We start from the raw sequence: 115,360 nt of genomic DNA on the forward strand, positions 1-115,360 counted from the left end.
CTCAACAGCCCCTGCCACACGGCTCCAATCGTCTCCGTGAAACACTATCGGCACGGCTGTCCACGCAGCCCGCTGATGGCTACTCGAGCCCAGATGACTGTACAACCCTCGCCTAAACGGTCTAGGCACATCAACGTTTCACCCGTAGACTCTTATCGCTGTTCCACCTACCCCTGACTCTACATCCCCGGGCAGAGCAGCTCCAAGCCAAGCACACCGTGTGCAGAACGTCACCACGCGGAACACTACCAACGAGGTGATTCAAAGAGAGAGAAAACTCTCGGCAAGAAGAATGACCCCCGGACGGGAGGCGCCGTCGAGCAAGATGACCTACGGGGCCGCAACCGCGAGGCCAGGAGGCTCCACGGCAGACCCAGAGGAGTCAAACGGAATGGCCCGTTACAAGACAGCACTGTCAAAACCCAGACGACAGATGCGCCAGAAGCCTGGCGTCAAGACCTAAGGATGTCAGGATGCGGGGAAGAAGTCCCAGTCCGAGAAAACGGACGGCTAGAGAGCAGAGCTGCCGATGCAGCCCGAAAGAATGCTGCCATAGAGCACCGACCGGAACCTGCCAAGACCGATCCATGCTTTAGAGCTCCGAGTACAAGAAAAGAAGCACCCGACTGGCACCGGGCCGATGAGCAAGAGCATTCGAAACCCTAGGGACAGCACCCGACGCGCATGCCTCGCTCCTCCGGCGCAAAGCGCGACAAGGACATCGAGACCCGAGGAAGGTCTAAGCGCACAAGACAGACTACACAAACTACACGCCACCGCGGACACGGGCTGGAACTGCCCTGCCCGGCACACACTGGTCTCGTGCTGAAAAGCAACCCGCCCCCTTCGCCTGCGCAAAGGCGACTGCTTTGGGACAGCCCTCTCTCCTGCGCTAACTTTAAAACTCCTCCCTGCAATTCCCAGCTTTGTCCCTTCCTCCCAGCCTGGTCCCTCAACTTAGCTTTCAGAGGGCCGAGGGTCCAAATCCATCCTCCACAAAACCACACGGGCTAACTGGGATGTTCCTCAAGGGGACACATTGCTCTTCAACATCTGCAATGAAAAACACAAACACAAACAAATCAGAAAAGGGAGTAGGCATCCCGCTGGCCAACACCAACAACTTCCCCAACTCTCCCCTCCTCACGAGTGCCACTGTGTTCGCTTCCCCGCTCGTTCCAGACTCAGACCCTGCAGCCGTCGTCACTCGTGGTACCTAAGGTACCAAGAGAAACCACGTTAGCGTGGCACTCATGAGAAGCCATCGGCCCCACGCTCCTCCTCGCTAATCCACAGCTCACCTCAAACGCTCATCCAATTCAAAGACAGCCCACACAGCACCTTCACAACAGAAGGTAAAGGCTGAACCGAGCAGCCCCATAATACTTTGCCATTCAACACCGACCCGGCCGACGACCGCCTCACCTTCTCGGACCGCTCACCGGCACGCAGCTTTTCGGGAGACCTTATAGCAGACTTCACGGTACTTAAAGGGTGCCTATAAGAAACCTGCAGAGGGACTTTTTACAAGGGTGTACAGCCATAGGACAAGGCGGTAACGGCTTTAGTCCTAAAGAGGGTACATTTAGTTTAGGCGTTAGGAAGACGTTTCTCACTAGGGGTGGCGAGGCACTGGAACGCGTTGCCCAGAAAACCTGCGGATGCTCCCTGCCTGGAAGCATTCAAGGCCAAGTCAGATGGGGCTTTCAGCAACCTGGTCTCGCAGAAGGTGTCCCTGGGGGGCTTGGAACTAGAGGATCTTTATGGTGCTTTCCAACCCAAACCATTCTACGATTCTATGACATCCAAATCCAACTGCAAAACTCCTCTGAGAAGGGCTGGTGAACCCTCCTCCCTTTCTCCAGCAGTCCCAAAACTTAAGAAACCCCTTTTCTTCTCCTCAACTGTCAGGAAAGGAACCCCACTGCTTCCTGACACCTCCTGCCCTCAGTTTGCAACCCTGAACCCCCTTCAGTGGCTACTCCTCAGGAGCCGCTCTTCTAAGCCACATCCCAAATTCTGGGGGAACCTCCTAACCTACAGCTCCCCGGAGACTCCGAGCTCTGCTCCATGCCCACAAAATAAAGTCAAGTCCCAAGGCTTGTAATCTATGAGGGGCCTGCCACCAGCTGCAAAGTTTCTAAGGATAACGTGGCATTGTGTGGGCAATGAGGAAAGGCAACAAGGCATCCCAAACCCTGAAAGGTTGTACCTCACAGCCTTTCTACTTTCTTCAGAAATACTAAATCTCTATATACAAATACATACAAGACATTCACTGTAATCCCTGCTAAACAACGTCACCGTCAGTCCCGTTAAGAGAAATATCAGCAATGTAGACAGCATACAGCAGAACTGGTGAAGAAAACAAGGTTCCTTTTTCAATGAAGTTGGGAATTCCAGGGAAACACAACACATGAAGAATTAAGAAAAAAAACAAACAATGCATACTATTAAACCATCTTTCTACCCCTGAACACTCAAAACAAAATTACTGACCTGAAAAAAGGAAAAAAAAAAAAAAGCAGCTGTATACAAGTGTTACTTTCTACCACACATGCTGCTGAACCTTGACTGGTCCTGAAGCTCTTACCTCAGGCAGACACCTCTTCCCAAAGGACTGAGCCAGCTCAAAAGCTGCAAAGCACTCAAGGAAGAGCTGAGCACCAACACCAGAGAAACCCAGGAGCACAATGAGCTCCCTCAGCAGAGGCTGTGGCTCAAATAGCCCCGAGCCTCCGCCCACCACCCTTAGCACAATCCCCTGGGAAAGGGGAAGGGCAAACCACCAGCAGTTAGAGTCATCTGGAGGAGCAGCAGCACTGTCCTCACCTGCCTTAAATTTACAGCAAATGAGACCCTGAACAAAGAAGGTAACTCCCCAGGAAATGACACTACTTGCTCCAATGCTACAGCTACACCTATTGCATCAGCAATGGGACCAGGTAGGGAATTCAACTTAATTTGTCTGGGGTGTAGACAGAAAATGATAGATGCCCTTCCAAACTAGGTAAGAAACTAGCTCATTAAATGCAATGACATTGTTGTTATAAAAAATGATGTGCTTTAGTTTCCTACAAAAAAACCAAAACACTCTGGGGTTATGCTTCATTTCTAGCAAGACTGTGCATACCACCTTACTTCTACCAGAACTACCTTCTGGATAGGAATGAATCAAAGAGCAGAATTCGATCCCTTAAGAATTCCATCTCCAAAATATCTCTGGTTGCAAAACAAGTTATTTACTGTGAATAGCCAATGATGCAGAGTCCCCCTGAGCATGTCTCCAGCTGACTCCCTTAACAGAGGTACAATAGCCTCAAAGCACAAAAGACACCAAAAAAACCCCATGGAAATACATGGGGGGGACCAGGCAGCAGCCATGCCCCACAAGGACAGGGCAGGGCAGGGCAGGGGGGCAATGACAGCCCCTGCAGTCATGCAGGAAAGGTTCAGCAGAAGCCACACCCCCACGGTTCGGGGGGGAGGGGGCTGCAGCCACAAATGACACCAAGACAACATGGAACTTCGGGGATACACGGCTGGTGGGGGGAAGGGGGTGATGCCCTCACCAATCGGCATGGGAAAAAACTCACAGGGATGGTGGGTTAGATGGATAATTTGCGGTGGCAAGATATGTGCGCAAGAACATGCACAGGCTGGGGGGGGTCATGCATGAGGTTTACCTTCACCAGGGGCTCCACCCACGTAATCCACAGTAGGTAACCGCATCTGGGATAATCTGCAACAGCAGTTCCACTCTGGGTTCTTGACCCAACACCAGATAATCCACACTGCCTGCCCCATGGAGGGGGTGCTTCCCACAGGATGGGGCATCTGCTGAGCATCACCACACCCTTACGACAACACATCTAAAAAATTAAAATCACAAACTGTATTTCAGCATATTAAGAAAATAACACCAAATGAATAGAGGAATTCCAGCAAAGGGAGAGGCTAGCAGGTGCCCTAATTAGGACTCGAGCTAAACAGGCCAGCTCACAATACAACACATCCTTTAGAATGTAGACTGAGGAAAACTGGTTTGCTGTTAGATAACTGTTTAAGTGAGATTTGATAAATGATCATATATTAACATTATGGTTGAAACAGTAGACAAAGGGTATCCGGGGACATAATTACAAAAGTGTAGTCAAGTGATGAACTAGTAATTATTCATAAGTTTTGCAGTTCTTTGCTCTTATGACTAGATGTTCCTGTACACTAAATGAGAACAATGCTGAAATTGACCACATGTGATTGAAACTGCGTTAAGCTTCAAGATCAAAGAACAAGGACAAGAATAAAGACTTCGAGGACAGCCAGCAAGAACTTCAAATGGGTCGGTGGTCGCAAAAGCACCCCTTCATCTCAAATGGATCCTTCATTGCGTGTGATCGGATGTAGGCAGTACTATGATAATCGGTTGTCGTCGTTTTTATGTATATGTATACTAATCTGATTAATAAGCAATTAGTTATTCTATATAACCTGTTTGTGCTAAAGCTGTGGCATGCACACCAGGTGGAACTATCCGCCGTGCATCCAGCGCTGCAATGAAGAATGCCCGCTTTCTAAAACTCCAAAACGAGTCTTAGGGAGGGGGAAACAACTCGCGTGGGTTAAAAACTCGTGTGGGTGAAGGGGGGGGGCTGGAGCAGGAGATGGGGGTGTGCATGGGGGAGACACAGACATAGTGGGGAGGGTAGATGAGGGTACAAAGGTGCATGGGGGGTACTAAAACCAGATGTGCTGCTTCACAGAAATACGGTCCCACCTGAATTCAGTAGGGTTTCTTCTGCTTTTAAACGCTAATCAGGCACTTAAAAGCTTCAGTAGACTTGCAAACTGAAACCTCTGACAATTTACATAGTCTTATAATTTCTGATATCCAGGATATGTGAAAATAAATCTTTCAGTTTAATAGTTGTCACTGAGAAAGATACATGTTAATCTAAACCACACAAGTGGAATAATATCATGTTCGCCATGTAGACTTTACTAAGAGCTTGAAATTAACTTCTCAGGATCTTTTAAGCTTCTAAGCGTAAAATAATTAGTGTAGCTTACAGATGTGGAAGAGAAATCTTTTGGTATCAAAACCAAAGTAGTCTTCTCCTCTGTGAACTGCAACACAATCTGTAATATTGCATCAACACTTCAAAACCCACTCTGTTTCTCCTCTATTCTCATCCAATGTTTTGTTTATTTCAAAAAATTCTTTCATTATCTATCCCATAATATGAGCAATAGATTATTATGGAAGAGCTCCTAAGATAAAAAGTTAATGCATTAGACTAGCTGTGATATAAAAATTATTTGAGATATATTTATGTGTGATGTTCTGATGAATTATCTCGTTGTTTACAATTGCTAGGACTTCTCTCAGTAGTACATCACCGGCAACGTACATGAACACAAGAAACTATTCATGAGGCACATTCATCCTTTATGCAGTTAAATGAAGTTTTTAAATCACAAAAAGATTTCGCTGTTACACAGTCTGTGTAAATAACATGATAGTAACCCAAACCACAAGACCATGTCTCTCCTACTTTCCTCTGTTTCAGAAGAATCTCAGCTTGCAAAGCACATCAGTTTTCCGTAACACAGATAACCAGGGTTCACACAGTCAGACTTTTCATTTAGAAGGACACAGAAAGAATCATAAAGAGACCAAGTATCTTTTCCTTAAACATCCTGTTTACAGACAGCCATGTTACCTCAAAGTGCTATGAAAGTTACTTTCTCTAAAACTATCTTCCATTTAGTTTTCCTTTTTTTTTTTTCTCCCCCTGAAAACAATCTTATAGCTTAATCCTTATAGGATTTTTTCAAGTTTTGTTTTTTTCTAATGAGTATCAACCCATGAAAACTCTAAATAGTTTCAGGAAGGTCAGTATTTGCTACAGTTGCACTTGATCCAACATCCCACTTCTTTTTCCAACAAACAAACGAGTTCAACCAAGTTCCTTTCAAGAGCCATACAGGAGAAAGTACAGGTTCTGCTCTGTCTGCTAACAAGCAGGCGAAGGAGCTGCTACCAATTTGAAAACTATAGAGGCTCTGCCGTGCCCATTTTGAACTGGGGAAGAAAAATAGCCCTTCCTGTTTCAATATTTAGGTCCACTTTTTCTCATTTGCAAAGTAGATCCACTGCCTCAGGAGACTGACCAGAATTACCTGGAACAAACATTATTTCTGCCTAGGATCTGTTTGTTAGTTGAGAAAACAGTCACTATGTCTCTGCGATAATATTACACGATTTCATCACTACATTTCTGTCTCAAGGGGCCCAGTTGTATTTTATTTTCTAGTAACACGGTATCTATCCAATTCCTGTCTCTGACTTAAGAGATGAGCAACATGCAATTTCTTCAATGTCTACTTATCACATGAGGAAGTCAACAAACCTCTTTTCAGTTACAAGCACTTTTCAAAGACATGACAGTTCGCTCCAGTCATCAACTGACCCTGAACAAGTTGGAAAATGTAAAAGGATCAATAAATGTGAGAAAGACCTTCGGTATGAGGGAACCCAGACAAACCGGTGCAGCAGCTTTCTTCCCTATTGATTGGAAAAGAATGCTGTTTGGCTGCTGCTTATACGGATAATCCACAAATTATTTGCTCTTCTTCTTAGCCAAAGGGCTAAGGCAGTGCCATCAGCAACTTCATAACATACCCTGAAACAAGAAGCAGATATTACAGCTCCAAGTCTGAGGAAACAGCATCAATGATTAAGACAGCTCTAACATGGAAGGCCTGGTAAGTGGCAGTGGTATAAGGCACTAGCAATTTATCAGGGCTCTCTTTCAAATGCTGGCATTTTCTGTGACTTGGATTTTGCCTATTATTATGAGATCATTACATCACCTATCACACAAGTGTAGCTTTGTTAACTTTGAAAGAAAAGCTGCTAGACAATATACAACACAAAGTTAGACAAGCGAGGGCAGTACACAGTGATTTCACAGGCAATCTGGAATTGGGCACCCGACTTGAATTCCTGGCTTTGAAAAAACCTCTCTCCAAATGAATTACCATCTTTCACTAAGATCCAGCAGCAGTTCTCTCCTGTGCCTCATGCTCTTCTTTAGTCAGCCAAAGCCCACGGAGCTGCACTGTAAGCTTGAAGACCAGGATGCCAGCTTCGTGTCCTATTTCTGTCACCTAGTTCTTATGTACCGTTTCTTGCCAACCAAAAGGCCCAGTGACTCCTCGTCGCACATCACACTGGAGTTAGTACATCCAAGCATTACTTCTGCAGCGCTACATTTGCACGGATTAGCTGCTGAACCCTCCAGATGATGTACTGCTTTTCAAGAAGGGTGTAGTATAACTGATGAGGGTCTACAGTAAGTCCAAGAGGGTGCTCAACGATGTACAGAAGTCTGACTTCAAAGCATAAATTGAAAAACAGCTGCTTAACCTGGAAAGGGCAATACTGAAGAGAAATAACAATGTTTAAACTCTAAAAGGTAGCTATAAGCAAGAACTTTTGTGTACATCCACTGCACACAGGACACGGAATCATGGGGCTTAAATTACAACCTGAAAAACTTAGGGTACTTTGCAACAGTAGTAATAATTACAGGAAATGTTTAAGAATAAATTAGGCAAGCATTTGTCAAGAATGGTACAGAAAGTTGATCATTCACCTCTAGAATGAGAGCAACGCTAGACTATCTTTAAAGGTTCTTCTTTCCCCACTACTGTCCCTCTCCGTATTTGTACCCTCAAACACAAGCATCATCCCCAGCTGTGCACTTACAATTATATCTGCATATGCACATGTCTAGATATGCACACATTTATTTCTTCGTTACACACAGCTGAAGGAGAGTACTCATAGGTAAGCCAATTTACATAAACAGCTTTTGAAAGTTAAACACCTCAGCTTCTTGCAAAACGTTAGCCCAACAGAACACCGGGAGCAGTATGTAAATCCTTATGCCAAAACTGCGTTCTCATCTTATGAAAACCATCTCTAATATAAAGCCTGACTTGTCTATTTTCTGACACTCCCGTTCTCTGTCATCAGGTACTTATTAGACAGTAAAACAACTGACAGGGCAAACACCATAACTAGCACAATAGCTGACTTCCGTAGCAGTTGCATATCATGTCTGAATAAATGTGAGTTTAGTAGGTAGATACACATTCAGAAATGCACAAGAACTGAAAGGAGTAATCTGTAACTGGCAGACTAAGAACACTGCAATAGCATGCAATGTAAATCAACATGCACCTACCTATAGGGAAGGGAAGTACAGAAACATTCTTCTGGATTAAAAAAAAATATACGCAGCAATGGTAGGAAAAGGTACTTGGAACGTGCCACTTTCAATCCACTGAAACAATGTCTGCAACAGCAGTAAGAACACTGGCAAACCACCTTCTCTGTTCCACAGGGCCTTGAAACCCATACGCATTGTCTGTTGCCAGTTGTCATTAGGAAACAAAGGCACTGCGATCAGTAGAAGTGCGTAGAACACCAAAAATGAAACTTTTGAATATGTCACATGCAAGATCCTCATTCTCCGTGCAGTCTACAAGGTTACACAATTGTAAAATACTTTGTAAGAATGAGAATCCTGAAGTCTGCCTTGGATTAAAAAAGTTTTAAAATTCCACTTTGTTTTGAGGTTTTTTTCCAAGGGTTTTAGAAATAAAAGCATCTTGGTAAAGTTGTAATGAACGAGTTAACTTTGTTCATGAAATCGGGAAGGGAGAAGAGACATATTGAGAATTAGCAGATGCCTTGTGTAAATAACAAAACTTGCTTAATTGTTGCGTAAAGGTCACGGGAAGAGGGCAACGGCTATAACTTACTAGCTAAGGAGGGAAAAGAATAACAACTATAATTTACCAGATAACGGGATGGACTCCACCAAGACTGCACTTTTCTACATCAAAGGACATTCTATATCAAAAGACACTCGTCCTTGAGAAGATAGACCGAATCTGCCTAGTGACAGACCTGCACGAATGAAGAAAGAAGAAGCAGGACAAGGCGGAGACTTGCAAGAAAGAGATACATGGAATGTATATAAGGAATGTAACTATAACCTAAAGTTGCGAGCTTGTGGCAGAGCACTGCCTCCCCGACCGCCCAGCACTGTTTTGCTCTTTTATCGCTTGCCAATAAATTCGACCTTTTTTATTCACTACAAATTGGCTCCTCCAATTTGTCACGAGCGTCTATAACAAATTTGGTGCCGTGACCCGGATCCAGGTTCTTTGGTGCGGGCCTTCGCAAGCGGGGAGGCGCCCTATCCCCGGATAGCCCCGTCTTGAGGATGTGCTGCCACCACACCCTGGACCCGCGAACCCCTTTAAATTACGATAACTGAGCAAAAGAACCTGCAGGACCCCTTAAATTTTGTGCACGAAGACCAAGCGAAGACCCTAGGAGTGGGTGAGTATATAAGCCGTGAACCGTTTGGTTGGGGTGGTTATCCCGAGGTGCGACTGTGTGAGAGGTCTCTCTGAGATCACGCGAGTGCGGACCCTCCAGTAGTGCAGTTCTCGTAGCCCGCGAGGGAGCGAGTCACGACCGAGGGGAAGTGAGTGTGTGTGTGGATAAGGGCACCTCGGAAGATGGGACAGAGGAAAAGCAAGCCCTCTGGATCCATGGGGATGGGGAGGAAAGATAAGTTACCAGGCATACCCCCTGATAGTCCCTTAGGCCTGATGATAAGATATTGGGACAGTTCACCAAAGAGAAAAGATAAGTCTAAAGGAAAAAATTATTAATTATTGTATTGAGATTTGGGGTGGGAAACCTCTCAGCAATCCTCATATACTCTGGCCCGTGTTCAGGTCTTCTGAGGATTGGATATGTCAAGCTCTGAATGTATATGTGAACCAAAAAGAACCTTTTAGTTTAGAAGAAAGTGAATATGCCAGCCTCTGGATAATATCCTCGGCTAGAAATTATATTTTTGCCTTAACCGAAAAGAAAAAGACGAAGGGACCCCCACGCGAACAGTGGGCCCCAACTAACCAACCCTCCCCACACCCATATGTCCCGGCTCCAAATCCCCCGCCATCCCCGAATCCATCACCCTCTCCATTCCCACCCCGAATATATCCTCAATTACCCACTCACCCAACCCCTTCTGCCCCGGTAAAAACAGAGGGGATGAAAAATCAAAGTAGGACTCGGAGAGACCAGAAAGCGACACATTTTTTGCCCCTAAGAGAAGCTGCCATGGGGGGAAATCAAGGTGGAGTAGGATTTGTATCAGTACCCATAAATCTGGGGATGTCCGAGAATTTAAGAAGGAAATGAGAAGTTTACTCGAGGACCCTCTAAGGGTCTCCGAAAGACTAGTTCAATTTTTAGACCCTAGTATTTACACCTGGGATGAAATTCAGGCTATCTTAAGAATACTCTTCACATCTGAAGAAAGGGATATGATTAGGAGATCAGGGATGAGACACTGGGACCAAAGACATCAAAATAGGCCCCGGGGAGATGTGAAATAGCTCCTACAGAAACCAAGTTGGAACCGTCAGGTTGCAGGAGATAGACAGAGTGTGAGTGATTTGAGAGACATGGTGATTTGGGGAGTGCGGGAAACGGTTCCCGGAGGTCAGGATGTAAATGGAGCCTTCGGTGAGTGTCAGAGGGGATATGAAGCTCTGACTGACTAGTTGGAAAGATTGGAGAGAGGTTTGCATTTGTGTTCTGGAGTTGGCCCTGGTGCAGCCGTGGGTCAAGCCCTGCTGAGGACACGGTTTGTGGCTGGATCGTAAGTGGACATAAGAGAGAAATTAGAGAAGTTAAAAGACTGGCAGGACAAAGGGTTAGATGAGTTGTTGAGGGAGACTCAGAGGGTGTATGTACGTGGAGATGAGGAAAGCCGATTGGACCAGAAAGTAGAGAAGCAGGAGTTGAATGCTATTGTTGTGAGAAGAGAGGGCACTTGAAGCAGAGTTGTGGAAGGGAACAGTAGGATGAACAGATGTTTGGAGGTGAATGGGGGGGTCAGGGGCTCTGCTTATTGGGGACTGAAACATCTACAGAGCCCCGAGTGGAATTGAAGTTGAGTCCCCAGAGGGAGGGAGTGGAGTTTTTGGTAGATGCAGAGGCCGAAGGATCCACCGTTCAGGGGCTGCCCTCCAACTACATCCTTGCTGGGAACACCGTGAATATTGTAGGTGCAAAAGGGAAACCTCTTGAGGTCCTTGGTGATTTACTCTGGCTCCCTGGGGCGGAATACGGTTTGTTAAGAAGGGATTTGATTTTGAAATTGAACTTGAGCGTTCAGGGTCAGGGAGAGGAGTCCAGCTCCGTGCGGTCGCGGTGGAGCCGGCGCTGCAGTGGCAGCGGACAACGTCCTTTGTTGCAGCAGCAGCGGCGGCAGCGGCAGCCCCCCCCACCCCCGGCGGCGGCCGCCGCCTCTCCTCGCACCACGGGGCTGTAATGAAAGTCAACTCTGTAAACAGCCAAAGAGAGTGGGGCTTTCTGTGCGACTGCTGTATCGCTATCGATGACAACAATTCAGATGGACTGTGCTACCACAAGGGTTCACAGAGTCACCAAATCTATTCGGACAAACTTTAGAGAAAATGTTACAAGATTTCATTTCTACCCAGAGAAGTCAAGTTATTACATTATGTGGATGATCTATTAATAACAGGAGAAACTAAAGAAGGAACCCAAGAAATGACTATGTGTAGGCAGTTAGGGCCAGGCGGCTGGAAGATATCGCGCTGTACAGAAAGACAGGGCCTCTCTCCTGATAGCCAATGGCACTTAGTTTATGATGTAAGCGGACAGAAGTGACATTGTAAACCCAAGCTATATAATGCCGTGTCACTCACCAATAAACACCATTTGCCGTCTACCACATTGGTGTCTGCGAGCTGATGGACCGAGCGACCTTGGGGTGGTCGCCGTGCCGTTCCTGAACCAGGTTGCCACGCCTTACTGAGGCGACACTATGAAATTGTAAAACCCCCACAAACTAAAAAGGAAATTCGACAAATATTGGGATTACTAAGATATTGTAAACCATGGCTTAAAAACTACAGTGAAAAGGTGAAATTAACTAATAACCAACTTAAATGGTCTACAAAAGATGATCAAAAATTAAAGAAAATAAAAAGGGCATTAATACAGACACCTGTATTAAGCCTCCCAGATAAAAAAAAAAAAAAAAAAAAAAAAAAGAACTTTTTTGTGTGTGTAAATAGTCCTTGCTCAAAACTGGACAGGAATTAAGAAACCCGTGAGGTATTGTTCTAAGTTACTTGATCCAGTAAGTAGAGAATGGCCTACTTGTCTCCAAGCTTTAGTCACTACGGCGTTATTAACAGAAAAAGTTAGAAAGATTACCTTTAGTACCCCTTTAAAGGTGTATACTCCACATAATGTCAGAAGTGTTTACAACAGAAAGGGGGAGAAAAAAAAAAAAGGCTAACAGATAGCTGGATCCTAAAATATGAAACAATATTAATTAACTCCCCCAATTTAAAACTGAGAGTAACCTCGGCTCAGAGTCCAACACATTTTGTTTGGAAAACCATCAAAGAAATTACAACGTAACTGCTTAGAGGTAATTGAGACCCAGACTAAAGTGAGGCAATAATTAATAATGACCTAAAACCTGTAAAATCAGGACCTCTAAACCCATCATAGTCAGCTCAGGCTTGTGAGCTGTATGCCCTATAAAGGGCCCTAGAATTATTTTAAAAAAAAAAAAAAAAAAACCAAAAAAAGGGATATTTACAGATTACAAAAATACATATGGAGTAGTTCACACTTTTGGAAAAATTTGAAAAGAAAAAGGTTTAATTAATACTCAAGGGAGAAATCTTATACATCAGAAATTAATAAGAAAAATTTTAAGAACATTAAGAAAACCAAAAGAGCTAACAATAATACACGAGAGAACATCAAGAGAAATTAGATTACCGAATCAGAGAAAATAATTTGTCAAATCGAGAGACCCAGGAAACAGCGCTGAGGACTCGGATCACCAGAAGTAACATAGTAATTTTCTTTATATAATAGTTCTAAGAGTAAAATATGTTACTCTGCTGTAAAACTTCTGTGACAAGGAATTGTGTTTTGCCTCTGAATATTTAAGGTTGCCAATAAACTATTCCTGTTGGCAGGTTAATAAGAATATAAACACTATACAGTCCTGTGTTAATACCTAATTGTGTTTATAGGCAAAATTCAAAGACTTTACTAAACCATCTGAAAAGTAATACTCATTTCAAGTTGTTAAAAATGTATAACTGTTTTAAACTAGTTACTTGCTTCTTACTTGATTTGGAAAAGGACTATAAGCGATTAAGGTAAAAACCAATTCATATGGCTGTTATAGGTTGTCTCACAGGTATTTATAACAGCATCTTTTTTCAAATACTTTGATAGTTGTTGTAGTACATATTTTAAAAATATTTCATTAAATTTATTAACTTAAGAAAGACAAATGAAAATTTATATATACACAAAACTACTTAACTTGTCAATAATGAATGTGAGACAGTGACTACTAAAGAGTTACTTATGGAATATGACATATAAAATACTAATATGCAGAGATATACTGAACCCTAGTAAACATTCATAACATTTTAAAAATCAATCAACAAGCAGCCACAGGAAAGAGAAAAACGGCTTATAGACCTTTTGAGAGAATACAAATTGATTTCACTGAATTACCGAAGTATCCTGGTTTCAACTGGGATAGAGTTAACTGTCTTCCTAGTAGCTGATACAGTGCTGTGTTTTGAGTTCAATATACAAAGAATGTTAATGGCACTGATGTTTTCAGTTGTTGCTCGGTGGTGTTTAGACTGTAGTCGGGGATTTTTCAACTTCTCATACCTGGCCAGCAAGAGGGCTGGAGGAACGCGGGGGGGTTGACACAGGACCCGGCCGGGGCGGGTGGCCCGTACTGGCCGATGAGGTGTTCTGTGCCATGCAACGTCCCATCTAGTTTAGGAACTGGGAAGTGGGGGGGCAGGGAATCGCCGCTCGAGGACTGGCTAAGTGTTGGTCGGCGGATACTGAGCAATTACCCTGTGCATCATTTGTGCATTCCAATCCTTTTATTACTACTGTTATCATTTTATTGGTGTTATCATTATCATTATTAGTTACTTCTTTTCTCTTCTATTAAACCGTTCTTATCTCAACCCATGAGTTTTACTTCTTTTTCCCCGATTTTCTCCCCCATCCCACTGGATGGAGGGGGAGTGAGTGAGCAGCTGCGTAATACTTAATTACTGGCTGGGGTTAAACCACAACAGTCCATTTTGACACACAACGTGAGGCGCGAAGGGTTGAGATAACAACAAACCTGACCAGAACTTGTTGAAACAAATTTGTTACCAATCCAACACCCCAAGGTTAAAGATGCATCTATCCATGCCTATATAACTACCTTAACAAAAGTCATGAGAAACAACTGCCAGAAAGGAATAATAGAGCAAACACTCCCCTTAGGATTTCCTGTTCATAAAATTAAGCTTGGGAACCACATGCTGATTAAAAAAAAAAGAACCGATAAGTAAACCTGTGATCATCAACTGTATAAATCTAGATTGTAACTGCTATCCATTTGTATAACATAAGTGTATAGTGTGTCAGGGAAAGTGGTGGAGCCATTGCCATTACGGGTATTCCCCCAAAGGAGTTTCTTAGGAGTAACACGATCGGGAAAGACAATTGACTGACAAAGCCTTACGCCTAAGGGTTTTAATAGGAAAAATTAAAAAGGATTCCACTAAGTGGTAGGAAATATTTATAAAAGAAATACATCCCAAACGATATTGTTATCATTCAACGAACCTTACCCTAATGTAACAATAATAACTGACATAAAGTGTAGAAAACAGTCGTGAGAGTGAGTTGCTACTTGTGAGAAGTAAAAAAAAAAAAAATTGAAGCGCTTACAAAATAAAACAAGCCAAACAACCTAACAAGTGCTCCCCTGAAGAATACATTTGCTGCTGAGAAGATAGTACACCCCGTTGCTCAAAGCAACCGAGTAGACGGAGAAGGCAGAAATGTACTACTGTGGGGACTGTTGATGACGAGCTGCCTTAAAATATAAAGCTACAGACCCATATAGTAAGTGCTACCAAGTTGAAAACACCCTAATGTTTCCCACTGACCCAACCTCACTCCACAATGACCTAAAAGATTTAAAAATTAAAGACATAAAAAGGCAAAGATCTTGGGGTATAAAAGAGACACCTTACGATAATTAAGTTGGGAAAATAATACCCATGACGGTCCATGGATACCACCACTGTTCCCTAGACATTGGGATCAAGCTCTAATGTCTTTACTTTATGTAATTTTAGGCCTTAGAAATGTAAAATTATTAGTTTTGGTATGAATGGACTCGGTACAGGGGAAAAATCTCCATCAGCCATACGAATGGACTCTGTCAAGATGGGAAGATTCCACAATTACCCCTAATAGTCTCACTGCTAACCTTAACTTTTAAACCATGCATTTTTAATGAATTAATCACTATTGTTAAAAGACGCTTAGAAACTGCACATTTAATGCTGCTATAAAGCAATATAAACAAATCAAGGACGAAAGAATTACTCCTGTCCTCGGGCAGGCAAAAGAAGTATTAGATCGATTTAATGAACGAAATCAGGATAAAATAGAAAAGGGGGGATTGTAATGAACGAGTTAACTTTGTTCATGAAATCGGGAAGGGAGAAGAGACATATTGAGAGTTAACAGATGCCTTGTGTAAATAACAAAACTTGCTTAATTGTTGCGTAAAGGTCACGGGAAGAGGGCAACGGCTATAACTTACTAGCTAAGGAGGGAAAAGAATAACAACTATAATTTACCAGATAACGGGATGGACTCCACCAAGACTGCACTTTTCTACATCAAAGGACATTCTATATCAAAAGACACTCGTCCTTGAGAAGATAGACCGAATCTGCCTAGTGACAGACCTGCACGAATGAAGAAAGAAGCAGGACAAGGCGGAGACTTGCAAGAAAGAGATACATGGAATGTATATAAGGAACGTAACTATAACCTAAAGTTGCGAGCTTGTGGCAGAGCACTGCCTCCCCGGCCGCCCAGCGCTGTTTTGCTCTTTTATAGCTCGCTAATAAATTCGACCTTTTTTATTCACTACAAATTGGCTCCTCCAATTTGTCACGAGCGTCTATAACAGAGGCTACTAATGGTGACCACAGAGAACAGACCAGCTCGGAGGGGGCGAGGAGGGCTGATGCACAATTTCTACGTTTGAATTTGTTGGGAACTCGGTGGGAGTCACAGGCTTGCAAGCCACAACCCCAGCTATCCAGGACATGGGCTTCCCAAGATCACAAACCTCCGGGGACGGCGCCTGCGCCGGCGAGCGAACGCCGGGCTGCCCCACGCGAAGCACGGCGCATGCGCCCGGGAAGCGCGTCCGCACGGCTGGTCGGGGAGCGGGCGCAGCGGGAAGCCCGCGGAAAACCACGCGAAACCGGCAACGCTCCCGAGTCTGACCTGGTCGGACTCCGGGGGCCGCGAGGACTATGCCGCGCCCGAGAGCCACGCTGCTGCCCGGCCGCCTACTCCGCGAAAACTACAGCTCCCGGCATGCCCCGGGAGGCAGCCTGCCCTGCTGCCTGACCCCGAGGGGACGCCGCTTCCGTTCCCCCCCACCTCCCCACGCCGGCGCAGCAGCAGTCCCCGCTGAGCCCCCAGCGCCACTCCGGGTAGCTCCGGCGCGCTCCCGCCGCCGCCCCTCCGGCACGGCGCGGCCCCGCTGCCGCTCCGTGCGTCCGACAGGGACCCCGCCGTCCTCCTCGGGGCTTTCCCCGGGACCCGCCGGCCGACTGCGCAGCCCCGCCATGGTGAGCCCCCCCACGCGCACGTTCTCTCAGCCGCCCTGTCAGCGCCCCCCCCCACCGCGCGCACGTTCTCTCAGCCGCCCTGTGAGCCCCCAGGGCGCCCCCCGCGGCCTCGGCACCCCCACCTCCCCCGGGCCACCCCCGCCTCCGACGTTCGCGCTCCGAGGGGCGCCCGGCCCCGCTCACCTTCTCCCTCGGGGCAGCCGCAGCCCGGTCACCGCTCAGCTCTGCTCTGCTCCGCTCCTGCCTGGGCTCCCGGCGGCCCCTCCCCCGGCGGCCCCCCCCTTGCCAGGGAGGGGGCGTCGCCATCAGCCTCTCACTGCCCGCACCTGCGGCTCCTCCAGCCCCGGCCCGCAGCTGTGGTACCGAAACCCGGAACCAAACCCCTCACCACCAAGGTGAAGTGAAGCAGCAGGCACTGCCTTGACTGAGTGACAGATGTCAAGAGTCATCTGATGTGGAAGAGGTGTTAACTGGGGGTCAAAATACAGATTTTAATACCCATCTTATTTTAGTTCTAAGACTTGGCGATTGCCAGGTATCATCTTTTCAATTTCCCCAGGTCCACCCGCGAGCGAGGCCACAAGGGAGATTTCTTCCAGAGAGAGGATAGAGTTATTAAGTCTGAAGACCACGATTTGCTTTTCTCCTTCATGAAGAGGTGAGTGGGTCATATAGCATCACTAGTCACCCAAGCAGTTAACCCTGAACTTTTCACCTGTCCTTTAATGCTGTCAACTCCAAGCTAAATTTTTCCCGTTATTAAGAGGGGACCAAAGATCATGTGAAGTATTATTATCCTTTCTACAAATACACCCCCATCTTGGAGCTTTAGCTACTAGAGAAGGTCTTGGGAGTTTGGGGTCAGAGGAGCTAGCTGCAAGTACAAACTTTCATACAGCTCTGTTTAGGATGTGTGATGTCTAAACCAGTCTAAATTTCCACAGATGGTCCCAACTCTGGGTGGCTCTAACAAGGATCCTGGAACTCCAGTAAGTTCTAAACATCGTTTTATATTTTAAACATGATCCCAAGTTCCTTTTTGCACTTGTCTCTACGGTTTTGGCAGCTGACAGCCCCGAGGGGTGCTTGTACAAGTTTCTCCCGAAGGGCGAGTAAATTAATTCTTTTGTCCGTGAGGTGGATGGTTTGGTAACGTTATAATTCACAACGCTATAATTCCTTCTTTCAAATTTAAAAAAATAATTGCCTTTTAAATCCATCCAATTTAATCTGCTAAAATGATTCTCATTGTTCTACCTCTTTTCTCAAGTTTTGGTTAAATTCAATGTCAGTATTCTCCACGGAACTAGATTTTCATCTGACTTTGGAATCGGAAAGGCAGGCTGTTACCGAGGTTAAATTCTGTGTCTTTACAAAACTTTGAATCAGTTACAAAACTAGATTTTTTTTTTAATTCAAATTACAAAACCGGTTAATATCAAGATGAATAGTTCAAACAATAATTGTTTCATTTTGTTTATCTCATGTTTAGAACCCCTCAAAAAAAAACACATACACCCTCTAAACACACAAAAAGATTATTGCCCTCGACAATATTCCTAATAGCAACCCCAACATTATAAACTTTACACAACTGTTTTCCCAAATAGATAACGTGAAACTTACTTATAGATTTTCCGTTTTAAAGGGCCAGTTTCTTTAGACTTCCAGTTTCTTGTTGGGTGCTTTCTTTATTCTCGAATAATGAAGCCAAGGTTCTTCTCCCAGACCTTTACTGCTACAAGTGTTGTTAAAATGACTCGATACGGTCCTTTCCACTTCTCGGTGATTTTATATATATATTCAATCTCCTGGTCGGAAGGGATGCGCTGCTACGTCCAATTCTAAGGGTCCAGCTGTGGAGACATACTGACAAAGTTCTTGAAAAGAATTGCTTAAAGAAATCATAACACCTTTTAAAAACATATCTCCAAAGGCACTCAAGATACTCAGAACACAGGACTCTTGATATGGTCTTTCATACAACATTTCCTAAAGACTTGACTTTTCTTTCTCTTCTGGCTATACTCCGATTCTTAATAGAGCCACGGGTAACGCTTTAACCCATGTGAGGAGTGAGGTTTCCTGACAAATTTTACTCGACTGTTGCTTAAGGATATAGTTCATTCTCTCTCTCTCTCTCCCCCCACACACTTGCCTGTGGTCTATGTGGGGTGTGATAGTCTCAATCCATAGATAATACTTTGCTCAACTTGTCTCATAATCTTTGCTATAAAATGAGGGCCATTGTCAGATGACATTCTTACAGGCACCCCATATTTTGGTATTATCTCTTTGAGCAAGACTTAGACTACTTCCCTTGCTTTGTTGGTGCGACAAGGGAAAGCCTTGGGCCACCCAGTAAAGATATCAACTAAAACTGGGATATATCCTTATTTTCAAGGCAATTCTATAAAATCAATTTGCTAATATTCTTCTAAAAAATTTCCTTATTTAATAATCCCAAAGATGATCTTATTACTGGTTCGGGGATAATTTTACATATACATTTCACGTCCACTTATAATTGTTTAAACAATCTTTGTCATATTTCGCTTTCTGTTTCCCAGTATACTCTGTGATGTGCAATGGGGCATTTTCTCTTATTATTGTGGGTGGGACTATTATTCGACCTGTCGGTGTTACAGCCTATCCTGTTTCATTTTGTTAGCCTGCAATCTAATAATGAATTCTTCATCTTTTTCATTATAATTTGGAGTTTCTTTAGGCAATTTTATACCTTTCTCTGGAACTAGTGCTAGGATGCCTTTTTCTGCAGCCTCTTTAGCAGCTTTATCAGCCAGTCGGTTACCTGCGTTAGGACCGGTCTTACCTAACGGATGTGCTTTACAGTGCATCGTCGTGACTGCTGTTGGTTTTTGAATGCTTTCTAACAATTTCAGTATTTGTTCTGCGTGCTGCACGGCGGTTCCTTGTGCAGATAACAGTCCTCTTTCTCCCCATATCGCTCCATGCGCACGTCCTACTCCAAAAGCATACTTTGAGTCTGTCCAAGTGTTGACTCGCTTTCCTTGACTTAGTTCCAGAGCTCGAGTAAGAGCTATCAATTCAGCCTTTTGGGCAGAGATCATCGAAGGCAAAGTTGGCAACGCAAGTACCTCCTCAGTAGTTATTGTCTATCTCGATAAACGTTTTCCTTCACAGATGGAACCGCTTCCGTCGGCATATAGTTCCCAATCTGTTTCTTCTAGTGGCACATCTCAGAGATCCAGTCAGCTGGAGTAAACTCTTTCGATTGCCTGCAAGCAGTCACGTTCCAGTTCTCCTTTAACTCGGTCAGTTGTTGAAAACGCAACGGGGTTAACGGCGGTAGTAGTTTTTAGGTAAACATCATCTTGTTCCAGCAACAACACCACTTGGTATTTCAGCATCCTGCTAGGGGATAACCAGTGCCCCCCTTTCCGTTTTAGCACAACAGTTATCATATGGGAAACGTACAGTAATCCTTTCTCCTCAGGCGAACTTACGAGCTTCCTGGATCAGTAGCACAGTTGCAGCGACGGCTCTCGGACGACCAGAGCATCCCAGACTCACGTTATCCAATCGCTTCGAGAAGTAGGCCACAGCTCGCCCACTTGGCCCTAAATATTGGGCCAGGATACCCAGAGCTCTACCTCTTCTTTCACGAGCAAAAAGTTCAAGTGTCTCTTGTGAGATCTGGCAGACGCTAGGGCTGGCACCCCTGTTACAGCCTGTTTCAATTCTTGGAAGGTAGCTTTCTCGGCATCGGTCCAATCCATTGTTTGAGGTTTTGAGCTGCTCCTACAAAGGTCAGGCCAGCAAGCCACAATTTATAATCTACAGGTGACACCACTCGACCATTCCCGGAAATGCTTGTCATTAATTTTTTTAGTCTTAGGTTCGGGGAGACGACACATTGCCTCTTTTCTCTCAGTTCCCAACTGTCTCTGTCCTTTTAGGATTTTAAAACTCAAATTCAAGTTTCTTCTTTCTGGGTTATTTGGGTTTTTTTCTTTTGACACTCAATATCTACTGATTCCCAAAAAGTTCAAAAAGTTAAGAGTTAACTTTGTGCATTGTTCTTCCGTCTCAGCTACCATTAACAGATCGTCCATATATTTCAGCAAGATTTCTTGATTATTTTCTTTCTTCCAAATCTGTAATTCTCGTGCCAATTGATTTCCAAAAATGGTAAGACTATTCTTAAAGCCTTGAGGCAAGACTGTCCACGTATATCGTGTTTTTCTCCCAGTCTCAGGATTTTCCCATTCCAAAGCAAAAACCTCGTGACTATTGGGATCCAAGGGAATACAGAAAAAGGCATCTTTTCGGTCCAACACTGTGAACCATTCTCATTTCTCCGTTAGGGTTGTTAACAAAGTATAAGGATTTGCTACTACCGGATGAATACCTTGTACTATTTGATGTATTGCTCTGAGGAGGTCTTGAACTAATCTATCATCTTTTTCATCAGCCTTTTAGAAGGCAAGAGCGGGGTGTTATATCTGGATTCACATTCTGTTAACAATTTGTATCTTAAAAATTTTTGTATTACCATTACTAACTCTTTCCGACTTTCCGGTTTTAGGGGGTATTGTTTCATTCTTACCGGATTCGATCCTGGCTTTAAATCAACTCTCACAGGTTCTGCTTTTTGGATTTACCAGGAACTTCCCAGTCCAGACGATTGGAATGACAGCATTACACTTGGACCGGTATAATCTTCTGCTTTCGGTAAACATCCTGTTAACAACAAAGCCGCTGCTTCGATACGTTTAGTTTCTGGAATTAAAATTTTAAGCTCTCCATTTTTTAATTTAATTTCTGCCTCTAAGTTCTCAAATAGACCTCTCCTTAACAGGAGTTTAGGAGAATTTGGCACATACAAAAACTGCCAAGTGACCCATTGCTTTCCTAATTTCATTGTTAAAGATTTAAAGAAGGGTCTAGTTTCTCGTTCGCTTGTTGCACCAACACCACCAATTTCTTCAAAACTTAACTCTCCCTCTGAGGTATTTAAAACTGAAAAGGTGACTCTAGCGTCAACTCAAATTCAATTTTCTGTTCTCCCAGTTTAGCTGTAACCAGAGGTTCTGCTGGGAGACTCCCCTCCGGTCCCCGTCCGATACGTTCACTTAAAAAGAACAAATCTACACATGGCACTTTATTCCATTTACTCTCTCTCCTACAAAACAACAGTAATTGCAATATAGTATTGTAACTCAAAGTTCTGTTTGTTTACCATTTTTCCTGCAGTTCACCCCAATGTGCCAATAAACATCCCAGCGGTGATGTTTCTGGTAACTTTTCATCAGCAGTTCTATTTCCTGCACTCTTATTCTTAAACAATTTTGCTAATGCCATTATACTTATATACATTCAAATACCAAATACCAAACAAATGCAAACGACAGCTGTCCCAAATAATACACAAAGTCCAACCCAGCAATAGCTTTCGCTTATGACTTACGGGCAGACGCCTAGGCTTCCACTGCAGACGGCTACCCTCCAAGCCCCAACCCTGCGAAGCTTTCGCCGCGCCTCACGGGCAGGCTTTCCAAACAAATTCCAAAGAAGCAGCGCCTTACCTTTTTTCCAGGGAACGCTGCGAGGAGCTTTGCGTGTCGAGGGTGACGGTTCTCCCCGAGAATACCTCGGTGCCGGCCGGAGTGCGATCGACACTCGATCTCGTCCAGTCTCACTCGCAAGGTCCCATCTGGGTCGCCAAAAGCGTTACCGAAATCCAGAATAAAACTCCTTAACACCAGCGTGAAGTTAAGAAGCAGGCACTTTGTTTATCGCAGCGCTGGGGACACGGGGGATCGCTCCTCCAAAGGCGTGTCCCACTTAGTGTCAAAATCCATCAGTTTTTTCAGGCTTTTCCCGCCAGGTCATTGTTACCTAAGCTCCTTCCGTAAAAACGCATACTATGCTCGTTCTTAAATTTAACCGTTGTAACGATCGGTCCTGTGATTATATAACCTTATCAATATTCTTATTTAAAAACAATCATTGGTCAGTGACACTTGGCTCTGCTGACTGGCATCTTCGATACTCAAATCGAGATGGGAAGGGTAAGGGGGTTTCCAGGCAGCAAACTGGTGTCTGCGACGGTTTCCTTAGTTTCCTGAAACAGCATGCAGAAAAAACAGTAACTTCCTGGTGAGGTCTCTAGGGTTAGCTGTTTCAAACTTTAACAATATTACGGTTCCTAGCGTCACGCATAACAGCTCCTAAAGTTTCTACGGCTACGTTTCAAACTTAACAATCCTATACGTTATGCTTCACAATTTTACTTCTTCATCAAACCTAACTCTTCTATGTGATTAAATGTTGATTTCTTTACCAGAATATTTGCAACAGCCGGAGCCCAGCAGGAACAGGGGGGGCACGGCCCGCCCCCCCCAGCGCCTCACCTCCTCCTCCTCCCCTGGGCTCCCTCACAGCCCCTCGCCCCGTGCAGAGGGAGCGCAAAAGCAGCCCGGAGGGCAAAGGGGCCGGCCGGCCAGCGTCTATTCAGTCAGTCGCGCGCCTATCGAGTCCTGCCAGCGAGTCTGCTCCGGGGCTCGGGGCGCCCCCCGGCGCTCCCCCTGCCCCTCGGACACCTCTGATAGCACATTTCCATACGTTCTGTATGGCACGTCTAAATATTTGGATGATTTTAATACTTTGTACCAGCTGTGGTTTGCTGCTAGGTGACTGTAAAAGTGAGATTTGGTAAATAATGGTTAGAAATCTCATACTAACGCTACAACTGAAACAACAGACAAAAGTATAGCTGAGCAATTAACTAGCAGAGGTAGGTACTCCTAAGTTTTGCAGTTCTTTGCTCTTAGGACTAGATGTTCCCCTGTAAGCTAAATGGGAACAATGCTGAAACTGACCACATGTGACTGAAACTGCATTAAGCTTCAGATCAAAGAACAAGGACAAGAATAAAGACTTCGAGGACAGCCAGCAAGAACTTCAAATGGGTCGGTGGTCGGAAAAGCAGGCCTTCGTCTCAAATGGATCCTTCATTGTGCGTGATCGGATGTAGGCAGTGCTATGATAATCGGTTGCCGTCGGTTTTATATATATGTATACTCATCTGATTAATAAGCAATTAGTTATTCTATATAACCTGTTTGTGCTAAAGCTGTGGCATGCACGCCAGGTGGAACTATACCCCGTGCATCCAGCGCTGCAATGAAGAACGCCTCCTTTCTAAAACTCCAAAACGAGTCTTAGGGAGTTTCGTCGACCGGCTTTTCAGTATCAGAGGTACAAGGGAGGAAAGGAAAAAAAAAAAAAGCAGGGGTGTGGGAAAGAGAGGGGACCAGGGGACGGAGGGGGCAGGGAGGGACCACAACACCGAAGAGGGGAGACGGGGCCCCGAGGGCCCGGGGCTCACCGCAGCTCTTGTTCTTGGCGCTGCCAAGAGACTTTGCCAGTTCAGCCGCTTCTTTCTCCTTCTCTCCTCCCTTCCTCTTCTGTAACTCCAGTCGCTTGGCTGTCCTCCGCATAGCGGAACACGCGAGCCCCTCGCAGCTCTTGCGAGATGAGGCCTCCTAGACACGTAGCCTCGCTCGCTCGTTCACTACGTGGCCGTACCGTGCTGCTGGTCACGCATACAGACCCTGGCGGTCTGACCTGCTGTGGACTACGAGGAGGGATCCTCCCACACCCACAGAGGCAGGGTCTCTCTGGCCTGCAGCGGGAGGCAGCTGCCAGCCAGATGGCCTTCCGTTTCTTCTTCTTTACCTTTCTGTGGCCTCTCCAGCTTCAGCAGCTCCCGTCCACAGCCAGTAAGCGCTCCGCCTGTCCCTCTGTGCTCCCGTGCCGCGAGGAGAGGGAGGCCGGGCAGAGACAGCCCACGCCAGCCTGAGGCTGCTGCAGTCAACAGCATCCCCGGGGACGAACGGACAACCACGCTCACGGCGTGGCCTCTGGCAGAGGGAAAGAGGCGGCAGCGACCGTTATTACCGTAGCTCCGCCCTGGCCGGAGCCCCTCCGTCCGCAGGGGCTTCCGCGGACGGACGCCGCTCCTTCCCCGCGCCGCTGCTAACGGCACCCGCGTTAAGGGAGACTCGAGAACACCGGAGGGCCAGCTTGCCGCCCCCACGACAGGGCTCGGGGGCTGCCTGCGGCTGCAGCACAGGCTTCAGGGGAGGGGCTGCAGCTGGGGACAGCCGCAGGGGCCGAGCGGGGCCGGGGAAAGGCGCCGGGGGAGCTCCGGCGACTCGGGGAGGCGCCCGCTGGCCGCGCCTGGGGGGTGCCCGCTTCTGTCCCCTCTTCCCTCCTGTCGGCTCTCGGGGACCTGCCCGGCGCTGCCCTGGCCCGGCTCGCCTCCGGCGGACCGGGAGCCTGCCGCGGCGGCCGCTTCGCAGCTTCCCGTCCCGCCGGCCCCGGGCGGCCAGCGGGCAGGAGGCACCCGCCGCCGCGGCCGCCCCCGCCGGAGGGGATCGCTCGCCTCACCCGCAGTCCCGGCGCTCGCCCGCTGCCGCCGACACCCGCGCCCTGCGCGCCGCCACGCTGCTCCCGGGGACCGCGCATGCGCGCCGGCCGTACGACGGCGCGCCGGAGGGCTCCGAGCCGGCGCGCGAACGCCGGGCTGCAGTACCGCACTTTGCCCAGAAGGCGGCACCAGCGGCGGCGGCGGCGGCGCTGCTGCGCACCTGTGCGGTGCCGGCGCTGCATGTTCGGCGCTTTGCGCGCGGAGCGCCCGCCGACACCGCGCCCGCGGGGCGGCAGCGGCGTTTCCTTACCGGGAGGAAGGAAGCAACGAGCGCGGCGGCACTTTCCCCCGGGGCCGTACTGCCGGTACCGTCGGACGGCACGTGCAGGACCGGGGCAGCCCCGCGCACTCGCAGCCTCCGAGCTGCAGTACCGAACATTGGCCGCGGGGTGGCAGCGGCGAGGGCTTGGCAGAACGCGCCAGCGCGCATGCGCGGCACACCACCTGCAGTAGCGGACTTTGGTCGTTAGGTGGCGAATGAGAGCGCTGGCGCAAGGGGCCGCCACCGCGCATGCGCAGCTGCCGAGCTGCTGTCCCGTGGTTTGGTAGCCAGGCAACAGGCGGAGAGCCGTAAACCGTGCCTCCGCGTTTGCCGAGGCGTCGTGTCGCGCTTTGGTTGCCTGGCAACAGCGGCGAGCGCCGTAAACGGCGCAGCGCGCATGCGCGGATGCCAGGTGGCCGTAACGCGTTCTGGTTGCTAGGCAACAGCAAGAGCGCCGTACAATGCGCAGCGCGCATGCGTTCTGGTTGCTAGGGGACAGCAAGAGCGCCGTAAACCGCGACCCCGCGCATGCGCAGTTACCGAGGCGCCGTGTCGCGCTTTGGTTGCCAGGCAACAGCGGCAAGGGCCGTACAAGGCCCAGAGCGCATGCGCGGATGCCGAGCTGCCGTAATGTGCTTTAGTTGCCAGGCAACAGCGGCTAGAACGTCAATGTGCCACTGCGCATGCCCACCAGCAGGAGCCCACCGACTCACGCCTCCGCGCATGCGCGCCTCCCCAACGCCAGTTCCCACCTTCGCTCACCGGGCAGCAGAATCCGCACCCCCGCAACGATCCTCTTCTGAGCGTCAGCTGCATGAGGGGCGACTGACAGCTCAGCCCAGTAGAGACCAGCCGCAGGCGGCAACTCCTTACTGGGGGCACAGGGCTGACGTCGCCCTGCCCTCTCCCCACTCGCAGCCCGGGCACTCCTCTTCATCGCCTCCCTTCCAAAAAGCACCCGAGAGGCTGCAGCGTTTACAGCAGTCAAGTGCAAGGAACAGACAATTCGGGCGGCCGCTTCTGTCCCTGCCCCCCCACCCCATTATCTAGAGAGGACAAGCAGCACAGGGAACCTGCAAATGGGGGGGAGGGGTGGGGGTGGGGAGAAGGGGGGTGTCCCCTGGTGCAAGCCCCAGGGACTGCTCTATCCCTCTGCATGGGGCATCAGGGTTGCGGGAGCGACAGCAGCCAGTCAGCAGACGCTGGCGAGAGATTTACAACAAAAAATAACGCCTGGTTCAGGTGACAGCCTGAAGGCAGGCCACAAGAGACCCAAAGCTGCTTCGTGCCAGAGGGGCAGCTCTGTTCGGCAGGAAAGGCCGCGGCCCAGCGCACCAGATGCGAGCGGCCCACCTGCAAGCAAGCGATACCCCGGCGACCCTGGGGCTCGGTCGGGGTGGGCACCTCTGTGCTATCAGAACGCTGCTCTCCTAATCCTGCAAGCACGCACGCAAGGCTCCTTGCGGGGGGCTTATCTCTTATCGAAGAGACGCTGCACAGTGTTACGTACCGCCCTGCCCTCCGGCGTTCAAAGTAATCAGACGTTCAGGCAGGGAAAGCAGAGAGGCCTGTCGGGATATTAGATGTCCTCAGCAGAGGACCACAGAGCCCTCGAGGTTCCATCTTTGCTCCCTACAGGAGCGTGGCTCCGCACTCCTTGCCGCTCCTGCCAGCAAGCGTCACAGTTGCCCTTTGCCGCCTGCAACACGGCCCCAGTACTGCCGCTTACAGAGCGAGAGGCGCTCGCTATAAAGCGGCGATGAAGAACAAGGACGGCCCGGCGAGATGGCAGGAGGAACACAGAGAGCCTCCAGCATTAGCCAGGCAGGGCTTGCAACTCACCTCGTGTCCTGGTTTAACGCCAGCTGGCAACGAAGGCCCACGCGACCGCTCACTCGCTCCCCCGCCCCCAGCGGGACGGGGAGACAATCGGAAGGGCAAAAGTGAGAAAACTCGTGGCTTGAAACGAAAACAGTTTAATCATCATTAAAAAGAAACAACAACAACAACTTGTAAGGAAAAGAAGAAAAAATGACAGAGAACAGGGTGCAGGCAGCACACCAGGGGTCTGGAGCCTGATGGATGATGGGGGCGCAGAAGGGGTGGTGTGGAATATGGAGGAGCGAAAGGAAGCAGGGGGGAGCACGAGATAGGAGAGCAGGGGATGCAGGGGGAAACAACTCGCGTGGGTTAGAAACTCGCAGGGGTGAAGGGGGCGGCTGGAGCAGTGGGGGGCATATGGGGGAGAAACACACGCCGGGGAGAGGGTAGGTGAGGGTACAAAGGTGCATGGTGGGACACAGGTGGGGATGACCTACCCCAGGGAGTCCACCCAGGATGATCCACAGCAGGTAACTCACCTGGGATAACCCGCAACAGAGCATCCACACCAGATCATCCACGCTGGGAGGACCCCCAGCAATGCCCCTCAAACTGCCTGTGCTTCACCCCCAGTCTTCCCCAAACTGGGGAGTATTTTGCTCTTTCAAAATACTCAGTTTGGGGTGTGTTTCAGTGCTTTTCCACAACATAAAAAGGGGTGATCTTTTGGTTGTGGTTTGTGCATGCAAATGGGGCGGGGTTTTCACTTTCCAGCTGCGCAAATCCAGGCGGATTTGGCTTTCCCTGGAGTCCCAAATTCGTTTGGTATTTTTCCTTTGCAGACCCAGAATCAGGGGGCTTAGGGTTGTCCTGGTTTCGGCTGGAATAAAATTAATTTTCTTCTGAGTAGCTGGTACAGGGCCATTTTGGATTTAGGATGAGAATAATGTTGACAACACACTGATTCTGTAGTTGTTGCTAAGCAGTGTTTATACTAAGTCAAGGATCTTCCAGCTTCTCATACCACCCTGCCAGCAGAGGCTGGGGGTGCACAAGAAGAGTCGCTGAGCTAAAGGAGGATTCCAGGTAAAAAAGGTCAGCTCGAAATACACCACCTCCTCTAAAAGTTAAGAGCGATTTGAACAGTTAAAATCAGCATTTAGGCTAATCGATACCATTTTGAACACCTTCTTAGCATACAAGTAAACACTCTTGCTGTTGGAAAACTGTCTCCTCCCTTCCTTACAGCACTGCTGCAGGGAGATAACCCTGGGAGGCTGCAGGACGAGGTCGTACGCAATCAGAATCTACACTTACGGATCCACCACAACAGCTACAGCCCTTGCGCTGCTGCTGCTGCTTTGCATCTTGCTTGTTTGGTGAATAAAGCTGAAAGTGAAGTGGAAAACTTCAAAGAGCAAAATGAAAACTAAAGAATAAATCTCAGTAATTCACTTTACACTAAAAAGGTGTGCCCATGTTTATATACATCCAATGAAAATACTTATACTGTAAAAAGTATTTGATTTCCCTTTCCCATTACCTTAACTTGCACAGCTCTGAATTCGTACCGTTAAATTATCCCTCTCCAAAGTACACAGTTATAATGGGACTAGGGGGTTTTGTGCATGTTGCGTAACGTGGAGGGACACCTGGCCAGCTGAGCTGCCCAAGAGAGGCGCTACTGAACTGCCAGGGAAATGCACCATTGAAAGCCAGACAGAAAGAAAGTACTTCAGAGCACTCCATCAAAACAACAGGAAAAAAACCCCATAACATTCAGTTGCCTCTCTTTAAACGTTTAGAAAAATACCTAACTGCTTACATACACCTAACACATCATATACTACAGCTATTTGGCAGTTACAGTTTAAACAGTGCAAGTCAGTTTGTAAAATCCCCAGTGCTGCAATACCTCAGACTACCAAAAAGCACTGGTGGATTTCCTAATGCTTTTGGCAGTACTGAAGCAGGCAGAGCAACACGTTTTCATGTTATCTCGACTGTTACAACTGAGAAACCAAAGACCAGTGATGCCATCAACTTTAGGAAGACGGGCTGTGCTGGGGTCTTCGGACTTTTTTTTTTTTTTTCTTTTTTTTTTAAAGAGAGTGAAAAGTCTTTTTACTGATGACTTCTACTGTCAAGTCAATCACCTCTGAAGATCCACTCTGATGGGAAGTTCCTAAAACAAAATTTCTTTGAGTGAGAAAGACTTCCATTTTGGAAAATCTCTTTCCAACTGAAGTCAAAATTACACACTGTAGGTTAAAGGAAAAAATACATTCCTGAAGCAGTAACTCATCAAAAACACCTCAGGGCTCACTGTCACTAGTTACAAGGCTGCTAATGCTTCCTGGGAAAGCCTGGGAAACACACAGACGCGACGCCCATTTGTCCTGTTTTGTCCACGTCTCTTCTTTGACCTTGATTGCTTTTAGTACAGATGCTAATTATCTCCATAACATTTTTGAGTACTACTATAAGATATTTTAAAAAACTCACTGACTGTAAAAGCATAAAGCTTTTATCATGAAAACAAAGTCTGTTTCTTCTGAACACCTGAACTCTTACGAACAGTTTCTTCCCTCTTTTAGTACAAAATTATTTTCACAGTATCATTTACTAGCAAGCACACAGAAACAGAAGATTATGCTTTCAGGAAGAGAAAATAAACTGAGGGAAGTAAGCTTTGTATAGGTGTAACATGCTCCAGAACAGAACTTATTTTTAGTATTTCTGTTAAAATATTTCACGTAAAAAAGAGTAGAAGGAGAGTTGGCACACTCTCAATGTTAAAGTCCATACCGCAAGTACCTTTGCAAAAATGCAGACACACATCATAGGCGTACCTTGTACTTGCAGGCCACTACGGAATCTTTCCCTCTGTCTCGTACCATCACGGCAGAAGAAAGGGCAACCACGGCGAAACAGTGCCAGCTGACATCCAGCTGAGAGAAGAAAAAAAAACAAAAACACATTAGCACAAAGCTGGGTAGGAAGCCAAAGCTGCCTTTTTTTTGTGAAGGTTTGTGAAGACAGTACGACTGAGCGGAGGAAAAAGTATTTTTGCGTCATCTTCGGTACAGTTGTTGACACAGGCCACTAGAGCTTTTGCATCTTTCAGAAAACCGTGCCTTTTTTTTTTTTTGCCTCCTTTCTTTTTTGACTCATTGGCAACTTTACTTTCACTAGAACTCACTTTCCTAGATACACACAGGTGACACACCCAGAGACCTACATACATTTTCTCAAGCTTTAGTACAGCCAAGGCTCCATCAAACCTATACGTCCCAAGTTGAGTATATTTGCTAAAGAGCACAGCAACACATCTGTCCTTGTGAACTGCCTCGTTGCAAAAAAGGAATCATTTTTTCCAGTCCGTTGCTCCAAACGGGCAAGATCTTTTAAAACCGCAGTTGTGCCACCAAACCCACTCAGGGTCCCTCCTAGCTTTTGACCGCCCTGAGATTTAACAGGCACACGCTCCATTCCACCTTCCAACAGCAAAAATACGTTAACGCTCTCGGACCCAGAGAGCAACCCTACGGATGTCCACGCACACAGCCCACCGTTTTGATGAGGAGCCACCGAGCATCCCTGCGAGCACAGCTGCACGCGCCAGATCGGTTTCACCTGCGCCGCGAGTTACCGGTTTCAGTGAACGTAGTTTCTGACGCTTTACACCGAAAACTGTAGCTCGACGCTTCGCCACAGCAGAAACAACCCATCGCTAGGACGCTACAAAAACGCAGTAACACCAATTGCAAACCCACAGTAGCAACAGCTCCAGAAATATTTAGACCAGGAACAAGGGAGAAAAATAAAACAGCTTCATCTCACGCACAGGGGAGCGGCAGGCAGAGAAAAGGGTTGGCATTCTGAGCCCTTACAGAAAACGGGCATTCTCCTTCCATTCCTCAGCCCGTCCGTTAAGGTCTAAATGCTGCAACACTACTAAGGCAACGTCGAGAGTAGGGAACGGCAGCCCTGCCACTGGACTTGCCATCGACCCACGCTATTTACGTAGCAGGACGCGGACGCAGAGGGACACGTTTTGCCACACACAACCCTGAACTTCCTGAAAATTTACGTTTACCAAAAAAAGCCATTTGGAACGTATTGCCAAACAACATTCGGCAATAAAGCTTTGATGCGTTTGACACACGCAAGTTTTTGGTCACTTGCTATTTGCTTCCTGTTGCTGCTGCTGTTCTTCCTTCAGAAATTCTACCTGTAGCCAAGTTATTCGCTACTGGTTCAAGCATTTGCCTTCCTGGTATTACCAGCACATTCACAGAGGCAAGTAACTTAACTGCTCTTCTACAATTATCCAAACGACAATTACAGTCATGAAAGAGGAGGAGAGGTCAGGCAGCAGAAGAGCTCTGCAGGTTGGCACCAGTCAATATTGCACTCTCTAAAAACAAACAACACAACAAAACCGTGACCCTGTATCCTCCTTTTTTTTTTTTTTTCCTTTCAGAGCTCATCCCTGCCTCAGCATTTTGTCTTGTCAGAGCATAAAGCGCAGGTGATCCGTACCCTGACGACTTTTGCATGTGATGAACGCCTGTTCAGAAATAGTCCAGATCTGCAAGACTGGCATCATTTTTATGGTTTTAATCATCATAACTCAAATTTTATTTCCTCACGCATTTGTGAGGAAACTAATTAACTTTTAGACACTGCCTCTCCTTTTTGGGGGGTTGGGGGTGGAAATGTGTTAGAGACTGAAAAATGTTATGATTCAGAGCTTCCAACCACGAGGGAGTGGTGGAGAAATCAATGAAAGCAAAGACCAACAGCAGCAACTTCAACTGAAAGTTGGCTTTAATTCCGATCATGTACTTAAGCGATTCTCCAAGTCTATGCCTCGGTCCTAGGAATGACTAGGCCCCTTTTTGGAAGGACAAACTTTTTCACTTAGAAGTCCTAGACTGAAGACTCCGCTGAACAGAATGGGGATTGTGCCACAGGACAACATGCCATCAACACTCTTAATGGGGAAGGGGAGAAAAAAAAACAAACCAACAAATAAAAATCAAGTTTAAGTACCAGTTCCCATCATGTTTCACTCATTACATTTCTACTGGCATCTAGGTGCTCAAAAATGAACTAGGGACACCACACATTCCTAAAAATTCAGTTATACATAAAAAAGTAAAAGGCTATTTCCAACTTGCCCATAAAATCAATATGAACAGAGAGAAGAGAAACACTCGACCCTGAAGAAGCTAACAGGCAGCTCTGAATTTACCAGACAGGAAATTTCATTCTTTCACCTGATATAAAAACACATCAAGGGACCAGTTCAGGAACAGGGCACAATCTGTTAACAGCAATTTTTCCATCAGCTTTTCTGCACTATCAGCAAATTTGCCTTCTCTGTGGGTTTAACGTGGAGAATCTGTAGTGCCCTCGAACTTGCAAGCGTTTCTCTCCGCTCCCCCAGCCTGATACGTGCAATTACCTGAGCAGCAAGCGGCATTGACCACGCAGGATTTTCTTCGCGTGACGCAGAAGGTGACACTGGGAGAAGAGGAGACAAAGAAACGAACCTGCTTGTCACACCCAGCCAACAGTGAAAAGACAGGGGAGATTCTGCCGGAAGGGCTCTGCACCCCAGGAGCTCCTGCTGGCCGGTTTCTCTCCCCTTTGCCCGGTACTGAGGGGACGACGACAACTCGCCCGCGCCCCCTCGCAGGGGGGCTGCCTCTGGAGAGCCGGGGGACCCCCACCTCGCTTCTGCCTGCAGGAACGGACCGGGCGAGACTCTCCATGCAGAGAGAGGAGCGTGGCGTGGATTGCATCCCTGAGGGAAGAGGCCGGGCTCCCCGCCGGCAGAAGGACAACTCACCTCCCCGCTGCTCGGAGCTGCTTGCTGCGGACAGCCCTGCCTGCGCCCGGCCGCTCTTTGGCTGTGCTGGGAGCGCAGTCCGGCTGACGGATGCTCCAGCGAAAAGATGCTCCAGCTAATCGCGCCTCCTGCTTGTTACAGCCGCAGGTACTTTTGCCTCTGGCTAATGCACGCTCCAGACAGTGGACACCCCGCCTCGTTCCAGCTCCTGCTTGCTGTAGTTCTGGCTCGCTGAAGCCCCAGCTCCGCACTGAAGCTCTGGTTGATTTCAGCTTCTTCTCCTTCCATGCTCCAGCTACGTGCAACAGCCTGGGCTTCCGATAAGGTTGTAAATCAATTGCTGTCAAAACTTGAGCATTAGGATTAAAGATCATAGTTATACGCTGTATAAATATTTATTAGTTTGTGCGATTAATTACTTATTCTAAGCAGCGTAGAAAGAAAAGCTGGCCTCAAAGAGGGCATGTGGGGTCTGAAAAGCGCCTTTCCCCCCACAGACCATTGCAGAATGTTGAGTTCGGCCCGCTGCATGCTGGCCTCCCAAACTTTGGGGTCCGACACCACCAGACCCCCATCTCCGGGGAGGGTCCATGCCCCCTGCCCACCCCCTGATTTCCCCCGCAGCCCCCAACACCCTCCCACCCGCCTGCAAAACCAGCCAAGCCGGCTCCCGCTTTTGGCCGCCACACCAGCTGACTCGGGGCCCATTTGGGAGCCAAAAAACCCGGCTGCTGAGCCTGTTCTCAAGGCCCAAACACGCAGGGCCGGACCTCTGTTTCTGGGCCCAAAGCCGGGCAGCTCGGTCTGTTTCCGAGCCCCCACATCAGCCACACGGGCCTGTTGTCAAGCCCCAGGAACAGGAAGCTTGTTCTCCATTTCTGACCCTGCAGCGCCCACGGGCGACGCCGAGCGTCGCCACCCCACAGCCCTGCACCCCCGGGGCCCCACACGCAGTTTCGGGAGCGCTCGGGACCTGCGGAGGGCCCGGCCCCACGCCCCTGCGGGGCAGCCCCAGCACAGGCAGGGCGCCGCCTCATTACTGCCGTTTCAGGCTCGCTTTTCCCTGGCAGCACCGCCAGCGCCGGGCGCGCACCCCAAAAGCCCCAGCCAGCCGAAGCACTCCCGCGGGGAGCCACCCCCAGCCCGGCCCCGCTCCAGGACCCCCCGCCGGCGTAAGCCGGGGCCCTTCCCCGCACCTGCGGGCACCGGGACCCGCCCGCCGCCGCAGGAGCTTCCCCCCGGGCCGCCGCTGCCCGACCCGTGCCGGGAGCGGCAGAGGCCGCCCGGCCCCAGCGAGGAGCAGCCGGGGAAGGGACGGGGCTGCAGCTGCGGCTGCGGCTGCGGCCGCTCCCGCTCCCCCCCGGCCGGACACGGGCTCGGCCCCGAACCTCCCCCGCAACGGCCCCGGGAGAGCAGAGCCCGGCCCCGCCCGCGGCGGCTCCGGCCGGGGGATCCCGCCTCCCCCGCCCGAGGTGGCTCCCGCCGCCCCCGCCCGAGGTGGCTCCCGCCGCCCCCGCCCGAGGTGGCTCCCGCCGCCCCCGCCCGAGGTGGCTCCCGCCGCCCCCGCCCGAGGTGGCTCCCGCTCCCGCAGCGCCGCGGAACCCGGCAGCCGGGGCAGACGCTGCCGCCCTGCTGGCCCCGCCCCAGCGCCCCGCCCCCGCCCCCCTCCGACCGCCCCCGGCCCCGCCCGTGTTCGATACCGCGATGGGGAGCAGGACGGAGGGCTGGGGAGCGAAAAACAGAACAAGGGAACAGAGAGGGAAAGAGAGAACAAACAGGGACAGGGAGAGAGAGGCACAGAGAGGGACGGGGACCAGGACAGCGGGGAATATATGCACAGAGAGGGACAAGGAGCGGGACACGAGATTGCAGAGAGAGGTACAGGGAAGTGGAAAGAATGACAGAGAGAGATCGAGGCGGGTGGGGAGCAGGTCAGAGAGCTGGAGAAAGACAAAATACTGCAGGGGAGCAGCACAGGAGGAGAGAGCCAAAAGAGATGAACAGGAAGCAGGGCAGTAGGATGCAGACAGCAAAAATAACGATCCGCAACAAGACAGAGGGATTGTCAGAGAAGTAAGGGAGAGGGAACAGGACAGAGGAATGGAAGGAAAAAAACACTGATGAGCAACAGGACAAAGGGATGTAGAGAAAAGGGAGGAGGGGAAAGGGAGGAGGGAGAGAGAAAAAAAGATGGGAATAGAGCGTGGGACATGGAAAGACAAAAAGCTGGATAAGGAACAGGACAGAGGGACTGAGGGTGGTGGGGAGAGGGGAACCAGATGTACATTAAGACAAGAGATGGAGAAGGGGGAAAAAAAAACAGTGATGGGCTGCTGGACAGAGACAGACGAAGAAAAAGTAGGGCCAGAGTATGGAAGAGAGAAAGGAAAAAAGGGACAGCTGGCTGGATAGGGGGTTATAACTAGAAACAATGAGACAGGCAGCAGGACGGAGGCATAAAGGCAGAATAACCAGGGAGAGGAAGCAGGACAGATGGGGGGGGGGGGGGGAAGGGCCAGGGAGCAGGACCGAGAGATGGAGAAAGCAGCATTACGGGCAAAGAGATAGAGAGAAGAAAGCACAGGCTGGAAGAAGGACGAGGCAGGGGGGAACAGTGGATACAGATTAAGACAGAGTGACAGAACCCAGACAGACAGCAAGAGAAAGAAAAAAACAGTGACAAGCAGCAGGCCAGAGAGGGGGGCAGGGGGAAGGAGAGAGGGATACAGAAGACAAGTGAGGGACAGGGACCAAGAAAATGGGATATAGAGAAAAAAAGGAGGGATGGGGAGCAGGACACTGGGATGGAGAACAAGTGAGAGCAACAGGGAGAATGACAGGGAGATGGAGACAGAGGAAGAGCAGGGACTGAGAGCAGGACAGAGAAATGGAAAAGGAAAATTAGGGATGGGGAGCAGGACAGATGGGTCCTGGGGAGACAACGAGGGACCCAAGTATAATGACAGAGAAAGAGGGAGGAAGGGAGGGAAGGACAGATGGCGAGTAGCACAGCAGGATGCAAAAAGAGAGGAATGGGCAGCAGAGCAGAGAAATGGAGAAAGAAAATAGTGGAGGAGAGCTGGAGAGAGAACTAGAAAGAAAAATAAGACCAGGGAGAAGACTGAGGAGCAGAGAGAGAAAGGAAGGTAGAAGGATAAGGTCAGAAAGGTAGAAAAATCAAGAAAAATAATAAGGATGAGAAGCCCTGCAAAGAGATGGCACAAGAAAACATAGGGCCAGTGAGGAGGACAGAGGGATAGAGAGATGGGGGAGGAAAGGAGGGGACGGAGAAAGGAGGATGGAGGACAGGGACAGGGTGCAGAACACACAGAGAGAGAAAAAGGACAGGGAACAGCACAAAGGGATTGAGAAAGAAAGAAAGGGTCAGATCGGTACAAAAAGACCAAGAATGAAAAATTTTTAAAAACAGCAATGGGCTAGAGGACAGAGGCAGATAAAGGGCCAGGTAGCAAGAAAGAGGAGGAGAGAAAGGGAAAAAGTCAGGACAGGTTGGTATAGCAACTGGTTGGACAGGAAGGTATAGCAACAAATGACCAGACAGGCAGTGGGACAGGGAAATAAAGACAGAAAAACCAGGGACAGGAAGCAGAACAGAGGGACAATGAGAGGAAACAAGGGGCAGGGAGCAGGACAGAGGTGGTGTAAGAAGCATTGGGGCAGAAGGATAGAAAGAGAAAAGAGACAGGAAGAGGGATGGGAGATGGGGGTGGGTGGGAACAAGGAGCAGGACACAGATTGTCAGAGGAAGACAGGGAGCAAGACAAGGTGATACAGAGAGAGAAAAAAGGGACAGGGAGGCAGGACAGAGTGGAAGACAGGCAAAAAGAAGAGACAGGGAGCAGGACAGAGATGGAAGAGAAAAAGCCTAGGATGGGCAGCAGGACAGATAGCTGGAGAAGGGAAAAAAGCACTGAGCTGCAGGACAGAGATGGATTGAGAAAACACAGTGACAGGGAGCAGGACAGAGTGACAGAAAACAAAAAAAAAAACAAAGAGGGAACAAGACAGAGAATGGGGGGAAAGGCAAGTAGGAGGACAGAGAAACAGAAAGAGAGTGAGAGGGATAGTGAGCAGGACAGAGAGATGGAGCAAGAAAGGAGAAAAGGATGGGAGGCAGAACCAAGGGAAAGAGAGACAAGGACGGGGAGCAGGACAGAGGGATGGAAGAGGAGAAAAAAAATAGCGATGAGCTTGCCGAGCACAAAGTGCAACAGTGGGACCTGTGGAAGATATGGCGTAGGATACAGAGTACAGACTACACAAACTACATCACGACACACACACAGAGGCTGGAACTGCCCTGCCCAGCATACACTCACATTGTACACAACTGACCCCACACCCTCTGTCTGCACCTAAACACAACTGATCCTGAGCAGCCCTCTCCACGGGGCAGACTTCAAACCCCCTGTTTGCCCTGCTCTGCAATCCTTCTCCACCTCACCCCTCTCTACCCATAGCATGTGCCCCTCAACTTAGCTTTCAGACTGCTGGGGAGGGTCAGAATCCATCCTCAACAATGTTTTGGGTTTGTGTGGTGGGGTTTTGGTAGCAGGGCAGGGGCTGCAGGGCCAGCTCCTGTGAGAAGCTGCTCGAAGCTCCCCTGGCTCCAAGCTGGACCCGCCTCTGGCCCAGGCCAAGCCCATTAGTGACGATGGTAGTGCCTCCAGGAGAACAGATTTAAGAAGGGGAACCTGCAGTGGGGGAGTGGAGTGGAATGGAATATGAGAGAAGCCCCTCTGCAGACACTGAGGTCAGTGAAGGAGGAGAGGGAAGAGGTGTGCTGGAGGAGGGGATGCCCCTGCAGCCCGTGGAGGCGCCCATGCCGGAGCAGGGGGATGCCCCCCAAGATGGCTGTGGCCCCATAGGAAAGACCACACTGGAGCAGTTTGTTCCTGAAGGACTGCAGCCTGTGGAAAGGACCCACGCTGGAGCAGTTCGGGGATGTCCTGGTTTTGGCTGGGATAGAGTTAATTTTCTTTCTAGTACCTGGTATAGTGTTACCTTTTGGATTCGTATGAGAAGAATGTCGATAACACACTGATGTTTTCAGTTGTCGCCAAGTAACGTTTAGGTTAAGTCAAGGATTTTTCAGCTTCTCATGCCCAGCCAGCAAGAAGGCTGGAGGGGCACAAGAAGTTGGGAGGGGACACAGCCAGGGCAGCTGACCCAAACTGGCCAAAGGGGTATTCCATACCATGTGATGTCATGCCTAGTATATATACTGGGGGCAGTTGGCCTGGGGGGGGAATCTTTGCTCAGGAACTAACTGGGCATCGGTCGGCGAGTGGTGAGCAATTGCGTTGTGCATCGCTTGGTTTGTATATTCCAATTCTTTTATTATTATTATTATTGTCATTTTATTGCTGTTATTATTATCATTATTTTCTTCCTTTCTGTCCTATTAAACTGTTTTTAGCTCAACCCACAAGTTTTATCCCCCCCCCGATTCTCTCCCCTAACCCACGGCGGCGGGGGGGGAAGTGAGTGGCTGCGTGGTGCTTAGTTGCTGACTGGGGTTAAACCACGACAGTGGAGAACTGCCTCCTGTGGGAGGGACCCCATGAAGGAGCAGGGGAAGAGTGAGGAGTCCTCCCCACCAAGGAGGAGACAATGTGTGAGGAACTGACCCCAACCCCCATTCCCCATCCCCTGCCACCGCTGGTGGGGAGGAGGTAGAGAAAATCAGGAGTGGAGTTGAGCCCAGGAAGGAGGGAGGGGTGGAGGGAAGGCATTTTAAGATTTGATTTTACTTCTCATTATCCTGTTTTGATTTGGTTGGTAGTAAATTCAATTTTTTCCCCAGGTTGAGTCTGGTTTTTGCCCATGACCATAATTAGCAAGTGTTCCCTCCCTGTCCTTGAGTTGACCCAGGAGCTTTTCTTTATATTTTCTCCTCCCCATCCCACTGAGGGGGAGGAGTGAGCAAGCGGCCTTGTGGTGCTTTATTGCCAGCTGGGTTTAAACCATGACAAACGAGGAACATGCCATCTACCCAGGATGCTTCTGCCAGTGCCAGGTTCCTCTGCATCATCTGCAAAACAGAGTGGTGGCAGCCACTGGCAAGCCAGACAACACCAGCCTCTTCCACAACACCACCTTCCTCAGAAGCACAGTGTCACTCCACTCACCTGCTCTGCTCTCAAAATCAGATGTTGAGACCACCAGCTCTCACAGCACCTGGGAAACGATAAAGATAAAATGACCATTGAGCTTGGAAGCAACCACCCATTCTGCAGGGGCCACCAGCTGCTCCTCTCATGTCCACCAACTCATCTCAAATCCTCAGCCATTTCTGAAGAGAGCCCTCCAAGGCACCTGCAACACCAAAGGGAAACACTTCACCGAGTTACCTCATACTACTTTGCAATTCAACTCTAAAGTGGCCAACAACCATCTCGCCTTCCTGGGCCACTCATCAGTGTGCAGTTTCACCCCTTGAGACTGGCATCTGGAAAAACAAACAAACAAACAAAAACCACAGAGGAAATACACACTCTGAGATAGCTCCCAAAACCACAGGCTGCCTACAGCAATACCTTTCGCCCTCCTTCACCTTGGCCACTCGCCCACTGAGTCTGTTTATTCAGTCATCTACATTGAGGACTGTACCCACCTGTAAAACACAAACAGCAGGGAATGATTACAACTATGTCAGCAGAATGACACCTCAGAACTAACTGCTACCTCAGCCCTCTCTTCATCACTCAGCTCTGGTGCTGAAATCCCACTTCACACTTTGCTTCACACCTTCAAAACAAAATCAGGAAAGGCTATAATATAGTCGGAGCTGCCAACAGTAGCACCTGCTCTCTGACACAACACTCTATCCCACCTTCTTACATCCTTCCACTCAGCTCCCCCCCGCCCCCCCCCATTGCTCCGTGGCCCAAGGCTCTTTTCTCTGCATCTGAAAAAACATAAAGCCGTTCATCCAGAAGCTGACTGATAGCTTGAAAAGACAAAAGGGTCTTGCCTCCTTTTGCCTGTGCCTTCAAAAAGAAAAAACCAAAACCAAACCACCACAAACTAACTATAGCCTGCAAAAAAAAAAGCCAAACCCAGTAAGTTGCAGACATACAAGCTTAGGTACATTCAGGATTCAACCTGCTCAAGTACCACACCAGCTGCCACTCCTTACTGCCTCAAGTCACCCCCCTGGTACCTGCGAAACACGAAGGGGAACAACTCTCTGTGCAAGCTGCTGAAAGCTACTCACCCAGAGATGGACCACACGGTCTTCGGCAAAACAATCCGGGCACTTCAACATATTACCACACCGAATGTACTACTACACTAGTCCCAACTCTACTATTGCTACACTCCCAGCCAGGACAGCTCTGGCCCAAGCACGCACACAGGCCAACACCATGCAAACAACATGACCATAAGATGCAAGAACACACGCAAAACAAACAAGTCTCAGAGGAGGGAAGATGCCAGTGGCCAAGAAGCCCTACGGTGCCACAACAGCATGGCACCGATGCTCTACGGCAGGCCCAGAAAAAATGAGTCACACACCACAGCCCGTGACAGAAAGCTACTGCCAAAACCAGGACAATGGATGCACAAGTAGCCAGCCTCTAAGGCCCAGAACTGTCAGGGCACAGGAAGACACCCCAGAAGAGGACCCCGTGGAAGCTGAACGCTCAAGACAAGAGAAGAGCTGCTGACACAGCCTGGATTGCCACCGCAAAGATGACTGTCCAGAAACATCTATGACACAAAATGCATGAGACAGATCCACACTTCAGGCTTCAACTGCTAAACAAGAAGCGCACAACTGGCACCATGCTGACGAGGTGACACATTCAAGGCCCTCGTGATGGCTACTGAGGTACTCACCAAGTGCAAAAAGCAATGCAGACATCAAGACCTAAGAAAAGTATGGTATAGTACACAGACTACACAAATGACACTACAAGACACCGCACAGGCTGGAACTGCCCTGCCCAGCACATGCTCACATCCTGTGGGACAGACCCCACGCTCTCTAGCTGCACCCAAACGTGACTTATCCTGGACAACCCTCATCACAGCATTGACTTTAAAACCCCTGCCTGCCCCACCCTGCAATGCCACCCTTGCCCAACCACCCCGCACATATATAACATACGCCCCTCAACTTAGCTTTCAGAGAGCTGGGGGTCAGAATCCACCCTTGACAAAAAAATGCATCTGCTAAGTAGGGTGTTTCTGCAGGTACCAGGTTTCTCTTCATCTGCAAGAAGAGACTCCTTTCAGTCACTGTCACGCCAGCCAACACTGACCTCTTCCACAGCAACACCCTCCTCAGAAGCACCACAGCTTTTCACTCACCTGCTCCGCTCCAATTCCAAAGTTGGATGGTGCAGGCAGCATCACCTGGAAGAACAAAGTGACAAAAAGACCATTGTGCTCAGAAGCAATCGCCAGCCATGCCTCTCTTCTCTCCTGCCCAGCCTCACCTTACATCCTCAGCCATTTCTGAAGAGGGCCTGCAAAAGCAAAGGGAAATGCACAAGTGAGATGCCTCATACTACTTTAAAATTCAACTCCATTCCAGCTGACAACCACGTCACCTCAGACTTCTTGCTGGCACGTGGCTTCACCCCTCTGGGACTGCGTGTGGCACATGCAAAAGCCAGATGAAAAAGTACATACTGAGTTATCATCCAAAACCACAGCCTGCCTCCAGCAATTTCTCTCTCCTACTCCTTTACCTTGGTTGCTCGACCACCGTGACTCCAAACCTCCAGGCTGCCACATTGATGCCTGTGCACCACCTGTAAAACCCAAACAACAGGGGATGATTCTAACTACAACAATATGACACCTCAAAAACACCTCTCCACTTCAGCTCACTGGTCATAGCTCACCTTGCCTGAGTCTGCTCTGGTGCAGACATCCTGCTTCCCATGTTGCTTCACACCTTCAAAACAAAGAGCAAAGAAATGGCCATATAGTCACCAACAACAGCTCCTCCTCCCCCCCCCCCCCCACTCATGCTAGCCCACCTTCTTACAGCCCTCTGCTCATCTCCTCCATCGCCCTTTGACACATGGCTCATCCCTCTGCATCTGCAAAAAATATAAAGCAACTCACCTGGACACACTGACCAATAGCTTCACAGCTCTCCATTTACAAATACCAAGTAAGTTCTAACTACAGCCTGCAATAACAAAATAAAGAACATCAAGCCCCACACATAGAAGCATTCAAGATTCAAACCTGCTCAACTACCATGCAAACAGCCACTCCCTAAGGGCTTGACACCCGAGAAAAAAACAAACACAATGGAACCAACTCTGTGCAACAGCTGCCAATAGCTACTTGCCACAAGATGGACCCTACAGTCCCTGCCAAAACTAAGCAGGCAGATCAACATGTTACCTCACCACTGTATTGCTACACTACCTCCGACTCTACCATTGCTACACCCCCCCATGCAGGATAGCTCCAACCCAAACACAAACACACAGGCAGACTGACAGCGCACACAGACACTATGAACAACATGACCAAAAGATATGAGAAGATCACATGTGAAAATGATGACTCCTGAAGGGAAGACACTGCTGGTCAAGAAATCCTATGGTGCTGCAATGGCATGGATGCTCCACCGCAGCCCCAGAGAAGAGTCTAATGCTACAGCCCATGACAGAAAGCTACTGTCAAAACTGGGGCAACAAATGTAAAGAGAGACAGGCTCTAAGAGCTGAGACTGTAAGGACGCAGGGAAGAAACTCCTGTGAAAACAGAACTCTCAAGAGAAGAGCTGCTGACACAGCCTGGATTGCTGCCAAAGATGACCATCCAGAAACATCTACGATGCAAAAGACACAAGACAGATCCACGCTTTAAACTCCAAATGCAAGACAAGAAGAGGTTGATGGCCACTATGGCCATGAGGCATTTGAGACCCTTGGGATGGCTACAGAGGTGCATGCTGTGCTCCTTGAGCACAAAGAGCTACAAGGCTTCAAGACCTGAGCAAGGTATAGGACACAGAACACAGACTACACTACGACACAGACACAGGCTGAAACTGCCCTGCCTGACACACGCTCACATCATGCAGGCAAGACCTTGGGCCCTCTATCTGCCTAAATCTGACTGATCTCAAACAGCCCTCCTTGCTGATCTCATTTTCAGCCCCCGTGTCTGCCTGCCCTCCCCCTCCACCCCCCAGGCACCACCTCCCCCAATAGCCTTTATCACCTCAACTTATCTTCCACAGTGCTGGGCATCAGATTCCATCCACAACAGAAGTCACATCCTCTACAGCAGTTCCTTAAATTGCCACATCCCCCCTCATCATCTGCAAAACAAGAATGACAGGAGTCAACAGCGTGCGTGAAATTGCTCTGCACCGCTGCACTGCCACTGACAACACACCTCCCTCACAACCATCTTGCCCCACGACTTCTACACCTCTTGAGTCACACCCCCCATCTCAAGCTTCCAGAGCAGCTGTTTCTCATTCACATGTTCTTTCATATCCTGCCCCTCAATCCCCCTCCTATTTGTCGTATACCAGATAGCCAAGACATCCTAGCCTAGTTTTCAGTGGCACACCCATTTTGACATGCTCAGGCAGAGCAGAAGGCAGCGAGAAGGGTGTATCTCAACACAGTACATCAGGGCACAGAGCACCATAGAAGCAGCAAGAAAAGACCCTGTGCTTGTGAAGAAAATAAAAGTGGCTCCAGTAGGTGCTTGGAGGTGACTTGGGACATTCTGTACCTGCACCTGGTCCTCCTGCAGCCTCTCTGCGTGCAGGAAAAGGTGCCTGAACATGGTGGTGTTGGGAGGTGGTTACATGGTGTCTCGGGCTGCTGTAGGGATTGAAGGGCTGTTCCAGCGTCTCTTGTGCCATTGTAGGGTCCTTGGTTGTGGGTTGTTCATGTTTCCCTGGGGACTTTCCCTTCTGCTCCCGTAACAGGAAAGCTCAGCACGGCCCTCCTTGTAGCACCACTTCTCACAGCAGCTGCTTTCCCAGCCCCAACCTGGGCAAAGCTACTGCTACCAGGAGTCCTCATAGCTTTTCATACCCTCCCTGCCTGCCTTACCCCACCCCTGCTGTCAACCTGGCATGGCCCCAGCCCCTGGGGACAGCCATGCCTGGTCCTGCCAGAGACAGGGAAAAAAAACCCTATCAAAGCAGACTTTGAAACATAAATTTAATTTGAGCATTTACTGTTCGGGAAGAGGCACTGAGGTTAAACCATGCCTCACCTTTAGGCTTGCATGCTTTCGTACCTTTGGACAAATGAACCATAAAAGCTCTAGATAAAGGAAAACTAATCACCGTTGGACCGAAAACACGTCAATCTCGGCTAGTTGGTAACTGAGGATATTGCTCAAGATTAGTCTTGTAAGTGTACGCATGCTTCTGGTTACTGTATTGTCTTTGCGCGCACTGCTCCCTGTCAGCTGCAGTGACCGGCAACTTCCACAAAACCCTGTCCTGAGCTGGGAAAAACTGAGGGAACTCCGCCGTTCCCGGCAATCGCCGGGGACTCTGATGTGAGCGACGCACGGACACCCCAAGTCACTCCCGCGGGTGGAGGAGGCAGGCACACCCGAACTACAGCTCCCGGCGTGCCACAGAGCGCACCGCGGCCGGCCCGACCCCTCCCCCGGCAGAAAACTCCCCCTCCCGGCGCCTCACGGGCACAACACGCCCGCCTCGAAGCCGTCCGTCCGAACACCGCGCCTCCCGGCGTGCTCGGCGGAGCCCGGTTCCCACAGATTTGCCCCCGCAGGTGTTCCGTCCCTCGCCGCCTCCCGCCCGGCTGGAAGCGCCCGCGGAGGCCGCAGCGCGACCGTCGGTCCCGCCGGAGGGGCCCAGGGCTGCCCCGCCACCGGCTCCGGTTCCACGCCGGCACGGCGCGGCCCCTGCCGCGCAGCTCCGAAGCGTCCCTTAGCCCGCTCCCCCCCGACCGCCCGGGGGGGGCCTCCCACCCCGCGCAGCGCTCGGACCCGACCCGGGGCTCCCGCCGCACTACTCCCACCCAACGGCGAGCAGCTCCCCTCGATGCCGCTGCCCCGCCGCCCCCGCGCGCCTCTTCCCTCCACCACGGCTACCGTGTGCCGGCCGCCCCCGCGGACCCGGCTCCTCACTGCACCGGGGCACCGCCCGCCCCCAGCGCCGCCTGCCTCCCCAGCGCCCCCCGCTCTTTGCGTCGCCTCGTCCGGGACGTTCGCTGTTGCGGGGACCCGCCGCCCGCGCCCACAGCCTCGGCGGTTGCAGCCGCAGTGCCAGCGCCCGTCCCAGCTGGCGGCCGATGCTCAGCGGCGGCTCCGCCGTCCCACGCCAGCTCGGGCGCGGCCTCCCCGGCCAGAGCAGCCCCCCACCCCCGCTCCCCTGACAGAGCGCGGCCGCCCCCGCCTCGCAGCGGCAGCCCGTGGGACACGGAGGCCGTCGCCATCAGCCGCACCGGCCAGGCACCTTTCCTGCCCGCCCCCCGGCCTACAGCCGCGGCCCATGGCGAACGGGGGGCCGTGGCCACCAGCCCCCAAAGAGACAACCAGGTCTGCTGGGGCAGCAGAGGCGCACCCCAGATCCTGACAGCGGCTTGCTGAAAGCTAAAGAGAGCTCAGGGGTGCGCAAAGAGGGGAGTATTAAGGGGACAGGAGAACAGATGCAGAGCTCTTGGGGTGCAATAAAAGGAAAACCAAGACAAGATCAGGGGATGACAAGGGCAGACAGAAGGCTCTGGGCGCACGAGGCAAAGGGAGAGCCCTGCTATGCATGGAAAGAGAAACAGCTGACCTTGAAGCACACCAAAAAGCACCGGGAAAACTCTGGCAGGGGAGACAGCTGAACAGAAAACTTGGTGGCACACCGCCAAGACAAGCACAGGGCTCAGGGGCACACAGGAAGGCATATGGAGGACTCTGGAACAACTCAAAATGTGAACTGATGGATTCAGCAGGCGAACGGAGGGCTCTGGGGCACATCAAGCTACAAATGAAGGGCAAGGCAAATCCCCTGCAGCCCTGTGAAGAGCACTGGGGTTCTCCAGGCAGCCCCAGGGATCCAAAGACATCTGAAAGACCTTGGGACCAGCCCCCACCACCTCAGACACCATGGGTACCCCCTTCCCCTGGCACTGTCCTCAGGCACGTTTTACTAAGGAAATACATATTATAACTACACATAAAAATATATTTGTTGTATAAACAAATAGATATTGCACTGTTGTAGATATTGCACTGTTGTGTATTACCCATTTTATAGATATATGCATAATAAATTTTATATATATACACACACATATATATAAAATAGAAATATATAAGAACTCTTGGCCAAAGTTGGTTAGAAGGAAGTGAGGAAACATAAATTCCTTCAAGCGGGAATACATGGCTGCAGTCACTCAATGAAGTTGTACTAAAAAGAAAAAAATCAATGAAGAAGGATATTCAACTTTTTATTGATTTCCTGTTAGTCACTTTCTAAACATAGAATGATCAACAGTATGAATACCACAGTAATTTGCTATTACTGTGTTACAAAAAAGCTCTGGCTGCCCAGTTCTGGAAAGGAAGCAGTCCTGGACTGCCTACATTATGTTGCATTAAGCATAATGACTGAGAGCTAGCACCCTTCTTGAGTAGGGAACAACAGGATTTATGGATGCACGTTCAACAGTGCAAATAGAGCCTGCCTATGCAAGACAAGTGGACCATCTGTTTTAAAGACTGCTTTTTGTTAGGCAAGATCTTTAGTATCAGATGCAAGAGCTATAATACCAGATATATCTTATAGAAAATACTAAATTTTATAGAACTTTTTTGTCTCTAAAATAATGAAAGGGATATAGTTCATTATCAAAAAGAATTGTGTTCCTCATAGACAGTAAATGCTTTTATTTCAGGTATGTTTTGGGGGAAAAAACAACTGTGAAAGATACGGTCTTTCAGTAGTGAGTATGATTTAGACTAAGAATTAAGAATTTAAAAACATGTGAAAAGCAGTGTTTTCTAATACTATGGAAAAAAACCAGAATCATCTTGCAGTCATAAAAATTAGAGTAACAGCCTATGTTACACATTACTGTTGCTCGTTATTTTGTCTGGGTACAGGACAACTGGCTTCGTACTTTTTCTTCAAGCCTTTCAAATATATACGCAAACTGTCTGGATCCAGTCGAGAATTTCTGGCAGTCTGAACCAATCTCATTGCTAAATGGTATACAGCTCTCTGTTTCATCATCTCAGGAGTGCTTTGCTGCCTATGCTGTTCTCAAAAACATACACATGTATTAAAAGACAAAACTGATTATGTTCTATTATTAAAATACTAATATCAGCTATTTTCCAGCCTGTTTCTGATCTCCTGATTCTTGGTTTGTACACCAACATTACATGCAATACTCCTTAACCCTAAGGACTGCTTTGTGTTGTCACCTAACAGGGACCTTCAGCATAATCTTTTATAACTGGTTCCAGAAATACAAATTTTAATGAAATCTGTTTTCATAAAACCATAGGCAGTGATCATCCTATATCCTTTCAGAAACTGAAAATATATTTCCATTTTATAAAAACTGTGAATTACAGTATTATAGTTTTCTACTACATACCAAAATTCGTTTTGCAATATGATTTGTGATTTCCTTTGCATCCAAAATTACCGATAATGGTAGGGAAGAAACTTCTGCAGCTTTTAATCCTAAACATATAAAAGATAAATCAGGGGGTTTGATAGAATTTTTTTTCCTACCTTCCACACTATGTCTGCCAGAATTAACTTAGCCTGTTTTTTTTAAAGGGTGAAGTTTTCATTTTTATTAAAATAATTTTGATACACATTTTCTCTGTGTCTTTTACTTTTTTTTTTAAATAAACAATATGGTTTTGAGAGTTACAAAATAAAATGTCTACTTTGTTGTAATGCTACCTCTAAGATACACTTCCATGTGAAGTTACTGCTGGTAATACTGTAACTTGGCAGGATGAGACACATTAGGGGTTAAAGGAAAAAAATCGCACAGTGGTGTTAACAACTTCTGTTTAGTTTTTTAATTTGGCAGGCCAGAAAATACTGAGGTTGTGCTAAATGCACTCTCCATTAAATCCAGACATCCAGTGGGTATGGATGTCAAGTTCCAACTGCTACTCTGTTGCCAGTAGCCAAACTGCCAGATACTCAGGGTAAGAAAAGAGATGGAAAATATTTTCTTCTGCCCTAACATGATTTTTTCCTTTGCCTGTGGCCCTGGCTGTTCTGAGAAAATTCTGTGCTTCATTGGGTGCTTTAATACTGTAGGGTTAAAAACAAAAAAAGGGTCAAGAAGAGCCCTTGCACTCTTTCTTAGAATGTAACTTTGCTCAAGTAAGGTAAAGCCAAGACACCAACACTGAGTTACTAAAGGTTTCCTGTTCTCTGAGAATACTCTCTAAACATATGATTTTTCTGCGTTAGTGGTGGCGTAGCATCCGAAATTGAGCTTGTGCTGCCAAAGGTAAAGAAACTTATTCCAAAATTCTGATAAAGAAATGTTTTAAGTCCAATTAATTGAAGATTGACTGGAATAATTTGTAGTCTTCAGTTACCACTAGCTTGCACAAGTCAACTGTAGCTAACTTCCTACTGATTAAATGTCAACTAAATCAAGGATCCAACTTCAGAATCTAGTATTTGGAAACATGTGGATTTCTGTAACTCTTTAAAACAGGTAGCTATGCCTTACTGTCACTCACTGATTTATTGACTCATAATCCATCCAACAGTACAGTCTTCAGTATGATTTATTCTAAAATTAACCCACTTTCCTGAGAACACTGATGCTTTAGCGGAACCTCTCAAAATAGCCTTAGGCTGAGACACAGTAAAATTCCTGTCCTTTTTCAAAGAAACTTGATTCCTTTTTGCTAATCAAAAAGGGCCAAGCTGCTATTTAACTGATATATTGTTACTTATGGCAGTCACATAAGAGAGCTTTGCATAACACAAACCTCAGCATTCACAGCTTTTAAGTCTCTCCAGAACTTTCACTCACTTCCATCAGCAGAGATTAAATCAGCTCAAGTGCTTCGTGCTCAGAATGGCTCATCTTGTTCAAACAGGTGAATCAAGTAGGTACCGACATTACTAAAATGTTTTTTTTTCACTATGAAATTTCATGTAAGTTCTTCATACTACCCCAAACTACTATCTCACTACATGGTTACTTAAAACACAAGTATTTGGAATATATTACAGATCTGCAGTTTTTACTCCATGAGAGACAAAAACTCAGCAGATACCTGTCAGCAGAAAAATAGTTAGATGCCCAATAACTGAAATAGTATCCTATATAATCTGTACTAAGTTAAAGTCATTTTGGAATCCATTACCGTAGTTCTTTTCCTCTGTATATCCTTTAGACAGTATGTAAGTGTAAGCAATTTTCTCCTTATTTCCAGCACTGCTTCTCATATGTTGCACTTCAAAATGGTAATTTTCCACATTGGGATACAAAGCATCTATATGACACAGTTCCAGGAAATGTGTAGCAAACAATGTAAATGCCTAAATAAGGAAACAAGAAAGAAAATCTATTTTGGAAATGATCCTGGAATAAATGACAATAAATAAGAAAAAAATAAATGATGTCACAGATGTCCAGGTTTTCCTCCAAAACACTGAAAAGCTGTCTTTAAATTACTAAAGCAAATTAAAATCTTTAAGCATCGAGTTCTACCACTGGCAAGGTTATCTTTCCCAACTGGGGGTTCTCCCACTCCTTTCTCAACAGAAGGAAAATAATATCAGGAGTAACAGGCAATCCATGATGCCTGCAAAATTTGACTAGGGCTAATTTGAATGATTGTCAAATAGTTGCCTTACTCGGAAGGAATGTTTTACCAAAAGTACAAGCTATAGAAAATATCTGAGCTTTTGAAATCAAACCACCAAAGTACTCAGAGTAAATTCTGACGAGAAACTGAACACCTACACGCTTATTTCAAAAAGCCGACAACAACCTGAAGTTTGTGATGTAACTGGTAATAGACGTGAAACTTCCAACCCCTCTAAAACCATCTTCCACTTTTCTAAACAATCTCTAACTTCTGTGACCAATTCATAAACTGTGTAGAACTACCACCGTATTTTGGAAGGGTAACAGCCAGGTAAACAGGTTCATCTTTAACATTCAAGCATACAAAGCTGTACAGAAATAGGTGATCAGCACACTGGTTTTGGCTGGGCTAGAGTTAATTTGCTCACAGTAGCCTGTATGGTGCTACATTTTGGATTTGTGACCAAAACAGTGTTGGTAACATGCCCATGTTTTAGCTATTGCTAAGCAGTGTTTGCACAGTGTCAAGGCCTTTCCTGCTTCTCACCCAGCCCCACCAGCAAGTAGGCTGGGGGTGCACAAGAAGTCGGGAAGGGACACAGCCAAGACAGCTGACTCCAACTGACCATATTCCAGACCATATGATGCAGCAATAAAAGCTGCAGAGAGGAAGGAGAAAGAAGGGACGTTCAGAGTTGCAGTGTTTGTCTTCCAAGTAACCATCAAGTGTGATGAAGCCCTGCTTACCTGGAGATGGCTGAACACCTGCCTGCCAACGGCAAGTGGTGAATGAATTCCTTGTTTTGCTTTGCTTGCGTGCACGGCTTTGCTTTACTGTCTTTATCTAAGCCCGCAAGTTTTTGCAGTTTTACCCTTCCAATTCTCTTCCCCCATCTCACTGTGGGGGAGTGAGTGAGCAGCTGGGTGGTGTTCTGCTGCCTACTGGGGTTAAATCCAACAACCAGTGAACAGAAGCGCAGTTTACATCAGCTTTTTTTCTCTATCACTAATTCTTACTATTCAGCAGTTATGAAAAATATCATATTTAGGCAAGAAATCTCTATAAAAATGAAGTTAAATTATGAGAAAATACTGTATTGACTTTCAGTAGGACAAAATAATTATAAGGTTTAATTTTTTTTTCAAAACAGAATTACCTTTAAATTCAACAGATATTCACAGGCAGCATAACAAATGCCAATACCTTCTTCAGCACTGGTACCTCTGCCGAGTTCATCAATTATGATGAGTGATTTTTCATTAGCATTTTGTATGATGTATGTTATCTAGGAAAATATTTAATGTGTTATCTTTCCCATAAATGCATTTTTTTAAAACCCTAATAGGAATACTGCTGCTAATAGGACTCCTTTGTGCTATTCAGATGAAACTTAATGCAGAAATTTTAAAAAGTCTTGTCAAATCCACAAATTTTACGCTTTCACGGCTTTCAAACAGCTGTCAATTCTAATCAAAGACTCATATTGCAGCACTCTTTCTCTTTTCCATTGAACATATCACATTCCCTCAAAATCCTATCAGTTTGGGAGAGGAAATTGAGAGGGCTCAGGCTCCTACAAATAATCACTTCAGGTCTAAGAAATAACAAAACGTTGAAACTACTATCCAATAGAGCACTGATTTTTACTCATACTGGGATATATTTTTATTTAAGATATGCCTGGTTTTCTGTAGTTTATCATCAAGTTAACAGATGAAAGCTGAATTTTTGACTACTTTTCAAAGTACACTCTTTCTGTGAAAATACACTAGTACAATTTCTATTAGCTTAACAGTAAAAATGGGCCTTGAACCCTGAATTAGCTATGTTTAATACCTCTTTCATTTCCTTCATGAATGTTGATGCATTTGTTTCTATATCATCATCCATACCTACTCTGGTAAAAATCTGCTTTGCAATTCGAAAAGAACAATACTCTGCTGGGACGTAGGAACCTACAAAACAAGTAAAATACAAGTTTTCTCATATCAGTGTGACAAATGCCCATTTTCCTGAATATGTCCGTGGGCAAACAAAAATAACAGTTTTACACTTGGTCTTTATGCACTGCAGAGAATGCATCTTATTCTATAAAGTTTCCTAAGATTGTGTTCTACCATTACTTTATAAGAAAAAATTATTATATAGCTACCGTAATTAAAGAAGCTTATCAGTAAAACCTTAAGAAATCATATGCCTGAAGCTGTGTGTCATCTAAAGGGATGCAAAAGTGAGAATAAACACTAGGATCAATTTACATTTCTGTAGCCATTGAGTTACTAATCCTAAAGAATCTTAGTTTCTTAGAAAACAATAAATGTGCTGCGGAAGGTTCCTAAGACAGTACATTCTTACTCACCAATCTGTGCCATAATTTGACAGAGAGCAATCTGTTTTAGGTATGTTGATTTTCCACTCATATTTGGTCCTGTAATAATGACAAAATTTTTACCCTCTGTCAGGTATGTGTTGTTAGATACAGGTTTTTCCATAGCTATCTTTTCAAGAATGGGATGCCAACCCTGCTTGATCGCTAACGTATCCGTAAATTCTGGACGAACTAAATGAGAAAAAATATATGAAACACTGCAGAGTTAGTGTGGAAACCTTTATGTTATTAAACTACTGCATTTTGAAATAAAGTAATTCTTACAGAGCAGAAGTTAAACTTTGTGGTCCTGATTCCCTAATTTCTACTTTCCTGTAGTGAACAAGCCTAACATGCAGCAGTTGGGAAAAATTACCAGCCACCTTCAGGTATAGATTCTGATTGTCATGCAAGTCTTCATGATTTATTACTACAAAAAGAATCCCATAACTAACACTTCATTTCTAAATTAGCATTCTGTGTTTGTGTTCTTTAGTAAGTAGGGTTGGACTCCAGTAATAAAGAAAAATGCAAAGAGCAAAACTTAAGAAGTAATTAAAACAGAAAATCTGAAAGCCAGTTTCACAGCTAATATATTTTTAATAATTTATTTTTGTACTGCTATGAGCATATAAAGTACAGGGGTCATGAACTCGGTTACTACTACATATGTGCCTTATTATGTAAGCACAGGAAACAAGGAAGTAGCATTCCTTCTATTTTTTTTTATATTTTATCATATTGATTATTTGGGTGTATACTATGCCTACATAGATCCATTTGATACTGGTACTATCTGTATGTATTTCTGTCAGAATACAGTTCTTTTCTGAACCTATTCCTTATGCCTCCTCTTTGTCTACCTCAATAGCAGTACCCCAGGCTAACAAAGAAGCACTGTTAAATTTGGTGGTCTGTTTAAATGGAGCAGCCTTCAAGAAAGAAGTGCCAACACAGTTTTTCAGTTTTAAACATTGGGGAACTCTAACTGCCTGGTGTAGGTTTTAGTCATTTGATGATTTAGATGACAGAATCAAATGGCAAAGGGGACCAAAAGCTACAAATGACAGTCCATTTCTTTTGGTGGATACCCATTCATTCCTGTCTGTGCAAAACTGCAGGTATAGATTTATGGGAGAAGCTAAGTGGCTTTGGTCTTATTATTACTGCTAAAGAAAACTTGTGCTCTGATTCATTTGGTAGGAAAAGGTTGTGATGCCTCAAGCATATCACTTACTGTTCAGTTACATATCAATTAACGTGCTATGACTGGAATCATCAGCACATGAAGATTCACAGTCCATATTGCAAAGTAAACTGATGCTGCTCATGACCTGGAAATTACATAGCAGCATCAGTAATGATGAGCTAATACATCTTCTGAGATGGTTTCCAGACCTGATTTAGTATCTACACTGTATTGTACTGTAGATAAGTATCTCAGGTCAACATTAATTGAAGACAACGTGCTCATCTATACAATGCAGAACGGGGCTAGGGAAGCAGGATGAACCATATGCAGGTAAGCATGTGATCCTGGATTCCTCAGAAGACTCTACTTCCGAAAATGTCTGAAAGTGCTACAGAAATTGAAGCAGATAAACAAAGGTAGCCACATATTTTGTTTCATGGTATATACTTAATGTTGATCTGCTTATATTATCTTGTGCCCTTTCAGAACGTAAGTGTAGATTCAGAATGTTCACAGTCTTCGTGCTTTTGAATAGAACATGCTTAAACTGGCTATCTTAAAAAGACTGGCTGTGAAGGCTTATAGCAGCTAAATGGCAGAATGTAATTTCAATGAATGGAAACAGAAAGAACATCAGCACAGAACTGGCAAGGACAGACCAGAGACACTCACCTAAAGCCTACTGAGACCCAGAAAAATAAATAATGTGGGCTTAGCAATTGGAGAACCAGACAAACAGCCTGGATATTCTCCAACAGGAGGGTCATTATATGGCCCATAATGGAATCAAAGAAAAAACTTACCATAATCAGAAAGAGTGCAGGCATGGGCAAATGAAAGCAGCATATCCAGCATTGAGACAATGTCAGACAGCTTGTATAGGCAATGAATGTGTTCATAGATCTCATTCAGTAGTTTACACACTATTCTGAAATAAGACACTGATTTAGTTGCTGCACAGTACATACTGTCACTTTATAGAACTTACAGAAATAAAGCAAGTTAATGAAGTTCATACTGCATACATTAGGATAGGAAGTTAACTCATAAAATGCAATCATCTCTGCCAGAAGCAAGCAAATGTATAAATTTCTTGGAAGCAATTTAAGATCTTATACCATCATCTCAGATCAAATTCTGCTATCAGACACAAGACACAGCTCAAATACCAACAGCTCCTAAGAAAGCTTCACAAAGAAAACTAACTAAAAATATAGCTATGCAATCAAGTATGTTTTATTAACACATCAAATGTGACTCGAACTCCCTTAGGCCTTCAAGTTAATAAAAACCCCACGTGGTTTCTAGAAAGAATTTGCATTAAATGGACATGCAACATTACAGTTAGTAAGTCTTCTGAAATAGACAGCAGAGCAACATGACATGCAGCAACAACAAAATACAGAAATATAGAGTTCTACTGTAAATGCAAGGAACTTATTAGAAGTAATGATTCTGTATTACAAAACTAATGCATTCACTGTGTCATTTTGTGTAGATAATTCACCCATAAAAATTTAGTAAATATGACGGCCACACTTATTAATAAATGCCTATATATTTTTAATGACGTTTAATACAATACACACTTTGTGGTTTTTTTTTTGTCGCAGGAAGTACAGTTAATTGGTTTCACTTCGGATTATATCTGTAAGTAGCCATAACTTAACAGAAAGATAGCTTTTAGAAAACATATAACTAGCTGTTAATTGGACAAAACAAATGTAGTTAGCAAATATTAAATAGTTTTAAATGGTCTTACAAGTAGGTCATGTGATATATTTCTCTCAAGGACTCCTGACATCTTTCATTCATTTTTATTAAATCTGCTGAAGTGAAGCTGTATGTGTTTTTCATTTTAGTGATCTACAGGGAATTCAAACCAACAAGAAGAACTTGCCATATTATCAGAAACGAAAATAGTTTCTAAAAAGAAAACTGGGAACAATACGGGGGGAAAAAAGCAGAAAAACAGTTCCTGTTTTCATTTTTCCCATATAGATTTCTATGAAAAATCCATATAAAAGAATGGAGTTATCAGCAAGATATATGACTTTATATTTACACACAATGTAATTGTATGTAATTGCACGTTGCTGACTACATTAACTAGAAATAGGGCAGTTATAAAAACATACCAATTATACCTTCATTTACTTCTAGATATCTTTACTGAAATTATTTTAATTGTTGCTTAAATTACTGTATAATGTGTACTTTATTCATGTACTAAACATTTCATATACATTAAGTATACAAACATATTATGAAAAAACATATCTAGTACAGATACCTTTGTAAATTCTGAAGGAAGTTGGCCATTGGGTAATGTTGAACAATCAACATTCATCTGGATAAAAAATCCACGAGTAGAGCTAAAACTTGTTTTCAATGGTAGGTTGTACTTTTCTGCAAGTTGTGTTATCATACCTACATACCACAAATAAAGATTTGACCCAAATTACATACTTGCACGTGCATGCCACACATACACGTTTGTGTTGGTACAAAGATGCATACTGTTAATGTGATTTATAGGTGTTGAATGTCTCAGGTAAGTAATATGACAAGAGGCCTTAGAAGTGGGTCTCCAGGGAGTTATTTAAGTAACCTATTAATATAACAAATCTGGCTGTATAAAGCTATTGGAGAAAAAAAAAATCAGATAAATTCATGTGTTCTTTCAAGACAGTTCATGCATTTGACCAACTCCCAGGTGGGCCTAATTATGGAAAGGAAAGTTTGCTCAAGCACTTAGTGTCAGCATCTAATCAGTAGACAGAACATGAACTGTAGACTAGGGACTTTCAGTTTTTAACCAGTCCATGATTCTAAGCAATCTTCTTTTCTCAGATGCAGGGTAATGCTTTACGTTTGTAATCGCCCCCCCTTAAATCCACCTTGTTCCTAGCTGAGAAGATACCACATGGAGGAAACTGTTAGATGATAGAAGAATATATACGGTTAAATCATGCAAATTCTGAATACTGCAAAGAGGGTAATAGTGTAGTACTCCTGTGAGTAGAAAGGATGGAGCTACTTAGCAGCATTTCCCTGCTGCTCATTGCTCTAAGCTTGTCCACTCTCATGTTCTAACCATTCACAACATAGACTAGCAACTTAGGATGTTCTGGATATTGAATCACAGAACGGTTTGGGTTGGAAGGGATCTTTGAAGATCATCTAGTCCAACCCCCCCTTTCATGGGCAGGGACATCTTTCACCAGATCTGGTTGCTCTAAGCCACATCCAGCCTGCCCGTGAACACTTCCAATGATGGGGCATCCTCAGCTTCTCTGGGCAACCCGTTGCAGCGCCTCACCACCCTCATCACAGAAAATTTCTTCCTTAGGTTGAATCCTAAATCTACTCTCTTTCAGTTTAAAAGCATTACCCCTTGTCCTGTCAATATAGGCTTTGGTAAAAAAGGTCTTTCTTTCTCCATCTTCTAAACCCCTCTATATATTGAAAGGCCATAATAAGGTCTCCCTGAAGCCTTCTCTTCTCCAGGCTTAACAACCCCAACTCTCACAGCCTTTCTTCATAGGAGAGGTGTTCCAGCCCTCTGACCAGTTTTGTGGCCCTCCTCTGGACCCACTCTACAGGTCCATGTCCTTGTGCTGGAGACCCCAGAGCTGGATGCAGTACTCCAGGCAGGGTCTCACCAGAGCAAAATAGAGGGGGAGAATCACTTCCCTCGACCTGCTGGCCATGCTTCTTTTTAGGTAGGCCAGGATACAATTGGCTTTCTGGGCTGCAAGCACACATTGCCAGCTCCTGTCCAATTTTTTGTCCACCAGTATCCCCGAGATCTTCTTTGCAATCTATTCATCCCCCAGCCTACATTGATACTGGGGATTGTGCTGACCCTAGGTGCAGGACCTTGCAACTTGGCCTTGCTGGACTTGCAAGAGGTTCACACAGGCAAACTCATCAAGCCTATCATGGTCTCTCTGGATGGCATCCCCTTCCTCTAGCAAATCAGCTGCACCACTCAGCTTGGTCTTGTCTGAAAATTTGCTGAGGGTGCACTCAATGCCACTGTCTATGTCATTGATGAAGACATTAAATAGTATTGGTCCTAGTACAGACCCTTGAGGGACACCACTTGTTACCGGTTTCCACTTGGACATGGAGCCATTGACTGTAACTCTTTGGATGCAGCCATCCAGCCAATTCCTTATCCATCTCATATCCATCTCTCATTCCTTTGTCAAACCCATCTCCCTCTAATTTAGCAACAAGGATGTCGTGGAGGACCATATCAAAGAGCTTACAGAAGTCCAGGTAGATTACATCAGTATTTCAGTCTTGGAGTCATTTAGAGTTTAATCCAGTAGCGAGGCAAAGAGAGAAGAATCCCTTCTGCAAGTATGTGGGCTACAGTGAAAATGGGCAAGGGGAACACATCTGTGCACACATTCTGGAATCCTAGCAGCTACCAAATTTTGGAAGGTTTAGGAAATAAAAAACAATAGCATCTGTTCTTTTCACTGTGTACTGCGTGGAATGTAAAACTAGAAGGAAACAGGAAGCTCACAATATATGACAGATGCTGAAGTTTCTGATGTTCTTTTAAGTTTCCAATTATATTGTAAAATAAGAAGGTCCTTTAGCTAGAAATCAACATTTTATACTAAGAAAAAGGAAATCCATTCCAGAAGATAATCTTTTTTCTTCTTTTTTGACTTCACAATAAACAAGAAGGTTACTAAAAAACAGTAACAGACATTATGTTAAATTCCTTTTGTTCATATTTTCCAACTCTTAGTAGCTTGGCTAAAAAGTAGTCCACGGATAGATCAAGACTGCTTAAAATATAAAGAACAAAGAAGTCAGAGAAGCTAAAACAAAGATTTACATGTTTTACACAGAATGTTTTAGTTGGATTAATTCTGTTACGTTACTTTAACTGTTTTGTACTTCTAGAGCATAAGGAGCAACAGAGTTTTAAATATAGGAATCACAACATAATTGTTCAACTTCATTAAAATAAAACTGAGTTTTTATCTACAAAAGGAGAATCTCAATATCTATCTCAAAAGTTACTTCAGTTACTTATCAATGACAATCAGTTTATACTAATACTAAATACTTTTTACAAACAAGAAGGTTACAATACATATGATTACATGGCTTCTATATGCCAGGTGGAACATACTCTGAACTCCAAATAAATAAAAATCTTGGTTTAGAAATACCTGCTATGTCATCAACAATTTCTGTGTATGTTCTACGAGCTATGTCAAGGAATTCATTGATGTTAGGCTTAACAGCATAACATTTCTGGGTCCTCATACTCAGACATCCTTTTGTGTACCTTGTATCATCATTAATTACAGTTGTAATCTTTTCAAGTATAATTTGGAATCTGCAATATTAGTTGTATCGCTAATTAGCTACATAATACTTTATGATTTTTATTTGCAATATAATCCCAAAATTACAAATAAGAGTATTACACATAATTGAAACAGTTCTCTACTGTTAAAACCAAACAGTAAATTTCATGTCTATTTTCACCTCAGAATAAAGTATGACCAAAGATATCATTCAAATCTTTGGGAGATAGAAATTATATCTCAAATACACAGGCAACAGTTGGTTTTCGCACTATTACAGGGACTGTAGGAAACCACTACTTCAGCCTTTTCAGCATTATTTCTAATGGAGTGCAGTTCACCAGCAATTGCAGTATCATAGCTAACTTTCTGGTTTTCTTTTTTCCCTGTTGTCCTGGTTTCAGCTGGGATAGAGTTAATTTTCTTTCTAGTACCTGGTATAGTGTTACCTTTTGGATTCAGTATGCGAAGAATGTTGATAACACACTGATGTTTTCAGTTGTTGCTAAGTGATGTTTAGGCTAAGTCAAGGATTTTTCAGCTTCTCATGCCCGGCCAGCAAGAAGGCTGGAGGGGCACAAGAAGTTGGGAGGGGACACAGCCAGGGCAGCTGACCCAAACTGGCCAAAGGGGTATTCCATACCATGTGATATCATGCCCAGTATATAAACTGAGGGGAGTGGGCCTGGGGGGATTGCTGCTTAGGAACTAACTGGGCATCAGTCAGTGCATTACTTGTTCTGTATATTCCAATTCCTTTTATTATTATTGTCATTTTATTATTGTTATTATTATCATTGTTAGTTTCTTCCTTTCTGTTCTTCCTAAACTGTTCTCATCTCAACCCACGAGCTTTACTTGCTTTTTCTGATTCTCTCCTCCATCCCACTGTGAGGGAGTGAGTGAGCAGCTGTGTGGTGCTTAGTTACTGGCTGGTGTTAAACCACAACACCTGCATTTGTTTGTTAGTTGAAAATCAGAATTTTTGACAATTAAAATCAGCTTTTAGGCAAAAGAATTGAGCTATGCCTGCAACTACAAATCAGCAAAGATGCAACATATTTAATCATACATTCTTAAGAAAGATGAGAGTTTCTAACACACTAGCTAAAATATTATGATACACACCTAGTATCTTCAAGGGAATTGCAATAAGCCTTTAGCAGTGGTGTGTTACAGCTTCTTAAAGCAGCCTGTTGAAGAATAAAATATGGACATGAACAGTTACTTCTGTTTTGTAGCCCTTTTAAAGGACTGAAAATTCTTAAGAGTCACTGAGGCTTATTAGCAGTTGCATAAGCAGCTTACAGAATCTGAGCAGGAGTTTCAGTTAAATGTTTGTTATAAAATCAATTACTCGGGTAATGGTAGGAATCCAGTTCTTAAAGAGTATTAGACTCAAATGCGTATTTTCAATTGGTTTAAGAATTAACAGATTAAGTTGGCGGTATTGCGTTCTGCAAGATATAAAGTAAAATATATTTTTTTTACTCAATGATCCTTATTGGTCCCTTCCAACTTGAGATATTCTATGAAATTTAACAAACTGCACTGTATAAAAATAAGGACAAAACAGTCTGTACTTTACAAAAAAAGTGACAGCAACAGCTTACTTTTAGAGGCTCCACAAGTTCTAGAGTATGCTTCAGGTAGATTATATTAGTTATTTTTGATTCAGCAGTTTTAACCTGTTGAAAAGTTTTACAAATATTGGAGGTATTTGTATGTCTGCCTGTTTAAAGAAGTACCTGAGAACTAGCAGAACTCGTACTGTTAACTGTAACAGGTTTATACTTTTAATGCAAACTGCTAAAATACTTTAAGCTCACTCTGACAACTTGATGCATAACTGCATAAAAAAATGTCTACCTACATTTTACATTGCCTACTGTGATAGTTTGCCCCTCAGTAGCTAGTATTTTCATGTCTGCACTGATAACGATTGACTCTGAGAACACTCTAACCCAAGCCATGAAAACTTCTTTGAATCTTCTACGTATACATAGCTCTATACAAGCTATACATAGCTTGTAGACTCTTTCAAAGTGAATACATTATACATCATAATTAAAAAGCACAGCCCTTTTCATAAATGCTGTTAAACATAACATAACCCAATTTTGTTGACTTATCTTTGGTTAATGTATTTATATCCTTAAACATCTGCCCATGTAATTAAAAAAAAATCCAGTACGTTTAAAAATTTTGCTTGCAATAATGACTGCTCTTCAAAATGTTTTGTCCACATACACATTCTACCTTGTTTTGTATGCCCCATTGATCTTTATCATAAAGAATTTTGCTGCTGCTATTAGGGCACAGCATATGTACCACATAGCATATGCAGTACATATGCACTGTGAGAGAGGATTTTAAGAAACCAACATAGATAAGCACATTGTTTCGTTCCTTAGAAAACCTAGTATCAGTTTTCTACATGAACATAGGTGTATGACCCTGTGTGAAATCTCTTCTCATTCGTATATGATAACTCTTCACTCTTGTGGTAGAGAGGGCATCTCTTGCCTTACCTTCTATATAAAGTTTTTTTCTGTAAAAGATAGGACTAAACAATGCAAAATGTATGAATGGAAGAATCAGAATCTGCAAATAAACGTGGGGTCCAAGACCCACGACGGAATCGGACATCAAAAGGACAGATAGGGTCATATGTGAAGAACTGGTATCTTGTAATGGAATGTACCTTTGCTAAAATAGTTCTTATAGGAACTTTAACTGAACTGGTGTTAAAACTGGATCTTTGTACCTGCTGCACTTTAGGGTCAAAGGGAGAAAATGAATGAATACAACCATAGTTGATAACTCTTCTACATAATGTTACTTCTTTATGATATATTAATAACTAAAATGCAAGCCTATCCTTTACAGCATCTGAAATTAATTTGTCCACAGTTGCTCTGGTATGTAAAGCATGACAATTCAGAGAAGTGGTTGACTTTGGTTTTGTGCTAGAGACTTAAGTCCTACAGATTTAAGTGCTGTGTCAGTGGATCAGCCCTAGTTTAACTTTTTTATTTCCTGGAAATTCATTTAAACCAAAAATATTGGTACCTTCTCCCTGTGAGAAAAGGAATCCATCTATCACATACCTGGAACTTCAACAGGCATAGAATCTATTGAATTTGTTCTTCAGATGGGTGACCAAGTAATCCAGAGCAGGTGGTCCTCATTTCCACCAAAAGTTGGATGTTGACCCAACTTCTAAGGATCCTTCATGATTGAGGCAAGAGGGTCTTCTAAGGAAACCTGGGGTTTTTTTTGTCCAGATACCTTTAATTTGCTTATATATGCAGATTTCGTAAGAGGAAATACTTGATTTCACCAATGACATCATTTTTCAAGTAACACAGCTCAGCAAGATTGTCAGTTGATGGTTCTCCTTACAATGAGAGAATGCTCATGTTGAAAGTACCACTCACACTTCTAGTGACTGAAACAAGGCTTTTCAGATAAGCACCTCATCTATTGACTAGTGGAATATTTTGCAATGAAAATTTTTATGGGGAGTGGCAGTGAAACATACTGAATGGGTTAATCTAGCCTTTGATTAAAGCAACTGAGTTAACACTTGAATGAACTGTTGCACGAATAGAAAGCTCTGCTATATTGGAGGCAGTCAAGATTCAAAACACTGCAGTTAAAGTTTGGTGTACATGGTCCTATGTATACATAAAGGCATCCAGTATGACAGTTTTAGTCACACAGCTGATCTTTCATTCATGGTACAGATCTCTACAAGGAAGCCTGAGAGCAATAAACATTCAGCTTTTTGGGTATGTCATTAAAGAAATTTGTCTGCACTTATTACAGTTCTGCTGGAGTCTGTACCTGGTTTCTTTAAGTGGCATTAGACAAGTAATTTATCTAAGCAGGTAAGTCAGCATGTGAGAAGACACTGAGAGGTGAAAAAGTTGTAAATATCTATGGTGCTGGCATACCAGCATAAACACAGGCAAGTGTAAGCTTCAAAAGCATTGGCAGAAATATCCTACTCAAGTACAGTAGGCAAATATAACTTGGAATGGTTAAAATATGCTTAGTAGAAAAAAGCTGAGGTTCAGTAATGTCAAGCTCACTATGGTTAACTGTGTGTCTGGTCTCAATCGAGATCCAGTAGTAAGCTACAGGTATTTAACCTGTTTTGATACCTTTATTGCATGTGTTAATGTACAGATTGATATACAAGTCAGAGACTGAAGAAAAAAAAATATTTCTTTGAAACATGTTAATAGTCACCAGTGGGGAGAGAGCTTTTATACCGCCTTCAGCAATTTTTGTTTACAAAATAGCTAAGAACAGGAGTTGACCTCCCATCTAACGATGACATGTTAGCACACTGAAGGAAGAGAAACCTTAATTAATCACAACTATCTCCTGGTTAAAAATGTTACAGCATGAGTTTCAAGGCAAAAGATTAAATCTGTCTTGAGCTCCTAGAAGACTTCAAAGGGGAAATTCGCTACAAATACTGAGGAGGAAAGCAGGGTTCTAAGGAACTTGAATCTGAAGGTATACTCAGTAATTCTCCCAAAGGTGATCTGTCACAGAAGCCTTCTCTGTTGGTCAAGTTCCTGAATGCACTCTAATGGATGCAACATGAGGCCTAAGGTGCTCACGCAGACTGAAACCATGGCTGCCACTGTCAAGTGGATAAGGGATAAAATACCTTAATGCTGAAGCCTTCACATAAGAAGATAAAGTACTGCTTGTCTTTCAACTGAACTATGTTGTTGTAAGCATTTATAGCTTTATTGTCTAGTTATGCTTCTATGAATAAATGCTTTTATCTGCATTTCATTTTGGTCCGCCTTGTGAAATGTGTGATTTAAGGTAACAGATAAGAGCAGGGCACTCTTTTAATCCACAACACAGGACCCTGAGAAAACTTAAGAGTAATCAGTTCTCCAGGACATTACTTATTCCTTGCATTCAAAGGTTAACAGAGAAGCATGGGTCAAGTTGAGAACTGGATGCAGAAGGGACTTCCAGACGGTATTCATAACCTAGATCTCTCTCTCTCTGTGCTTGAGACTTAAGGTTCTCTGCTTATGAGAACAGTCAGTGTAACGGAAACTTCCATCTCATTTGGTACTGCTTATGCTGTGGAAGCGAGTATATTGTTTTCTGTCAGGTGGTTGTTGTTCAGAGGAAGCACTTAACTCCTGCATGAAAAAGTTGTGCTTAGCTTATACATCTGTATCTTGGAAATGAACAGGTAAGTCCCCTTCTGGCTTTGTATGTTTACACAATTGACTTAGTAATTGAATACAGATTTAAGTTTGTCTGTATTATAAACACAGCTGAGCAAAGTCAGAGTGCTTCTTAAGAGCCTTTTTCAAAATAATTTTACAGGCAATAAACACTGACTTCTATTAATTTGTCTTACATGAAAACTAAGAAATTATTTAATTTCTAGTAAGAAAGATGCTTAATTTTCTTTAGGCTATCAAAAATTGTATTAACCTCCAAAACCAAGAGAGTAAATTTCTGTTATACACTTTTTCCTTTTATGCTGATGTGAAGAAAATTCCTCTCTCATTCTAGTACTGTTGAATAGGATGTACACTGATGAAGAATAAAGGTGGGGAGTGATGAAAAAGTAAACATTTTTTGAAGTCAATTTGCATAAATTAAGATAAATGCAATATTGAAGCAAACCCAAATTTTTCTAACATTCTCCTATGAGAATCTTCTACTGCTGTACCATGTCTTTTTAAGGTGCAGACTTTTTCTTATCATATCATGCTTATTTCTAGATATCACATTTACATATTGCATGTTATAGCCAGATAACTGATCATCTAAGGTATATTTCAAAACATACTGTATCCTGCTTTGGAATTTGTACCAAAACTGAAAGTAGTTGTTCTGTATCCAGGAATTTTGAGATAACTGTAAAACAAAAGTAAACAGATCAGAAACTGAACTGAAATTGTATAAAATCTTTTTTTTTTTTAATGCACATAATTACTTAGTGATACTTATGCTAATCATTTTCTTTCATTCTATCTTCAAAAATTATTTACTAGGGAAAGAAAAGCAGGTTAAAAATAGCTGCTATCTACATTATTTTGTCATAGCTATACTTACTACACCGAAGCATGCAGTGATAATTGTACAGGTGGACATATCAATTCAGCAATATTCTTTGTTAGGTTGAATCATATTTCTCTTGTGATAATGATTAAGACTACACAATCCAACTTCAGGTGGACTAACTCATACTCTGGTATTGTTGGGGTTTTTTTTTTTTTACATTTGTCTGGACCACTATGTTTTATGGGCAACAGAAAAAGATATGCATACACAACAAATATTACATCAGTGATGCCTTTATTTGGTTCTAATATATACATTATGCATATTTGTATACTTCCAACATAGTGTGTATCTAGCCATAGAAGAGGACAAACTCAAATTCTTTGAAAAAGCTATTGGCTCACTGACTTCTATCCACTTTATCAGAGAAATTAACTTCTCTTAGCAAAATACTTGAGAAAAATATCACTATCATAATGAAGATTACTTCAAAAAATTAAGTGTCCACTATATAAGTGTCACCAGACAAATCATAAAAAAAATACTTTTCAAACATATTGAGTCACACTGTATACTTTCATAGATTAGAAAAAATGTTTACAAAGAAATATAATACTATGTATTAAAAAATAAACTACTACCTGCTTGAAGACCAAAAAAGAGCTCCTCATCCTGGAGTAATTCCTGAACACAGTCCAGTCTCATGTTAATTGTTTCAGCATCAACTAGTGGCTCCAGGATATTGGATCTAAGTCTTCTACTTCCACCTGGAGTTTTAGTGTAATTTAGGATGCCAAAAAGCGTGTGACCGTTCCTTTGAAAACAAAACAGATGTGAAGAATACACTCACAAAAATAAAGATGGTAAATGTCAAGTGATATTTCCAGGTAAGAGTATCCTACAAATTTGAGGCATGCTTTTGGGATGCTTAGTACCTCTCTATTTGCCATGTATATTATATGAACTACAGCAGTTTAGAAAGTCAGGTAATTTAATATTAGTCCTCATTATATCATTTTCCAAAATATAGAGATACATTTGTACTCCATATTTTTCTCATTTTTTGTAGTAGTATTCCATTCCTACTGCAGTAGTTCAAGTTCATATTTTTCCTCTCAATTGAACTAATTAAAAAACAAACAAATGCTACAAAAGGAGACAAATTATAATCTGAGATCAAATACTAATCAGAACATTTTCACTAAAATACCTTTCTGAAAATGTTTTAAAATACTTAGAAGTCCAAGAGAGAAATAAGCTTTGATTTTATTTTTTTAAAGGACTGAGAGTCAATACAGGAGCCAAATAACATGCTTATGATTTCTAAATATTGTTTTCACATTCATGGCTTTTACATGTTACACATCCCAGGGCCTCACACTTAAGGGTTGATTGTATCTTTAAAATAAACAGTCTACAATATTTACAACTAGTACACACCTTAACAGTTTTATTAACTGGAAACCTTCAGTGCTATTGGCTTGAAAGAAGGCCAGTGAAAACACTGGGGCCATATAAACATATTGATTGAAAACAGAACTTGAATAGGAAGAAATCTGATACAAGTATATAAAACAAACAGCATAAAGATAGAGAGATAGTACAGAAACTCCTGAAATACCATGGTATAAAAGAACAAAGCAATAGTCAAGAGAATTAAAAAAGGGCAAAATTCAAACCCAGTTTTATTAAGAACATATTTACCATAAGATGCAACTCATGACAACACTTAAGGGGAACTCTACATCTGGGATAATATCCACACTGCCTACCTTTAAGCAGTTGAGGGTTCATTTCTGTATACAGTAAATGAAGAGAAACAAGCCCCTCCAGAATTAGTACTGGCATAAGAACTCAATTTAGGTGTTTCCGGTGTGTGCCTGTACTATTAACTTTTACCTGTTAATATCTGATACAAAGATATATAACCAGGCTTTAGCGGTAAGATCTATGTAATGAAAATAGCTGTGTGTGGTCTGATTCAAACTTGTTACTGGGTCAGCAAAAATTCTGCAGCAATAATGCTAAAAAAAAAATATATCTTAAAGCAGTTTACTGTTGCTCAGTTCCTCCTGTGACCTCCTCCTCCTCAAAACCATCTGTGGAATTAGGAGCAGCTTTTGGCAAAATATTGCTCTGAGGGTACCAATCTTAGAGTGGATGGCTCCTGCAGTTACATATGAAGCAATGGAGCAAACAAGGAGGAACTGGGGGCAGTGCACGACAGATGAGCAGAAACTATAGTTACCTCCCACTTCCGAAGAACACATCTGTGTACTCTACGATCCTGACAAAAATTTCAAAAAAAAAAAAAAAAAAAAAAAAAAGCGCAGTGGCAGAAGGGTAAGGACGATTGATCTAGTCAAGGATGTTCTCGCCAACAGCAGGGAGGTTGGAACTAGATGATCTTTAAAGGTCCCTTCCAATCCAAGCCATTCTATGATGCTATGACATCTCTCCAAGTGGAAAGCTCTTATAAGTAATACTTGGAGAGTGAAGAATCTCCAGGCTACCCTTTCTGTATCAGGGTGATGAGTGGACTTCTAAAAAGAGGTGGATCTCAGAACTTGGCAGGCAGCATAGTGCAAGTTCCAAGTCTTTTGCTTTATAACCAGAAGCATAACAGTCTTGAGAAGGTAAGACTTGCAGCTTCTTCTGCCTAGAAGACAAGTAACTCCTGGTGAAGGAAGTGCTCCAAGCATTGTTTTCATTGTGGAGAACTACCATGCAATCAAGTACCACATTGCACATGACCATCATTATAGAAATTACTTTGCTTGCCACTGTTCCTTAGAGCTAAAGGAAAACAAAACAGCTTTTCAAGCCTGGAGTGTTTAGCTTGTGTAAAATGAATAAAACCTAGGCATTTTAATCCAACGTAAGTAACTTCTTGCAGAAATGTTGCCTCTTTCATTCCACAATCTGTGAAAACCTGCATCAACATCATAAGTTTGAATAAAATATAGACATCAATGTAAAGATGGCTATGTATCATCTCTTCCCGCAACTCACTTGTAGGATTTCCTATCCTAGAAATTTAGTGCTGAATTGTAATGCATTTCTCTGTCCAAATGTTTTTTTAAAAGCTCTGAATGGTATATAAGTTCTGTCATACAGAAATAAATAGCTCAGCTCTGACACAAACGTCAAGGAAACTTGGTGAAATATAACTCTATAAAAATGTAATTTGTAAACTTAAATATTCTTACCGAGAATCTCTGTTATTAATTACTAGTTCAAGATTTTGCGCTGATGATGAATCTATCATAGCTGTTTTCTCACTCCCCTGGAAACGCACCTTGAGTGATTTAGGAGCATAAACTGAATTTTGAATAAATTCAACGTATTTTAGCAAAGCTGCAGCAGCTGCAAGACAGTAATACCTTGGAAAGAAACAATCTTTAATTAATGTTGAATAGTGCTATTTGAATTTCACAAAAACAAGCTCTGCACTACAGAAATCACATTCATACTTCTGCTTGACATCTACTGGGATTGATAGCACTGAAAAAGCAGTATGTTTTAAGTACACACCAACCCATGTATAATGCACATATATGCATGAAAATCAAATATTCATGAATGTTTGAGTCTCTGTACACTTGACACCCCACACTATATAGCTGGTATCATGAATATATATATATTTCAGTAGTTACATGTGGCTTGAAACAAAGACCCAGGTCACCAAGTAACACTACTTAAAATTGTTGATACAGAGAAAACATTTGCCGAGGCCAGAAAGAAAGTCAATCATAGCTGTTAGGTTGGATCTTTAAGGACAGAATGAAAAAGTGGAAAGTTGTGAAAACAAAAAAAAACACCACAAAACAAAACAAAACAAAACGTAGTGTAATGGGCTTTCTATTTAAGTTTCTAGATGTATCAGAAACACTGGAGGGGAAAAATAAAACAACAGCTCTATGATTTTCTAACTTTCGCAACAAGCCACAGACTTGTGTACCGAGTATGTAAAAAGCTGTTAAAACCTTATCTGGACACAGTATGCTTTTTCCTCATTTAAACATACTTTGATTGAACCTCCATGAAAATGGTGCTGAATTCAGACGCACACAATTGTTCTATGTATTCCAAACCCTTTGTTTCATTGAAGTATTTTCTTTGGACAGTTGTAAAAGTCACATTCTATGAAGATGGGGGGGGAAAAGCACATAGTTGAAAAAGTTACAGATTTTTTCATTAGACAGACTTCTCTATTTTTCTAGTGGTATGTGTTTCCAAGAAAATCTATCAACAGATTCATCTATCAACTGATTCAGCAATCTGTCTTTGTAGAAGTATTCGTTCTAGCTTATTAGCACAAGCCACGCTATTGTCACTCATCTTTCCTTCTCTCTGGTAATGAATACATATAAAAAGGCTCATACTACCATTTTTAGGAAATTATCATAGGCTTTTTCTTGGATATTGCTTTTCCTCTCAAGAATTAGCTACTCCAAATTTTGAATTTAACCTGGGGATTAATCTATCATAGCTGTTTTCTCACTCCCCTTGAAATTTGGTTAAAATTAATGACTTTTCAGGGAGAGTTATTTTCATGCTAGCATCGATGCTCACATTCAAATTAAGGTTTTCCCTTGCCAAGGTTTAAGCCCAAGGGATCATTATCAAGCCTTCAATGGTAAACAGGGAATAAAGACATGCAGGTCTATGTAACTGAATGTGTGCGATGTGCAAGTGCTTTATGTATGAAAAAGAGGAGAGAGGTCAGGAAGTAGAAGAGGACTCATGAAGAAGCTATCAGTAGTGCAGCCATAGAAGCAATTCAGTAATACAGTTTTTTAAAAGTTCTGAGGCTTTAATACTCATAAATCACGTAAATTAGTTCATCCCACCCTCTTTTACCCTGCTAGTGCCCTTTTCCCTATTCTGTGATACACTAGCCCCATCTATTTATCAGGTTGAGAAAACAAAGGAGCAAAGAAAAATTCTTGATTTTTTCATCTCTGATTCTTTCCTAGGTTCAGTAATTCTCAAATTACTTCAATGCCACAAATACAAAACTTTTGTCTTTAATCAGTAATATACTTATCTCTATAACTGTCAGGATTAAAACTAGCAGCATTGGAGCTGCATTTAGATTATTCTTTACCATGGTATAATTAGGCCTGAAAATCATAGAAAACACAAAATCTGACTGCATTTAAGGTTTTAGAAGTTGTGGAAAACTCTCAGATCAGCAAAGTGATCAACAAGAACTCTAAAATATGGAATGAAATTTAAGAGTTTACCTTGAAATGTTCTCTTATTAGACTGAACAATTTTGTTGTGTTCCCTGCATCACAAGCAGTGTTTGACATTATTATTTCTAGTGGTGTTAAAATCTTGAGTTTTGTAACAACCTGAACAAAAACAAATAATCAAAATAATTAAATAAAAAACCCCATATAATCTAAAATATTTTTACATGGTAATGAACCAGCAACAAATAATTACAGAATCCTTGTATTTTAAAATCACAGTTCCAGTCTTGTAAATAAAGACCAAATTTTCTGCTAACTTCTACACTAATGAGTCAAATTTATCTGTGTCTATAGATACAGGTATATAAATATACATGGAACTAAATTAAAAAAAAAAAAAAAGGTATCTATCCCATGTTATTTAAACACAGAAAAATGCTTGTCATCAAAGAAAGAGATAAATATCCAAAACTATATTCCATGGCTATGATGGGAGAAGGACTCAATTTTCAAGAGATGGCAGTTTCTAGGCTTGCAGCTATAAAGTTAATGGTGGTCTGGAAGATAAAGAAATGCAACAGGGCTGAATATTAATAATCTTTTGATTGAGACTTGTTTTAGACTTTGTTCTAACCTCCTCTTATAACATTTATCTCAGTCTTACCTTTTTCAATATGGCTTAAAATGTGCATATTTAAACCAGTTTTGCTTTGATTATGTTACACACACCTGCTGTAGGGATTTAAACTACACTATATGCTTTTCCATTTGTTTACTATATAAGAAAAGACATCATTATGCACTTACACTCATTTGTATCATCATCCACAAATTGTCAAGGGAGAAACATGAAGAAAACCAGACTATATTTTACGTGCTTAGAAGTTAAGATGTGAAAGAAGGGACAGATAACAACAGAAAGGTGAACAAGCATAAAAAAAATACACAGAATAAATCATCTAAGGGTATTGAGGCATGGGAGGGAGAGCTATCACTACCCATTATATCTGATAATCATTACGAAGTTTTTTCAGAGGCTTTCAGTTAAAGCAAACTTTGAGGAACTTAAATAATACAAGAAAACTTTACTGATTTAATTTACAGAATATTCAAAAATAAAAGGGTGCACAAGAAAAAGAAAATACAATAAGCTTGATATCAATCACTAGCAAAACATGGATAGTGACACTGTAAGAAAACAGCTGATCAGCAGATAGACAGCATTGTTAAAGGCATTAGAAACTAAGATAAGAAACTAGGCCATGTAGTGCTTTTGGGAAAAGCAGTTGAATACTAGCAGCTCTTCCGTTTTTTGGGTTTTGGGGTTTTTGTTGTTGTTGGGTTTTTTGTTGTTTTTTTTTTTTTTTTGTACTGGATGGTCAATACAGTATCAGGTATGCCTACAGAATGGAAAACTCCGTAACCTAAATGGAAAATTAGGAAGATACATGTACAAATAAAAATGCCATCTTTTAGAGTGGTAAGGGAGGAAAATACCGAACAATCTGGCCATGGCCTGACAGGCGGTCATAGAAGATGTAAACGTATCTAGATATAAGTCTGAGTAACAGAGAAGAGAGTCATGTTATCGGAATTTAAAGACAAAGTATGAGACTTAAGAGAAGTAATTCTATTTTATCATTAAATTCAAGTCAAAACTGAAAGTAAAGGGTTGGGGGAGGAGTTTGGGCAGCTAAAATACTTCTCAGTTCGAGAAAGATAAATTTCATGGGACAATAATACAGTTCTTAACCCTGACACAGTAGAACAGGGGAGACTCTAAACACATCTACTGCTTGCTAAAAAGAAAGTCTTTTACTCTTAGAACTGTAGTCTTAATGAAACCATTAAAATTAGTAAACAATTTCCATAAAAATAATCTGAAGTTTCCTTGCAGAATTCTCATCTTACCATTCTTTTGATTACATGGGGCTTTTTCTTCTAGGTACAAGGAAATCAATTTTTCACTTTCAAACCTTTAAGTGAATTTGTTATTTAAGTTGCCACATTGTCACTTGAATGTCTACATTTTCTCATGCACCCACATTTTCAAGGTGCACATCTGATTTTGATTTTTAGTACTGTGTATTACAGAAGTATTTCTGCAGCTGTCAGGTTCAGTATGTACTTACGTGTGGTAAGACCAGGATAAGCTTTAAAAGCACTAATGATCAAAGAAAATGACATTATACAACATATATTTTAGTAAATAGATTTGATAGCTCTTTATATTCTGAGTCATGTCTACTTATTCTCCTAATTAAACTTAGTTTTTATTTCTTTGAATATTCTAAAGATGCTACAAGCCACATTATTTTCTAGCATGCATACCTAGAACAAAACCATTAAATAAGATGTTTCATTAATGGTGGTGTTGCATAAAGCAGAGAGATTACTCTCCAAATTAACGCAGAGTATGCAGTGCTGGTAGGCAGAACACTTGGCTGTAAATTGAATGAATTTCATTTCAAACTGAGAAGGAATATTTATGCCACCATACAAAGCTAGCCCTAGAGTTACCGTCCCTCCCTCCCCTCCATTTATGCAGTTCTGCTCTCAAGAGTTGTTTGATGAAAAATATTTGCAAGTTCTACTACCACATATTGCCCAATGCTCTTCAAAACAAGGCATCTCACTTCCACATAGTTCAAACACACTATTTTTTGCAGAAAGGCTATTTTTCTTTTGCAAAACATTCTTTCCTCTTTAGCTAAAATCTCCGGCACAGTAACAAAAATAGCAGTCCTCTCAACATTGCACATTTTCTAGAAGTCATTACTTTCACTTTTGAGAAATTTCTTCTACGGACTAAAAATTTAATTTCCCATTAGTCATAAGCTTTTTTAAGAAAGAAAGTCACAATAATTAGCCTATAAGGGATACAGCAATTAAGTATGCACCAATACCTTGGCATAAGTTGTACTGTCTGCAAACTGTGATAATATCACCTCAGGATTTTTTAAGTCAATACTGGCCATTCCTACTTCACCTCTGGCAAGGCCTCTTCCTTCTACTACAGCTACAATAACCGACGCAACAGTATGAGCAGAGACTGCAGATGAGGATGTAACTGTAAAAGAGTTGCATATATTCAATTATGAGCCACTACTATACATTCACAGAATCATACTTTGACATTCCAGGTGATATATATGTTTATATTCCCATATCCATGGAAAGCCCTTTTAATTTATGAAACTTAAAAATCAGAAACCCTGGTTGTTGAACTCTACTTGCCATACCATACAGACAAGGCACACTTTCCAAAGTATGAACATCGTACTTTTTTAATGTAAGATTGATTGAATCCATTCATTTAAGATTATCAGACCTAACCACATAGCAAGTGAAAATACAGTTTCTGAGTCACTATCTCTGTACTAAACAAAACAGATGTTTAGTACATGCCAAAAGGCAGGCTATTATTAACACTTCCCATTTTAAATTCAAAACGATTCATAGCTATTACCGCTAGTTAAAATCAGGTGTATTAATTGGAGAGAGATACTGTAAGTTAATATTCCACAAAAAGCACAACTCTGATCGAGGTGGCTTAGATCTCATCAAGTTAGGGGAAACAAATGTTTTTTTTTTTTTTAATATATATATATATATAATATGATTTTACACTAAACTTACTGAACTATTCTAAAATATATAAATTTATATATATCTACAGTATGCTTGAGACCAAATAATTTGATTTTCATTTTGGTGTTTTCTTTTTAAAAAACACTTTTAGTATCTTAAAATTGGTTTGGCTTAAATTTTTCCAAATATCATCACAAACTCAGCTGATCTCATCTCCTTCTTCAAATATCCAGGTATCTCTCCGAGACACCCCTTAAAAAGATTAAGCTTGAAAATTAAGATTACAGCTCCTTAACACGTCTTCCTTTCTGAAGACCCTAAACTTCATTTTCTTATCAGGTCTCTTTCTTTTCCCATGTAGATAAAACCACTGACCCAGCTGCTCTAGCAATTTGTCCAACATAATATAGCAGATCTACTTTGGGATTGTACTACAGACTTACAATAATCCTGACGTTTATACCTAAACTGAACTCTATAGACCTCTGATTCCTAATCTCGTATCATTCAGATCCAAATAGCTAATTTCAAAAATAGGGCTATTTTGTGTTCAACCATGGTTTACTGCAGTATAGTTGACGGGACATTCCTTCATCTCACTCCTCCCACACCGCTTCATACAGTACTGGACTTCATATAGTATCGAGTTAAAAACCAACTGTCTTCTAGCACTACTGTTTTCCCTAAATATGACATTTAACTAATGGGGTGATGCCATTTTAGTTCCATGTACTGAACTTCTTTCAATCTATGAAAGACCAAAAATATGTATGCAGTGCTTCTTCTGGTGTCTCAGCTAATTTTTGCTTCATGTTTGCAAAATGGTGTTACATTCTTCCAAATTCTGTTGGAGAAGCTACTAATGTGTTATGTTTGGAAATCTGTGACCAAAGACTGTGAGACCGTGCTATTCAAATGAGAAAATGTGTAACTTGCTGAGCAATACTGAAGTAATTTAATTACCACTCTGTGAAAAGCAGCTGCTATATACACTTTGGTATAACTTCTCAAACTGGAGAAACCCTTCATGATCTCAATCTTCTCAGCTTTCAGCTGAAAGCCAAACTAAACCTTACAATAGCTGAATTGAACAGATTCTTCACTTAATCCTTCTTGAATTCACTTAATGTTCAGAAGAGATGCCATTATTAAATAACCATTAAGACTGTCGTGGTTTAACCCCAGCCAGCAACTAAGCACCACGCAGCCTCTCACTCACTCCCCCCCATCCAGTGGGACAAGTCTAAAGTATTCAAAGTAAGAAAAATATGTGCACATACAAAGCATGCCCCATTTACACTTTCAAAAACATCTAAACAGTATTGGATTTTGATAGCACAGACATATTTACTGATCTGAAACACCAATAAACTCTACCTGCTTCATAGTGATTATTTACATTCTCTTTCACCATTACCTTCCCTTGTTCTTCACAGAATTTGCTCTCAAAAAGCAATGGAATAAGAGTATTCTCAAAACAGAACAATCCAGCTGAGAAGGCATAATACACCAAACCTGCCCTTTTCCTCTGAGTAAACTCAATTTGTACCCCGAGAATCAAAACAAATCCTACTAGGGATCGGGAAAGGTAAGATCAGAATCAGAGTTTATCTAAGAACTTAATATTAAAAGGCTGTTTGAATTGCAACTGGCTACCACTTGAGCAAAATCTCTGCTGCTGCACACAACCGAGTCTGAACCTTCGTTTATTCTACCTATGCTCTGTAGGCCACAAGATGTCAGCAACAGCATTCACATAAAGTTTCATCTGAGACCTGCTGAAAATGTAATTGTTATTCTGAATCTTCTACTCAGAATAACCCCATGCCCATCAGCAGCAGCTGATTACAGTATTAACTCTTCTTTAAAAGCAACTAAAAGGTGAAGTTAATAAGTATTTTAGTTTAGGTATGGTAATTACAAAAATTTTATTTGGAAAATGGTTAGGTTTTCAGTTTGTCACACTAAAAAAAATACAGTGACCAAACAATGCTCTTCAGAATGTGATACTCTGGATACGCTGTCTTCAGTACAGATCAGTGCAAGATTGATCAAGGAATGTCACATACAATACAGCAAGCATAAACAAATATATAGATGTGCACACACACAAACATAGAACCATAGAATCACAGAATCACTGAGGCTGGAAAAGGCCTTTAAGATCATCAAGTCCAACCATTAACCCAGCACTGCCAAGCCCACCACTAACCCATGTCCCTAAGCACCACATCTACGGGTCTTTTAAATACCTCCAGGGATGGCGGCTCAGCCCCTTCCCTGGGCAGCCTGTTCCAATGCCTGCCAACCCTTTCAGTAAAGAAATTTTTCCTAATATCCAATCTAAGCCTCCCGTGGCACAACTTGAGACCGTTTCCTTTCGCCCCATTGCCTGTTACTTGGGAGAAGAGACGGACCCCCACCTCGCTACCACCTCCTTTAGGTAGTTGTAGAGAGCGGTAAGTTCTCCCCTCAGCCTCCTTTTCTCCAGGCTAAACAACACAATGAAAAAAAAATAATCAAAAGGAAACTGAAGATGTGGGCTTGTTTCATTGTTAAGTTGCACAAAGTCTAGAGAAATCTGCTCTGTGGATTTCAACTTCATAGTTACTCTGATTCCTCAATTCCTTGAGTAGTCACAAAGAAAACTGTGGATCACAACAGCTGTAGGAAATTACAAACTTCATGTTACTTACCTTTTGCAAAACAGTAATTCAATTCAGTAGCAAGTGGAGAGCCAATTTGTATTCTTACCAGGAATAGATAAAATTTTTTTTAAATAAATTTTTAAATAATTTCATTACTTCAGAGAATTACCAGTAAATAACTTCAAGAACACTGAAGACTGAACTGATAATGATTAGTCAGACTGTGAAAGAACTTTGAATCCCATTACTTCTGCACTACCAGAGCACAGATACACGTAATATGGCACAAGGCATCATTACCCTGTAACACAACTTTGTTCGTAAGAAGCACTGCAAAACGTACACCCAATGAGCTACTATGCAAGTGTTCTCCTGAAGAACTAGTGTTCTACACCTTTGAAGATAGCAACATAAAATGCATAAAACTTGCACCAAGAAACCTGAGAATGACATCATGATGTGTGATGTACAATGCATTACAAACCTAAAAAGAAACGCTGATTAGAAATATGCATAAATTTGGGCTCTTCAGTTCAGTCGCCACACAAACCAACATGTCCACGAAAATAATTCAGTTTTGGACAATCTGAAAAAAGTCTGAATTCTAACTTCACTGATAATTTACACATGAATGCCAAGTAAGTGACCAGAGGTTGCAATACCAAAACATCAATTCAATATCTAAAGTAGTATTTTCCACTATGGGTGCATCTTTCATTGGCAGACATCCCTGTAGTACAAAACAGATTATGTTTTGTGTTTTTAATATATTTCAGTATCTTACTGTATCACATTAAAAAATAAAGTATGTTTAATAAATTAATGTTAGAAATGTAAGTGGGGCTACTTCCTTTAAGAGCTATTAATCTTACCTGAATATCCCATAAGAGGGGTATGGCTTCTGCAAACAGATCTACCAGAAGAGAGGGGCGTTCGTCCTATATATGTGCTATTCAGGCCTCGCACAGAAGAAGAACTCGTGAGATTCAATGCACTAGCATTTTCTACATAAGAACTTTTGTCCCCAAAATATGATTCTGAGGGGAGGGGGAAAAAAAATTAACTTTTGAAAACAGACACGTTAAACTGTGTTACCATTTAAATGAAAAAGAAAAAAAAAAAGATTTGAATCATTTCTTAGTCAGAAAGCAATATATAAATATATAGCTTAGAAAACTTTGTTTTTGTTACTGGAAATAGAAATAGCAATTAAAGCAGTAACCTTTAAGATCATTCTATAAAAGCTCTCCAAAGTATAAAATGAAATAAATATCAGTCTGTTTTGAAAACAAGCTTGTATCAATATGGTTATTTTCCACAATGACGCTACTTGCAGTGCCAGTAAAAATCTTTGTTTACATTGTTGGACTGAAATAATGCAACAGAAGTCACTTTACAATGCATAATTTAATATTCTAATGAATTGTAGGTTTATGAAAGAATGCTATAAGTCAGCTCTATCTCGCATTTGCTCATCAGTTTTAAAATCCGTATCTAAAACTGCACACATTTATGACAATTTTTATTTATTTTTTTTAAAGCTGAGCATTCTTTTTTAAAAAAGTACAGTAAGAGAAAACAAAGAACCATGCTCAAAAATGCCTCCATTTGAGAATGATCCCACTTTGAATTACGGAGTTCAACTCTCAAAAGTCATGCAATAAGCTGGGACGTCTTTGTTATCTGCGGTTTCTTTTACACGTGTATCTTAAGATTCATATACCTTTTTTAAGTCCTGCAAAATCTCTTTTTCTCAGATCATTCTTTAGTTTTGATAACTTAAAAGTATTTTACTTATTTCCAGTTCTCTTGAGATGACTAAAACCAACATCACATCCTTAATCTAGCTTGGATAATTGCTTCTTAAGATAAAAAAATGAATTAAAATATAAAGAGTTTTTCCACTTAAAACTTACAAAATTCCAGGTATTAAGAGACATGTGAAACCAAATGTTTCTGTTCCTTCTATTACACTAAAAACTGATCTACAAGACAAAATACTTCAGTATTGCTCTCAGATGACCCATTAACTGCATGACATTTTCTCATGGTTGGTACAAAAAATATTTACAGTACTGGGGTTTTTTCCGTTTGGTTTGGGTTTTTTTGTTTGTCTGTTTGAATCTTACAAAACTGTGACACCTAAAAAAAATTATTAGTTCAGACTGTAATTTTTTTTAAAAGAGTGGACAAATCTGCATTGCAATGTATGTAAATTATTTTTAAAAATAGCATTTGCTTAGATTTTGGCATAAGTTCACTCAGAAGTTTGGCAGACAAGACTTTGCTATTTATTATCTTAGAGTGTACTGAATCTGGCATAACATGGAGAAAAGCATAATCTGAAAGACCAGATGAACCAAATCATCTACAGGTATTTTTTAAAACCAACATTTAAGTTATGCCCTACTCAAATTAGCATTCTAAGTTTTGTTTGGTTGTTGTGGTTTTCTTAATGATTCATGACTGATCATACACATTACCCAAAACCATGTTACTTTCTTGCCAATTTATGCATAATAGAGATGTATGTACTTCAGCATGCATTTCAGCAAGTGTTAAAAGAATTTCCAATTCTTTTTATAGTTTTTCCACTGAAAAAATACAATTTGAACCATTTTTTTCTGCCTGCAAAGATACAGACTTTGATAGCAGGACCAAGTCTTATGAACTGGTTGATACACACATGTTCAGTAGGCAGGAGCTGCTGAGGGGTCTCGTCCTCAGGGGAGAGCCAGGAGACTGGCGTTAACAGCAGTTTTATGTAAAGGATGGCAAACAGCAGTGTTGCGTTATAGGCCCACAACATTCTTACAGCACATCAAGCATAACAGCACTTAAAACTATTTCAAAGGCCAGGGCAAAAAACCCAAACCAAACCGAAACAAAAAAAACTCAAAACCAACCAACCAAAAGACCAAACACAAAACCAAAATCCATAACCAACTGAACGTGGTTCAGGTCACTAGTAAAGCAAATGCTGTGTTGCAATTCAAACCAGTTTATTGGCCCCAGCAGGGAACTCAGATAGTGGCATTTATGAAGATTACATAAAGAAAATAATAAAAAAATATTTAAGGAATTGCGAGAAACGACTACTATTGCTCCGATGGGCTGACCGGAAAAAAAAAAAAAAAAAGAAAAAAAAGAGAAAAAAAAAGAGGTCGCTAGGACGAAGAGATACCGCTGCCCCCTTCTCAGTACAAGTACCGCTTGTAACAGCTCTTTCGAAGCCCGTCCCAAGCAACGAGGGCAGCAGGATAGAAGAAAGGGATAAACCGGGCGGAGATGGCGACGTCGCACCCCACCTCCTCTTCCAGGAACCGGCGGCTTCACCCTGCTACCCTTGGCAGCGCGGCTGGGAGCGAGGCCTTCCCCGCTGGAGCTACCCGGCCTCACCTCGCTGCTAGAAAAGTCGCCGGTGCTGTCCGCCGTGCTGCGCGGCGTCTGCAGCAGCCCAAAGGTATAGCGGGGTGCCTGCTCCGCTCGCCCGCCCAACCCCGACGTGGAAGAGCCGCGGCCCGTATAGGACTCCGAGGCGGCGGCCCGCCCGCACACGTCCACCATGCTGCCCTGCTTCAGCATCGCCACCTCCCCCACCGCGGGCACCGCCTGAGGCGCACCCACAGCAGCCAGCACCGCTTCCTCTCAAAATGGCGGCAAACGCGACCCTCCCGCGCATGCGCACGAGTCTCCCACCCACACCGCGACCGAGCGCCCGCCTCCCGAGGCGGAGGGAGAAGCGGCTGCCGCTCCGCTCGCTGCCGGGCCGGTGGCAGAGGGCCGCCGTCTCCGCTTCCCCCGCGCCGAGAGGGGGTTCTGCGGTCAAGGAAAACAAATTGGAAAGCGGCAGTTACTGGGACAGCTGTACGTGATACAACAGTAAAGAGAGTTGCTGGGCACGCAAGACGCTCCACTGTAAATGTGCAATGACGGACAAGAGAAGGGTGATGCAGGAGCGCAAAGAAAGGGTCTGCTATGCTCTTCAAACCAGGACTAAAGCCTTCAAACGTATTTTGTCCCACATTCATTCTTCAACAGGATGTTCCTGTTTCAGCAGGAGCTTCAGAGAGGTTCTTGCCCCTGCTCAAGAGTTTAGATACCAAAAGATCCCAATAAAAACCATAAAGCTTGTTTACATCTAGAACTGTCTTCAATATATGTCCTTCTATGCACGTTTTAGAACACTGTAATGCTGCTTTGTACGCTAGCATGTAATATACATCACTAAAACTGTTTCAATTAACATTTTGACTAGACAACATTTTAACTCTGGAATTTAATACCTCTGCATTAAAAAAACCACTCCAAACCAAAGCCAGCAACTCTTTGAGGACAGTTGTAGTTTTAATGGCTATTCAGCTTCACAAGAGAAATTCTAACAGTTGCAGCTTGTCAGCTGACACCCGAAAGGCACTGCCCCCAGCCTCCTAGCTCAGAACAGGCGCGTGCTCTCTCAGACAGCTTTAAAAATTCGAGCATCAGAAACTTCAGGCTCACTGCAGAGCAAAAGATGGAAGACAGCAGGTACCGATTCCAGTTACTGCCATTGTCCTGAATTTCAAGTCCTACACTGAGCTTTCCATATGCATTCAGACTCCTGAAGCTGACGTTAGGCCTTCTCTCCTGTTCTGACACAAATTTAAGTGTATGCCAAGAAAAGGAGAAACAAAAGGAACAGCCACCTTCCTTTCTTATGGTCACAGTTCGAAAGGCTGCATTCGCCTACCAGGCTTGTCTCAACAAAACTGAAAGGCAGCATCTTTGGAATAAAGCCCATACCTCTGGACTTGACCGTGTTCTTAGAAGGTGATAGAATGGCTGTTGATTTCTCACACACACACACACACACACAGATTTTCTTTTAATAAACATACCTACAGGCACACAGCTTTGTGTACCTGAATTATTCATTATTCTTTCGCAAATTCTCATACAGCTTCTTGCAAAATTTATTGCTGGGAACATTGGATACACAACAGTACTTAAGATCAAGTACTAAGATAATGTCAGGATTTTACCATATAAAGATTTCCATGGGAAAAAAAATTATGAAAGTACAAATTTCTGAAAGCCTTTAATAAGGACCTGTAACTGACAACTGAGAACAGCAGATTACTTAAAACAGAGGTAGATGGTAACAATGCATTCTGCACCAAAATGACTAAGTCTTAACATAGACACACTGAGCAACTAGGGTTTTTTTCACAGTACATTTAACAAAAATGGCGATTTGTTTGTGTAAGAAAAATTGTGATGACTCTCTTTCTACAAATACAGTATTTTAAAAAGCTGATGCAAAGAATGGAAGAATATTCTTAAGTTTTTAGTTTGTGCACATACTCACCCCTTTTTTAACCTATATTCTTATAAGACCTTTACAAATCACAGCTGACTTAGGAAATGAAGTTGACCAGACCTTCTTCAGAGAAAAACTCCAATAATATTAATAGGATTTCAACCTACAGTGAAATGTTCTACACTGTCATGCAGTATCACTCACATATTAATTCCCAGGGTGTCTCAGTCTATACTAGACTAGAAATTCTGAAGGGGATTCTATTTTGTCTACACAACATGGAAAACCCAGCAAATTCCTATGTACTGAACAGTGTTTCCTTAGATGAAAAGAAGTGGCACTTGCAAAGGTAACCTGGAATGAGAAAAACTTATGTTTAAATTTCTGTTAAATTTTACAGTTAGATAAAACCTGATCAGTGCTCTCATTCCCTCGCACTCAACACAAAGCCTACTGTAACTTTTTTCCAAACCTTGAAAAAAATTAATTCCAGGCTTTGACCAAAGAATGCATAAGGCAAGTGGACAGCTAAAGAGAGTAAGGGTTTTCCCTCATCTGAAAGCCTGTAGGGAAGGCTTAAAAATTCATTAGAAATACTTGAGCATTCAAAAGACACATTCTCTCTTTGAAATTCTCTACAAGTAAAGGTCTACCAAAAAGTTACTTTGTCCAGTTCCAGCTTACGCCCTACTAACACAAACAGGCTGGGTAAAACTAACCAGCTAGCTTTTAAAACTGTTTGAAACAACTTTAGACCTTCCTTAAGCATAAGTACAATCAAAGATTTCCTCCACTTCCCGATTACCTTTTACTGTGTATTTCAACTGAAATACCATTCAGTCTTAGCCAGGGTGTGTGGAATGTAAATGAAGAGGCAATTTTAGGGCTTCTGTGAAGACAAAGAGGACTTCATCCTTCAGAGAACAAGTATTTTCCATGGCTAGTTTTATTCTCAATTACACCATAATCAAGTGTTGGCAATTATTGTCTTAAAAGCTACGAAAGCAGGATTTCAACCCAGCAACAAATTTAGGATCAACTTCATATTCAGTTACAAGTTACTGTCCTATAGAGACCTTCTCTAGAATGCTTAATGTTAGCAAGTGTCACTATACATACTCAAGATATGCTCTATTTCAAATATCAGCAAAATTTTGCCTAAGGGACTCATCAATAAATGAAGACATTTATATACTTAATGGGACCATAATTTTTGTTTTCACTGGTATCAATTACTATCAGAAGAAAAAGCTCATTCCTCAATATATAAAAGTGATGGCAAACAGAAACAGGAAGAATTAAATACACAAGTGTGTGGCATTAAGTGCATGGCTTAAGTAGAGTTTTTGTTTGGGTGGGTTTTTTTCATATTCTTTTAAAGTGCTTTGTGTGATCCACCATCAAAACACGCTTGTGTCAAGACAGATGCTAGCATGATTGATATCACAGGAATACAAAATCAAGCATTCACACTATTGCTTTGACTTGAATATTTTAAAAAAAAATGCAAAGGCCCATATATTTAGATACAGATTAGAAATGTTTCTATATCTCTTATATACAACCAAAGAACATGTTACACTCAGATTATTAGAGCAAGCCTGTTCTGATAGTTTACAAAGTAACAAAGCCCATGGTAAAGCTATTGCTTTACTTTTGTAATGTAAACACATCTCAAAGAATATGCTAAGAGTTTCAGAGATGAGATTACTTAAATCAGTAAAACCAAAGCAACTGGGCATATCAACCTTTTGTCTCTACGAGTCTTAGCTCACAAGCTCAGGCTGTACGTTTATTCTTCGAAGGACATCTTCTGGCATACAGAAGACAGGATTGACGGCCTTAATTTGTTCTTCTCCTAATAAAGATAATCCAGCAATTCCAAATAAGGTGTGAAACGGATCCACCTGGGAGAAGAAAGAAAGTTTGTGTCCATTTCCAGAAGTCAATCAGCTTTTCATTTGTATGGAATGAGGCTTTTGTTTGCTAGCAAGAGAACTGCAAATCTCCATGGCTGGAGAAGACAATGCAACTGAACAAACTTTCATTTGTGTTGACATGAGTTGACAGGCAAGACGATTTCCACACCATGCGTTTACAATACTATGATTTACTCAGAGATCATTGTCAATTGTCTGCTGCTAAGGCGATTTTCAACTCTGAATTTGGCAGGAAGCACTCACGTGTCTCCATTAGCATGCAACGTCATAGGGTAGCAGAAGCAAAGATAATAAAAATTTTGAAAGTACAGTTGATCATCTACAAGTACCACCTTCATAAATTCCCCATTTGCTCTTCAGCAACATTATAATGCTCTTTAATTGTCTCTGAATACAGTGCTGTAAAATCTTGAGAGAGGAGTAGCAACCTACTGTGCTAAGAAAACTGAAAGGAAAAAATAAAAGGAAGAAAAAACCCAGAAGAGACAGGAGCAGTTATTTGGTATCCAAGTATTCCTTCACTACACAAACCTTTCCTAAAACCACGTATCACCACATAACTGCAACAGACTATGAAGTCTCATAACATAAGCATCCTGTCAGTGGAGTTAATTAGCCATTCTACAAAATCCTATCCAAAAGTACCTGTGCTGTCTGGTGCAACGTACATCCTGTTTGCATTAGTGGAACTTCTGGATCTTATCACAAGGGTTCTATACTGCAGTAAACTAAGCTGAATTACCATGTTACAACCATATACAGGATCTCCAACCATTGACCACAGCCTAGAAGGTTCAAACTACACTAGCATAGCAAGTCTTGCTCCTCAATGGTTTGGCAGCCACATTACAGGTGTGGTCAAAGCTCAGACGTATGTTTACTTGCTCCTTCCCAGAATGAGTGTGTGGTCATTAGAAGAGAGGCAAAATAAACAAGTACAGAGCAAAATAATAATAATAAACAGTACACTTCAGGAATGGCAAGACAGAATTTCCTTGTACAAATAGACAGGCCCAAAAGGGGAGATGGTCCCCAATGGGAAGTGTGCAAATGAAATTACAGATTCAACCTTTTGATGAACAGTACGTATGTTGAGGGAAATCCAGATTTCTAGAAGATGTATCTCCTGCTATGTTGTCTGCTCCCTTCTGCAATTTTCTTTAAAGCAAATAAAAAAGGAAAAACCTGCTGAATTACAACTAAGAGCCAATAAGCACAGCTACTAAGTTCTTGAGAACTAGCTGCTTGGAAATTAAAAAAAAAAACCATGACAGAGCTGTCTTATTGTCAAGTGTTCAAAACCTGAAATACAATCACAACGTCAAATCCAAAGACTAGAACCCAGATATTTTTTAAAAAAAAAAAGAGAGAAAAACACACACTGACGCCAAAAGCAAAAAACCAAACAAAAACGCCAAACCAAAAAACCCCTCCCAAACCCACAAAAAAACCCCAAAAGCAAAAAAAACCAAATCAAACAAACAAAACACCACAATCCCCCTTACCCTCCCCAAAAAAGAAAAGCAAACCCAAAACAAGAGGGTCTGTTAGGAATGAGTTTCTGCAAGAACAAAGCAAAAACCTGTGGAGGTCAACGTTTCTATGGCAGTGCCCACTTCAGCAATGGATGGCAGGTAAAAATAATATGAAATAACTGCTAACATAATAGGCAAAAACTCTTCCAAGGGTGCCTGCATTAGATATAGAGAAAAGGCTCTGCAAAGTTGCTCTCCTAGCAAGACAAAAATAGTTCAATAGCTCAAGTTTAATCTCAAAGCCAGAAAAGCATTAAGACTTTAAGTGTTAGGTTTTTCTTGGAGAATTCTGGAAAAGGGAAAAAGTCTTTCTGTGACCTCCTTAGAAATACAAAAACCTTCTCATTTTAACACCACCACAACAGTTTCCAAATGACAGACCAGAATAAAGAGATTTCCCCCCTTCCCTCAAGTGGGAATAATGTATCAGCTTGCAAAGAAATGGAAAGCTACTTCAGTTTTTAATGCATGTGTGGAGAAAGAAGACACAGTCAGCTGCAGTAAAAACAGCTAAGACTTCCCCCTGACTGTTGACAAATAAGCAGCCAAGTGTTCTATAGGAATTGCACTGAGGTCTCATAATACTTTTATCTGTCCAGCACCCTTGAAAGATACAAACTTCATATGCCATTTTGCCTGGATAATCTCAATTATTTCTGCTTGAAACCAGAAAACAGACCAGCCAAATCATAACTACTCTCTCAACCAAGCAGAAAATCCATACCACCAGCCTCTTCATAAAGTTATCATAAAAGCTTCTTCCTCCCTCATCTAGACAAATGCCAGTGAGAGGATTTATTCAGTGGCTGGGCTGGCACAGAACAAAAGTTAGCATATAAGGATTCTTGTTAAAAACTTACAACTCATTTAGATCAGGCAAAACCACCAAGACAGCTGAAGACTACTTAACCTGCAGTGGACTCTAGCTTGCATATCATTCTACAAAACAAAACAAGCCCCCCAAAACCCGACACATCCCCCAAAAAACATCACCAAACACAGGATTTTTACAGAGATCTTCCAAGTGGTCGTGTGAGAAACAATTTGTGTGGTATGTGTAATGGGAACCAAACCACAACTTGTAAAAAATGGCAACTGACTTCAGTGGGGGATACTCTAGTACAAGTGCAATATAAAACATGTGCTCCCCAAGTAAGCCTTCGAAAGCAACTCCACCCTATTCTTTCCTTCAAAGTAGAACGTAGGCTCTGCAAAACACACCTGGATCACAAGTTGAGTTACACTCAAACAAGAAAACTTACATTTTCAGTTGCAACTTTCAGTTGAAATTTTCAGTTAAGTATATTTTATTTAGTAAAGGATTATTTACCATATCTCCTGGTCTGTCAGCAAATCCTCCAGTCTCCTCATCCTGGCAAGCCAAAATAAAGCAGCGCAGTTTCTCTCTGTCAATCCAATGTAACCTACCAATCATCTTCAAAGATGCTAGCACCCACCATGAATAACATACATCAGGTAACTGGCAAGCAGAGAAACAGATTATTATTTGTTTTTGGTTTAAGCTTGATGTGGCCAATTTTATTGGTGATTCTGCAAATTACTAGGTGTGCTGCCATAATACTCCTGCAGAGGAACAACAGTTAAAGAGTTTCTTTGGGGTAAGAGAGAATAATGTTCCTGGGTGCAGTCTCTTTTCAGATTACTCCCCTTCTTCAGGAAGGGAAAGTCTCTTTTCAAACCTCTCCCCTTCTTCAAGAAACAAAACCACAAGAATGTGATTTTTGAAACAGCCTTCACCTTCTGTGAGAGTGGCTAAAAAACCACAGCACCTTTTTCAGGAGTAAGTACAAAGAACTTCGTATCAACTAGTTTAATTTTTTTTGAAAAAAAATCTGTTCCTTCGTTATCTATTTGGCAGTGGAGATTATTCTAGGTTATACAATTTCCTAGTGTGATGTGAAATACTATTACACCCAGGATTTACATCCAGTAAAACAGTAATTTTTTGTACAAATCCTACAGAAGAGCTCATTCCCACCCAATGTCAGAAAATATTCAAGCCCTTATTTAACAGTATACTAGTTCAAGTGGTCAGCAAGACATACTTCAGTATGTTTACTTTCCTAAAACTGCAGACTGACATAGCAAAGGACTGCATGACAACTGGTAGTGACAAAATGAAGAATCAAAATGAAGGCCTGACTTCTTTGAAAAGTTTACTAAAGATTTCATAGGAGTCATGACATTTTCCAGAAGTACTTCAGCTTTAGAAAAAATAATCTCTATTGAGGTTTGAAAAGCAAAAGAAGCCACCTAATACCTTCTCTGGTCGCCCGTTGAGACCTCCAGAAGGTAGCTGACGTTCACAAAGCCACCAACCCAGCAAGTCAACATTTATTTGATGCAACTGGTCTGTTATAGCCAGAAATCCTGTGCAACAATAGATCTAAAATTACAGACATAAATTTTTTTGTGTATTTAAAAACTAAGTATAGTTTAGCAGACTAAATGCAGGAAAATCTCAAAGCAGGAATACAGTCATGCAAACACAATGCAAAATAAGCACACATTTCAACTTTTAGTTTCAATGAGTTTTACTTTTCTACTAGAAAAGTATGTTACTGTTACAGTTGCTTTTGTATAAAAGTACCAGTTACACAATGTAATTATAGAACAGTAAGATTTTACTAATATAAGACACTAATGCAAGGTTTAGAAAAAGGTGCTAAAAGATCAGAGCCATACAATTTTATTTTAAAAACACAGACTCTCAAGCCAGAGTACACAAACTGATTCCTGCAGGTTGGATATGGCCTTTACAAAAATTTTGCATCCAGCCTATGGTTTGTTCCTGTATGTGCCTCTTACCGTAAGGCTTGTGGAGAGCAAACTAAAGACTAAATGAATTCTCTAGCAGAAATAGGTTAACCCTGATCATTAACCATCCTGTCAATCCCATGTACATCTAGTCATGTCAGGCTTACTTTCAATGTGTCATGTAGTGTACGTCCATTGACTAATCCCTGTTTATTTTTTCCTGGGAAACAACATTTACAGTGCAAAAGCATACTCTGGTCACATTTCATGCAGTCACTAAGAAAGCAGCCAAGCACAAACTGCAAGAAACCACAATGTCAACTGAAGCCTGCTCGTAACTGCCTTTTCCTAATAAAACACAGGCCCAAAAAGACAACAAAAAAACCCTCAACAACAGCACACATCAACAAGGATATGCCCATCCAAGTATACTGCAAAATAAATGTGATATTCCCAGAAAACTTTTGAACTACTGTGCAGGCAAAGGAGTTGCCCTTTACAGCATTTTAATGAGTATGTGAATATGCACAACAGATCTAATACTCGCAAGGAAATGCCAGCTGCAGAGTGGGTTCAGCTACTTAATCTGACTTCCTTGAACAGCAGAACATGGTCCAGGTGTTTAGACCATATGGGCAATGCTACTGTAGATAAAATTCATAAGATAAGGTACATGTACCAGGCAAAAGTTCCGTGCCCCCCCCCCCCCCCCCCCCCCCTTTAAAAAAAGAAGGGCAGGGGAACCCAACACTTCTCAACAAAATACCTCTAGTATTTTTATGTGCTGAGGTGAATCCTGGATATGGCATTGCTCACCATAATCACACAATATAAAAACGGGTGATTGCAACAGCATTAAAATATTTTATTAAAAGTTGATTTCTATTAAGAAATTCAGCTTAACTGCAATAATCCCTTCCATGACAAAAAAAAAAATGATAGGAAAGGTAGTTTTTAATGTAAATTTTCTGCCGCAAAGAGCCATTGAGATTCTCTTCCTGGAGAGATCCCTTAATTTGTTCCAGTTATACTACTGCATTCTCTTCTCAGCTAGATTTTACTGAGCATTTTTCAGAACTCACTGCCACTAGCAAAACTCTTTAGTGCCTGTAACAAAACATGAAAAATGTTCACATGCCTGAGTTAGCCATCATCTTAAAAGTGACCTTCCTCAAAAAATTAAGCAAGCCTCCCCTTGAGAAAGTTCATGTCTCATTTTTGAGTTCATCAGTTGATAAATATCAAACATATTATCCAACTGGCCTTTATGTTTCATTATTATTTGTGGCATTATGATTTGTGGCAGACACAGTGATAGATCTTGTCCAATGTCTCCATTAATACCCATTTCCAATTGTCTAAAACTCCTTGTGCTAAATATTCCAACATCACTATATGAAGATTGAAACACAGTCCTAAAAGTTGTTCCCTTATGATTTTTTTTCCCCCCAGACTATAACCTCTCAAGTCTCTACTCGTCTTCTCAGATTTATATATTTGTTCATTTATTTTAACTAAGGTATTAGAATCAGGCATTTGGGAAACAAGAAAGGTGTATCAATTGATATCACAGATAGATGTTGTAAAGAAACATTTATAGGCAGTATGTGATGCTTGCTAACTTGAAACATTTCCATATGAAGAAAAACTCACCTGTCCTGCATGTGATTCGGAACCTGGTCTACAACCAAATCCTCCATCAAAGTTCATACAGGACAAAACGAATTCTACTGCTTTCCCCACATCAATAGCATCCAGCTTTCCCTGCAAGTCAGAAAAGCAACTAATGCACTTTATGTTCTACCAAGCTCATTAACTACAGAAACTTCAGCGGTACCAAAGAGAAGATTCCGTACTTGTGCAAGTAATGATTTAGGACTTACCAGAAGTGCAAGAGTTGCCACAGCACAGAATGAGAACCTTGTATCTATTTCTCCTAGAACATGGGGGGATAGGGAATGAAGTAAGAGTATTTTTATTAACAACAACAAAAAAATACATTTAAATCACCACTGAAAATATGGAACAAAATGTTAAAATACTAGGGTTTACACTGAACAACAAAACTCAGCCAAAACCTGCCCCCATACTGTTTCCTTTTCCACCCCATGAATTATTTCCTCAGTAATTCAGAAAGCGTACATTACAACTCAAGAGATCTGTACGTTTACTGCACATAAAAGCGAACAACTCATTTTGAGGTGGTGTATAGTCAGATATATATCCAATTCAATTCAACTGGTGGTAATTTACAAATAACTATAATTTTAGAGTTTATCTGTAGCGCTCTACTAGATAATTGCAGAGCAATTTTTTTTGAGTGGACTCAAAAATACTCAAGACACAACTTGATCTGCCTTAAATCTGGTCAGAAGCACCCATAAGACTGATGAAAGTTGCAAGTTTTCTTTTGCATACGTATACCTGGAAGTTAAACCAAAAATGCTACACCTCTAGCACAATGATTGCTCAGTATACCAATATAATCCATACCAATGCAACTCTCCTAGCACAAACTGTGAGCAATCAATACTTGAAGTCAAATTTTAAAATTGCACCCAGCCGCAAGCATTCAATTTTTTGGTCAAACTGACACAAGACTTTTCTTCTTAAGAAATCCACAAGCTGAAACATATAAAACAAAGGTGCTGTTCTGTAATATATCAGGTATCACACTCCTTCAGTTGCACTCCGACTGCCTTTCAGAAATAACGTAAATCCATTGTGCATTCAGTACATTTGTTTCAATACTTTAACAAAAATGATGCAGCAAACTATGAACCATTTTAACACACAGCATAGCAGCTACATTTACAGTAGCATACATACACTGCCATGATCGATTGCTGAATTTTACCAGAACAACATGAGTAATATGCAATACATTTTATTAAATTTTAAGTGTTCCATGGGGATAAGTATTTTTAGAGTGACTAAATATTTATGCTACAGCTTAAAAATACCATCTTTGTTCATAAATAATTTACATGCAGAAACAAAATCGGTATTAACAAATGTTCATGAGTACAAAACCAGTTTTTCTCACTCCTATATAGTGAAAGATCCTTTCACAGCCAACATGGATAAAGATCGTAATTAACTGCCATTAAATAGCAAGCATAAAACATTCCTTATGGAATAGCATATCTAGTATATCAAAGTACTGCCAAGTTACAAATCCCCAAAAGTTTTCTTCTTTAAAAGCTGAGCAATTTTTTAACACAAGAATGGAACTGAAGTTTAGAATATTTATGAAAGGAATGAACCACAACTCTTTCCTTCACAAAATCTCCTTTTTCATAACTCAGAAAATAAAAGTGTTCACATTTTAAAGATCTAAAAATTACCCCATTTGTCTCCAGCAAATGATCCATCTTCTTTTTGCAAGTTCTGTATATATTCAACAATTTTATTTACATCAACAACGTGAAGACTATCATATAAGATAAGAATCTGGAAAAAAAAGACACAGTAACAATCAGAGAGGTGCAAAAATTTAAAAAATTTATTTCTTTAAAAAAAGAAATCTTGGATTTATAAAAGATTTCTTTTAATTGACTGTGAATACTATTTGGTAAGACTTATCAAAACAAAATTTCATTCACTGGAGTTCATCTATCTGTCTAAAAACTTTTAAGAAATTCTCAAAGGAAAATATAGGCAATTCAAGCTGAACTCTTTCACGCTTTGTTACTTTCCAACTTCCAGCTCTCCTTTCAAAAGCATTATCAGGTTTATTTGTTTCTATGTTAGTATTATGTAGAACAGAGATTTGAGTACGGTTAATTTTGTAATGGGATAATGACATCCTAGACTTACAAATTTGTAGTTTGTGCACTGCTGCTACTGGGATATGTGCAAGTATAAGTTAAGCAGCTAGTTACTAATGCCACTTAACAGTCCAAGCCTGTCAGCAATGATTAGTTTTGAATTACAAGATTTTTATTTACATTCCATTTTAAAATATAATTAAAAGAACCAAATTGCAATAAATTAAGAAAAAGTATGCACAATATCATTAGACACAAACTATACAGTTAATATATTCTGGAAGAAAAATAAAGGTCATAGTAGGGAATACAAAGTTTTCCAAGTGAGCACTGATTTGAACCAGTAAACCCATATGACACAATGTCATGTAAAAACAACAGTACTGTTTCCAAGCCCCAGTTGGCTTCGTGTTTTTACTCATAACTTGCATAATCTGTAAAGAGAGTAATTAAGAATTTATTATAAGTAGCATAATAGAAAGAGCAGTTGAAAGCAAGCAATAGCATAGTGCAATCCTGAAAAATACCAACAACTATGACTTTGAACACCTAGAGTTAGCTGGAATCTTTCACTTGTTAGATAAAATTTAAGTCTTACAGAAATGCAAAAAAGAACGTACAACTCCAACAGAAAATATATAATCATAGCATGCTCCTTAAAAATTAAATCTGAACAAATTACTATTAATTGCGATCAAAGGAAGATGTGATATGACCCTTTATGCATTCTGGATATGTAGACAGGACTAAACGGTGCTTGTTCACTAAGAATATGCATGGTCATTAAGACATGCTGGTTAAGTTTACCACAAATATTTCCCATCAGCACTTGCTAAAACTTTTCAGCTTCGCAGATCTAGAGCTGCATTCAGTTAACATGAAAATACCGCAAGTATTTATTTAAGAATTAATATTTCTCATATGTAAAAGTAAACAACCTTTAATTGTACCCCTTTCTCCTTATACTGGATTAGAACTTGTGAAAGGAGTTCCACTGGACAGTTTGGAAAAGCTCAAACACCATAGCCTAAAGAAACTTTAGTTTCCTGGTTCTCAGAGTAATTCTAGAGCTAAAGTGGTGATAAATATCAACTTTAGAGCAGATAATATGTGCCAACATTCATCACTGACCCAACAAAACAGCGTTCTCCTGTCCTAAGGGTTTCAAATCCAACACCATAAATCCAACACACTTTCTTCCTAAAACGTAATGCTATCTTATTTATTTGTAACACCATTTAAATATTTCTTCCACAAGATTAGACTAGAGATACATTATGCAAGCAATCAAGCAATTTTCAGAAACATTTGAGCATTTTCGGTATTTTTTTTTTTCCACGATAGTTTACATGAGGGGGGGGGGGGGGGGGGGGGGGGAAGAAAAAAAAGACACAAGACATAGTGAGAAATTAAATCTATAATGGAGATAGTTATGGTGAAAAAATAAGATTGAGAATTACTTTTTCTCAGGGGAAGAGTACACACCAAATAAATAAATAAAATGCTTAACAGACTAGTATCATTTTTAAGTTATACACAAAAAAAGCAGATTTGAGGAACACAAGAACCAAGTACTACAATGTTTCTTTTGTACAGTACTAAAGTGTAAACACACTCACATAATTATACATATTATATAAATATATAGTTTATATAAATATCACATAATTATTTATTAATACGTTATAATATATAGCAATTGTAATATATACATTAAAAAATAAAATCCAAAACTTTACTCTTATTCTGGTCATACATATCTTTCACCTCAATGTATACTAAGAATTTATAAAATCCAAAATTAATCTACAAAAAACTCCAGTAAAACCTGTAGCTGAAAAGTATTTCAAGACTGTTACAAAACATATCAAGAATGCAGTCATCATTATTTCATCATTAAAAGCACGTTCCCAAATCTGACAATATTTTAGGAAACGCTACAGCAAAATCCTAGAGTTTTGTCTATTAGATTTTTTTTTTTAAATAAGGTACTGAAATAGTTTTTGCTATTGGGATTCAACGGTACCTAGCTTGTAAATCTGCAATCATCAAAATCATTAATTACAAATGTTTTTTTCTAAAATTACCCTGTTACATTTACCTGGACAGCACTGAGGGTATAGAGAAGATGAGGATCATGACCTATGCTGGCACTTATTCCACCACATTCATGTTGGCATGATTTGATGAATGCCAGAATTTCTTCTTTGTTCATTCGGTGCAGCTGCCCCATGAGATCCATTGCTGTCAGCCCCCAGTAAACACCACTCATCCTCAAATACTCCGACATACAGTATTCCTAAGTAGTGCATTATTTTAGTTCTTAATCAGATAAGCACATCATCAATATAGAGCAATGAAAATACATTAGTTAACACTTAAAGTTTGGAATATGTCAACCATCTTCCATCCCATTAACAACTTGCTATGTATCAGCCACTCAAATACTCTGTACACCATGCATGTATGTATATATACAGGCACATACACGTGTATATATCTACACGTACTACATTCCCTTCCTCCCCTCTATCTTCTAGTTCAAAGCATCAAGCTCCACGTCAAATTAAACACATACAAGTAGTTAGGCACCAATTCACTTCAGATTATCAGTTATCATCCTGGCATCCAAACCACCACTCCAATTACCACCCCAATTAGTCTCAAAAATAACAAGTCTAACATTTAATGAAACTTACTTCCAAGGGCCAAAACTGCCACAATCTAAAGCTGCACTATGAAGTGAAACTTCATATTGAATTCTCTTACATCGATTACATCACCTACACTACCCATAAACATTATTTTCTACATGCAGTACTTTTTAAGCACAAGAACAACAATCACAAGCAACAGTGCCTAGAGTTCTTCTGTGGACAGTAAAAGTAACTGAAACTTTTCTTCAGGCATAAGCAGTTATTGACATTTTTTCACCTGCTGGAACTGGAATCCTACTGTTGTGGGCTACATCTGATGACCTGTGACTATAAAACTGATGCTAGTTAAAGCGTTCATCAAACCTAGTAAGCACGAATAAGTGCTGGTGTGAGATTCCGTATGTTGTCCCATCAAAGGGGCAACATGTAAACGCAGCTATACTCCTTGCACGTTCTAGCGGATGAAGAAGCAACGAGTAGTTAGTTCCTCAGGCCTCAGAGTGATTCTAGAGCTAAACTGATTATCTTCAAATTCATACTCAGGCAATACATGCCAAGACTCATCACAGACCTCTTTCACACACTGAGCTGCAGGGCCAGAAACAATTAGCTTGTGAGCGTGCACCTAACCCTCAACTCCGAGCTGTACTGAAACAAATCATACGTACATAATCATCTTTCTTTGTTCCATACGAAGCTATATAGTCCGCATGCTTCTCCGAAAGCAACGTGCTTGGGGCATCGGGTTTTATTATAACATCCTTTTGCGGTGTCCCCTGTAAAAAAATACCAACAAAACGTCAGTCGCGTTGCCAGCTCAAGAGGTTTTAGCACCGAGGTATCATTTAGTCACCACCACTAGCAGCAGGAACTGTCTGGAAACGGACACCTCTTTGTCTGCTTTGAGCACGGGGCTGACGGCGCACCTCACATCGCCGCTTCGCGGCCTGGCTAAATTCTTCCCAGGGACAGGCTGCGAGTGAAACCTTTCGCTAAATACAGCTGAGACAGAGCAGCCCTTCGCCACCCATCAACCGGCGCCCCTCGCCGCCACGGCCACAGCCCCGGCCGCAGGCGAACCCCCGCGCCCCACAAAGCGGGGCTGCCGCCCAGCGCCACCACGCCGGGCGCTCGCCGTCCCGCCGTCGCCATCGCCAGGCCCGGCCCGGGCGGCAGGCGGGCTCCCGGGCCCCCGCCAGGACCCGAGTGGCGAGCGCCGGCAGCGCCACCGCTGGGGCCGCCGCCACAGCCACTAGCTCAGGCCAGGCTCCCGGCCTGCTGCGCGGGATGGAAACCTGCACGCCGTCCCGAAGGCGGAGGCGCGGGCTCTGCCGACCCGCCGGGCCGAACCCCTCTCCGCGGAGCGGCGAGCCAGACCCACCATCTTCGCCGCCTGCACCGGAAGGGGCGGAGCGCCCTTCTGCGGGGCGGAGCAAGAGGCGGTGCCCGGCAGGGCCTCCCTATAGCTGCCCGCGCGCCACCGGCCGGCGCCTACCGCCCTGCTGCGTACGAGGGGCCGCGGCCGCCGGCTCCCGGGAGGGTGGCGGGCGGCTCCCGTGGCGGGCAGCGGGGCAGGCGCCGAGGAGCCGCGGCGGGTCGTTCCGTCCTTGCGCCTCCCTCGAGGCTGGGAGCGGGCGGGCGGTGGCCGCCCCCGAGGCCGTGGGCGCCCCCGAGGCCGCGGCCGCCCGGGAGCCCGCAGCGGGCCGGCGGGAGGGGCCGCTCGCCAGCCTTGTGCGAGCAGGAGCCCCGCCACAGCTACAGGGTGTCTTGAGACAGGGGAGGCAGCGACTTCGGAGCACGCCAACTCCCAGCGTGCGCTTTCCTGCCTCACGGCCAACAGGACAACGTTTAGAAACGCTTCAGCTTCCTTCCCTTACCTCAGGGCTATGGAAGACCAAGTCCAAGAATTCAGTCTCGGAGCTTGTGAGGGTAACCGTCCTTTTGCCCCAAACCCCCACTTCACTTCCTAATTAGAACTGTCTAGGATGATCATCCTGTTGATTACCAACACTTGATGCTGGCACACATCCTCCACAGAACCATACCAGGCAGAAATGCCATTTTGCTTCTGGACAAGAAATATGTCTAGAATCTAGTATGCTAGCTTGCATGCAACAGTCAAAAATATGGTCTGTTTTTTACATATCTCAAATACTTACCAAGGATGTTGCATTATTGGTCTTCCTGCAGGTAAGCAAGTTGGTGATTTATAGTGATTAAACGCTTTTAAAGACCTAATTTTCCAGGTGGCCTACCTAAGAAATAAGCATTGCAAAAACAATACCTGGTGACAGTAACTGTACTATCCAGCACTAAATTCAGATGGTGGACGGAAGAGATCACAGCGAGGCAAGGACATTTTGGTGAGAAATTGCAATTGAATTTACAGAATTGTTGAGGTTCCAAGGGACCTCCTGAGATCATTGAGTGCAACCCACCTGGCCCAAGCAGAGTCAGCTAACAGAGGTTGTCCAGGAGCGTGTCCAGTTGAGTATCTCCACAGATGAGACTCCACCCTCGCAATAAAAAAAGTGTTTTCTTGTGTTCCAGTGCAACTTCATGTGCTCGAATTCGTGCCCATTGCCTCTTGTTCTGTCAGTGGGCACTACCAAGAAGAGGCTGGCTCCCTCCTCTTCATTGCATCCCATCAGCTATTTATGCATGTACATAAGATTACCTGAGCCTTCTCTTGTCCAAACTAAAGTCTCAGCCTCTCCTCACATGACAGATGCTCCAGTCCCTTAATCATCTTTGCGGCCCTGTGCTGGGCTCCCTCTAGTTAAGTCCGTATCTATCTTGTTCTGGGGAGCCTAGAACTCGATGCAGTACTGCAGGTACAGCCTCACCAATGCCAAGTAATTTGCTCAAGAAGTCCAGGGAATGTCTGCTCTGCCAGCACTGCCAAGAAGGGTCTAGCCAAGGTTAAAAAAAAATAAATCTCATAACAATTCCTCCTTCTCAGCTGTTCCTGCTGCAAACACGGTTTAGTATATACACTCATGGAAAGGAATAATAGGTTTAAATGTACTGGATTTGAAGTAAACACCATCTCAGAAGTCATTCCTAAGGAAAAGCTACACACTTGCACTTGAAGTGAATCATCCTAGTTGAACATTTACTTGCTTAAGTGAGTGTAACAGTGCAAAAGGCCACATTCTCTCAAGCCAATATTGTTACTAATGGATAGTATTTAAATCCTCAGAACAGACACATGTGCAGACAGTAACAGTGCAGGCCTTCATACTGCTGATCTGGAAAGGCTATTCAGCTGCTGTGGGCAGTAGCATGGTAGGAACTGAGGTACAGCTACTAGCATATGTCAGACACTGGACAACTTGCCCAAAATACAATTTAAGTGATATGACAAGTAAAATGAGTAAATACCAACCACACTTTAAAAAAAAATTTATTAGAATGCAGCAATGACTGTCAGAAATAACATTCTGATCATCTAATTCTATAGTGAGAAAACATTGCATTGTGAGGTTCTCATTTCTTGCCCATTTTGTACTTGAACAACCAATCACTTTGGAAATCAGAATGTTTAGAAAATACCAGCTTTGTTAGTCAGGAATGAAGTGAGGGACTGGATAGGCAGAACGGAAGCAGTGCTTAATAATGTAGAGAATAAAAAGATTTTGAAGGGAAGTTTTTTTTTTTCTCCATGGCTTTTTAATTCTATTGAGAAATGCACTAAAATCCTCTTCCATGAGAACACAGAGCACTACAGCAGTGCCAGACACACTTTATACATTTCTTTAAGCCTTAAATTTGCCAACGTGTTCACGAGCTATGATCATCCTTTGAATCTGAGCAGTTCCCTCATAAATCTGAAAAGAAGAATTGCAATAATGTTAGCTGATGATTTTTTAAAAGGTTTTAACAGATCTACACTTTAAACATTCATGGCACTAATCCAGTGTGGATTAGGATGTGCGTAAAGACAGAGAAAACTGAGAGAATTCCACTGTGACAGAGTAACTACAGTGAGGTAAATGGAATAAATAACATACAACATGTTAGGAGACAGTTTTGTTCTCTCAGGTGCTCTTATCTAAACTCAGTAAGGTTCTCAGGCAAACAAACAGACATGGTGGGTGAAGAAGGAAAATTTCTTATCCGAGGAAGAAAATACATAATCTAGGTTTTAAAACAATACATGAAAGGGAGGAGGTGACTTGTGCTGCAAGTGTTGTATTTTCTTTGACTAGCCTTTTAAGGTCATACCAAATGTTCTCTTGGGTCCATTTATTTCCATTGCTTCTTGTTAACTAGTACTCTCTCCTGTATAGTTTTGTTTGGCTTTTTGTTTTTTTGTTTTTTGGTTTTTTTTTTAATCATGTATTCTTGCATTTTCTTCTAGACACAGTCTGCATCATCCCTCTGTTGTATTACTTTGCTGGCAGCAAAGTCAAAGATAGACAACAAAGTATATATTTAGTTCTAATGCCGAAGGAGGTCATATGCTCCACAAGTATATTGGAGCGTAATGCAAGGGCTGAAGCAACACAGTTTAGGGGTTCAAGTGTTTCAGCTCCCTGTTCTGCCAGAATTTAGTTTGGCAAATTGCTCAAGTTCATGCAAATTCACTATCTCATTCACTTACAGGAACAATCTTCCCAAGAACCTTACAAAGCTTTTTGAAAATAAAAACACTAGAATCTGTGTTCACATTAGTTTTTTGGTTCAGAAGAAATTCTTCATTCCCAAAGTGAATTCTCTGAGTGCTGCTGCTTACCCCATGTTGATGCAGTTCATAGAGCAGGCTGTTTTGTGAATACTAGGTGCCATCTGGAGCAAACTGAAATGGAAGTTCTGCTTTCTCTATATACCAAATACCCATCAATCTCTAATGAAGACATAATGGCCCAAGCCTACAACAGCATCTTTACAATTACATGCACAGTGGGGACATACAGTCCAAGGGACCAAAGAGGCTCGTTATGAACTCAGTCTGCTCAAACTGCTTGTAGGGTAGTTGTCAGGGCCTCGGCAGCTATTCCTGCAATCTACTCATCTGCTCCTATTGCACTAAATTACTTGCTGATGAAGACAGCCATGGAACTCAAGTGTTAAGACATCAAAACTCACAATCTTCTTAAGTCATTACAAGAAAGGTTTTGGTTTATAAGCCAATCGAAATAGTTTCAGGAATCGTTGAAAATTAAAGAAGGGAAGTTTTCCAAATCTGAGAAGGGAAACTAAGCTAGAGTTTCTACCAGAGTAGCCTAGATTTGTGGCCAGACAAACCTAGAGCAGAGTAAGGACATGTAAAAATGTTACCAGTAAAAACAGTATTAGGATTGTGTAATACTGAAAAAGATCAAATACATGGAAGAAAAGTTGAAAAAACAAGTTTTTGTACACGAAACATACAGCCAAAAGCATATACCATCTGGAACTGGGCAGCAATACGGTAAAGCACAGTGAAGTGCAAGGCATAATCAAGAGACATGGACAAAATAATTGTAAAGACAAAAGCCTTTCCTGAACTCTTTTGGGGATGAAATGGAACAGAAAAACACCAACAATTCAATACTAAATCTGATTAATCCGAACAATTAAAAAAAAGTCTACTTAGCCATGCATTTGTGATGGATCAGTGTAATGGAAAATCTAAATAACTGGGAGCCTGTAAAATCAACCTCAGCTTCCAAATAAACTTCTAACCCTCACACCACCTTTCTCTAGAAAAGCATGCAACCTGACAGGAAAAAAGCCCAATCATAATAAAGTTCAATTAATCATTCATTTCCTCACTCACAGGAGTGCAATTAGTTCTAAGAACCTTTAGATTCCAAAATAGTGGTTGTCTTTCCTTAAATAGAGAAAAATAAATTCTTGGCTAGTGAGTATAATAGTTATCATTTTAAAGTCAGCTGTAAGAGAAATATTAACCACCTAGAATCTTAAGAATGACAGCTGCTATAACTAACTAACATTACAGGTCATGGTCTGCAGACATTTCTTGGTATCTATTTTGATATGTTTTATCTAGTCACTATTAATGTCATATAATGTCAATAAAGATTATTGGTTTTGCTGAACACAATTAAAATATTATTGCTGAATACAGAACTGTAGCATAGTATATGCTAATAGAAGAATTATGACATGACATGGAATAATTTCTTGGCAGTCACACTGTGGGAAAAAACCTGGGGATTACGGGTGACCATGGGCTAAACATGAGTAAATATGAGCAGTTTTTGTGTTAAAAAACCAAGGCTAATCACTCCAGGTTGTGTCACACTTCTGTTAATACAACACATGCAAGATAATAATTCCATGACACTCAATACTGGTGGTATCTCAACCAAAGTATTCTACCCAGCTTATAATACCAAGGTTTCAAACAGAAGGTTTAGAGTACAGCAACAAATGATGAAGAGGCTGGAAACAGAAAGGAAACAAAACCAAACCAAAACAAAAACCCAAACAAGCAAAAAACCCACCCCCAACTTATGAGGAAAAAGGTGAAGAAGCTGCTTTAGCATTCAGGCTGAGAGGAAAGCTAAACTACAGGCAGGCACCAGTCCAGGATATATATGAATGATCAGAGGATTTCCACCACTGAAGGTTTTCAAGAACAACATTATACATAAACTTAAACATCTACTTAAACATTAAACTTAAACATTAAACATCTACTTACAGAATACCAAAGCAAGCATTAGTATTTTCATCAGTTTTCTCTATGTTTTTTTCTTCGAAGAGTTCAAAAGATTCAAAATTAAGAGTCCAAGAATTTCAAAGTTACCACATTAAAAAAAGAAAAAAAAAATTTCTTATGTGGGTTGAGTTGTTGGTCCAGTGCAATGATTTCTGTATGCAAGAAGTTGCCTGATTTGAGTGACTCTTTCTTTAAATTGAAGGATTATTGCTTTCATTCTAAAAACATTCTTTTTTGTATGTGTACATCATGATTTGAAATAAGTAGCCGTAAGTTTATTTTATATAATATTTATGCATTACTATAAAGATCACATTCTCTCTTTTACTTACCTGGAAGATTTTAGCATCTCTCATTAGTTTTTCTACAGGATATTCAGTATTAAATCCATTTCCTCCAAAAATTTGTACTGCATCTGTAGCTACTTGGTTTGCAATGTCACCAGCAAATGCCTTTGCAATGGAAGCATAGTAGGTGTTCCTGCGACCAGCATCAACTTCCCATGCAGCTCTCTGGTAAGCCATCCTAGCAAGTTCCACTTTCATTGCCATTTCAGCAAGCAAGAAAGACACTGCTTGGTGCTATGAATGATGAAACAAACTAGGTTAACATTGCCTGCTTAATATTCTATGACATCCAAGAAAAATATAATCTTCTTAATAAAGTGATCTCTTCAACAAACTCAGTAAATTGTACTAGAGGAGTTCTACAGAATATGGATCAGGCTCTCATAATTATATGTTGAATTAGACTTTTAAGTTTTTAGTTCTCAAATCCATTTAGTCATAGGGATTAAATACTGAATTATGAAGTTCTTCTTTACTATTTATGAGATTGGTATTTACCTTGCTGTTTATTCATATTTCTTTAAAACTGGTAAGCAGTGTGATTTGCAATGTATTCTATTAGTATTCGTACTGTGCATCTCATTTCGCATACCTCAGATGTTTCTTCCTTTCCTGAAAATCCCTGTTTAATAGCACTGAAGAACTTAAGTATGTCCTGATAGTACCTGAGTTTTGTGTTTGGGGGCAGAGTTTTCTTTCTGCTTTTACTATTATCATTGATAAATTACAGAAAAATTCCTGAAGTTACCACATAGCTTACTTTTACTTACTTTAAGCTTACTTTAAGTTTACTTAAATGGTGCTGACCTATATACTTGGAAACTCCAAGATGGCAGAGATACAATGCAAAAATTAGGAACTAAAAAAGCCAAGGAATAACCTTGGCAAATCAGTAGTAGGACATCTGGTGTGAAAACATAGCTTTTATTTATATTCTCTCTCTTCCCCCCACCTCCACTTACTTCAACAATTGGTTTCCCAAAGGTTTTTCTCTCCAAAGCGTACCTAGTAGCTTCATCAAGTGCTCTTTTTGCTAATCCAACAGCACCAGCTGCTACCTGAATTGAATATAGCACAGAATAAAAAATCAGAAACTCCTGCTATATTTTTAAAATAAGTTATTTCTGATACTTACAGGTGGTCTGGTCTTATCAAAAGCTCCCATTGCGATTTTAAAGCCAGCTCCCTCAGCTATTAATACATTTTCTTTTGGGACTCTCACATCTTCAAAGACAATACCTCTTGTATCCGAGCAGCGTTGACCCATATTCATTTCCTGAAATGGGAGATTTACAGAGGTGTAGCTAAATTGTTTTATTCAAAGGTACGATATGTTTTCATTGTTTAGTTTACTCAAAGCATAAAGTATGCTTTGTTCCCAAAAACACTGCATCTAAAAATTACCATATACATGACAAATACTAGTTTTGCGCTTGCAGACCAGCATCCCCTTAATTTGTCTAAGCTGGGCAGTTTACTTTCTCCTTATATGAAATCGGTTCTTTAGCTGTAATCAGTAGTCTTGTCTTTCTCTAGTTCAACTACATCCTTTGAGATGGGAGTGGAAAAAGTGAAGAATCTAAAATGCAGGCCGTACAGGTGTACTACAAGTAAATAAATAAATAAATGAGCTTTTCAAATTTTTTGATTCCTTTCCTAATGTTCCTAATCATCCAGTTTTGCCTACTACTAAAAATAGTACTCCCCCCCCGCCCCTAAAAGAGACAACTAGGACCAGTGTCTCCAAGGCCTCTTCCTCAACCAGCAGTAGCTAAAATTAAAGCTTGCTCTGTGTGTATTTATGGTTAAAATTGTCCAATTTGCTGCTTATCCTTTCAAGGCATATTACTTCTCATTTACTGGCACTTGTCAATAAAATAGTTCTCAAAGATTCTTTTGCAACTGTTCAAAGTCATCTTACTTTAGACCATTCTGAATAATTTCTTATCTGAATTAATAACATTATAATTAAGTACATCTTATGAATAGTTTCTGTATATTGTGAAAATGAAAAGATATTGTACATGAGCGTATGAAAATGTTCAGTTGCGCAACAGCCTTTTTTTCTTTAATGGTAATTTGTTGCATTATTGGTTTAGAACTGAACAGTAATTCCTGTCTTGTCAAATAAGAGGTATGCTCTTCACCTTTCTTCCAATTTGGATTCCAGGGCTATCTGCTTCCACAATGAATCCAGTAAAAGCTTTGCTTGCAGGAGCCTTTGGATCTGGATTGGTACGAGCTAGCAAAAAATACCTAGTGAAAAAAAAAAAAAGAAGAGGGATGAAGTTTATCCTTACATTTAACAACCAGATACTTTTTGAGCGAACATTTTAAATGTTTTTATGTGCATTTCTACCATATAATAAAACCCCTTTTTTCTTGCCTATCCCAAAAATAAACTGAGAGGGAACAAAAGAGGAAGTTTCAAAGATTCAATTACTTCAGATCACCATGCAAAGATTTTCCACCTTTTCCATGTATTGTTGAATCTTTGTGATACTACCAGCTTCACGAATAGTACAAAGGAAACCTATTCACAACACATACATAAAAATTAATGCTTAGGAAATACTTTCTTGCATGCAAAACATTATCACCTGATTTAAAAGACCTTAATTCTATTCATCTAAGTATCAGTTGTAAATAAGTATTACCCTTATAAATCAAACAGTTGTAAATCACATTTATGGTGTTCAGTAATGTCAAAAGATATCTGGTAGATTTGTCTTTGATGGATCTGCCTTGAAGAAGGAAATAAATAACTAGAAAATTCAGAATTTGGATAAATTGTATAAAGTTTTTCCACTTCAATTAAGAAGAATCTGTGTATTGCAAATCAGTGTGATGTGAGACACGATGAAAGAGGTTTATATTATAAAGCACAGTCCATAGACACCACAGCAATATTTGGATTCTCTGACAGCTGGAAAATGTCTTCCCTTCAGAAAATAAAATGTAACACCACAATCCAACAGTGCTTTCTAGCTTCACTAGAAATGAGAGGTGCTTCTAGTAGAATCAGAAGCAACTGATCTCAATCACCACAACTACAAAGCAAGGTAGCTAGTAAAATGAGCCTCTTGAGTACTTTGCAAATTAAATCATACTGTCCTGCCCTGAAGAAAAAGCAGAATTACTTTTGTTTGATAGCAGCAAGATTCGAGAGGCCTTCTTGAGTGAGGAGTTGTCATGTCATTGCTCATTTTCCTTTTTAGGCTTTGCACAGCCCTGAGACTGCATTCTTATATCCTATCCTGATAAACTGGTCAGAGATTGAAGTGTAGTGTGTTGAAACACAAAAAACATTCAGATTCATAAAGAATTTAATTTAGATCTTTAAAGAATTTAACTTTGGGGGTGGGGGGGAGCCACTATATAAAGTAACAACTGAAAACATAACATGAGTTAACAGTTAACATACCAGTTTGCTTTCCCACCATTTGTGATCCACATTTTCTGACCATTAATGACATATTCATCTCCTTTCTTCTCAGCCTTTGTTTTTATACCAGCCACATCAGAGCCTGCTCCAGGCTCTGTTACACAGTAAGCCTAAAATAAAGTAAAATGCAAAATCTTGAGGAATAAAAGGTCTATTTTTAGGCAACCACAAATTATTGCAGACTATGTACATCAAACTGATCTGTAAAAGGTTTAAGTGAACTGCATGGTAAAACCCAAAACAGTAAATAACAAAAATTTAAAAAATTTAAAAAAAATATATCCAAAAAACCCCACAACAGCTGTCTGAGCAAGAATCCAAACATATATCGGTTAATTTTCTTTATAAATGCATAATGATACATAAAATTGTCTTTTAATCAAACAGGACCATTCTGTAACCCTTAAGTCATTACTTCCTCAGGCTTCACAAACTCTGATGAGAAAGCTGAGGATCTTTAAAATCTGAAAATAAGAGCACCGAGTAATATTTCATTTTTACTGTATCCTTCATTTTATGAGGCTTAGTTTTTCAGATTTTAATGCAGTGCACACGGTTCTTTACTTCCTTCTATGTAACAAGTACTGCTTATATAGTGTTTAAGATCACAAAGAAAAGTTTAACTCCCATCCAAGTTGAGTTTCTCCTTGTACAAACCTCATACTTTTCTTGAACTCCTACACCCCCTCTTGAAAGGGAAATAAAAGATACTAATTTTTGATAAGTGACTTAGGATGGGAATGATTTGCCAAGCAATATCTTCTATTTGCTTATCGATGCATTAGCTACTCCCCAACTTCCAGTAAATGCCACTGTTTATTTAAAAACCAAAATGGGCTAAGTTGTGGGTACATGTCAGTGTTTTCTGGGGAAAAAAAAACAACAAAAAAAACCCAAGAAAAAAAGAAAAAAAGAAAAAAAAAAGGAGTAATATTTAATATGGTTTAGGAACATTCTACAGTGTAGCAGTTATACTTACACACATCATTGGTTCCTCTGTCATTCTCCCTAAATATTTTTTCTGCTGATGCTCATTTCCTGCAATGATTACTGGCATTTGCTGAAATAAAATATTTAGACCATTAAGCCATCTTTTTAAAGTGTGCAGATTCTAGTTTAAGGGACGTAAGAAAAGATAGAACTTACCCCTAAGGAATTTGCTTCAATGGCAGTTTGAACCCCTGTACATCCATAAGCTAACTCTTCCGTAATAAGGCACGCTTCAAAACTACCAAGGCCAAGGCCACCTACAGTTGAAATATTTCATTTACTAAAATGGGTTTAAGTTGTAATATATTAGTCATTTACACAAATTAATTAACAAAAATGTATTCCCCCACATACATTTGATTGTGTACTGTGTTTGATTAGACATTCTCATGCCAGCTTTTTAAATAAAGTTTTGCCAGAAGAGTAACAGGTGATTTAAAAATTACATATCACAGTTCCAGGGTTATTGTGTGATTAACATGGGACAAGTTTCACCAAGTGGCAAGAATGTACCACTCCAATTTTTTGACTACTTTACATTTGAGAATTAAGAGTTCTTAAGAAGCATAGATAGGGGTCCTGAGCTACCACAGCACTTGGCGGGGGGGGGGCGCGGAACCCACAAGTGACCATATTAGTCAGATAACCAACTCAGTAATCTGCTTCTGCCAGAAGCTAACGCTTCAGGAAATACATACAAATACGATAACAATACAACTATACTTCCTCAAAAATATTTTCCTGAGCCTTTAGCCAAAGAGATACCTCTCTTTGGTATCTTTGTTATGCTAACTCTTGACAGATATTTCTTACGTGAATTTGCCCAGTCTCTTTTTGAATCTCTGTAAAATTTTATCATCAATCTCACCCAGGGGCAACGAGTTTCACAAATTAACTACACACTGCGTGTAGAAACATCTCCTTTCATTTATTTTGAACCTGCCATCTGCTGACTTCATTTCATGCCTTCTGGTTACACTGAAAGGGACAGTGAACTACCAATTCCTTTTCACACTCTCCATGACACTGACATTTTAGACATTTCTCATACAGAAGCTACATCTCACACAGAAGATACATCTTTTATGATCTTTATCATCCTTTTAGGAACCTTCTCCATTTCCACAATACTCTTTTGAGATGCAAGGATCTGACTACATAATGAATTAAGGAGGCATGTGCATTTTGGATTCAGAAGCATAATTATGCCTTCTGCTTTTTTCTTCATTCACTTAAAGGTCCCTTCTGACCTTAAATTTTATGGTTTTGACCACTTCTGAGCATTATGCTGATGTTCACAGAACTATCTATTATAAGCCCAAAAATCTCTTTTTTGAGAGGCAGTAACTAGTTCAGGAGATACCATTTCTCTGTGAAGTTCAGATTGCTTCTTTCCCTTCGCATCACTTTTCCTTTTTTGAATTGCATTTGCCATTTTAACAGTCACTCAGTTTCATGACCTTCCCCTGCAGCATTTTGCACCAGCCTCATCTTTTCTACACGGAGTAACTTAGTATTATCAATAAACTCTATCACCTCAGTATTGATGCCCTTTTCCAGTTTATTTATAGATATTCCAAATAGCACAAGACCCAGCAAAGCTGTGCTGCTGATTTTTCCACTATGAAACCCGATGATTTTGAAAACTCATTTTGGAAGTTCAAGCATTCTATATCAACCAGGAATCCCTTGTTCACACACTAATTAGCTACTTCAGAGAACTTCAATGATTTTATGAGGCATGCCTTCCTTTCACAAAAAACCTTCTCTAGCATATCATGTTTATCTGCATTCACTATTTCTGTACTTCATCTTACTTGCTCTTAATTTACATGGTGTATCAGGCTTACTAGTATGTATTTTCCCAGATCTCCCTTGGAGACCTTTTAAAGCAATGCTGTCCAATTTGCCACTTGTAATTTTTCATTTAATAATCAAGTGACTATACACTGCAGTAGTCCAGCTATTTCAGCCTTCAGTTTCTCTAGAATTTGTAGCTGAACAAATCTAGTCCTCACAGTTGCTCCTTTTGTCTCTTTGCTCCTTAACCTCATTTATCAAATTTTTGATACAAGATATATCCTCTGATTAGTTTCCAAAAAAGGGTCTACTATGGACACTTTCCTAACTTTTTCAGGTAATATAAATGCACAAAAGAAAATAATTTAACATTTTTTTTTCCATGGTTACTTATATACCTAAACACTGCCAAAGCACTGCTGTACTGTACCTAATCTAAACTGAAAAACTGTCCTTCTGGAAAAAACTCTTTAAATTGCTCCAGCCTGTGTCAGAGACTAGAACAAAATATGACCTTCTAATTTCTCTGCCTAATCAGCTGACAGAGTGCACCAGGGGAACATTAGGCAGTTGTAATCACAGTAGGAAAATCTGGTCATAATTTACTAAATCATAATCTGTCTAATTTGTCTCCTGATTACATCCACACCTAGTAACACTTGTATGTGTCAACCTGCCTACTGATTAAATTTAGATTATTCAAGTATGCAACTGTTTATTTTACACAGAATCCATAATTGCACATATAAATCCCATCTAATGCCTTTTCTTTGTTTCATTTTACCGATTAAAAAGAACATTTACTTACCACAGCTTTCTGGTATATGTGAATTCATAAGACCAAGTTCCCAAGCCCGTTTTATAAGTGGAAGAGGATACTGAAATAGACAGGGAAAAATCACTTTCTGGTTCATCACAATCAACATTTTAAATTTTATGCGGGTTAAGATAAAAGTCTGTTTTTTCCCTTACACTATGGTAGATTTACCTCTCCAGTTTTGTCATATTGTGCAGCAACAGGAATAATTTCCTCTACAGCAAATTTACGAGCAGTAGCTTGAAACTCTTTCTGTTCATCAGTAAGTTCTATTTAAATAAAGAAATTAAAAAAAAAAAAAAAAAAAAAAGGTCACAAATTCTCTACTACCTTTAATTTTGACAGTTGTCAGACTACGAGAAAAGAGAAAACAGGAGTGTCCTTCCAGGACATCCCAAACCACCACTTCCTGGGCCTCTTCCAGAAGCAAAAAAGCTCAGCTTCCTTTTCCTCCTGGGAGAAAACCTCCATTGTTCTCTCATCAACACCTACAATGCATTTACTTACTTTTGATGAAATTGTCCACAAAATATTGAAAACGGAGTAGACAGGACTGTGTAACATAAAATACATTACCAAGAGAAACAAGAAGAATGCTATGCTAATTAAATGGAGGAAGAGGAGGAGGCAGATGTCATCTGAAGATCCTGGCTATTCAGTTTCAAACATCTAGCTGCTGACGCACTAAATTTCCTTTATAATATGCCAAGATGAGGATGAATTTTTTTATAACCAACTATGACTACCTTTAGTTACTTTAACACCGTAAATGGCAATGTGAGATAATTATTCAAAGCTAAGACACTTTGGCAGTAAAAAAGCTTAAAACAGGCATGAGTTAAAAAAAAAAAAAAAAGAAAATCTTACGAACACTACACACATACCTTGGCTTGCCTGAGCTGAGGAAGAAAGTAATTTTGGTCTTCAAACATTTTTTTATAAAAGAATAGAAATCTATTTAGAATAAACACCTTCATTTTAAATTCACGTTGAACTGCAATATAAGATTTCATATTTTTTAACACTGCAATATGCCCTTTACCCTTAATTGCTGTATTTCTTTCAAAAACTGTAATACTTACCAAAGCTAAAGCCAGCTCCAGGTTTGCCTACATGTAAGTTTTGAGCAGGTTTACTGGAACATGACCTCCATCCATGCCCTGCAATGGTTTGAAGCATTTGCTAAAGAGAAAAAGAACGTAAGGTATAAGATCTTTACAGCTCAAGTCTCCTAAAGCTACCAGCCTCACTGCAGCACAACATTAAATGTAGAATCCCTCTTTAGAAACAGTATCACATCAAGTATAATACAATTACTACAGTGATAAAAGAATTCATGGCTACCTTAAGTTTTGTTCCCGTGGCAAGCAGTGCTCACATGAACTGACAGCTATGCCAGGAATCCCAGGCTTTAAGAGCACTGAGCACGAGTGAACTGCAGTATCCACTTTTAAGTATTGCGCAACTGATTATATAAAAATAATTAAGCACAATTAAAATTTATGTTCACAGAGACACAGGAGTATATATTTCTTTCATTTATACACACACTCGCCAAACCTGATTTTCTTGCCCGCTAATGAATATTCTATCTATCCAATGCTTACCTACATGCAGATTTAGCAAGACTTTAAAAACAACCTACCTATTAACCAATATCTATCAGAATATTTTGATAAATTTCCAGACTCATGTCTGCTTTCTTTTAATAAGCTGCTGCCATGGACACTTAGTGATTACTGTTATTATACTCCAAATAGCATAGAACTCAGCAGACTATCTGAAGTTTATTTTTCTTCCTCATACTTACCACAAATTTATTCTTTTTCATTGTAAGTGCTTTCTTTGTTTTTTTTAGTGCCCACAAATATTATTGTTACAGCTACTTTCAGAACACCTTAATACTGTACAAAAACATGTCTGAACTTGATTTTAAAAGGTTGTTTTATTCTCTTTCATCCTCCAGTAGTTATGAATCTCTGAAATGTTTGGAAAAAAAATGAAAAATATTTAATTGGATAAATTTCTAGAAAGACCCATATCAACACTGTGTGAAAACAAATGAGCCTAAACTCTAAGAAAAGGCTTGTTCTTGATTTTCTTATGTGAAAATGTAGAAAGGAAAAAAAAAAAAAAAAGTGTGATCACACCAGCCACTTATTTCATAACATTAAAAAAAAAATTGAACCGTAATAGAGCAAAAATATCACAAAAATTTTACTGGAAAGTCTAGAAGACAAGGACATTACAGAAAGTTGCATAGCTGGGGAGGCAACAAGTAGCTTCAAAATAAAGTTGTGGTAGATGACTGTGCTCTTAAAAATAAGAATGCATGCAGAGATGGTTACAAAGTCACGCGACAAAAAGCATGAAGAACACAGGCAATAATAAGTATCAACACAGTGAAAAAAGTTACTTCCAGAGGATACTGAAGACATCTATGAAGCTGAAAGGTAAAGAAATGAAGAAAGACCACTGCTAGGCATAGAAGAGGGGGAGGCTATGACATAATTGAATATTGAACTGTTAAGTCAGTTTATTAGTAGTTCAGGATTGCATTTTCCAGTAGGCAATGTATTATCCATTCCAAGTTTTCACAAGCCACAGACATTGCAAAATGGTATCTTGCTAAGTTTTGTGTTACTGCTACAACTCTTATATAGAAAAACAAAACAAACAAACAACACCAACAAACATCTAGAAAGACCTTGATCCTTCAGAATGTTTTATGCCTTATTTTATCTGGAAAGACTAGATGAGGTTGAAAAAAAGCCAGAAGATTGTAATAATTTTTTTTCTTTTTTTTAAGGAGCAACCCCTTTACAGACTCATACATAGCTTTGCCACCAAAAAGTTTTGCCTACACTAGAAAAAGTACTGAATTCAAATTAATGCTAGAAGTGATACCCTATATGAAAGAAGCTGTCAAATTTATACTAGAGAACTTATGTCTATCGTAGAGGGGTAGAATGCAAGGTCAACACTGAAGGTTACTCTGGAAAAACTCAACGCTCTTCCCACAAACAGAAATATGAATTGGACAGGTGGGATTCATACTGGGACGTTGCATGAGTGATCAAGTGACAAAGGATCATGGTTTGCTACATGTAAGAATTTGGATGACCATCTGTCTACTCTGTCAACTTTCCTATTGCTTGACTCAGAGGAACAGTCGATTCAGTCACAAGCTACTGCTAGTGATGCCCAGATGCAAGTCCTTCTGCATTTCCTTGCACTACTGCATAAGCTCTGTCACAATCAGAAATACGATCGTTGAAGTGGCAAGACTAACACTGGAATAACCTGCTGTCTGGAAAAGGGTATGACAATGATACACACGGAAGCGATGCAATCTTCATTACCTTAATGCCAAAGGAACTACAGAACTTGTTTGAAAAGCTGCACATTACAGAAAAAGACAGGACAACAATAAGCTAAGGTCACTAACCCTGATTCTCCCTCACATAACTCAGGACAAGAAGGAAAGGAGTTGTCAAGAGCAGCTTGCTGTTGGGGTAACGTGTCAGGGGGCTGAACTTGAAATACCCATGTCCCACAGTAGGCATTAACTGTTTGCTTCCCTTGCCTAAAGCATTACTTTTTATCTATAAACCACCAGCCAGCTTCAGATGGAGACTTCTTCCCTCAGCGACACTGCCACAGCAACACTTTGGACATGTGGTCAAGCTGCATCACTTTGGGGCAAAATAACACAGCTGCCAGGAAGCTCTGACGAAGGGCCCTTCAGCTAGTTCAGACTCATGAATGACTCTGGAAATGGGGAAACCACAAAAAGGCCTGTGTAAATGCTAAACAAGGTACTACCTGAGTTTTGAGGTAATTTTTACTTTCTAGTTTGAATCTCGGAGGACATTGGTGGTTCAATATAGCAGAATGTCAGTACTTCAGAAAAACAACTACGACACATCACACATGCTTATAAAAATTGCCCCAGGTAGTACAGCTAGGCGTGCTTAAGGAAACGCACTGTATAAAACACCCCGAACTATAAGCCCTGATGTTTCGAAGCCGTCTCCACCGTTTGAGCGGGAGCTGCCAGGCGTACACAGGATTTTTCTGGAGACCTCGCAGCGCGGCCTTTGGCACCTCGAGGGCCCCGAGGTTGTGCCACAACTCCGCCGAAGAGCAACAGACGGCAACGCCCCTTCAGGCCGCGAAGACTGAGGCCAAACCTCACGGGTAATAATGCGGAGACAGGAAAAACAACAGCGAGCCCTGCGCTGCTTTGCTCCTCCGCGGCTCCGGGGCAGCCCCTCGGCCCTCCAGCTGTCACGGTCGGGAGCGGGCGGCCACGGCGGCGGGAGCCGGGCTTGCCCCGCAGCAGCCGCCCTCGCTCCAAGGCCCCGAGGCCGCCGGAGCTGCCGGCCCTTCGCCCTGCCGCGCTCCCTCGGCCTGCGGCCCTTTCCGGCCACCGGAGGGCCTGCCGCCGCCCAGCTCCCACTCACCGCCCGCCAGCAGCGGCGCGGCCCGGCCCGGCCCGGCCCGTCCCAGCCCGTCCCGGCCCGTCCCCCCAGGCCTCACGTCCCCCAGGCGCTCGCACCGCCCGGCCCGGCCCGGCCGCTCACCCGGGTGACCCTCAACGCGGACATCTCGGCGGGGGTGCTCCGCAGCGGCGGCGGCGGCGGGGCGGGGCACTGGGGCGGCCGGGGGCGGTGCCACGCAGGCCGCCCGCCTAGCCGAGCGCCGAGGGGGCGCTGGGGGCCGGGGCCCGGCCCGGGACGGTCCGTCCCCGCGCACTGCGACGGCTGCCCTGGTCCTGCGCGGCGAGCCTGCGCCCGTGCAGGCTCAGGCGGGGGCCGTGAGGCGGGGGCCATGGGGGGCTAGCGGCCCACCGCGCTGTGGGGTCTGGCCGTGGTCGTTGGCCCTGCCTCCGGCCGAAGGGAGTTCAATTGTTCCATTTACGGCTCGTCCCACAAAACCCGGGGCGGGCAGGGGCCTTTGAGCCTCCCCCCGCCAGGCAGCGCACGGGGAGGGGGGGCCGGGCCGTGAGGAAGGAGCTCGCCTGAGGCTGAACCGATTTGGTTTTTCGTACCGAGTCTCCTGGGCCGTCTCCAGCCCCCTCCGTCTTTTCCCTGCTAGCAGAAAAGCCCCCGTGACCCGCTTCGGTGTACTTTTGCCCGCCGGGGACTCCTGAGCTCCCTCCTGGGAGGCGGGCGGGGGCCGGGGTCGGGGCCGGGGCCGGGGCCGGGGCCGCGGCGGGGGCCCGCGCGTGGGCCCCGCTCCCCTCGCGCGGCTGCGGAGCGCGCGCGACAGTCGCGGTTTTCTGCTCTCTTTCCAAGAACTTCGAGGCTTGTAGGTGCGAAAGAAAACAATCTGCTGGCATAACTGCGCTTTTAAAATTGATCTTCGTGTGACTGTGAGCTTCTAATACCATTCTTAAGTTGAGATGCCGTAGCGACGTGTACTGTGTTGATAGTTGCGGAAAATGTGCCGTGTGTTAAACCAGAAGCATTGATTTTGTAAAGTGTCTGCAGCGCGTAAAATACACGCTTTGAATATTACTGCGTCGGTGTTGTAAAGCAGTGCTATTTAGGGCTTTATTAAAATAAGACGAATAGCTACTTTGATTTATCTACAAATGACTTCTTTTGGTACGAAATTTTAACAGAATTATCAAAACGTAAAGCACTTTCCTGGAAGCTGGATTTTGGATAACATTTTATTTTGCATAACAATTCAAAGTAAGGTGTCCCAAATATTTTTAGCACCATTATTGCCTTGGTATGTTTGGTTCTTAATTGCTTGTTTTGTTTCCGACAGTTGAGAGTATTGATTTTGTACTTAGTACCAAAGAAACACTTCAATAGGAAGCTAGCCATGTAAGAGTTACTTTTTGCATATATATCAACTGATTAAAAAGAAGCTGATTATAACGTGGTATAGGCTTTATACTGGGATGACTCCAGGTGTTTACCGAGTGGAGGCATGTAAGCAGCTTTGACTTGGTGCGCAGGCTACTGATTTTACACTCCAATATCGGTGGGTTTTTTCCCTGTACTTCAAGGGTAGTTGAGTAAAAGGCATAAGCATAATTCATAACTTTAAGTTACTTTAGTATTTCATGAAGATTTTTGTATGTTCTTCCTGTTCTAGTTTCATGTACGCAATACCACTGTATTGTATGGCTGTAGGGCTTTTAAATATCAGCACTCAAGTCTGCATTTTGTGTTCCCTTTTATATAGGGCTCTGTTCCACAGGTCATGTTTCTGCATATGGTGTGGGAGTTTAATTACTGAGCAGTCCATTTCCTGTTCATATATTATTTATCTATTATTTGTATGGTTTGTGTATACATAGTATCTCTGTATTCCTCAGTTGATTTATCATCAAAACAGCCCTTGTTGTGATGATGTATAAGTAAATATATTCATCTCATTTTAATGTTTTAAAAGTTTAATTTTAGATACGCAGCATGGATTTTACTATGCATATTCTAACTAGTTTTACACACTCTACAAAATTCGAAAGATGGGTAGATGGGTTCAGAACCTGTATGAAAAGCTGATGTCATAGGTAATATACACTCTCACAGGTAACAAGCAACTCCAGCTGACCGAGTCAGGCGCCTGAACACTGGTAAGGGTGTTATATACTAAGCATATTTACTAGCTGCAGGAAGGGATTTAAATACTGCAGTGCTCAGAATTGAGGTATTAATTCTAGGTGCCTTTGAGATTAAGATCCATAACCCTTCAGTAAGTAAATAAGCTCTTTTTTTGCACTGAGGCGAAGAGGCAGTTTGGAATGGGGTTCAGGACATCCCTAAGTCTGAGAGACTGAATAAATCAGTACACTGAGGGAGTGTT

The 115,360-nt window shown here is 42.3% G+C and overlaps 4 protein-coding genes, 1 long non-coding RNA gene and 2 other non-coding genes across 10 annotated transcripts; all 7 read right to left on the reverse strand.

Moving 5' to 3' along the window:
* Positions 1 to 5,425: 5,425 nt before the first annotated feature.
* On the reverse strand, positions 5,426 to 17,085 carry LOC126042045 (uncharacterized). Its single transcript, XR_007507046.1, has 3 exons — positions 17,041 to 17,085; positions 7,045 to 7,447; positions 5,426 to 6,686 (listed from the first exon to the last, which is right to left on the reverse strand). It is a non-coding gene; the product is annotated as an uncharacterized LOC126042045 (long non-coding RNA).
* Positions 17,086 to 27,558: 10,473 nt separating this feature from the next.
* Positions 27,559 to 33,896, reverse strand: LOC126042043 (uncharacterized). 2 transcript variants are annotated; one of them, XM_049808628.1, is made up of 4 exons: positions 33,280 to 33,896; positions 32,893 to 32,951; positions 30,272 to 30,370; positions 27,559 to 29,604 (listed from the first exon to the last, which is right to left on the reverse strand). In XM_049808628.1, the coding sequence occupies exons 1-4, from the start codon at positions 33,651 to 33,653 to the stop codon at positions 29,522 to 29,524; spliced, it is 615 nt and encodes a 204-aa protein (XP_049664585.1). In that variant the 5' UTR covers positions 33,654 to 33,896; the 3' UTR covers positions 27,559 to 29,521. The 2 variants fall into 2 exon arrangements, with proteins under 2 accessions (XP_049664585.1, XP_049664584.1); XM_049808627.1 differs by having other exon boundaries at positions 27,559 to 30,370.
* A 12,790-nt stretch (positions 33,897 to 46,686) lies between these two features.
* MSH4 (mutS homolog 4) lies at positions 46,687 to 80,100 on the reverse strand. Its single transcript, XM_049808619.1, has 20 exons — positions 79,790 to 80,100; positions 77,354 to 77,518; positions 73,149 to 73,312; positions 70,291 to 70,401; positions 69,069 to 69,184; positions 68,248 to 68,421; positions 65,680 to 65,852; positions 64,824 to 64,891; positions 60,592 to 60,666; positions 60,107 to 60,171; positions 58,838 to 59,007; positions 55,930 to 56,066; positions 55,399 to 55,502; positions 54,440 to 54,564; positions 52,436 to 52,636; positions 51,913 to 52,031; positions 51,233 to 51,361; positions 49,630 to 49,804; positions 47,874 to 47,962; positions 46,687 to 47,527 (listed from the first exon to the last, which is right to left on the reverse strand). Exons 1-20 carry the CDS (start codon positions 80,064 to 80,066, stop codon positions 47,342 to 47,344), a joined length of 2,823 nt encoding a protein of 940 aa, XP_049664576.1. The 5' UTR covers positions 80,067 to 80,100; the 3' UTR covers positions 46,687 to 47,341.
* Positions 80,101 to 81,409: 1,309 nt separating this feature from the next.
* Positions 81,410 to 95,878, reverse strand: RABGGTB (Rab geranylgeranyltransferase subunit beta). The gene is made up of 9 exons (XM_049808626.1): positions 95,842 to 95,878; positions 95,129 to 95,236; positions 93,905 to 94,102; positions 91,381 to 91,486; positions 89,917 to 89,969; positions 89,687 to 89,797; positions 87,537 to 87,662; positions 86,586 to 86,735; positions 81,410 to 83,687 (listed from the first exon to the last, which is right to left on the reverse strand). The coding sequence occupies exons 1-9, from the start codon at positions 95,842 to 95,844 to the stop codon at positions 83,547 to 83,549; spliced, it is 996 nt and encodes a 331-aa protein (XP_049664583.1). The 5' UTR covers positions 95,845 to 95,878; the 3' UTR covers positions 81,410 to 83,546.
* On the reverse strand, positions 92,851 to 92,935 carry LOC126042414 (small nucleolar RNA SNORD45). Its single transcript, XR_007507143.1, has one exon. It is a non-coding gene; the product is annotated as a small nucleolar RNA SNORD45 (small nucleolar RNA).
* LOC126042412 (small nucleolar RNA SNORD45) lies at positions 94,950 to 95,032 on the reverse strand. The gene has a single exon (XR_007507141.1). It is a non-coding gene; the product is annotated as a small nucleolar RNA SNORD45 (small nucleolar RNA).
* Positions 95,879 to 97,850: 1,972 nt separating the features above from the next.
* ACADM (acyl-CoA dehydrogenase medium chain) lies at positions 97,851 to 113,243 on the reverse strand. 3 transcript variants are annotated; one of them, XM_049808623.1, is made up of 13 exons: positions 113,119 to 113,201; positions 110,343 to 110,511; positions 109,615 to 109,714; positions 108,704 to 108,801; positions 108,524 to 108,593; positions 106,072 to 106,172; positions 105,905 to 105,985; positions 104,905 to 105,035; positions 103,628 to 103,736; positions 102,616 to 102,756; positions 102,443 to 102,538; positions 101,466 to 101,714; positions 97,851 to 98,290 (listed from the first exon to the last, which is right to left on the reverse strand). In XM_049808623.1, the coding sequence occupies exons 2-13, from the start codon at positions 110,361 to 110,363 to the stop codon at positions 98,219 to 98,221; spliced, it is 1,269 nt and encodes a 422-aa protein (XP_049664580.1). In that variant the 5' UTR covers positions 110,364 to 110,511; positions 113,119 to 113,201; the 3' UTR covers positions 97,851 to 98,218. The 3 variants fall into 3 exon arrangements, with proteins under 3 accessions (XP_049664580.1, XP_049664579.1, XP_049664581.1); XM_049808622.1 differs by lacking the exon at positions 110,343 to 110,511 and having other exon boundaries at positions 113,119 to 113,243; XM_049808624.1 differs by lacking the exons at positions 108,704 to 108,801; positions 110,343 to 110,511; positions 113,119 to 113,201 and having other exon boundaries at positions 109,615 to 109,715.
* Between the last annotated feature and the right edge of the window lie 2,117 nt (positions 113,244 to 115,360).

Source organism: Accipiter gentilis, chromosome 8, assembly GCF_929443795.1.
Source record: "Accipiter gentilis chromosome 8, bAccGen1.1, whole genome shotgun sequence".
Lineage (NCBI taxonomy): Eukaryota > Metazoa > Chordata > Aves > Accipitriformes > Accipitridae > Astur > Astur gentilis.

Bases quoted from the DNA above. Each gene is read 5' to 3' on its own strand.
- ACADM (XM_049808622.1), bottom strand. From the start codon at position 113,142: ATGTCCGCGTTGAGGGTCACCCGG. The intron at 108,594-108,703 runs GTAAATCTACCA...TGTCTATTTCAG, and splicing joins AATATGACAAAACTGGAGAG to TATCCTCTTCCACTTATAAA. The intron at 101,715-102,442 runs GTAAGTGGAGGT...CATCATTCATAG, and splicing joins TTGGGAAACCAATTGTTGAA to CACCAAGCAGTGTCTTTCTT.
- LOC126042043 (XM_049808627.1), bottom strand. From the start codon at position 33,653: ATGATCTTTAATCCTAATGCTCAAGTTTTGACAGCAATTGATTTACAA. The intron at 32,952-33,279 runs GTGAGTTGTCCT...CTCTTCTCCCAG, and splicing joins CAGCTCCGAGCAGCGGGGAG to TGTCACCTTCTGCGTCACGC. The intron at 30,371-32,892 runs GTAATTGCACGT...TTCTTCTCTCAG, and splicing joins CAATGCCGCTTGCTGCTCAG to CTGGATGTCAGCTGGCACTG.
- RABGGTB (XM_049808626.1), bottom strand. The intron at 94,103-95,128 runs GTACGTATGATT...TGCACTACTTAG, and splicing joins GAACAAAGAAAGATGATTAT to GAATACTGTATGTCGGAGTA. The intron at 86,736-87,536 runs GTATTAGGTGGC...TCTGCTTGCCAG, and splicing joins TCAACGGGCGACCAGAGAAG to TTACCTGATGTATGTTATTC.
- MSH4 (XM_049808619.1), bottom strand. From the start codon at position 80,066: ATGCTGAAGCAGGGCAGCATGGTGGACGTGTGCGGGCGGGCCGCCGCC. The intron at 60,172-60,591 runs GTAAGCTGTTGC...ATTCTTCAACAG, and splicing joins AACTTGTGGAGCCTCTAAAA to GCTGCTTTAAGAAGCTGTAA. The intron at 59,008-60,106 runs GTGTGTATCATA...CTAATATTGCAG, and splicing joins AATTCCCTTGAAGATACTAG to ATTCCAAATTATACTTGAAA.